This window comes from Microtus pennsylvanicus, chromosome 1 (assembly GCF_037038515.1).
Source record: "Microtus pennsylvanicus isolate mMicPen1 chromosome 1, mMicPen1.hap1, whole genome shotgun sequence".
NCBI classification, from domain to species: Eukaryota; Metazoa; Chordata; class Mammalia; order Rodentia; family Cricetidae; genus Microtus; species Microtus pennsylvanicus.
Window position 1 is genome coordinate 97,696,543 of NC_134579.1, and position 111,404 is coordinate 97,807,946.

The 111,404-nt window shown below is 50.7% G+C and overlaps 1 protein-coding gene across 1 annotated transcript; it reads right to left on the reverse strand.

The window, feature by feature from the left end:
- Window positions 1-2,244: 2,244 nt before the first annotated feature.
- Fam20c (FAM20C golgi associated secretory pathway kinase) lies at window positions 2,245-56,523 on the reverse strand. The gene is made up of 10 exons (XM_075975006.1): window positions 55,387-56,523; window positions 53,564-53,742; window positions 45,058-45,136; window positions 19,192-19,284; window positions 16,485-16,600; window positions 6,060-6,240; window positions 5,082-5,191; window positions 4,867-4,948; window positions 4,290-4,349; window positions 2,245-3,167 (listed from the first exon to the last, which is right to left on the reverse strand). Exons 1-10 carry the CDS (start codon window positions 55,977-55,979, stop codon window positions 2,918-2,920), a joined length of 1,743 nt encoding a protein of 580 aa, XP_075831121.1. The 5' UTR covers window positions 55,980-56,523; the 3' UTR covers window positions 2,245-2,917.
- Between the last annotated feature and the right edge of the window lie 54,881 nt (window positions 56,524-111,404).

The following is a 111,404-nucleotide window of genomic DNA, read 5'->3' on the forward strand; positions in this document are numbered from 1 at the left end:
GAAGACTGGCCCCAAGCTGCGGAGCATCTGTGTTTGACCCTAGGCCACAGCCTGGGTTTTGTACCAGCCTGAGTATCCCTGCTATCCTGGAGTGGGTATGGCAGGTGCTAGCAGGCAGAAGACTCTGCGTTCATGCCCCCTCTCACTGACCTCTTGACTCTCTCACAGGGAGGGAAGGCATACCACTCTCAGTGGGCACCAAGGCTCTGGACACACTCTGTCTTTGCTCAACATCTGGTCCTGCCATTTGCACCCAAACTCACTCTCTGTTCTCTCCTTCCACCATGTATGTCCTGGGGACTGAACTCAGGTCATCAGCCTTGGTGGCACATACCTTTACTCAGTGAGCCAGCTCACCGGATTTGTTTCATTTTTGAGATGGGGGTCTCACTCCAGCCCAGGCTGGCTTGGAACTCCCGGCCAGCTTCCTGCCTCGGCTTTCCAAGTGCTGGGATGACCAGCGTGAGTTGCCACACCTGACTTGACCTCATTTTGTAAGGACCTGCAGCACTCCGGTTAGGGCCATCTGTGTGACCTCATGTACCCTTTGCACCTGCCGCCAGTCACAGTAGGAGCTGGACATCAACCTGTGCACATCAGGGATGTGCCTGATACCTTCGCTCCTTACGGGATGTCTGTCCTGGGTGATGTCTGTCCATTTGCAATTCTCATAGGTCTAATGACTTGGTCACATCTTACCTCTAACACTTCTGTAACCCAGTGATAATGACAGGCTTTCTAGTCTGGCCTCCCATAGGGCCCCATACACTTGCTAACAGTAGAGGATCATGGGAGGATTGAGGTAGTGGTGATGAGATGCCCTGTGACCCCTGTGGTCATGGACAACACTTATACCCTGCCTATTATAAGTCTGCATTGGAGTTGGCACACTGGGTAAGGGTATCCCCGGGACTCACAGGCCAGGCAGTGTAACCACACGAGTGAACTCCAGGTTCAGCGAGAGAACCTGTGCTGAGAAATAAGATAGACGGTCTCAGAGGAAGAAACGTGACATCAACCTCTGCCCCACCCCCACACATGTGCTTGTACACACACACACACACACACACACACACAACCTGAACTACTCAGACACAGATATGTATTTACACAATCAGCTGGCCATGTGCTATTACATATGAGAGCATCAGGGCTTTAACTGTTGGGTTCTAGCACCACTGTGAATTACTACTGAGGATCCTCATCTCTCTCTCTCTCTTACACACACACACACACACACACACACACACACACACACACACACACACGGAGTGACTTGTGAGCAGGTCACAAGATGACAGAGCTGGGAATGCCTGGAACAGGGGCAGGCAGGTTTTTTGACATTCTTGTGACTCAGGAGTGCACAGGTCCAGAGAGGGTCCTGGCCACTGTCCTCTCCTGGACTCTTGCTTCCTGCAGGAGGTCCAGTCCCTGCCCAGCACAGCAGCAGCTTACTGGAAGGAGACAGACCCTTCCAGCAGAGGAGGGGTGGGGTCTGTGATTTGAAAGAAAAGGGCCCCCGAAGGGAGTGGCACTATTAGAGGTTATGAGTTAATTGGAATGGGTGTGGCCTTGGCGGAGAAGTGTGTCATTGTGGAGGCAGGATTGGAGGTCTCCTATATGCTCAAGCCACACTCAGTGTCTCAGTTCACTTCCTGTTGCCTGCAGATCAAGATGTAACACTTCCAGCTCCTTCTCTGGCACTACGTCTGCCTGCATGCTGCCATGTCCCCCTATGATGATAATGGACTGAACCTCTGAAAATGTCAACCACCTCAATAAAATGTTTTTTCTTTATAAGAGTTGCTGTGGCCATGGTGTCTCTTCACAGCAATAGAAACCATATCTGAACCCTGATGCCAACACTGCAATGGCTTACAGCTCTCACTGGGCCCCTGGGTAAGCCCTTCTATGACTCCTGCTCAGTTGTATCATGACCCTATGTAGGACTGTGTGGATGCTACCCTTGGGGGACCTACTGTGGCTCAGGGCCCCAAGCTTTGCAGGACGGAGGCAGGAAATAGCTGACTTCATGTCACCTCTTTCTCCCTGCCCCTTTGGAGCATAGGCCTTGACTATCCTACGTATGTACTGGGGGTTGTGCAGGTAGCTCCCTTTGTAGCCCTATCAGGCTGAAGACCCGGTCACACAGACGCCGTAAGGGCAGAGCTTGGCCACACCGTTGGGCTGTCTAGGAGAGCAGCTGAACCAAGGAGTGAGGCCCCACCCCATCGAGTCATGGCACACACTTGCTGTATCTTTATTGCACTGTCACCTCACTGCAAACTACTCCACAAAAATGTCCCAAGGTTCGCCTGCTGCCCTGGGACCATGAGCCCTGCATAGTGCCTTGGCACCCACTGTCCAGAGCTCAGCCGAGGCAGGCAGTGTTCACCGCCAACGTGTAAGGCCTGGCTACTGTGCAGCAGCGAACAAGTGGATAGCTGGTCATTTGTATCCAAAGCCCCATTCTTGGGCCCTCATCTGCCCACGCACAGGCCATGATGTCCATTCGAGCCTCCCCTCCCTGGAGCTCTGCAGCCTCTGAGGGAGGAGGCCCTGGGAAGGGAGAGCAGAAAGTGGATGTCATTGAGGGCCAGAGTGTGGTCGCATCACCGGAGGTCCTCAAAGTGGTCCAGAGGTGATCTCTGATCTCCTGGGTGGATCTCCATCGACGGGAGTGCGAGCCTTTTGTTAAGTACAAAACAGCGAGTCAAGGTTCCTCTCCTGCATGTCCAGAGTGCTTTGTCCGGTCTCTGCTGGATCCAGAGGCCCACACATCCCTATCAGAGCCACGAGGGGAGACCCCATGCTCCCTGCCGCAGGTCAGCCGAAGGGGATGACCCGTCCCATCTGAATTCACTGAATTCACAGGTGGCTAGGCTCTGCGCTCCTTCCTCAAGGGCAGTGCGGGTCACTACCTCTTGGTAGCGGCTCTGTGCTCAGTGGCTAGGTCGTCCTCCACCACACTGCTCAACCCGTCCTTCTCCACGCAGTCTCGCACGGCCTGCAGTACTATGCGCAGCCGCCGGTCCAGGGCCTCCAGGTGCAGCTGGTAAAGCACAGGAGCCACCTTGTCACGCTGCAGGGACTCGGCCATCAGCAGGCTCAGTTTGTGCTCCTCCTTAGCCAGCAGCTGCAGCCTCAGGTAGGTGGATCTCCGGATCCTGCGGGGAGAGTGGGGTGTCACCACTGTGAAGGAAATAGGGTGGGGGCTCTGGCGGGGTGGTATCTGGAGAGAGATAGAGATAGAGATGGGGGGGAGAGAGACGGAGAGAGGGAGAGAGGGAGAGAGAGAGACATAGATAGACACACAGATAGAGACATGAAGACAAAAGACAGAGACACCGAGAGCCAGAGATACGTAGAGAGAAAGAGATGGAGCTCAGAGACAGAGATGGAGACATAGACAAGTGGGGGCATGGGTAACTGAGGTAGAGAGGCACAGACAGAGCCAGAGAGGTGAACAGAGGGAGATAGACAGGGGGACAAGGGGCCCCGAGACCCCAGACCTCATGGGTCTAATTTATATGAAAATGGGTCATTCTAGATCAGTGGTTCTCGACCTCCCTAATGCTGTGGCCCTTTAATACAATTTCTCACGTTATGGTGACCCCCAAATACAATTATTTTCATTGCTATTTCATAACAGAATCTTGCTACTGTTACAAATTGCAATGTAAATATCTGATATTTAGGACCCCCATGAAAAGGTAGTTTGACATCCAAAGGGATCGTGACCTACTGGTTGAGACCTGCTGTTCTAGACATTGATACAGTCCTGTACAGAGGGGCAGGTGACAGAATAGGCACCCCAAATCGGGAAGACAGACCCGAGACTGGGCTGACTGCTCACCAGGACAGTGGTCCTGACCGGGTACAGTCTGTGTCTCCCGAGGGATATAAGTAATCTGCTCTGGGAGCCTATGTCCAGCAACCAGTGTGTGTGTGTGTGTTTGTGTGTTGTGTGTGTGTGTGAGTGCGCGCGCGCATGTGTGTGTGTGTTTGAGAGGCTGTGCAAAGTGGGCAGGGTGAATTTAGCAGCAATGAGCAGGACAGAAGAACCCTTTGTCTACATTTGCGAGAACCCTTATAGGTGGGAGGTACCCAGATGAGGCTGAGAGGAGAGGGGTCAGCAGGAGTCATGGGCAGTGAGGTGGGATGGGCTCGGTCTGTGGATGCCTGCCCACTGGTGCTACAATGGGTGGGGGCAGGCTCTGCCCCCTGCCTCTCAGGTAGTGATGGTGGCAGCTGAGCAGGAAGAGGTCCGGCCAGCCAGGGGCTCCTACCTGCAGCACTGATGAAGAGGCGCTAGAATGGAGAGCTCATCGTGTGAGTATTTCCCAAACCTGTGGGAAGAGGGTAGCGCGATCAGAGCCCTAGGAGCTGGAAAGCCAGGCAGGGCACAGGGGCCCAGCCCTGCAGGGTCCCACCTCTCAGTACCATGGTGCCATAGTACCATGGCAACCTCCTGAGGATCATCGATGTCAAGGCTGACCCTGGCCATGTCTAGCACTGGCAATATTGTTTTTGCTTTGTTTTTATAACTGGGGCTAGTAGTCTACCTTGTTAAGCAGAGGGTAATAGCCTCTCCCAGGCAGAACTGACTGCTTATTGGCCCTTCTTGTCAAGTCACAGGCTCTCTGGCCTCAGTTTCCCCAAGGAGTGATAGGAAGTACTCATATGGTCTACCACGAATCTGGCACCCCGTGGGAGTTTTCCTTGCCAATGCACACCCTGATGTGTCCTAGACCCGGCCTTTCAGGCGATTCCCTTGCCCCAGAGACTACTTCTCAGGCTAGGTTGGTTTCCCATGGACGAGGGATGGCTGGCTTCCCAGGGTCTTTAAGGGCACAGAAGACCCACCCGCGTCCATTATCCAAGTGTATGATGAAGGTCTCATTCCCGAACTTCTCAAAGGTCTCGTAGTGATGTCGGTCCATGTTTCCTGCAGGGATAAGCACGTACAACTGCTCAGAGGCCTCTGCTCCTCCTGAGCTGTGGGTCACCAAGTGGTGACCCTAACACCAGTCAAAAGTGTCTAGGTGTTCCTGGCAGCCAGCGCACCCTGCAGGACGTACCCATGAGGAAATCAAAGACAGTCATGTCCATGATGTCCAGGATTCGGTGGCCACTGTCGTAGGGTGGCGTCTGCTTCACCTCCTCACAGTAATCGGGGTCCACTTCCCATCTGTGGTGGGGAGAGGGGGGCATAATGAGACCAAGGTTGAGGGTCTCTCTTCTGAGTGAAGAGGGAGGTCCGGGCCAGATGCTCGGCACCTCCCGGCTCGGCAGAGCCTGGGTCAGTAGGTTCACACATTGTAAGGAGGGTTCACAGTGGGGATGGAGTGTTTGCAGGGACACATCTTGGGACAGGCTATGGGGCTGAATTAACAGGAGCCTGGGAGATGATGAAGTCATCCTTCCCGCCCTAGCTGGGACCAGGGCTAAGGCACTGTCAGCTGATGTCATGCTTTTTATTAGTACCTGGCAGGCAGAGGGTGGGGTGGGGTGGGGGAGGTTGTGTTTTGAGATACCCCAGTGGCAGGTCAGCACCTCTCCTAGCTCTGTGTGGTTAATAGATCAATTTGACTGCATTTAGCATCTCCATGGAAACACGTGTACCTCTGGGTGTCTCTGTGAGGGTGTTTCCAGGGAGTTTTAACTGAAGCAAAGACCCACTCTGAGTGTGTGTGGGCGGCACCATTCCCTAGGCTGGGGTCCTAGGCTGAATAAAACAGAGAAAGCGAGCTCAGCATCCACATCCTCGTCTCTCTCTGCTTCCTGACGGTGACCAGCTACCTCGGGCTTCTGCCACCATGCCTCCCTCATGATGACGTACTGCTCCCTCAAACTGGGGGCCAAAACCATCTTTGTCAGCGACGAGTAACCAAGACACACGGCTGCTACTCTCACAGAGGCTCAAGCTGAGCTGCCTTCACACTACCCTTGCTGCTGCTGTTGAATCTGAGCTACTGATTTTCCCCTCCAGGCCCTGTGTCCTTGGCTGTGCAGTGGGCAGAAGCCGGCCCATTAAGTCCCAGGGGTGCCTGACTCACTCGGCCTTCTTTCGCTTGTGGTAGGAACGACGCCAGGGGTTCCGCCATGTCTTCCTCTTGGCCAGCGACAGGTCAGGCAGAAAGGCCGCCAGGGAGCCTTCGATCTGGTCGGGCCTCCCGCACAGGGCATGCTCCGTGGAACAGTAGTAGGAACATTCCCCATAGAAGCAGATGTTATTGGCTGAAGAAGGGGAGATTCAGTCAGTCAGTGGCCACCACTCCTAGAAGCGCCCACAGTGCTGCTCCAGAGGCACCTTTGTCTTCACAGCCAGGACTTGTCACCCAGTGGCTGCCATGGCCCCCAGATCCCATACCCCGGAACACCCTCAGAGCAGCCACAGGGAATCAAAGTCAGACCCTTGCCAGAGCTACTTGCTGCTCACATGCCAATCCCCTCAGGTCCATCCAGGCTCCTGAGAGTAGAGAAAATGCCAATCAGACACCCGAGGGAGAGAACTTTAGTTATTTACCTGCAAAGAACACATACAGCCTAGCCATGAAAGGAACCACTTACTCAGGCAAAGACATGAGCAGGTCAGGTTCCAAAGACAGACAAATGGAGTCTGGACAGGCAGAAATCAGTGCAAAGGCTGCTACAACCAGGAGGACCTGAGTTCTAGCCCTAGCACACATGTAAACCTGGGGACGATGGCGCATGCTCATGATCCCAGAGATGGAGAGGCAAAACGGGAAGACCCCGTGCCTGTCTGCCAGCCAACCTGGCCTACTTGGTGAGTTCTAGGTAAAGGTGAAGGAAAATAAAAAGAAGGAGCTTGAAGAAGGCTCCCAAAGATGAACATGCACAACACACACACACACACGCACACACGCACACACACACACACACACACACACACACACACACACACACACACACACACAGTCATAAAGCTCATGGGAAGACATCCAGTTAGCTCGTTCGTCTGGGAGACTCACACCAAACCCACAGTGAGAACCTCTTGGATGGTTGTGACCAAAGGGCCATATGGTGACATGTGTGAAGGAGGTAAAGAGCCCTGGGATCCCAGCAGGGTCATCAAATGATGAAGACGCTTGGAAGTCAGCCTAGTGGCTGTCAGAGGGGTTCACGTGCGATCGGCTCTGACCCAGCTGCTCCAGCTGGGGTTCCCAGCATGCGAGGCATATGGAAACATTCCCATTCTCAAGCCTGTGTGGCTCACACAGGAAAGAAGCTGCCCAGACACCATCAGCCAACACCAGAGAAAGGAAACAGTTGGCTTTCTTTTTCTGCTTTTGAGACAGGGCTTCATGTAGCCCAGGCTGGCCTTGAATTTACTATGGAACAGATGAACTTGGACTTGTACGTGTGGGCACATGCATGTATGTATACACACGTGTGCGGGGATCTCAGAACACAACCTCAGACGCCATTTCTCAGAACACTGTCCACCTTGTTTGGGCGATGGGGGTTTCTCCTTCACCTGATACTTGCCAAGCAGGCTAGGCTTACCGCCAAGCAGGCTAGGCTGACTGGCCAGCAAGTACCAGGGAAGCCCCCTGTCTCCACGTCCTTAGAATTGGTATTGCAAGTGTGACCCCACAGTTAGAATTTATTTATATCTATTTATTATTATTATTATTATTTATTTTAAGCATGGAGTCTGGGAGTTGAGCTGGGTACTTGGGCTTGCAAGGCAAGTGCTTTAGACTGAGCTCTCTCCCCAGCCTCTGACCTTGAACTTCTGCTCCTCCTGCTTCCGGTTCCTAAGTGCTAGGCTGCCAGTTTGCTTCACTACACCTGGTCTATGTGGTGCAGGGGAAGGAACTCAGGGCTTCGTCTGTGCTAGGTAAGCAGCCGACCAACTCAGCCACCTCCCTGACAACTGCGGATGCTTGGAACCTCAGTGCTGGGGATGTTCAGACAGGGAGATCCCCGGAGATCGCTGGGAAGACCGTCTAGCTCCATCAGGGAGCTCCAGGTTCCATGAGAGACGTGGGTAGCTAGACATGGAGCAAGACACCTGATGTCAACTTCTGGAGCACACACTGTGGTAGTCTGAATGTCTGTGGCCCCCATAAGTTCAGAGGGAGTGGCACTATTAGGAGGCGTGGTCTTGCTGGAAGAGGTGTGGCTTTGTTGGAGGTGACCGTAGGGCATGTGCCTTTAATCCAGACCTGGAGACTGGAGGGCACACCTTCTGTAGGAAGTGTGTCACTGTGGGGGTGGGCTTTGAGGTCTTTTTCTCAAGCTTCCATCCATGTGACAGTCAGTGAACTTCCTGTTATCTGCAAGACGTAGCACTCCCAGCTCCAGCACCACGTCGGCCTGCGCGCTGCCGTGCTTCCCCCTTCATGATCATAATGGACTGAACCTCTGAAACTGTGAGTCACCCTAACTAAATGTTTTCTCTATAAGAATTGCCGTAGTCATGGTGTTTCTTCACAGCAATAAGAACCGAACTAAGACACACACACACACGTGCATGCACATGTGCGGGGTTGGGGGGGACAACTCATAAAACTGACTCTGCAAAGCCACCTAGGCCATACAGCCATCAGTCGGGATGGAGGCTGGAGAACTGCCAGGAGCAGGTCTGGAAGGGGTAGGGATAGGAGGGGGGCATGTGTTATCTATGATTCCTGACACACCCGTGCGCACGCAAGTCCTGGCTGGTCAGGCTCACTGCCTCTCCTCTCCGCTTCCCTTCTTGGGCTCATCACCCCTCCCTAGTCAGTGCTGCTAATTAAGGTGGAAAGGATCAAAAGGAGGCCAGCCTACTGCAGCTCCAGGTGCTGATGCAGTTCAGCCAGCTGCCCGCAACTGAGCCACCCCCACCCCAGCCTAGGGCAGAGAAGCAGTGGAAGGCAGGCAAAAGACAGGTCTCCAGGAGAGAAAGTTCTATCCCATCTCTTGTTGGCCAGAACCATGAAATTGGATGCCTCTGTTAGCCCGCTGGCCCTACCTAAGCTGGGCTCCGAGCCTATCGTGTTGAAAGAAGAAAGGAAACCTGCTTCTGCTCGCTACAACCTGGTGTCACAGAGGCAGGGATGACCTGCAGAAACCAACGGCGTAGGCACAGATGGACAGGGTGTACGAGACGTGTCAGGAGAAACAGAGACAGCAAAGAAATGTGTTCCTTAGAGCTGGGGGCTTCAGAGGCCCAGCCTAGCCTCTCAGCTGTGTGATGCTGGGGCCCTCAACTGCCCTCCCTGAACCCCCAGGAGCTACCCCACACCCAGGATGGAGTTTTCACAGGCTCCCGGCTTGAGTTTACCCAAGGCCCCTCTGAGGCCTGCCCCACCTGGAAGGGAGGGGCACGCACCCCCTGACGGACCCAGAACAGAGCTGCTCCAAAGTATAAGGGTGTCTGTCTGCCGTGATCAAAGACTTCCCCGCTGTACTTAGCTCTCAGCCGCAGCAATGGCAATTTTGGCAGCGGAAGGATCTAGAAGCGCAAGCAAAGCAGAAACAGCAAACCCAAACAGACCTGGCTTTTCTAAAGGAAGATCAAAGCTGCCTCCAAGACCCTGCCTGTGCTTCAGAGGAAACCAGACATCTGGAACGTTCTCAGAAGAAATCTGGCTGATGGGGCAGAATGCGGTCTGGCAGGGACAGATAGGTGGAGGTGGCTGTGTTTTAGAGTGGCCGTTGACACCCAGCTCTGCAGAATGTCAAGAGTGAAGCATTCAGGCCGGATGAACCACCTTAGGGGGGCCCTGACAGCCAGGGAAGATTCTTGGGGTTCATGCAGTGGGGGGAGGGGGGACAACCAACAACTTGCAACTGACTGGCAAGCCTCCCTGTGAGTTGCAAACCAGGAGCTTGGGCCAGCTGATCGGAGCAGCACCTGCAGGGGGATGTAGGGAGGAGACGTGACAGCTGGGGCTCACCAGTAGACCCAGTGAGGGATGCTGCATGCAGGGCCATCAGCTAAGGTCCCCTGCTGAGGACGGGAAGGAGCTCCATACCAACAAAGATGCAGCTCGTCTGCTCAGATGAGTATTTAGTTCAGTCTTTTGTTTATTAAAAGCTAACAGGGCCCCAGGAAGAGCTCAGCTGGAAAGAGCTTGCTGAATGAGGACCTGAGCGAGATTCTCAGAACCCACATTAAAAAAAAATCTGAGCACTGTAAGCCAGGTGTGGTGGCTCAAGCCTTTTAATCCCTGCACTCGGGAGACAGAGACAGGTGGCTGTCTGTGAGTTCAAGGCCAGCCTGGTCTACAGAGTGAGTTCCAGGACAGTCAAGACTATACAGAGAAACCTTGCCTAGAAAAAAAAAAAAAACAAACAAACAGGAGGGCACTGAGGCTCACACCTGTGACGTCAGCTTTAGAGACGGTGGAAATGGTTGGATCCCTTCAGCTCACTGACCAGTCAGCCTCGGTTAACCTGTAAGTGCCAGGTTCCTGTCTCAAAGTGCGAGGTGGAGAGAGATTGAAGGAGACACCTCATGCTGACCAATGGGCTCTGCATGCACCTACTTGTGCGTGTTCGTGTGCCAAACACAACGAAAAACAAACGAAGTCCAGAACCCTGCACTATTCTAAACGACTAAGCCCACAGGATACTGGCCCTGCGGCAGGTGACCTCGGTGGGCTCCTACCTCAGAAGCCCTCACCCATGACTGCGCTTGGACCCCACATACCCTCGTGAGCTGTCTACCATCTTTCGGAGGGGCTGCTGGGGCCCTTGGGCCACAGAAAACAGTTTAGTAAATTCCTAACTTGCCGCTTCTGCCTTCTCCTGAAGCCCCCGTTCCTCCAATTCATGTTGGGTGATTTCCTCAACTGGATCCACCCAATGACACCAGCAGGTGAAGAGCCGAACTGGAGGTGGCAAACCAGCTCCACGGAGACTGTTATGAATTTTGACATTTGAGGTGACATGATCTCACATCTTGAGATCACAGTGCCAAGTCACAGAGCCAGGTAAAGCAGAGAGAGCACAGGGACCCAGCTGGGACAGACGGCAGCATGGTCTGGCAAGGGGCAGGAGGCTGAGGGTCCTGTCCTGGTGGTAGAGGGAATTCACAGATGTTTGTATTAGAACATCCAGCTTTGTAAATGGCATCTTTAATACTACACAGAGGGCCAGGGAGGCAGCAGTTACTGGAAAACATGAAGATCTAAGCCCCATTCCCTAAACCCATGTTAAAAAAGAAAGAAAGAAAGAAAGGAAGGAAGGAAGGAAGGAAGGAAGGAAGGAAGGAAGAAAGAAAGAAAACAATCTGGGTATGTTTGGTGCATACTTGCTCCAGTACTGGGTAATAGAGACGGAAGGCTCCCTGGGCCTACTCAGTGAGCTCCAGGCCCAGGAGAGACAGACCCTGGATTCAGAACAAGGTTAAAGGTCCCTGAGGAATGGTAGCTGAGGTTGGCTTCTGCCTGCAGATGCGTAAGCAACACGTGCAAACACCTCCCACACGCACTCACATACCTACAGACAAGCACACGAATACATAAAAGGTGACACCTCCATCACAGACCCATCCAGGGAAGCAGGAGAAGGTAACAGATGTGCCGAGAACTCCCGATCTGCTGCCCTGGCACCTGGACCCTCCCACATTAAAAAAAAATCTGAGCACTGTAAGCCGGGTGTGGTGGCTCAAGCCTGGTGGGCAGAGAGATGGGCACCAGTTGTCAGGAGGTAGAGTTCAGTCCCTCTGTGTCCCCAGCTGTGGACGTCCCATGCCCTACTATCCACATGCTGTCTGAGAGCTCTGGGGGCTGTGTCACCTGGGCTCACAGCTGCAGCAGGGGATGACCCCTGCCACCAGCCTGGATGCTGAGCCAGCAGCTCTGCCTAGTGGGCGGCCTAGGTGAGTGACGTCACCCAGCCTGCCTGGCCTCAGAAGGGCGTGTTCTCAGAAGCAACTGAGCGACTGGCATTTAGACCCCTGCCTGACCTGACCAGGATTATCTTTATTTCCTGTCCTCCCTTGAGAGCTCAGGATGGAGGTCTGAGCGGAAAACAGAGTGCTGGGGCTTGAACGGCTGTGGGTCAGCCACTACTAAACAGTGCCACCTCCAAGAACAGGGCGAAAAGCACAATTAAAGCCGCAGTCAGGCCTGGGGAGACGACTCAGTCAGTAAGGGTCTTGGCACACAAGCATGGGTACCTGAGTCCATCCCCAGAAGCCACATTTAAAAAGCTGAATGTTGTTGCATGTGCTTGTCATCACAGTGCTGGGGTAGTGGGGACAAGAGGACCCCTGGGGCTCACTGGCCAGCCAGCCTAATGTAATCGGTGAGCCCCAGGTCCCAGTGAGAGACCCTGATTCAAAAAAACAGGGTGGACTTAAAACCTGAGGTAGGATACTTATCTGAACAAGTACATACAAACATGAATGAGCACACACACACACACACACACACACACACACACACACACACACAAAAATGAGTACATACAAGCATGAATGAGTGCACACAAACATGAATGAGTACATACAAACATGAGTGCACAAACCTATATGAATGAGTGCACACACCTATATGAATGAGTGCACACACCTATATGAATGAGTGCACACAAACATGAATGAGTGCACACACCTATATGAATGAGTGCACACAAACATGAATGAGTGCACACAAACATGAATGAGTGCACACAAACATGAATGAGTGCACACAAACATGAATGAGTGCACACAAACATTAATGAGTGCACACAAACATGAATGAGTGCACACAAACATGAGTGAGTGCACACAAACATTAATGAGTGCACACAAACATGAATGAGGACATACAAACATGAGTGCACACAAACATGAATGAGTGCACACACCTATATGAATGAGTGCACACAAACATGAGTGAGTGCACACAAACATGAATGAGTGCACACAAACATGAATGAGTACACACACACATAAATGAGCACATACAAACATGAGTGCACACACCTATATGAATGAGTGCACACAAACATGAGTGAGTGCACACAAACATGAATGAGCACATACAAACATGAGTGCACACAAACACGAATGAGTACACACATACACATAAAAATGAGTGTATACAACTGTGATTGAGTGCACACAACCATGAAGGAGTGCACACAATTGTGATTGAGTGCACATACAAACTGGATTAAACGGTGCAGCAAAGGACAAGAAGCAGTGAGGCCTTCTGGCACAAGTCAGGCTTCAGATCAGCCCAGGTGCCTGAAAGGTGTGCAGAGCCGGGGGTATGGTGGTCAATCCCTGTAAGCAGTGGAAGGCTAGATGCTAAGATCTGGGGCTGCAGAAGTGAGTGGTCACCAGGGCCAGTCCCTTCAGCGGAGGCAGGCAGTGGGCAAGGTGGGAATCTCAGCAGAAACACAGTGGCCCCAGTCTGAGGTGGGTTTCAGCCCTTTCAGGGAAAGTTCCTATCTACAGCACAGGCTGTCTCGTGGGCCCAAGCAACTATGAGTGATTTACTTTTAGCACCGCTAACCCCAGAGACTCTCCACTTAGAATTGTCCAGCTCTTGATAGAGAGTCCCAGGGACCAAGGGAAGATGAATGTGTGTCTCCACTTATTCAAGGAAGTCTCCCTCCTTCCGTGTGTGTGTGTGTGTGTGTGTGTGTGTGTGTATATGTGTGTAGGCCACAGACGGACATTGGGTGTTTCTCACTGTAACTGGAATCCCAGTGATCTTCCTGTCTCCATTTCTCATACTGAGGTTACAGGCATGTGAGGGTCCATGCCCCGCCTTTATATGGGTGCTGTGGGGGGACATGTGAACTCATACCCTCATACTTACGCAGTAAGCATTCTTAGCCAGCTCCCCTATTTCCTCTTATCAATGAGATCTGAGTTGGTGGTTGGTGGAAGCAGAGCTTCAGCGAGGCATGGGGTCACGGCCTCGATTCTGACACATTTATGAATGTAGCTCAGAAAAGAGCCGCAAGAGCCGATCTGCGGAGACGACAAGCCAGAGCTTTTAGGTCGGCTTTTGTGCGACTCTGAGACTGCAGATAAAGCTAATGACGGCCTTAATTGGATGATCTGCGGGAACTGCAGGGGTGTGAGGCATGGTGGAATTCCTGCCCGCACTATCAGGAGAGCGCGGACAGCAGTTCTGCACCCCCACCCCCCACCTCGTCTGCTTTGCGGGATGGCTATGGGACCTCTGGCATCTTCAGAATGTATCGCACGGGATATATAGGACAGAACAGGCTGGGATGTAGCTTAGCTGGCAGAGGGCTTGGCTAGCACGGATGAAGCCCCAGTTTCCATTACCAGCACCATATAGAACAAACAAACAAATAAACAAACAAACAACAGGTGCTGCCGCACACACCTGGCAGGCCAGCACTTGGGAGACGACGGCAGGAAGCTCCAGATTCAAGTCATCCTTTGCTACCTAGAGAGTTCTGGGCTAGTCTGGGCCACATGAGACCCCATCTCAGTAACACAACAGGGCCTGAGGACATGGCTCAGTGGACAAGCTGTTTACTGCCGAACATGAGGCCTGGGGTCCTGAGCCCTAGAAGATGCTGGATTGGGATGAAGGTCACTTGTAGCATTATTACTCGGGAGGCAAAGACAACTGGAGAGCTAGAATGGTAGGGATTGGTGAGAATTTGGTCCAGAAAGAAACCCTGGCTCAGTAAGAGTGGAGACAGACTGAGTAGTGTACTGAGGTCATTCCTTTGAGGTCAACTCGAACACATACACACACACACACACACACACACACGCATGCACGCACGCATGCATGCAACACACACATCATACACACTACACACATGCACACGCATACACATCATAAACATCACACACACACTACAGTACACCCCATACACATACATCACACACACCACACACACACACTAGATGTACACCCCATACACATACACCACACATACACACATCATACACACCACACACACACCATACACACACTATACACACACTCCATACACACACATACGATACACACACCCCATACATATATACACAAACACACACATACCACATACACCACACACACAGCATAATACACCACACACATAAATACCACAAATACACTACATACAAATGCCATACATGCCACACACACACTATACATCCCTCACACACTATACACACACAAACACACACATGCCACACTCTACCCCCAAATAAAAAACAATAACAACAAATAATAACACAGTAGGTGGAAGGGGCATTGCAGAGAGACCTGAGATAAGCAGCTTGTCACAGGCCTGGACCACAGGGAAACCCAGAGAGCAGGGTTAGAACATCCATGCAGAGATAAGCACAACATGACTTAGTTTCTGTGCATGTGTGGGGTTCACAGTGTGAAGTCTGAAGTCTAGTCAGTGTGAACCCCCAGCCACACACGTCTCCCTGGCATGCAGGGTGTCCAGTGGTGACCTTCAGTGCACCAGAGATCTGTGGCCAGCTGTTACATCTGCAGAGAAAGGCTGCTTGACACATCTCCAGGTGACAGTCCCTCTGGCTGTTTTCTGATCTAGAAAGGTTTGTGAGAACAGGGCTCTGCTGACCAGGCTACCAGAGGCTTTCAAGAGAGACTAGAGTTTTAAAAATATACAGCAGGCCAGCTATGGTGGCACAGACCTGTCATCATGCATTTTGGTGGCTGAGGTTGGAGGACCATGAGTTCAAGGAGAAAAAAAACAACAGCCAGGTATGGTGGCCCACATCTATAATCCCAGTACTTAGGATGCTGAAGCAGGAAAATGGATTGTTGGGGGCCAGCCTGGTATACATGAGTTCCAGGTCAGCCCATCTCCCCAAACCCAAATCAAACCCTAACAGCAGCAGCAACAACAAAGAACCCAATCAATCAATCAACCAATCAATCAATCAATCAACTTAGATGCACAGTTGGACCACAATGGAAACTCCTCTGTATGAGCACAGGAAGGTGTCACTAAGAGACCATATGTCTGCAGATTGGTACACATACATGTCACCCACTGGAGGCTGTATGACTACCCTAAGTGGACAAAGCTGCTACACGGATGAATCCTATGATGTCTATGATGGTTAATATTGACCGTCAATGTGACAGGTTCTAGAATTGCCTAGGTGACACACCTTTGGGCATGCCTATAAAGAAGTTTCTAGATTAGGTTAAATGAGGTGAAAAGACACATTCTCAATGTGCACAACACTAACCCATGGGCTGAGATCCCGAACTGAATAGAAAGGAGAAAGTGAGCTGAGCACCAGCATCCATCTCTCTCTGCTTCCTGACTGTGGATGCCACGTGACCAGACGCCTCACGCTCCTGACGCCACGCCTTCCCTGCCATGATGGTCTGGACCCTGGAACTGTGAGTCACATAAATCCTTCCTTCCTTAGGGCACTTTTGTCTGGACATTTTATCTGAGCCACAGGAAGAGTAACCTAATCCCTAATCTTCTTAGAGTTGACCAAGGCCAGCACGTGACCTAAGCCGCGTTAGTCTTCCACTCCACCCCGTCCTCAGCAAGGTTACCTGGAGACACAAAGAAGGTTCTCCACAGCTTCTTGTCCCGAGTGACATCCCGGATCTCCTTGGTCATGTTGATCATCCTGCCAGCCACAGGAGGGACTCTGCGGAAGTCCAGGATCCTGATGGGAGAAGGTGGGGGAAAGGAGTCTTTACTCCCGGGGCTGATTCTCACTGTCCACAGAGGCCAGATGCTCTACCCTCACTCTCCAGCCATCTGCCGCACGAGGCCCTTGGGCTCAGCACAGCCCAGAACCGTCATGCCAAGACGATGTGCACTCTATAGGGATTGAAGCCTCTATGTCTCATTCATTGACTCTGGCCCAGCCTGATAACTACAATGTGCCCTCATTCCAGGGCTAAATTTAAAAGGGAATTAAATTAAATTACCCACTCTTAATGGGGCTCTTTCTGCATACATTGCCGCTTGCTTAATTAAATGGAGATGTTCGATGCTAGCTAGCTTTTTCCTGCTGACACAGGATGTAGAGATGAGTTGTCCTCTGTGGGCAGGTGGACAGAAGGGGCAGGACAGCCTACATTCCCGTGATGAGGGGCCCCAGGGCTTCACAGGGCAGCTGCAGCCAGCATCATGCCACCTCCAGCATCATGGTTCTGTCTTCATGTGTGGGTACACATGTATGTGGGTTCATACGTGTGGGTGCAGCGTATAAGGTCACCTTGAGTTCAGTCCTCAGGCGCCCGCTAACCTTGTTTTTGGAGACAAGGTCACTCAGCAGCCTGGAACTCACTGATTGAGTTAAACTGACTGGTTATCAAGCTCCAGATAGGTTATCCTCCTATCTCTACTTCCCCAGTCCTAGAACAGCAGGAGTGTTACCGCCATGCCCTCTTTTCAAATGGTTCTGAGGATAGACCCCATGTGCAAGCGCGTTACTGACAGAGTCGTCTCTCCAGCCCCGTGGCTGGCTTATAAGGTGGTAACCTGAGTAACCTCATGGGATAGAGTTATGGGTTCAGGACGCTTAAACGTCTGGGGATTTCTAGTTCCCAGGTAACGTCTGCAATCTACACCAGTCTCCCAGTGAGAAAGCAGATTCTGGCTCGAGGGTCTGAGACAGCACCTGGTCTCTGTAGTCTAGCCAGCCCCATGACAGTGAGCTAAGACCTGTGTCTAGCCACGGCTGTGGTGCAGTCTGGAGGGTCTCGAGGACTGAATGCAGAGTCTTATCCCTCTGCTATTGCCTGGACAGGGGTACCTCTGTACCCCCTCAGAGAAGACCCCAGGGTCAGGCCCATGAAGAGCTCCTCAGGGCACAGGCAGGGCCACCTGGAGTCTATAGTGAACCAGATTCTGCTGGGTCAGGGCTGTCCCTTAAGGGACAGGGGACAGAACGTCCCACCTGTTGTCCCTGAAACACCAGTTCCTCCAAGGTGATCTGTTAAAACCCACAATGCCCAGAACTTCTCTCTGCCCTCATTCCTTTCCCCTTTATTCCCAATGTATCTGCCATCTGCTCCTGCTTCTTGCTGGGTGCAAGGGGGTTGGGGCCCACCAGGATCATAAATGTCACAAGGGCAGGCTGGCTCTGGTTAAGGGTACGAGTGGCTGGCTCTCCTGTAGCCTCACTTTCTGGTGTCCAGGATTAGTACGCGAGGCTGGGGAGACAACGTAGCCTGAGTTCCTTATCTAGCAATCAAGTATGGTGGCACACGCTGGTAATCGCAGCACCGAGGGACTGGGACAGACAGATTCTTGGGGTTCACTAGCCGGACAGCTACCAGCTTAGTCTATGTGGGGTGATCCAGGCCAGCGAATGATTCTGACTGAATGATGCCCGAGGTCCTCCAGTGCAAGCCTGCACACCCCTGTGTGTACCCCCACGCCCCCACACTCTGATGGACCTGTGATGGTTTAGCATGGAGCCGTTGTGGGGATAACGATGGTGGTTGCATGGATCCCTAAGGCCAGGCCTCTCTGTAAGTGATAAGCATGGATACACAGATGAACCTGGGTCTGGATGGCTCTTGGCGGTATGAAGGGACGGGACTCACCTGTTGTGGAATATTAGTTTAAGAAGTGTTACACTGGGCAGAACCGGGCGGAGGTGGCGCATGCCTTTCATCCCAGCACTTGGGAGGCAGAGACAGGCAGATCTCTAGGAGTCTGAGGCCAGCCTGGTCTACAGAGATAGTTCCAGGACAAGCTCCAAAGCCACAGAGAAATCCTGTCTCAAAAAACCAAAAATAAAAAAAATAAATAAAATAAAATAAAAATAAAAATAACGTGTCGCATTTGTTTATGCTGTGGAACATTTGTTTAATGATGCAAAGATGTGTTGCATTCTTTTATGTTGCATTTGTAAAGCTGTGTTACTCTGCCTGTCTAAAACACTTGATAAAAAGCTGAATGGCCAGTAACTAGGCAGGAGAGAGAAACAGGCAGGCTGCCAGGCAGAGAGAATAAACAGAAGAGGAAAGAGCGAGGAAAGGAGAAGGAGAGGAGATGCCAGAGGTCAGCCATGGAGTTAGAAGGAAAGAAAGGAATATAGACTAGAGAAAGGTAAAAGCCCAGAGGCAAAAGGTAGACAGGATAATTTAAGAAAAGCTGGCTGGGAACAAGCCAAGCTAAGGTTGGGCATTCACAAACAAGAAAGTCTTCATGTATTTATTTTGGAAATGGATGGCGGACACCCAAAGAGTAAAACAAAAACAAAACAAAAAACAACCCCCCCAAAACAAGAACACTCACCTGTCAAGGTGGAAAGCAGCGATCTCCGCATTGTGCCTCTCGTAGTCAGAGAAATAAAAAAAGTCAGGCGGCGTCTCCTGCTCTCTCGTCTGCCTGTAGAACAGAGATAAAGGGTCTGTCACAGAGAGGCGTTCTGGATGGAGGGGACCAGCTGAGGTGTGGGTAGAGATGTGTACCAGCTGTCAGAACCTCATCATCAAGGGTTAAATAAAAGGGCCAGTGAGGTGGCTCAGTGGCTCACTGGAAAAGGTACTTGCTGCCAACGCTGAAGATCTGAATTCAACAACCAGGACCAACAAGATAGGAGGAAACCAATGCCTAAAATTTGTCCTCTGACCTCCACACGTTCTGTGGCATATATACTGCCCACCCCATTCCCCTGATAAATAATCATATGTTTCTTTAAGAAATAAATTATAGGCAGCGGGGAGAGGCTCAATGACTAAAGCACAGGCTTTGGATTCATGAGGACCTGAGTTTGATCATCAGGCCCCGCATTTAAAAAGTCAGTTCTGGGGAGGCAGACAAGGGGATCCCTGGGGCTCACTGGCTAGCCATCCTAGCTATTTGGTGAGTTACCAGCCAGTGAGGGATAAAAACAAAGTTGGGTCAGTTGTGGTGGCACATGCTTTTAACCCCAGCACCCAGAAGGCAGAGACAGGCGGGTCTGTGCGAGTTTTAGGCCAGGCACACTGGGGAGGTTAGAATCTGATCACGAGCAAAGTGAGGTTGAACTTGGACCACACTCAGGCCTTTATCCGTGGTCAGAGTACCCAAAATGTTTGAAAGGGTGTATTGCCTGTGTGTAGCTCTCAGGTAGATGGTCTGGTGTTCCTCATAGCCACAGCCACACGAAAGCTCTCTGCAGCATCTTCAGAACCCTTGGAGCAAGTCTCTCAACCCAAGGAACTTCCAGTATAAAAGTGCATGAGGTCTTGACTCTTAGGGTAATTTTGAGCTCTCAGAACTGCAGGAGACCAGCTGAGATGAGCAGGGAGTTTGCTGGATGGGCAGGGGAACCCTTAGATCCCCATAGGGCCCTTCCTAAGTCAGGAAGTCTAAAGGCCAGTTGGTGCTGGCCAGGGACTTCCATGTACCCACCCTGGGCCCAAAGGCATGTCACCGGTCAGTCAGTTTGGGTCTTAGCCCCATGCCGGGTGTGCTGTGTGTGTGTGTACATGTACATACACATACATACATACACACACACACACACGTCACTGACTTAGTCATCCTCTCTGGGAACCACCACCAGTCCTCAGAGGTTGGCACTTGACCCTCCCTGTCTCCTTGCCAGCCAAAGACACAAAGCCAGGTGGCTTTGAAAGGTTAGTGGCATTCCACAAGAACCAAAGGTCTTCCCGCTGATGCAATTTGACCTTAACGATGTGGAACTGTTAGCCTGTCAATGCCCAGTGTCCTGTCTGAAGTAATCCTTCCCCCACCCCCACATCCACCCCAGGCCAGACAGATGAGAACACAGCCTGAAGGCTCGCCTCCCAGGACAGATCTTTCAACAGTTATGCTATTTTCCTTTCCAGGTGTACAAATGAGGACTTGGGGCTACCATCCTACACACTGGTGAGGGATGAGATTTATATACAAGGTGTGTTTAAGGCTTGCTGCAGCCTAGGGTGGGCTTCAGGTAGCAGGTAGGGGCCAACAAGATAGTTCCCTGGACAAGACTTGATCAATAACCGCATCCCCTTCTCAACCTTACAGAAGTCAATGTGCAAAGCTGAGTGGGTGTGTAGGTGTGGGGGGGGCAGTGTGACATTATGGACACACACGTTGCAGGTTGATGACTGAAAATAGCAGTGGCCTCACACCCTCACATGTGTGTGCACATCAAAAGAGGACAACCCTGAGTGTTGTTTCTCAGGAGCTGACCATCGGTTTGGCTTTTTTTCCAGGTCTCTCTCTCTCATTGGCCTAGACAAGTTAGGCCAGGCTGGCTGGCCAGGGCGCTCCAGGAATCCGCCTGTTTCCGCCTCCCTATGCTGAGGTTACAAATGCACACTTGATGTCCTGCATTGGCATCCATATGTCCTGCATTTTACATTGGTGTGGGGAACCAAGCAAGGCCCCCCTGCTTGCACAGCAAGCCCTTTAGTGACTGAGCTATGTCCCCAGAACCCCTAGATGGGAGGGTGCTGATGGACTGATAAACTTGCAGCATGGATATCCACTGGACACTTGGCGTGGGTCTCAGTGGAGTTGCAGGGGGACCAGGAAGGGCTGATTCAGGCCATGGCTGCTGAGGGTCCATGCAGGGCTGCGAGGGCTAACTTCTGACCACCCATGACAGGCACGCATATGCCGGCACGTGCATGCTGTCACCTACACACACTGAGCTCCATGGCTATTAACACCGTGCACATGTGTGTGACGCACAGATACCCGGCAGGCAGTGCAGGCTGTTGGGGGACTTGGGAAAGAAGGGGTTAAACAAGCTCTGATGCTTTCCAGGTCCGGCTGTGAAGGGAAGCCTTGAAAAGGCAGCCTGATTACCCCCACCCATCTGAAGAACCTCAAAGAAGGGGGGATATCGATGATGGGGGACAGGACACAGACACATCAGCAACTTTCCTCCTGGAGTGCATGGATCCTGTCATTAAAATACAGCCTATAGGGGGCTGAGGATGTGTCTCAGTTGGGAGTCCTGGGTTCTCTTCTAGTGCCACATAAACCAGGCACGGTGGAGCACACATATAACCTAGTACTTGGGAAGTAGAAGCTGGAGGGACAGAAGTTCAAGGTCATCCTGGGCTACTTGAGTTCCTGACTTAAGTTAAAAAAAAAAAAAAGGAAAACAAACCACCAAACCTGTATGGCCACTTTTGCTGACATAAGCTCTCTTCCCTGCCACCTCCTGAGTATCCCAGGAGGACAGCCAAGACCCCCACAGCTGGCCTTTGCCTGTGCTGTGCCCTCTTTCCCTTCTGGGAAGCTTGACTTGGCTGTCTCCTCTGTATGGCCTATCCCGAGGGGGCAGAAACAGAGTGGGGGCTCCCTCCCCAGAGCACTTGGCAGGGTGACACTGGAAGGCATTGTTAGCCAGGCCCTGGGAGAAGCACAGGGATGACGGTGTTCCCTCCTCAGGACCCTGAGTACAGCCAAAGGCTTGCCTCGGAACTGCTGTGTGAGGACAAAGAACAAGAGGGCAGCTGATCACCACCCTGCGGTCACCTCCACTCACTGACCTGGGGGCGACCAGGCAGCGGATGGACCAGCCTTCCTGTCCACGCAGTCACCTCCACTCACTGACTGGGGACCACCAGGCAGCGGACCAGCCATCCTGTCCACAATCTAAGCCTCTCCCCGCTCTGGCTTCCCCCACCCCGCTTGCTCCTTTGAGGAGGTGACATTTCTCAGGTCCAAGTGGCTTAGAGCCCTGTGGCTTCCTGGAAGGGCGCCTGGCATGACCTGATTCCTGGTTCCGCATCCCCAGGTTCAGAAACTCACCTTCTCCCCTCCCCAGAAGCTGGCTGATATCCCGGACCCTCAGCAACCAACCTCCATATACTTCACAACCCGCAGGTGTCCCTGGCTCCTGGGTACCTTCTTTCCTGGAATAACCCAAGGGTTCATAGAAATGACAACAAGTGTGTTCCATGCGGAGGAGTGCCTCTCTTGTTCTAAATGCCTCTCGGGCGCTCTACGTCCATTCTGACCTGGGACTCCTGGCATTCTGTTCTCTCTTCAAATGCTGCCCTGTGGAACCTTGCCCCTGAGGAGGGGCAGGAACAGTGCTTGACCCTCGGGCCTCTGTTTCCCTTTCTGTACAATAACAGAGAGTACAAGAAGAGCCCAGAATGGTCTACAGGAAGAGGTGAGATAAAGGGACGAAGGGTCCTCAGATGTCCCCCAAATGACCCAAGCCAGGCTCCTTTCCCCAGGACACCAGCTATCCTCTGGCTCTCACTGCACTCCACTGGAGGGCCAAGTACGGGGTCCATGTGGCTGCTGGTCACCATGGATCTCTCAGAATCTAGTGACATGACTGTGGCTATGGATGGCCTCCACACTTAGGAATCAGTGTCTCTACCAGCAGCCATTCTGCCCTTGAGTATGTGTGTGGAGGAGTCTGTTACAAACCAGGGGCCCCACACACCTCTTCTGATCTGCTCGGCCAGAGTCCTAGTGCTGGGCCCAGGAAGCTGCATTTTAGTGAGTTTCTATGATTTCATGCAACCAAAGTCAGAGCCACTGCCAAGGGCATCCCACAGAGGGTCCGGCTCCCGTAGGCTGGCCCCCTTATCATCCATAATTAACACTGACTTGCCTGTACTCAGCTCTCCCAAGGATGCCCGTAATCTCCCAATAGCAGAGTCTACAATAAGCTCCTGGTGGACAGGGTTCTATGGGATCAGGGCTGTATTCAGGGTTGGAGACATTGCCATCCCCAACTCTCTACCAGAGTCTAGGGGCCACCGTACCAGGCAGAAGAAGACCCAAGACTTAGATACTTCATGCAAATTACAGGAAGCGCCTGACAAGCATGCATGTGAGGGAACCAAAGTGGGCCAGGACACAGAGCCTGTCCTATGCCCTCTTGTTCTCCAAGAGACAACTCTGGGGCTGCCACACAACAGGTCCCTCAGACACAGAGACCCTGCCTCGGCTCTGCAGTGTTGTCCTGGAGGCTGGTGGTGGTCCTGTCATTCCTATTTGGTGTGGCCCATGTCTCTTATTCCAGCACTGGGGAAGCTGAGGCGGGGGCGGGGGAGGGGATGAATCACACGTTCAAAGATTATTGTCTGTAGAGTGAGTTCAAAATCAGCCTAGGCAACTTAAGGTGACCCTGTCTTGAAACTAACAAACAAAGAAAAAACCCAATACAATCCTGTCGTCATGGTAACTTATGCCAGCTACCATGTGCTCTGCTGACCTGAAACACAGCACACAGACCCTGGCCTGTGGGAAGCAAGGCCATGCACACTGGGATCTGCTATGATGAGGTTATACTTGGGCCTAGAAGCCTCCAGACTCTACTCCTCTCTGTTGTCCAAGGCCAGCTCTAGCCTGGAACCTCTGGAAGCTTCTGGAACCCACCACAGATGCCATGCAGGCTCTGGCCTCTTCTACATCAAGCTGTTCCTGGTAACTCTTTCCCACCTTCTGAGGCTGTGACCTTCAAAGCGGTGACTGGTCTGTGCCTCAGAACAGAACTACCTCAGGTTCTGGAGGTCAGTAGGATGGTTTTCTAGGAGATGTAGGCTCAGAAGGGGCAAGAATGGGAGGAGCTGGGCCTTTGGGAAGATGCTGACAAGGTGGATCCCTGTGGGGCTACTGTGTCGGGTCTGCACCAAGATCAAGGTGGCAACTGAGGACCTTCCTTGGGTCCTTGAAAAGTGCCCAGAGCACCACCATCTGCCTGGCAGCTAGCAGAATTCCCAGTGGGCAGTCAGGCTTCAGAGCCAAAATGCTGTCAGGGACAAGGCCCAGGCCACTGAACAGTGACATACAGAGACATCTCTGGAGCCACTACAGTCAGTGTTGCTATGAGACCTGGATGCCCCTTCAGAGGCCTGCTGCCTAGCACCCCTGGCCACGCTCACCTCTGACTGGCAGACCCTGGCTGCCTTTGCTCAGCAGAGACAGAAGATCTGCCTCTGGCCAACTTTAGGCTGGTGCTTTGGAAAAGTACTAGACCCGCTGTTCCCCCGAGCAGAGGACACATTTGGTGAACGCAGTTGCATGAGTCCCAGGAGCACTCAGGTATGGCGGGCAGGTGCAAGGGTTGGCCTTCCCTTCCAGGAGGGGAAGATGTTATCACACACTCCGTTGGCTAGGTACCCAGAACAAGGAACTGCCTGGACCAGGGGAGGGATAGGGCTATGCGGATGTGTGTTTACTGGAACAGGAGTAAGCTGCGAACCCAGGGCCCAGGTTGGCCACCAATAGCTCCCTGTAGGTTAGGCCCAGCCATATGGCCTCACTGTGGCTGGGCAAGCTGCCACCAGCCGGAGCAAGACAGCCATCTCAGCAAGTGGGAAATATGCTCGCCCGACAGGCTTAGCATGAGCAGCTTGACTGTACTTTCTGAGGGTGGGAGTAGAGGGGATAAGCAAGGTTTTAAGTTCATAGAAAAAAGTGTAAATAAATTAGCAGCCAGCCATACATGGTGGTGCACCCTGTAACCCAGTACTCAGGAGGCAGAGGGAAAGAGTGGTCATAAGTTCCCGGCCTATGAAGGGAGAGTTCAGGTCAGGTGGGGCTACAGAGTAAGTAAAATCTACTTCCCCCGAAGAGTTACCTGATGTATATATGAAATAATTCTCTATTAAGACTCATCTGGGGAGGGAGTTTGCGTGTGGTCATCACAACCCACAATGCGTCCCCAGGACTGTGGATGACATTCTAGCAGAGTGTCACACCCTCCCTTTATAGAAAGAGCTGGAGTTGGGGGACTGTGTGCTTATGAGCACGGATGTTCGCAGCTTGCGCTGAGGTCTTGTGATACTGTCCTTATTTTAACCTTCCGGGAACCTCTGAGATGTGAGTGGACCGCGAAACTTTCCCAGTGGACTGCAGTGGGCACTGGCAGTGTGCCTGAGGGGGCTTCAAGACAAGGTCCATGGCTCATGGTCTCTGTGCCCTGGCAGCATGGTTGGGTGCCACAGCCTCACAGTGGTAAGGGAGCTTGGCTGTCCTGTCTCCTCCATGTCCTCCTATGGGCTCTGGAGCAACAGGTCAGAGTAGGAAGGGCCTGTAAGAGACTCTCGAAGACTTGCCTTTCGGTCTATGAGGTTACTCATTCAAGTGCACACAAGGTAAACACTATGTGGGGTTCCAGCGAGGTGTTGGAGGAGACACAGGGCATTGGGACAGCCCCTCCCCTCAGCAGCCTAGAGCCAGCCCCACCTGTAGCCAAGACCTAGACCCAAGGACTAGGTGGTCAGTGGGCACACTTCCCTAACAAGGATCTGTTAGTCATGGCGACGGCCCCCATCTTGGCCTCCAAGATCAAAATCAGCTCCAGATGGCTACACCTGGCCTTCATCCTGAGGCATCAGCTGCAGGAAGTTGCAGAGCTGGCTTCTGAAGCCACCAGATGGGGCTGGAGAGGAGGGTCATGAGCCAGGTTCCATGGTGGTGGCTTTAAGCAGGGTACTCTGCACTAAAATCACCTTGGGCAAGGAGAGAGGGAACCCAGGAAACCCCAAGCCAAGTGCCTGAACAGGCCTTCTACCACAGGGATGCTGAAGCAGCATCACACAGCTCCAACTGGTCCCCAAAGGCCACGAGAAACGCAGGCACCAAGGTGCCTACAACATTCCACATCCTCTTTCCCTTGTCCCTGGGGCTGAAAACACCTAAGATTCTTTTAGAACAACTTCTCTGAGCTCTAACGAAAACACAGTCAAGCACTGAATAACGATCCCGCCATGGTGTCCACATCGGAATCTCCCAGGATCTGAGCACACAGCTCCTTCCAGGGGAGGAGGAGCTCAGCACACACTAGTTGGGACCTCAGTATCATTTTCCTCGCGGTATAGCTAAGGAAATCAAGGCAGAGTTGGGAAATAACTTGCCCCAGGCTCCGAAGATGTGAAGCCAAATTTTGTAGCAGAACAGGCTGACACCCCAAGTCCTGGCACTGGGCCACAAAGTTGTACTGGTTACAGCTCAGATCTGAGCCTGGGGCTGACTGCCCACACCCTTTCTGGGGCCAACGCAGGCAGCACTGATGCCTGGCTAGCAGTCAGAGAACCAGCTGGGAACAGGCTGCTCCCGCCTGGCTGCAGTGCCAGCAAGCTTCTATGAACCTCTCCAGTCACTCACAATACACGTGGCAATCAGCTTGCCATGTGTGAGAGCTGTGAATACCCCCAGAGAACCTTTTAGGTGTTGGGCTCTGCCTTCGGGGCACCAAGTGTGCCGTCTCATTTGCTCTTCACAGGTCTGGGAGCAGTGTTGTCAGAAGCCCATTCCATGGATGGAACTCACAGAAGATGCCAGAAGATGGAACTCAGAGATCTGGAACTCAGTGAAGGTGCCAGAGGACACCAGCTGGGAGGCTGGAAAGCCTAAGAGAGGCTGTCTGCATAGTCACTGACCTCCATCCACCCGAGGCCTCCTGGGTGAGCCTGACCATCTAGATCAGTGGTCCTCAACCTGTGGGTTGCAACCCCTTGGGGGTCGAATGGCTTTTTCACAGGGGTCATCTCAGACCATCGGAAAACACAGATACTTACATTACAATTCATAGTAGTAGAAAAACTGTAGTTATGAAGCAGCCACGAAAATAATTTTATGGTTGGTGGTCACCACAACACTAGGGTTGCATTATTAGGAAGGTTGTGGAGGGTACTTGCTGTTGACTTAAACTAAAAGGACCTTATCCTGTCTGGGTGATGGAGGATCAAGTCCAGGAGCAAGGCTGGGCAGGGCAGCTCCCTCCAGAGGTGTCAGACATTCCTTGGCTCAAGGCTTCATCACTCCATCCCTGCCTCTGTCTTCACAGGGTTTCTCTTCTGTGGTCCAGCACCTCATCTTCCCTTTCAGCTCCCGTGCACAAAAACATGTAATTCTAAGAGGAGCGCTATAAAATCCAGGCTCTCACCCCATCCCCAAACTCCTACTTAATGCACCTCTTCAAAGTCTCTACTGCAGAATAAGGATGCAGGGCTGCGGCTGGCTGGCTAGATGCATTAGAAGAGAAAGTGCTTACCTTCAGGGTACAGGGACCTGAGTTCAATTCCCACACAACCCATGTGAAAACGACTCTAGGTTAATTGGTTAGTCCCAGGTCAGTGAAGAAATTCTATTTCAAAAGAAGAGGATGGCTCCTGGGGTCTACACACACACACACACGCACACACACACACACACACACACACACACACACACACACGAATAAAAAGATAAGAGGGCATTTATAGGTTCCAGGGATTAGGAGCTGATGTCTTGAGGCATTCCCTATCCCATGGCTGATGTCAAGGACACAAAACCTCAAAGAAGATAAGATTCCCCCTTTCCTGCTAAGTGCACAGTGGGTCCCTGACTCACCAAATGAAGGCGTGGAGGCAGAAACCAGCCCTTCTGCCTCCAGTAATCTTCCCGTCATTCACACAGCAGAAAACAGCCCCCTTGTCATTAGGGAGATATATTAAGCTATTTAATACCAGGTTTTCTGCAAGTGAATGTTCTGGAAGGTGAGGGGGCTTCTCTCTGGCAGAAGATCAGGGTGACCTTCAGTCCTGGAGTGTTCAGAGATGCTTCGTGCTAAATGTGGCCTTTCCTATTTCAGACCCGTGGGTGCCATTGTCTACTGGTCTTGTTTAAAGCCTCAGGCACTGTGTTTACACATCAGTCCCCCCCACCCCCCGTCTGCAGACAGGAGTGGGACCCATGGGCCCCGCTCTTTCCTGGTCTTTCTACTGGCTGTGGGTGAGAGCCAGCAGCAGGGAGCCCCAGAGGACTGGGTGGGTGGGTGGTGGCAGCAATGTGTCACAGCTATTTGTACACTGGCAGGAACATGTACCCAGTGTCCCCAGAAAAGCAAAGCCCTCACAGTGAGGTGAGATGTGACTCTGTGTGCTCCACCTTTGAAACGAACCAGTTCCCTGTGTGTCTGGAGGTGGGGAGGAGGGTCTCTTTGGTAGGATAATTGCTGCTGGCTGCCTCTGGAGGATCCTTGAAGGTCATGGGAAGCCTGTCTATGTGCCTGCATTGCTTCTTGTCCAGACGACTTGAGTACCCTAAGGCCTCTCAATCTCCAGTGAAGGTCCAAGGCCGAGAGAGGTGAGCTTTTCCAGGTGTGGTACCTTCAAGCAGGGGCTTGGCCAGCATGGTTGGCTTTATAAACACACGGAGACCATCACATGCCAGCACACGTCAACAGTTCTAATGCCGAGTAGTGCCTGTTTACGGGGCTACCATTATGGAGGAAAACGGATACAGTCGGGGACAGTAAGGCTGACAACCCAAAGAAGCTGCTCAAAAAATGGCCAGATGGTGTCTTTGCTTCTCCCTGGGGTGGCATTACACCACAGCTCTGTAAGGTCAACAGCCCTCAGATGACACCTATTGCCCTCCCTCGCCTACAGGTTTGTACTTAGGCCAGACTCCATGCCCCACTGAATCATGACTATCTTGAGCCCAGTCTCCTAAACAGCTTAGGGGTGTCTAAATCAGCAGTGGGACCTGAGCTTGTAGTACTCAAAATTGTCACAATGTAGGCTCCCAAGGACTCTGCAAACCGGAAGATTCCTGGGTCTCTATGGAGAATCTGTTCTCCAGAGCCCAGAGACCCAGAGGTACCATAACACCCCTGTCCTGCTTCTTTGTGTTGACTGTTCTATTGTGGGGCTAGGGATTACACCCAGGGCTTCATACATGCTAGGCAGGTGCTCTACCACTAGAACACACCCCCTGCCTCATTGGGGGATTCTAGGCAGGTGCTCTACCACTGAGTCACACCGCATCCCTCACTGGGGGATTCTAGGCAGGTGCTCTACCACTGAGCCACACTCCGGCCCCTCACTGGGGGATTCTAGGCAGGTGCTCTACCACTGAGCCACACCCCAGCCCCTCACTGGGGGATTCTAGGCAGGGGCTCTACCACTGAGCCACACTCCAGCCCCTCACTGGGGGATTCTAGGCAGGTGCTCTACAACTGAGCCACACGCCAGCCCCTCACTGAGGGATTCTAGGCAGGTGCTCTCCACTGAACCACACCCCTAGTCTTCTTTTTACTTTAAAATTTTAAGGTCAGGTCTCACGAAGTTGCCCAGGTTGACCTTGAACTCACAATCCTCCTATCTAAGTCCCTCAAGTAGTTCAGATGACAGGCCTGTGCCACTAGGCCTGGGTGATTTATTTGTTTGTTTGGGAACCTTCCTTGTTTTGGGGTTCACAAGGAACACAAAGGGCAGAAGGTCTCCCTCCCACTCCTCTGTTGCCTGGTGACTCTCTCTTTCTCCTCTGGCTCCAACAGTCTGCTTGTCCAGCCAGAGCTTCACAACCAAATGGGGGAAAGGCTGGTATTCAGGTAATCAGAGCCTTCAAATTCCCTGCACAGCCAGCTCTGCACAGTGGGGTGTAGGAGGTAAGAACTGCTGGCCTCTTTGATGGCTGAGAAAGAGCTAGAGCCTCAATGAAAATCAATGATGATTCAAAGGTTTGTGACCTGGAAAAATTTGAAGCCATGCAAAGATGACCGCAAAGGGGCAGACAAGGTGGGAAAAACACAGGGGAGAGCTGGAGAGATAACTCAACAAGGTAAAGTGCTGCTGCACAAGTCCAAGGATCTGAGTTCAAATCCCCAGCTCCCAAGTTAAAAAAAATCCAGTATGGTTACATGCACTTGTAATCCTAGCACTAGGGAAGTGAAGACAGAAGGATGCTTGGGGCTCGCTGACTTCCAGCCTAGCAGGATGGTGAGATCCAGACTCGGTGAGAGACCCCGTCTCCAAAATAATGTGGACAGTGATAGAGAATTGACCTCTGGCCTTTATATACATGAGCACTCATGCACAGATGCGTGCATACACATAAACATTCTCTCAAAACAAAATCAGGGTTGGGGACAGGCTTACTGGCTGGGGAAAGGTTTGCTGTGCAAGTGTAAGGACCCGAATTCAAATCCCCTGCATGCATGGAGCCATTGTGATCCCAACCTCAGGAGACTGAGGTAGAGAACCCCAGCTATAAGCTGCCATTCTTCACTAACCAACTCTTCCAACTCTGGGTTCAACTGCCTCAATATATGAAGTAGAGATCTATACGTACCTCTGGCCTCCATTCTGTGTGCACATGCGCGTGTACGGAGACCTGCACACACCTCTGTGAATATACACACACGCGCGCTTGCATACCCCAAATAAACAGAATAAAATAAAACGGCATAGCACAGACTTGTCTGAGGTAAGAGGTCTCTCACTCATAATTTTGAAACTGTCAGCAACTCAGCTCGGAGGGGAGCAAAGCAGAATGAGATGGTGCTCTCCCGGCTCCTGGAACACAGACCCCTCTCCTGTGTACCTCCGTCGATTTATTTAAAGGTGATGTTAAAAAAAAAAACAGTGAGATGCCAGTAACGATGAAGCTGGGGATTAAATATTTAGCACAAGTTGCTGCTATCATCTTGTTTCCCCTCCAAGGAGCCCTCGATGCTTAGAAAATATCAATATGGGAAACAAGCCGAGCCTAGAGCCAGGAGCTCACATCTCAGACCGTTCTCGGGCTTAAGGAAGGTCTTAAATCTAGAATTTCCTTTGGGGGCTGTTAAACACAACACAGCAAAACAGAAGCCCCAAAACAAGCGGATCTAATCAGACCGCTTTGGAACGGAAACCCCCCTGACTTTCATTTTCTTTCCCTGGAATGGAACGAGGAAAATGAAGATGGTATTTTCTACCCTCCTTTTAATCTTCTGCCCCCACCTCGACACTGTGGGCTCCCTAGTGACGGTCATAGCCACAGAAAAGAGACCGATGACACTTTCTGTGTGGCAGATAGGAACACTCTGGTGAAAGTGACTTGCTGGGTTTTTCAAAAGTGTGTGTTGGAGGGCAGGGAGTCTCTTTCCCTGGAGCCTCTGGAGAGAAGTCTTAGCATGAAAGGTGCCTAGGCCCCTAGGAGGTCACCAAGGGTATAAGGGCCCAGCAGGTGCAGCCTGTGGCTTTGCCCTGAGCTGACTTCCTTGGGTTCTGTAATTCATTCTTGTCCCTGCCCGTTTCCTAGCACTGCTATGCAATTTGTTAATAATTCCTTTTTGTGGCATGAAGCAAATGGCCTGCCAGCTGTTGAGTGAGAACAGGAGTCAGCTAACTGCTGAGGTCAGCCTCAGGCAACACTGTTCTGACCATTTGGGAACCTTTGGGTGCTGGGGGAGGGAGTTAGTGGGGCCTTAGAAGCTAGAGGACCATATCTCAGGCATTAAGATGGGAACATGGCTGGAGATGTACCTGCCTGTCACACACAAGGCCCTGGGTTCAATCCCTAGTATCAAAACCAAGCCAAGTCAAACCAACCAACCAGCCAAACAAACAAACAAACAAACAAACAAACAAACACAAAAGCCCAGAAGAGTGGTGGCACATACCGTGTAGCCTTAAGACATCAAGGCAGCAGATCACAGGTTCAGGGCCATCCTCAGCTACATAGTGAGTTTGAAGGCAGCCTGACATGAGACTTGTCTCAAAAAAGGAAAAGAAGAAAGAGTGACAGGAACAGCTGGAAGACCTGTGCCAACCAGACTGTGAGTCCCAGTTCTGCAGACACATCGTCAGAGAGCATTTCCTTCCTGTGCTCAGGGTCCTTGTCTGTGAATGCATGGGAACATGGTGGTTCTTGTGAGACTGGCTGAGACCTCTTCACTGAACTGAAGTCAGCATGGGTTAGTTCCTGGCCGGTCTTTTCCAGAGGCTCAAGGGGGATAGAGGTGGTAGCTGTGCCCTGCACAATTGAACGTGGGGACCCTTAGACAGGAGAAAGGCCACAAGGTTCTGTCTGGCTGAACAAAGCAGGGATGGCAAGGGAGACACTGGAAAGTGGTCCCACGTGGCACTCTGATTGGCCAGCTCCACCCCTGCCTTTCACAAAGATCATCTATGGCACATGCCTGGACCTCATTAGCTTTGCTTGTTCTGTTGACAATAGACCTCAGCAGCTAGCAGCTGTGAGAGGCAGCAGGCTAGGAGCTGAGCTCAGGCTTAGCTGAAGACAGGTTCCCTGTCGGGGGCCCGTGCACAGGCCTCTGAGGCCCCCGGCGCCCCTGCTGTGTCCCAGATCATCCGCTTCCTGGATCTCTCTCTAGGCTGGCTCTGTCAGGGCTACTGCTCGCTAGTTTTTCAAATTAATACAGATCATGTTCTTATAACTACAGACATAATCCCCAGATCTGGAAATGACCCAGTTGTCTACACCTGAGCCCGTGTGACACTATACAAGGCAGGAAGGTCACACGGAGTGCTCCACAGAGAGTGCTCCAACAGCTTTCTCTGCAAAGTCACTGCAAGGACAAGTCCACCCCCCCCCACACACACAGCATCTGCCTCACAAGCTCAGGTCCCAGCTGTCACGCTATAGTTACCACTTCGGCTCTAACCCAGATAAATGTGCACATGTTCACACACAAGTATGCATATGCAACATGCACAAACACACATGTATCAGACAGGAAAAATGTAAATACACATGCAGAAGAATACAAAATAAACACCTATACACACAAGCACACACATATAATAAACATGAGCCCATACAACACATACCCACACAGAGAAGCACATATATGCAATATGCACATGAGTATATATACATAACATATGTATATAGCATACCCCATATAAGAAAACACATATAATACATATCCACACATGTGCAATTTACTCATACAAGAACATGTGCATGAAATATGCAAACACTTGAACATGCATGGAATACATACTCATATACAGAAGCACACATGTGTCTATATGTACACACAGCTGTACACTCTCATCCAGCATGTACAAACCCATGCATGCATGTTCCCCACATGCTGTGTACCCTCACACAGGTATCCTCATGTCTCAGTTAGATCCACTAGGCCTCTCACCTCTGCCTTGCTCAGACCTCAGATCTCTAAGCCCTCAGCAAACCCCAGTGGTAACCTCTTTTCCACCACCTAAGCCCTTGGGGGTGCAGGATTTTCCCCACCAGCCACCTGCTCTCTGTAACAATGCCTGGGAAATCAGACCACAGGCCTCAGTGAGAAGCTTGAGGAATCAGAGGTGAAGAAGTCCGAGGTGCTGGGCTGCTGTGAACCCTGGTTCCCTCCATCCTCATGCCAGTCCCCTGGTAGGGCCCACCCCATCGCTCATGGGATCCTTTCATAAACCCCCACCTCGCCAACTGCCCGTGTTCAGCTGAGGGACTCTCTCACCAGCACACTCATAACACAAACGCAGACTGGCTTACATCCCTCTGGCTCTCAAGTCTTTGAGTGGCCTCCAGGACTGTTCCCATTCCTACGCCGCCCACTGTTCTCGATGCTCATATCCTTGCTACTTCAGGGTCTCTGGTATCTAATTTCTCCTGCAGGGTCACAGAACTGCCCACCTGATCCCAGCTCTTGGCCCTGTGTCTGCAGCTTTCCCTGCTCCTGCTGGCTAGTGTGGCCCCGGCAGTATCGGAGAAGCGTGTCATAGCCCATGTTCCCACCCGATGCCATTCAGGCACCGTTAAAGCCTCCTGTGCAGTCACTCGTTCTGTCTGTGGCCAATCTCTACCTCTAGTCCTGTTTTGAGGTGCTCTCCTCAGAATCTGCGTGCTCATGAGAGGCTTTGTACATACTGTGTGCAGAGCTGATGGTGGGGTCGCCCTGCCAGTCTCTAGGCCCTCCAGTACCACGTTCTATGTTCCTCTGCCTGGTGTGCTCCACTCACAGAAGAATCTACTTCGCTCTGAAGCGCCCCTTCACTCTTCGGTGTGTACTGTCTCACAGGGCAGTAAAATGTGTCTTCCTCATGGTGCCTCAGCAGACACTCAGAGGGAAAGCCCAGTGTGCACGTCAGGTGAGGGCTGGGGCGGTATGGAACAGGGAATGGGCCTTCCCCCTGGACTCTGTCATTCAGCTTTAGAAAGGCCACCTTTCAGACAAATTCCTTGAGGTCGGCGTGGCGAGTCACAGAGCAGCCCAGATGATATGAAGGGGTCCAGGAGGCCCCAGGATGAATGAGTGAAGGTCTAAGGTTCTGACCTGGAATCCCCACTGAGACGCACATGCAAGCCTCAGAAAGCCAGAAGGCCAGGCCACAGCACAGTCAAGGACGCGCACAGGCTGGGAGGCCAGTATGAGCGGAAGGGAGATACAAAAGAGTCCTTGTCTACTTCTGGTCAAGCCTAGGCCTCTGCTGGCTCCACACCAGTGACCAGGATTGGGCAATCTGTTTGTTTTTGGGGCCTGGTCAAGGCACAGAGCAACGAAAGCATGCCTTGTTCACTAGTAGGCCAGGAGATCCTTGGAAATCTCTAACTCTGCTTGCTGGGCTTCAAACATGAGTGTCCCTGAGTCTGGCCATGGTCACCTCTATATGAAGTTCTGGTTAGTCTGCCAGACAGCACTCACTGAGGTCCCCGGCCTACCCCAGGAGCATGTTGAGGTCCCCTGTTTACCCTAGGAGCACAGTGAGGTCCCCTGCTCACCCAGGAACATGCCGAGGTCCCCCTGCTCACCCCAGGACCATGTTAAGGTGCTCTGCTCACCCCAGGAACACACTGAGGTCCCTTGCTCACCCCAGGAACACGCTGAGGTGCTCTGATCACCCCAGAAACACGCTGAGTTGTCGTGTTCACCCCAGGAACAAGCTGAGATCCCCTGCTCATCTCAGGAACATTCTGAGATTCTCTGCGTACCCCAGGAAAACACTGAGGTCCCCTGCTCACCCCAGGACCACGCTGAGGATCCCTGCTCACCCCAGGAAAACACTGAGATCCCCTACTCACCCCAGGAACATGCTACACCCCTTCCCAACTGTAGAACTTCTTTGAGGTCCCCTCTTCAATCCAGGATCACACCAAGGCCTCCTACCTGGGTGGCTCAGTGTCTGAAACTTCCCTCCCTCCCAGGATTTTTTGTCCTTCTTAGCACTAAACATCCTTGACCACATGGTCCTGCCCTTCTCAGAGTGAATTTGACCCAAGGCAGAGTTCTCTGCCTGAGACATTTCTCCTGTCTCAGCTACTCCTCTTTCCCCCAGATCTATGTCATTATTTTATGTGTGTGAATGTTTGGCTTGCATGTACTTAAGTGCACCATGTCTGTGCCTGATGCCCAAGGAGGTCAGAAGAGGGGATCAGAGCCTTTGGGACCGGAGTCACAGATGGTTGTGATCCACCATGTGGGTGCTGAGTCCTGGACAAGAGCAACCAGTTCTCTTAATTGTGGAGTCGCCGCTCCAGCCCAGTCTCCAGTGCACTACCATCTCTTCGCTTATATACCATGCTTTGGGCCAAACCCAAGCATCAGCATCATGCATCTGTGACATAGACAAAGTCTCCTTCCATCCCACCCTTCCTTCTTCACCTTCTGCGAGCTCCTCCCCAACTCCTCCTTACTGGTGACCAGGCTTCCTGTCACCAGGAAAAGAAACACACAGAGAGACGGAGCCCCTAGTACCACATCCATCTTCCCCCGACCGTGTCTAAAGGCAGGTGCTCTGTGCCTGCCCTGTCAGGATGGGACTCTCACTGTCTGTCTCAGCTGGGCCCCTTAAGGACCTCAGAGGTTTCTGAGCAAGTCATGCCTTTCGCCCATCTGGGTTTAGGTTGGACCAGCCTAAGCTGTAGGTCTCCAGACTGTCAGCTGCCGCCTCCCACTTCCTAACTAGGCTGGGGCTGAGCCAGGTCAAGGACATGATCCGTATAGAAAGCATGGGATGCCACCCTCAATCTTCAGTCTGCCACGAGGACTACCTAGACTCAGTCTGGGGTATGAGGTCCCCACTGTGATCTCACTGACACAGAGAGCCACATTATGGTGTCAAAGGGACACACTGCTGGGCCCAGTGTAGACCACTGAGGTCACCAGTATACTGTACAACACTGGAAAAAGCCCCAGAGGGACTGGACATGTCGCATATACCTACAACTTTAGCACTCAGGAGGCTGATGCAGGAGGATCGCTGCAAGTTCAAGGCCAACCTGAGATACAGAATAGGTCCCAGGCCAGCGTGGGCTGGAGTTTTTATGCCCCTTTACCAGACAATGTCTGGATCCAGGCTCAGGCAGCTTTTCCTACAAGCAGTAGTGCCCCAAGGGCCTGGCACCTAAGCCTCATCCCTGGTCTGTGGTCTGTTCCTTGTTTACTTTCACCTACTCAAGCCTCGTTAAAGCCTTGTTCTTCCACTATTAAGGAGAGCCCATCACAAATAATACACACGCGATATCTGGGGAGGTCAAAGAATGTGTTGTGTGCTACAGAGGTGACATATACACACAGCAGCCTAGCTAGCCACAGCCACCCAGCTGCCCACAGCCGTACAAACCACCCAGGCACACAACCACCCAGGCACAGACGCACACACAGCCATAGCACATCCAATCGCACAGTTGCCTAGAGGTACAAAACCACCCAATTACACCATCACGCAACCATAGGCTTTCAAGTGATCTACAATTACTCAGTTTGCTAGTTGGGAACCAGGTAGTCCGTAAGCTATGCTGTCACACTGGCCAGAGGCTGGGGTGCTTCCCAGGCTTGGATCAGCTTCCACAAGCCACCCCTGACTCACTCAAGGTGGATGCTTCCTGAGAGCCCCTCAGCAATGTGCTGTGTTCTTTCCTGTCCCTTGGGAAATAAAAGCAAATGCAGCCAGGAATCAAATGGGCCAAGCCCAAGTGATATGTCGGATGGAGTCATTGTCCCCCCTGCCTTGTGGAGCAACCTCCCACTAGAGATGAGTCTTTTGGGAGGGGAGGGTCCTGGACTTTATATTCCAGCTGTGCAAGCAAAGGGAATAGTCTGGAGGGACGGGCCACACACTAAGTTTTGTGGCTAGGACTTAATCTTGGTGTTTCTCTGTGCTCCAGGCGTTATGTGCCTCTACCTGGATGTCCCAAGTGGGTCCCCAAATGTCATCAGCCACAACGCCAGTAGCTTTCTCTTCTTCAATTGCTCCCATGTCCCATCACTGTGCCCAGAGAGGGGCTTGTACTGGCAAGTCTTGGCCAACTCAACATAAACTTGAGTCACTTTGGGAGAGGAACCTTAACTGAACAATTGCCTCTACCAGATCAGCCTTTGGGGTTGTCTATGAGGCATTAATAATTGATGCGAGAGGGTACAGGTCTCTGTGGGTGGTGCCACCGTTGGCCAGGTGGTCCTGAACTGTATAAAATGGCAAGCTGAGCAAGCCAAGGTGTGAAGCCAATGAGCAGTGTTCCACTATGGCGTCTGCGTTTAGTTCCTGACTCCAGGTTCCTGATTCGAGCTCCTGCCCTGACCTCCCTCAATGATGAATTATAACCTAGAAGCCAAATAAACACTTTACTATCTTAGTTGCTTTCCGTTAGTGTTTCATCCCCGCAACAAAGACTGACTAGGACAGTTTCCTAAGCATCCTCCTCCATCACACTGCCCAGCCTCTGTGGATACCCTCTTCCTCATCCACTCTCTCCCCCCACAGCCTCCTTCCTGTCTCCCCAACACACCAATTTCATACCGAGGCAGGAACTGTGCACCCGGACACCCCAAATAGTGATCTGAGCCACCGGCCAATGTCCATGCCACAAATGTCCTCAAGGCAGGCTGCTGCCCAGCCTCCCTCTGTGTTCGGTCTATTCTCAGACCCCAGACTTTACCACCGGACCCTGCAGGAATACGTGGCCCATGCCTTCGGGCATGACACCCCTTCAGCATGCAGCCCCGAGCACTTGGTAATCAGCCAGAGGGGAAGGAGCTGAAGTCCACTGGGGACAGCTGTGTCTAGTACCTCCTGCACCAAAGCCTGGGCTTCAGACAGAGCAGCTGAAACCTTGTAGGCACCTGATCCTGATGGTGCCAGCCAACCTCTTGGACTGTGCACACAACTCCTCCTGTGGCCTGGACATATCTGACCTTTACTTGACCTTCACACTCACCGTGGCCTCCCTGATGGCTGCTTCCAGCTGAGTGTTCTTGCAAGGCTGTCTTTCCTTCCAGCCCTGACCCTCCCGACCCTCCTGAGGGGGAAGCCTGCCGGTGCATCTGCCTGCCCCACAGGTGCTCTTTCTCCCATGCATTCTGTGCTTGGCTGCAGAAGCAGCAAACCAGAGCTGCCGTGAAGGGCCAGACACACACGCATTACCTCATCCCCTACTCAGCATCCAAGTGACCCACGTCCAGAGGTCACAGCCCTGTGGCTTTCCCACAAGCTTGGACCTTGAATCATGTCTGTGCCAGGCCCAACCCCAGAGCTCTGGAAGTATCAGCCGCTGCTAGATGAGTATTTCTGCCGTGAGACGGTCCTGTTGTATCAGGGGCCGCCTCGGGCATGCCTGAGAGGTTCTTTTCCAAGAAACAACTTGATAGTTGTATTGTTGAGGCCTGCAGCTAACCCCACCCTGCTGAGCTCTGCTCCTGTAAGCAGCCTCTGGAGAAGCATTGGGAGTAGGTATACCCTAGGCTTTGTGACCACATGATAAACTGAGTCCCAGTGAGGCCTCATGGTTTCTCTGACACACACACACACACACACACACACACACACACACACACACACACACAATTATATTCAAGTTTAAATAGTTCACCAAAAGTACAAATAACAAAAATAAATAAAATGGACACCCTAAAACCTCATTGCCTATACACTACCATCTATGTGATAAGAGTCATTTAACCCTTTGATAGCAGAGACAAATAACCAGCCAAAAGGATGGCAGGAGCATTGCCCTGGTACCTCTCCAAAGAAGACAAACAGATGACCAACAAGCTCATGGGAAGACTCTGGTGTCCGTGGCCATCAGGGAAATGCATGTGAAATCCCACCTCCCACTCAGGAGAACAGTTACCATCAAAGACAGATGACAGCAGGTGCTGGCAAAGACAGGGGAAGCAGACCCCCTGGGCTGTGCAGGTGGGATGATAAAACAGCACAGCTACCATGGAAACGAGATGGAAACAAATGAGAACGTTAAGAGCTCCAGTAGCCCTCCAAGGCTTGTGCCCAAGAGACCCAAAACATGGGCATGGCCAAGGTGGTAAAGCAATTGCTCTGTAAGTATGAAGAATTGAGTCTGGCGCCCAGAACCCGTGTCAAAGTGTCAGGCTTGGTGGCCCATGATGGTAATTCCAGTGCTGGGGACATGGAGACAGGCAGATCTCTTGGGTTTTCTGGCCGGTCCTCCTAGTAAGTTCTAGGTCAGCGAGAGACCCTGTCTCAAAGGAGGCTGATGGTGTTTCTGAAGACCACACCCAAGGTCATCCTCTGGCCAATGCACATGCACCATACTTATTATAAAATGGGGTCCTCTGAGCAAGACAAATGCCATTTTACACTAGATCAGTGCTGTCTGCTGCAAGAGCCCGTAATGAGCAGACCTACTGATACTCCCTTGGAGAAGGAGTGGGTTTGGAAGGTCATGCAAACTCAGCTGAGAATCCAAATGCTTCTCTTATGCATTTTATAAATTCTGCCCTAATTGCATGTGACAGTTGGGGCCTGCGAGGTGCAGTGGCTCTGAACCTTCCTAATGCTGTGGCCCTTTAATACAGTTCTTTATGTTGTGGAGATCCCCCAGCCATAGAATTATTTTCATTGCTACTTCATAACTGTAATGTGGCTGCTGTTATGAGTCACAACATAAATTATCTGATGTGCAAGATATGTGATGTGTGACCCCCAAAGGGGTCGTGACCCACAGGTTGAGAACCACTGTCTATGGGATGGGGGAGGTTAACTGGAGAGGAGTGGTCCATCTGTGAAGCTATGGAAAAGTCACCATCTCCACTATTTAACCTCTCTCCAGGGAAATTATTCTCACAACACACATGTACCCCCACATGAACCCCCTAAAATACATCCATGCATCCAAAGGTTCAAAGCAGCACTTTTCATTACAGACCATGAGAACAATCCTCTCTCATCAGCAGATGGATGGATAAGTAGGGTGTGGTCCATCCACACAATGGACTATCACTCATCAATAAAAACGGAGGGAAGTATTATCACATGCTCCATCTGGATGAACTTAGAAAGGACGTCACCACTGAAGGCCAGACAGAAAGTACCACACACCACACGATCCTCGGCCTGGGAAAACCCAGAATAAGCAAATCCACACAGCGAGACAGCGAGACGGGAGATTAGTGGTTGTCGGGTGCCGGGGTAGGGGTGGGGAGAGGCAGCTAGATTTTTACAGTTTCCTCTTAGAACTCAGAAAGCTCGTGGTGCTGGTCAATCACTCGAGTGAATGGTTTTGGAAGGCATGGTGTGCATCTGGCGTCAGGAAAGCCACTTTTTAAACTAATAAAAATAAAAAAATAAAAACCTTAAATACTTTAAAGCAAGAGTTCTCAAACTGTGGGCCATGATGCCTCAGGTGGAAGGAGGGAGTCTAATGATCAGAGAACACAGATATTTACATTATGACCTATAACATTAGCAAAATTACAGTTATAAAGCAGCAATGAAAATAATTTTCTAGTTGGGGTCACTACCACACGTTGAACTGTATTAAAGGGTTGGAGTATTAGGAAGGCTGAGAACTGCTGCTTTAAAAGCCAGTCAGCCCTGCCCCCTCCCCAAGAGCTCAAGGGCTGCAGTGCTGGTTGTGTGTTTTCCCCCTCCCCTCCTCCTCCTCCTCCTCCTTTTCCTCCTCCTTGTCCCTCCCTTCTTTCTTCCTTTCCTTCTCTTCCTCCTCTCCCCTTACCTTTTCTCCCCCTCCTCCCATAGAGACTCATTCTACATTCCAGACTGGCCTCAAAACTCAGAGCAATCCTCCTGCTTCAGCTTTCAAAGTTCTGGGATCACAGCGGTGAGCTGCCATGCCTGTGGGGCATGTGTCTTTTAGTGTCTACTAACATACGTACTCCTAACACTGCATGACAGTGAGTCCTTGAGAGCCTCCTGTCTCTACTTCCCCAGTGCTGGGATGACAGGCATGCACCACTACGCCTGCTGTTTTTACGGGACTTCTAGAGATCCGGCTTGGGTTCTCTTACTTGTGCCGCAAGCACCTTACTGACTGAGCTCCCTCCCCATTCCCTATCATGGGTTTTGACTTTTTAAGGCCATTGTCAAGAACCATAACTGTAATCATTCCATAGCCTCAGAGGAGCAAGGACAAAACAGGCAGCGGTGTGAGGTCCCGGGCCCTGCCCAAGGTCATCAGGGTCATCAGTTGCTGGCCAGATAACTGGAGTCGATGAGTCTCAGGTGCCCAGAAATTTCTGGACCTGGTCCATGGAGGAACAGCAAAAGACCCAGACAGTGTGGGGAGTTTACAGCAAACTGTGCCACCTGCTGGCATGGGGACCCCACCCACAACCCCCGCCCTCCTGCCCATTTTGAAGAGAAAATTCAGGCTGGCCTCAGATTCTGTCTTTGGTTAGTCTTAGACACATCCTTCCCTTTCTGAGCCTTAGTTTCCTTAACCTATTTTTCCAGCAACACCCTGACCCGACTGGTACCTCCCACACTATGTTATCCTCCTCCAATCACAGCCTTGAAAAGTCCTTTATCCAAGGCCTTGGATAAACTGGAGAAGTAGGAATCCCAAGGGGCTTCCGCACCAGTCCCTTATGTGACCACTCAGGGATAGATGGTGTCCACCAGGTTAGGGGCCCCTTATAGGTCTCTGGACCCATACCACCCCTCAGCACCCCAGGTTCCTTGTTTGTATGTAGTTATGAACAGCTTGTCTTTAGACTCTACTGTGGGGATGAAACCAAACACCAAAACCCTGAGTGCAGAGACCCATTCCCCTCCCTCTTCATGGGACACAGGCTGCTCGAGCTCCGGGGAACGGCTGTGGTTGCAGCTGTCCACAGCTGGACATACCTTCCCCTCTAGCTACTTGCAGAGTCAGGACACAAGCCAGAATCCAGAACCATTCCCATCTCCACTGAGGAGGCCATCTGGATCCCCAGGGTTTGCTGTCCTGAAACTCTGGGCCATGGGGAGCCTCTCTGGACTTGTCTATAGATTTCTGCCAGGCTTGAACACACACTTCTCAGACAGGAAGCACACACCTGCCTCACGGAGCCCATGCCCACAGAACTTGACTGAAAAGATGTCATTTTCATTTATTGTCCCCAGATCTTGGCCAGCAGCAGGCTGTCCTGATCTATTTGTCACCTGGCTTGGCCCTAGTCTTATGCAGGCAGGTTCTCATGGCACTGTCCTTGTGAAAACCAGAGGCCTTAAAATAGCGCGAGAATGTGGCTCGGTTGGTAGAGCGCTTGCTTAGCACGACGCCCTGCGTTCCTCCCATCCTCAGCACCGCATATACGAGGTGTGGTGGCACATGCCTGTAATCCCAGAACTATGGATGTGGAGAAAGAGGATCAGAAGTTCAGGATTATCCTCAGCTACAAAGCACATCTGAGGCCAGGCTAGGCTCATAAAACTATTTACCCAAGGAAAGAGAGCAAAAACGGGAAGAGGGGAGGAGGGAGGAAGGAAGAAGGAAGGGAGAGATTGGGGAGGGAGCAAGTCTCCTTCACACGACATGTGGAGGTACACATCTGTAATGTCAGCACCCTGCGAGGCCTGAGGCAGGAGCTAGTCTGGGGATACAGTGAGATTCTGTCTCCACTAAAGCCCCCTTAAGAAACCATAGGAAGCCATATCCTCCTTGGCATCTGACCCTCTAGGACATCCTGGGATAAACACACAGGCTACAGGCTATTTGGAGACCCTCTGCTTGTTCCTACAGGGCAGTGACATCCAATGCTTGGCTGCATACACTACTCCCGAGTGATGGCGTCCAGTCCACGACTCTTCTCATGCCAAGCTGATGTCACTCCCTACACAGGACAGATGCTCACGGGACACAGAAAACACCACTTGCATAAAGAGGGGAAGAAACGCGTACTCAGTCACGTGGTCACGTGGCACCCGTGGCCATGCCATCTCACAGGCAGTGGCAGAGGGCTCACTGCTTCATGGCTTAAACCCTAGGACCAGGTTTTCCTTTGTCTGTGGGAGTGGGTGGTGCTCAGGTCTGGGCTCCTGAAGACCTGCAGATAAACAGGCTCACTGTCCTTCTTGGGAAGCCAGGGAGGCCCACTTTTCTCCCCTGAACCCATGCTGGGTCTTCCTGGGGACACAGGACAAACAGGAAGAGCAAAGTGCCTTCCCTGCTTCGGAAGTACTTAGCATTTATTTTAAATTTGAGGATTAAACGGGGGTGTGGGGGGAAGCTGGATTTGTAGAAAAATCAGGGCAGAAAGAGGACACCTGGTCAGTCAGCACAGCTGGGTGGTCCCTGGGGACCTGCACCCAGCAGCCTCACTCCCACGACTTGCATGTGCTCCTTAGCCTTTGTGGCTGCAAACCATGCTGTAAAGAGCAACACAATAGCCTGGCTGCCGCAAAATGCAAACTCTTGGGCCGAGCAGGGTCTGTGGCAATGAGATACAAGCTCTAGTAACTCCCGAGTATCCCGGGTGGTCACGTGCTGCATAATGCTCCCTCGCTGGTACTGGTGATGAGATTTCTACCTCCTCTGTGACGCTCTGTGGGGTAGCGAGCCCACTCTAGCGCTGCTTTGTGTTAGGATGAAGTTGTATGTGTGCACATGCATGCTCTCCACCTTATATTTTGAGCTAGGGTCTATCACCGAACCCAGAGCTCACCAATTCAGTTAGACTGACTGGCCAGTGAGTGCCAGGCATCCTCCTGTCTCTGCCACCCCAGCACTGACTACAGGTGTGCAATACCATGCCTGGCTTTTTACGTGGGTGCTACAGATCAAACTCGGGTCTCGTGCTCTTGTGGCAAGCCCTTTACTGATGAAGCCATCTCCCCAGGATGGAGTTTTAGGATGCACAGGCTCTCCACGGATCACCTGGACTGGGCAGCAGGCCGAGAAATGACCATACCACCTGCAAAGCTCTAGATGGCAACCCCGGCCCTCTGTGGAGTCCCCCCAGTCTCTGAGCCTGTTAGAAAAATGCAGTCTCTCCTCCAGGGGTCCCTTACATGCCCACATTGCCAGCCCCTTGTTAAATGCAAACATTCACCCTCCCAGAACAAGATGGACAACCGTCCCCAGGTGTATAATGATGGTATCAGGCTGGAGAGGGACCAGGAGGGTGCAGACAGCCTGGCTACTCACTTAGCAGTCACTACATTTCGCCCCCAGATAAATGTTGCCTCCCCAGCCCGGCCTTATGCCTGCACACAGCAGCCCCGCCTCATGCCCACCCTAGTGTCAGGCACTTACTTCATGGGTTTGAATAGCGCCTGCCCGTAATTCTGGAAGGTCATGATGAGCTTCAGCTGTGTGCCCCCTGACTTCATGGCTGCAGGAGGGAGGGAAGAACAAACAGGGTGACTCAGTGGCTGCCTTAGGCCCCCAACTGCCCCCAGGCAGCAGAATCAGACAAAGGTTCTAGCCACCAGCCAGTCGGATCTTCTTCAAGTGGCAAGGGGCTCCCATTGTGCCTGAGAAGATGGGTTTGCAGCAATGATGCACGCCAGCTAGCTGCAGCCCCTTCTGATACAGCAGTCGGGTCTAAGCAAACTCCACAGTGTGAGCCCACAAAGGGCCCAGGGAGGCCAGTCCAGGAGTGCAGCCACACCCATGCATACCTTCACACAAACACATGCTCACATCTGCACACACCCTGTGCCTACATGAAGACCTCCATACCCACAAATACCCCCATTCCCACTCCTACATAAACATCCCCTTACTTACACACCCTCAATACCCACCTGCATCTACACACACACACACACACACACACACACACACACACACACACACACCACTGCTTGTCTAGGTACAGGCAAGCTACTAGGATTTAGTGAAGGTCTGAGTGGTCTCTCTGAGAAGACCCCCAAATACCTATATTTTAGAAGCTCCTACATCATTAGGACATGGAAGGATATGACAGCTTCAGAAGGTTCCAGAAGACACACTGCTCTGGCACTTCACCACATCAGAAAGCCGATGGATTTCCAAGACAATCTTTCTTCCCCCAACCTTGGATTTCCCTTTTGTTGATGAACGAGGAGAAAGGAAAGCCACGGGGTTTTTTCTGATCCAGGTCAGCTGTGGCAAAGGCCCCCAGGTTGTTCAAGGCACAAGGACACGAAGGGGCCTTCACACTGCACAATGTAGCCAAGCCCGTCTACATGGGAGCTTGCCTGGTGTGTACAGAGGCATCCCGTATCCTTGGCAGGCTCAGAGCAAGTGATAACATCACAGATGTAACGGAGTCAGAGCCTACACTGGACACGTGGGTAGATAGGAAGTTACAATGGGCGAGATAAGTTTAGACTCCTTAGTGTAGGAGGCAATGCAGGCTGCAGCCTGAGGTCATTGTGAGAGCCACTCTTGGGGGAGAGAGGCCTAGGGTTGGTCACAAAAGGTTTGGTGGAGCTGGGTATAGCGGCACACATCTTTAATCCGAGTACTTCAGAGGCAGAGACAGGTAGATCTCTATGAGTTCCAGGCCAGTCTGATCTGCATAGTGAATTCGAGGCTACCCAAAGTTACATAGTAAGACCTTGCCTCAAAAAAAAAAATGTTCAGTGGAAGAAAGATCATGGCGGTCCATTCTGATCTAGACACTGAAGTCTGCTTAGCTTCCCCAGGCTGAATATCCTGGAAGAAATCTTTACTTTTCCAGCCTCAGTTTCCCTTTCTGTAAAACGGGGCCATAGATGCTTACTTATCATTTTGCAGATATTTCCTTCAAATTAAAACATTTCTTCTTGACTGGGTGTGGTTGCACATGCTTTAATTTCCAGCACTTTGGGAGGCTGAGGCAGAGGCAGGTAGATCTCTCTGAGTTTGAAGCCAGCCTGGTTTACACAGTGAGTTCCAGGACAGCAAAGGCTACATAATGGGGCCCTGTGTCAAAAAACTCAAACAAATAAAGATATTACTCCTGGTGGGAGGCTCATTAAGATTTAGAAAGCAGGGTTGGAGAGATGGCTCAGAGGTTAAGAGCACTGGCTGCTCTTCCAGAGGCTATGAGTTCAATTCCCAGCAACCACATGGTGGCTCACAACCACCTATAATGAGATCTGGTGCCCTCTTCTGTCATGCAGGCACAACACTGTGTACATAATAAATAAACAAATCATAAAAAGAAGATTTAGGAAGTAAAAGAAACTTAAAAGGCTTAGGAAGTTCCTGAAACTTGCAAGAATTACCAGGGCCCCTCCTCCTAGTTGATATAAGCACATCCCTCGTGGAAAGTCACATGATACTCCTTCACAAGGCTATGGAGAGGATCAGGCTCAAAGAACAGCAGTGGCCTGGACTCACCTGTACAGTGGGGACAGTCCCCTGGCTGGTATTCGCAGAGGACCTGGCTGTCGGCTGCACTAGGGACTTAAGACTGATTTTGGGCTCCGCAGGACCAGAGTGGCTGGTACGAGATCGTGTCCTCCTCGGGCCACCACACCCGTCATGCTCCTTTCAAACTCAGGATGCAACCACAGCAGTGAGGGCAGGTGTGACTACCACCCTGCCTTCCTTCTGAGTGACACAACAAAGTGCTTACGGTTTGACTATTGAGCAAGCAGCTTATGAAACATTCATGCTTCAGGAAGCTCATTTTCCCCCTGAAGACAGGGACACATGGGTTTTTCAGCCCTGATACACAGACCAGCAACGAGCCTGCACCTCTCCCTCGGGAGCCTGGCAGGGGATTTTAATTTTCTGTTTTTCCTTATCTGTGCTTTCTAAATTTGCACAAGGAACATCTACCGCGTTTCTGGTAGAGCGGAAAAGAAGGAAGTGATTAAAAAGTTGGTGGCACCATCAAGTCTTCGTGTACGACCCATTTTCGCTTAATCACAGAGACTCCTGGGTTTAATGGTTCCTTCCTGGGCCAGGCTCTTTTTAAAGTTTGTAATCCGGGCTTTTAGATAGCAAAATATTGTGTTAATCTGGTCAGCTAGGTCTGTCTCCGCTCCTCCCCCGCCATCTGCTTTTCTTGCTTTGATCAGGCTCTTGCGTAACTGAAAACTGGCTATATAGCTAAGGATGACCTTGAACTCATGACCCTCTCGCCTCCACCTGTCCTCAGTGCTGTCTATGCAGTGCTGGGTACAGGCCAGGGCTTTGAGCAAGCTAGTCAAGCACGCTACCCACTGAGCTTCCTCCCAGTGTAGTCAGTTTTTTTCCTAAGGGGGTCCCATCTGCCTCCCTGTTGCCCTGACACCATACACGGCCAGTTCCTCCCAAGGAGGCAACCAGGAGTTCTAGAACACAGATCTCTGAGGTGACTGAGGTACAAACTGCAAAAGTAAGGCTCTGTCCTGACTCAACCCACCCTTAGCCCTGCAAGCTGCCTGAAGCTGGCTGGGGGTATTCTCTGGTCAGAGCCCAGACCCCACATATCTGACACAGACTGCTTTGTGTTACAGCAAAGGCTCAGGCGCGTCTGTCTAGGTGGGCAACAGATGCGAACACCCACCAGCTTCTGTACTAGGCTGTCCCCATTGGGCACTAAGGAAATGGGCCACACCTGAGATACTGACTGGTGGCCCTTGGGGATCATCACCGCTACTGGGCTTGACCTTGGTCGTCTCATCCTGGCGAGGGGACTGGTGATTCTGTTTGGGGTCAGTCAGGCAGTAGCCTGACTATTTTCACACCCACATACCCCTTGCTGCCTTTTAAGGGGCTGTTCTAGAAGATTAATGGAGGCAGGTGTTTGTATTGTAAGTGAAGGCCTCCCTAGGGAAGACTCACATTCAGAGAAAATGTCACTCAGCCTTTCCTGGCCTGTCTCACATGTCACTGAACTGGAGAAGCATGCCTGTGGCTCAGACGCCGGGCACCCACAGTCCCCTTCCACCTGCCAATCTTTGACATGAGGAAATGGGCATGGGGCACATTTACGTTGCAGCCAGAGGCAGAGTCGCTGACCCTGGCCTTGCAGCCACCCACCCTGACACGAGGGGCTGGACAAGCTGAGCGAGCAGGCATTGACGGTGGCTGCAGCCAGGTCTCCAAGCTTCTGGCCCACTGAGAGGCTTTCCGGGCTTCGGGGCCATCACTGGCTCAGACCAGGCACACGTGGGGCACCTTCTGCCCTAGTGGCCTGCAGCCTGGTGTTACTATGTCACGCTGCCTCTCAGGGAGCTCACTTTTATTTTGAGAGTGGCAGTCACAAGAAAGCCCAGAAATACACCGATGGAGCTTGGCTTTCCAAAAGCCAAGACGGTGAGTGGGAGCTGGGCTCAATCCCTGCAGCTTCCTGCCTGCACAAGGAGAAAACAGGGAGGGGAGGGGTGGGATGGGACAACTCAAATCCCTACTGGAGACCACCCTCGGCTCCTGACCTTCCAACCCATGGCACTGAGCAGGCAATAGCCATTTACTTGGTGCACTTGATCTTGGGGTCCTTGTTATTTCAGGGCGTCCCTCTACTGCTGAGGTCTGTGACCGCAGTCACCCTCTTCCCCCACCCTACATGCATGCCCTGAGTCAGAGAGGCAAGGACCTGTAACCCTGCTGTGGCTGGTACTGCCTCTTGAGAACTATACTAGCTCTGTCTCATCAGACAGGAATGAGAAGTCCCCGCACCCCCCCTCCCCCCGCTTCATAGGCAGTATTTCCGGGGCACCCCAGTCACGGGCCCTTTGTTCCTAGAAGCTCATAGCCAATTCTCCAGATTCCATCTTCATCCATTCTTTCCCTCCGGCAGATCAATTAGTGACAAGGACTTCAGACCGGTGGAGTTATTTTCTTTTGTTCTGCCTTGTTCTCAATACCACGGGCCTTGATCTGACCTAGATGGAGCCACCTTAAGAGATCTCTGCTCAGGCCAGAGGCTGCCTCACCCTCTGCTCCCAGGGAGACTTCTCTCTTCCCTGAGTAATTTCAAGTGTAGAGCGTTTGTATCCATGATTGTACATGGTAGCGATTTGATTACCACCAGTCCCGGCCAAAGGCATGGCGGGCCACTTCCTGCTGAGCAGAGGTGGGTGTGTGTAGTCTCTTTAAAGGTAGCAGTGGCCCGTTACCAGGCAGCCTGGAGCCTGGCTATAAATAAATCTCTATTGGCCTTGGCTAGCTGCGCTGTGGGCCACACAGAGCCTCATGAAAAGGAGCAAGAGGTTCTAAACAGGCGAGACTTGATGCAACGGGTCCAAGAGGGCGTGGAACCCCTCCCTCCCCCCCCACCCCCCGGCACCATTTTCCATCACAAGAGTTATTTCCCAGCTTCGTATTTCATAGTGAGATGAAAAACTTGAAGATTAAAGCCACCACTTCTGGGGATGGGGGGGTGGCTCGGTGGATAATGTGTTTGCTGTGCAAGCACACAGACCAGAGTTTGGAACCTCAGAACCCAAGTAAAAGCTGTACAGATGTGGTGGCCACGTGCAATCCCAGCCCTAATGAGGCAGACAGGGAATCTCCGAGCAAGCTGGCTAGCGAGGCTAGTTAGCGCCGGAATGCTCCAGATTCAGCGAGTGACCCCGACTCAACAAGTTAAAAATGAAAAAAGAATTGAAACACTAATGCCAGCTTCATACCTTCACACCATGGGCACATAAACAGCTGCAGACACACGCACTCACACCTATACACACATGTGCACAGACACTAATAAACAAAACACAGCTACTCAGATATCCTCACATATACATACACAAAATTAAAAATATAAAAAATAAAGTCATCACTGGCCGGCCCCAGGGAAGCTTGAATCAGAAACAAGGGGATACTACCCCACCAGCAAATCTTCCTTCTCTGTAGCCTCAATTTCCCTAGTTGTAGGGGGAAGTTGGAAGGCAGGACTCGCTTTTGAAGGTTCCACTTGACTCCAGGTCATGGTAGCACCAGGCCCTGGGCAGAAGCAAATCCTGTCTATGGGCACCCAGCTTGTCACCTACCTAGTGGCTACGCTACGATAAATGCCCAGGAGAGACTATGTCTCAAGGAGCCAGATGTGTGCTCAAAACTTTGGCTGGACCTTTACACCCACAACAACCTCTGTAGCAGCTCCGGATGAGTCAGGTTAGCCAGGGCGGCAGGGAGTTGCCTCCAACAGGCAGCCTCCAGGACAGTGTGCAGTCTCCAGGGCATTGTGCTGTGGCCATGGCCAGTCATCTCAGGATGCTCCCTGCTGAGCGAGATGTCTGGTCCGCTTCTGCAGGTGTAAACTCCACAACCCTGAGAAGATACAGGCACCTGTTTTGACTCCAGGTCCCTAGGCAAAGGGGCTTGGTGTGTCTTGAAACATTGTTGCCACACGGAGATCCGCCAGGCAGGTGCTGTCCAGTTCTGTTCTTGCCCCTGACTCCTATTTACACCCCAAAGCCTTCTCTATTTGAGGGGCAGGTGTCACATCTTTGAACCTTTTGGGCAGCAGAACTGGTGGACCCAGAAAGGAAGCATTCCAGTGATGTATACCCTGCTAGCAGTGATCCCCAATACTAGGGGGTCAGAACCTCACAACCAACACTCCCAGTCCCGAAGCAGGCATGACCTCACCTTGGGAGAAAAGGGCACCTTTTACAATGATCTCAAACTCATGTATCAACCCCCAGATGCATTCAGGTTGGATCACATTTGGCTGCCGGGCAGCCGTTTGAAGTCACTGTGGATAGTGATTGGTACAGCTGGGATCCCTCAGCACTCTGCCAGGGGGGCAGGGTAAGTGTCCTTTGTCTGCCTGGGTGATGGCCATTTCTACTGGTTACCTTCTGATAGCTGCTGGGCCCCTGCAGAATGAAGGACCCAGCATGTCCATGTTGGGAATGGATGAAAAGGACCCCAGCCATTGTGTTTAGCACATCAGTGTAGGATCCGCTCAAGCATCCCGTGGCCTAGAAGGGTATTGGCTGACTCCAGGACGCCCCACCAGACCAAGGTACAGGTCAAGTCTAGGCTGCTTCCTCATCAGCTACAGAGCTGTTCATCCTACTGTGAAGTCGGGGTCCTAGCACCACCATCCTTCCCAAGTAAATCAGACCAAAGGGGGGGGCTCAAAGTTAAGCACATGAAGATGAATAAAGTTCCTTGGGGTGAGCACAGCTTCTGGTGAGGCCCTGGAACCCCAGTCTGCCTTGATCTGAGATCCTGGGATAGATCCCCTCACCTTTGCATAGAACCGGTATCAATGAGAATAGGGACTAAACCAAAGCCCCACAACAGCTGGCCAGCTGTGGGGATCAGATAGCACTCAAGCTTGTTCTTGCACAAGCCTAAGGATGTCACCCTCTTCAAGGTCACTGTAGTACATGTTCCCTACTCCTCAGTTGAATGGTTCACAGAGGCAGCAGTACTTCTGGAAGCTGGTCTCACCACTGAGTCTTTCCATGTGCTAGGAAATTGCTCTCCCACTGAGCCACACCCCAGCCCCTCACTGGGGGATTCTAGGCAGGGACTCTACCACTGAGCCACACCCCATCCCCTCACTGGGAGATTCTAGGCAGGTGCTCTACCACTGAGCCACACCCCAGCCCCTCAGTGGGGGATTCTAGGCAGGTGCTCTACACTTGAGCCACGCCCCCAACCCCTCACTGCGGATTCTACTACTAAGCTACATTCCAGTCCTCTTTTCTGTTTCTGTTTTAAGAAAGGCTCTTGTTAAGTTACCCAGGCTGGCCTTGGACTTTCACTGTCTCAGCCTCCTGCATAGCTAGATGACAGGTTTCACTTTTATGCCCAGCTTGGGCATTTCTTTAAGAGTTATACTCCAAAGAGAAAGGGGCATGGACTGTGGCTCTTTTAAAGCAAAGTCTCTGTGCTAACAAGGACTATTCCTCACTCATCCTGAAGCCTCTGGATTCCACAGGAGGCATGGCAGGGTCAGGTGGGGGCGCACTCGGATCTCTCTGGGGGAAGAAGGGAGGGCGGAAGAACATTCGCTTAATCCTTTTCACTCAGTGAGTTGACCAAACCCTGGGGAAACTGGGTCCTGGCTTTTTCGACCAGGCAACAGCCCAGCACGTTGATCAGCAGAGCCCCAGACACCTCTAAAGAGGTGGTTGCCGCAGGCAGGCAGCTTCTAACTGCTCCATGTCAGCAATTGGCCCAGAGCCCATAACCGGAGGGAGCCTGTTAGCAGATCTGCTTTCAAGACACATGGCAGGCTACCCAAGCACGTGCAGCTGGGCACACCAGGGCCACCCCTGCACAGCCCAGCCCTCAGCCTGTCCTATGCCACCTCTCCAGCCACAGGGACTATCAACCACTCACAACCTGACAACAGTCCAAAACCTGCTCAGAAACTGCCCTGATATGCTGTTTTCCTGCAACTGAAAAGTGGATTTCACAAAAACCTGGAGATGTTCCTTTAAAACACCGCTCCATCCAGGACACCCAGGCTCCAGCTTTGCTTCCCCCGACCTGGTGAGATCCCTGAACCCCTACTGAGTTTGGAAGGGAGCAGGTTCAGAACATCCACCCTGGCTGAGCCATGCAATCTAGCTGCCCCTGCAGGAGGAAGAAAGGTGGCCCACGCACAGGTGCTGGCAGGAGGTGTGGGTCAGCAGGGTATTCTTTTACAGGGGAGGGAGGGCCTATATGTCTGCGTGTATAACCCTATCACGGGTCAAAGTGATGACCTGCACTTGCCAGCAATGAACCTTGAAGCATCCATCTGGCTCCTGGATCATCAAGGTGACCACCTAGACACCCCCGAAAGAGCAGCTCCTTTGCCAGTGACCTGCCTAGGAAGCCAGCTCCGCACAGCCCTGCTGTGCCCACACCAAGTTGCATTTGCGCCAAGGGCAAGCAGGTAGCTACCTACCGACGCTGGTGATCTTCTGAGAGCCGAGGTCCTGCAACAAGGCATCAATGGCCGGGTTGTGCCTGGAGTACAGCTCATACCGGTTGATGCCGATGTGGAATTTGAGCCAGTTAGGATAGAGGTCCACGGCTGCTTCGCCAGTAGGCAAGAATTCTGCTCCTTCAGCACCTTCCTGTGGCCTACACGGAACAAAGACAGACGACAGTCAAGTGTCAACAGAGAGGCAAGAGGCCAAGGAATGCTGGGGAGCTGGTCCTGAGGGTCAGGGCTTGCGACTCTGGGTTCAAAGTACAGGTTCACTAAAAGCTGCCTCTGCACTGCCTTGTCTGCACTTTCCTCCCCGGCTGCGGTTCCACTGCCTAATAACACACCTGGAGACCTGTAATTCCTATTTACCCTCCAGAGACGCCACAGACAACCCTAACTACTACTGGCCTAGACCCAGAGTGTCAGCGCTATCCCCGCGCCTCTGTCCTGGGGTCACCAAAAGTGCCCCCCATAAGAATGATGTCAGCTGGGAGTGTGTAGGAAGGGACTGTCAGCTTTTCCTGGGACCAGACAGCCTGAAAGTCGTAGGCACACCCAGCCAGCCAGAAACCTCCCCGGCTTGCTGCCTTTGTTCCAAAGACCAGGGGCAGGATGATGCAAGGGGCTAAATTTGATTTTAACGAGTGAAGCCATAGGTGGGGAGGGTTGGACTACGGAATCAGTCACTCCAGCCCGGGGTTCAGCAGAAGACCTGCTGCCTGCCTTCTCTGGCCATGGGGTTGTCTGGAGGAAAAGCAGACCCTCTGGGAGTCTGCTAGGCTGGAGGGGAAGAGGGGCCGCTTTAGCTCTGCTTCACTGACAGGTGAGGACTCTTCAGCTCCAGTCTGTCCTGCACTAGAAGCAAAAAGAGGAGCTGGGGTCCTCCAAGAAGCCACACCCTGACCACTCTCTCTGTGGCCTCTGCTGGATAGTTTCTGGCCAGCACAGCCCAGAAGCCACCAAACAGCTCACATGTGCAGTCCCAAGGCACAGGGCCTGGTCACATTCCAGGGAGAGTAAGGATTTCTAAGGCTGTTTTGGACGGGCGGCCCGGGGAACCTTTGCAGGTTATTTGCTCTAGCCAGCTGGTGGTTAATATTTCACTCTGCCGGGCTTATTTGGATCTGTGCAGCCGTGGGGGAGGGGGTGGACACAAAGCTGGGCAGCTTGGAAGATAACTCCAGGATGGCTCGTCTTCCTCCCCACCGCCAGGCAGGGTGGCCCTGTTCACATCTTTGCCAGGAGGTCTCTCTCCACACTGCCAACATCACTTCTCAGCTGCTTTTGTCCCCAGTGACTGGACTTAAAAGACTTATTAGGTACATTCAGGCTTTCTGGAGGGGTCCACCCCGAACAGCTCACCCATCGGTCTCAGAGCCAGCAGCCCAGCCCCTCCCAGGGGAAGGCGGCTCCCACTCTCCCTGGCTGACTCTCCCAACATATTCATTCATCTGCTTCCTCAGCCTTCGCCAGGGCTGGCCAGCATGCTTCCTTGTAGGTGGAGCCCTGGGCTCCCCTGGCTCCTGGTGGGCCGCCAGCTTCCCACACCAGGGTACTGGGGGCCTCCCAAACCCCATCAGCCCTTCTCCCTAGGAAATCATTGTGGAGACAAAGGCAGGGCCCAGAGCAAGAGGCGCATCTGCCCCGCCCACCAGGCGTCCCTACCCAGCCTCCTTTAAGGGTTCCTAACGGTACACAAAATGCTTGGCCCGTGAAATAGCATTCTAGGAGGGTATCTTTATTCCCGGAAGGTGCGGCCGTACCAGTCCCACCCCCGCCTCTCATTCTCTGCTCACCAGTCTGGATTTTCTGCCGCTGCCTTGGGGTTAAACCTGATGTCGCTGTTCACATTAAACAGGACGTCGTCCTCTGTCAGAGGAGGCACAGCACCCTGGTAGAGTGGGTGCTCAAACAACTTGGCTAAGAGCGATCCGTCCCCGCTGGGGTCAGGGGGCGGCACCCGTGGCCGAGGCCCAGGGTCTCTTAGCAGCGGGCGGTGCGCACGGTCACGGAGTGGCGGGGAGCCGGACTCCTGGCCTCGTGGGGCGTGATCAACCTGCTCTGCTGCAGGAGGCAGCTTCTCCAAGGAGTGGGAGGTTAGGTTAGAGGCTGGATCTGAGCTGAAGTCTTGCAGGATGCGCAGTGTGTGCTTGTTGGGCCAGCCTGCATCGCCACCGGCGGACTCCCCCGGGCGGCTCCTCGCCTGGGCCCAGCCTGGGCCAGCTGCCTCTGCCGCCGGCTGAGCGCAGGAACAGCCGGGTTCCCCCGTGGATCGCGCAGCGCGCCGGTCCAGCTTGGGTAGCAGGTCAACAGCAATGTGCAAAGCGCAAGCCAGTAGGAACACCACCAGGATGAGCACGCGAAACCTGCGCACCAGGATCATCTTCATGGCCGCGCAGGCCAGCGTGCTTAGGGGGTTCCGGACGCGCGCTACACCGGCACCCCTCAGCTTGGCACCAAGCCGGCAACGACTCGCGGGTCAAGGTCCATTCAGCGCACGAGCAGCTACCAGCTCAGGGGCTGTCCCCAGACTCGGACGTCGTGGAGGACACCCGCTACCAAAGCACCAGCTCTCCAGGCCATCTCGGGGGGCAGCCAGTGGCCTTTGTCGGTGGACCTGGTGGCAGAAGTGACAGGGAACACAGCAGCGGACGAAGGTCTCCGGGACGGCTACCACACTCATTGGGCGTGTAGGCAAGAGGTGCGGCTGTTCATCCTGGCCAGGGCGCGATGGTTCCGATCCAGAGTGCAAAGCTCCCGCTGGGCCATTGGGCGGGTGACAAGGCTACTTCGCGTTGTCAGGTTGCGCCTAGAAGGCCGGACTGGAGAGACTAGGGCGAGAAGGGGAGCGCGAGGGGGCGCGCGGGGCGAAGCCGCGATCTGGCAGGTGCAGCGGGCCGACCCGGAGCGCAGCGCCCGCACGGCGGAGCTCCAGGCTCCCCGCGCCAGGCCAGCTGATATCCGAGCGCCGTGGAGCCGCCCCCCGCGTCAGCGCCCGCAGATTGGCGGAGCAGCGGCCCCGCGAGGCCCGGCCGGCTCGGCGCTCGCCCGCGCTCCACTCTCTCCTCCCCTCGGCCGCGCCCCGCGGTGTCGCCGCGCCTCCTCTGCTCTGAGCTGGGAGCCCGAGAGGCCCGACCGGGAACCCGCAGGCAGCGTGGGCTCCGGCTCTGCGCGCGGGGCTCTCGGCCTGGTCGCCTGCGTCCCTGAAGCTCCGCGCGCCGCCAGCTGCAGCCGCGCGGCTCCTCCCCGGCGAGTGGAGGCCAGAAAGCAGGCCAAGTCCCTCCCCGGAGCCCGCGGGGCGTCTGCGCGGCCGGATGAGCTCCCCTCCGGGCGGTGTCCTGGCACCTCGGTCCCCGCAGCCCCCTAAGTGGAGGACGAAGGGGCAACGCTGCCACGCGGCGGAGAAAACGGCGGGGGAGTGCGTTGGGCCCCAATCCGAGGGGACGCCAGAATCGCGGCAAGGCTGCCGGGCCCACCCCACCCCAGGGGACACGCCTGCGCCTTAACCCTGGCAGCGCCGCGCCTGACTTGGCTGAGAGGCTCGGACGCGCGGGCGGTGGGCGGGGCACGTCTCACTGCTTGCCCTCTGGGATGCTAAATCGGGGTGCACACTTAAGGGAGATCTGCTTCTACCACGTGGCCTCATCTGTGGCCACCGGGCTTCTGGGTCTCCAACCCCAGTAGGAAATAGAAATCCATGGGAATTTCCGCCTAAAATTCTGGGAAGGTAAGGGAGAGAGGGTCACACAGAGATCCACAGGCTGAGCGGACCTCCGGGCTTAAAGCACCTGCATATTTCCACAGCAGCCCAACCCAGCTGCCTCCGTAAGAGACCGAGGGGCGGAGCCTGTGAGCTAAGGAGCCCCTCTTTGTCATACTCTCCTGGCTGTGCTCCCAGGCCCTCTAATGCTCTCAGCGAGCCTGAGTTTTCTGTGAATGGAGCGTACAGCATATGTTATTTCTGAAGCTTCAACGATGAGTCTATGGTAGCCGACATGCAGTAGATGGCCACTAGCTGCTTGTTAGGGAAGAGGAGGGTCGCAGACAGTTAGCTGGTTAGCAAACGTGTCTCCTAGGCCGCTAGGAAGGGAGAGAGGAGTGGCGTTCCATACTGCTGTAACAGGAGCTGATGCCTGTGTTGGACTGTGTCGGGGAAACCCAAGAGTGCAGTGGGTGGGGCCTAAAGAGAGGTGCACCCCCAGGAAGCATTACACCGAGGAAACTGAGACACTGCATTCATCCTTCCTCCCACTCACGCAGACCATGAGTTGGTGTGTAGACCCATTCCAGACGGTCCAGGAGATGGTGGACCTGAGGTGGGAGTAGGAAGGAAGCACCTGGGGCCTAGGACCTCTGGGGTTAGACGAATGTCCTCAGGGCAGAAGCAGTGTGAGGGCTTGCCTGGGGCTCCCTGTTGTCTTCTGGTACCCCGACACTCCATTCACTATAGCTCCCTCGGGATTTCCTGGCTCTCTGGCTCCTACCGTAGGGGAGCGGGGTGTAGTAAGCCAGTGTATGCTGTGGGCCTGCCTGCTATTTTTTTTTCTTTTGCAGCAACACCTGTTGCTGTCTGCTAACAGACTTCTCTTTAGCTACGCTCTGCCCTTCCTCTCCCAGGATGCACTCTCTTCTTGGAGATGTCAGGAGAGACTTAACTCTCAGGGCTCCACCCAGAGGCCCCAGGAAGTCCAAGGTGACTCATGCAGAAAAGGTCTCTGAAGACACAACTTTCCCGCAGAGGGAGGCGTGACACACTATGTGCCCCAGCTACTCTGAGTTGAGGAGTAATTTAACACACACACACACACACACACACACACACACACACACACGACATGTGAGGAAACACAAGGAAAAACAGTGACAAAGATACACACACACAGATGCACATAGACATACTCAGACACACAGACAGACACAGGTGTACACATCCATGTACACAGGCGGCACATATGGGGAGACACGAAGAAAAACAGTGACAGACACTCAGGTGCACATACATAGACATACTCACACAGACAGAGGCATACAAACACAGGTGACACACAAAGACTGCCATGGAAATACACACAGAAACACACACGCGCGCGCAAACACACACACTAAAGGTAACTGAGCCTCATTAGGCCTCTACCTTATGACTGTCTGGGCAGATACCCCACCGGGCTAGGTGGGGCTGCCCAAGGAGGACCCTGATGATGGCATATAGTCCCTGTCAGAACCCAGGAGATGGCTCTTGAGCATCTGTGCTTCCAAGCTGGAGCTCCAGTAAGCCACTGTGAAACATGTCAAGAGTGTACAGGCTCAGCAGAAAGGGGGCATAGCTGTAAGGAGACTGCTACTTTATTAGGGTTTCCAGGGAAGGCCCGGGGACAGCACACTTAATACAAACTTGTCCAAGAGGGAATGCCCCTCTTGGCAGTCTGCGTCTGGTACACATGCAAGGATTCCTGTGCAAAGGTTCTGGGGCACACCGGAAGACGGAGACCCACAGAGCTGGAGCTGACTGAGGGGTGTGAGTGAAGGCAGGAGTGAAATTGAGGCAGTGACAGTGTTGGGGGCTAAGGTGGCCTCTTGGGAGGACCACAGTGACTGCCAAACAGTGAATTATGTCTCAAGTGAGTTAGGCCGTGGGAAGATAGGGACAGGACTAGAATGGAGTCATGTGCCTAGCTGTTGTGTTAGTGGTTTAGCCACATTGCAGGACAGAGATGGAGATGGTTCTGGAAAGGGGAAGAGTTATAGGGTGACCAGAGGGGGACTACCAGGGTCCTGGGATTGGGTTGCCACCCCTGGAGGCACAGATGGGCCTGGATGGATTGGGGATTTCCGCTTGCTCTAGGCAGGCTTGGTTCCAGGAACCAACCCAGTAGAGAAAACTAGAGACCTTAGAACGGGGTTGGGGCCAGGAGGGACAGGGCCCTGTAGGGAATGCAGCTAGAATAACCCCAAACAAGAAATCCTAGGGTTCCAAAGCATCTCCCAAAAGTCAAGCAGTCCAGGCCATTATGAGCAGCAGAAAGATGGGATAGAGGAGAACACAGCCTGAAGAAGGGAGTATTATTATACCCCACACAAGACCAAGGGCGTGGGAAGGTCAGCACGAAAGCTGAACCTGTGTTCACTGAGGGGATCTAAAAACATCTGGTCTCTTCCAGGTGGAGAGAGAGAGAGAGAGAGAAGAGAGAGAGAGAGAGAGAGAGAGAGAGAGAGAGAGATATTAGTTCACAGAAAGCTCCTCCCACCCACAGAAAGAGACTCCTCTTGTTTCCAGAGCTTCTCAGGAACCCATCGTGTATCAAAACAGCTCAAAATAACCAATATGCTGATCCCATGCAGTCATATAGAGGCATATCCATATGTACATACATACCCCCTGTACTCATAGGGACATTCTTGATTCCTTGCAGTCATATGGGGACATATCCCTGTCCCTTGCACTCATGGGTCCACACCCTGGTCTTACACTCATATGGGGGCATATCCTGCACCCCCTACAGTCATATGGGGTCTTATCCTGTGTCTCATAGACATATCTGTCACCTTATTCTGACTTTGACATGTGAGAGAGAGAGAGCAGAGAAGTAGGGTCGAGTCTAGGGATGCTGGTAGCATATCCTTTCTGTTGCTGGGAGGTAGAGGGAACTTGGGGTCTGCCCTTAACTCGGGGGTTCATGGAGTTCTCTGAATACACGTTAATGAGCACCTCTCACCGTCACCCATCGCTCCACCAGCTTGTCATGCAGATCTGCCCGGGACGACCTCGGTTGCCTGAGTCAGTACCTGTCTTTGCACTCAGGAAGGTGGCTGGGCACAGGGGTGGGGCTCAGGGCCAGTGAGGATCTCCAGAAGAATCGTGAAGGGGCACCAGGCACTTTGGGGATTCCGGTGAGCTGGGGGCAGGGCCCTATGGGCAGAGATGGACTACATACAAAATTAGAGTGGAGCTCTATCACTAGGGACAGCCGAGGGCAGCAGGCTGAGATGTGGTCTCTCCACTTCTGTTCCCAGTTCTTCATTGCTCTTGAGACTCCTGGTATCAGAGAAGATGTTGTGTGCCCTGAAACTCGGGGAAACTGTCAACCCTGGCTGGCCTGTCTGGGGGTCCGTGACTGGTTTTAGTGGCAAGGCTGCTTGTAGGTGGCACAGAAGCACAGGTCCAGTGAGCAGCTGCCTCCATGTGATAAAGAAAGAAGCTGGGTGTGCATGGTGGCTTAGAATGATGGAACACAGCTGACAAAAATCCAGGCAGTGGTTATCCAGGCATGGATGGCACCATAGCAAAGGGAAGAGACTTGGGCTAGGAAGTTTCAGTGAACAGTGGGCTGGAGTTGGCCCACCTAGATGCATTGGCCAATAGGATGCACTGTCCATGTGCAGAGGGACCCCAGGTTTTTCCAGGCTCACTGAAGCCAATCAGTTGTGGGATGCCAAACATTCCTACCAGACAGGTAGAGGACAGTCTGGATAGGTCCAAGACCCCTTCCTGGAGAAGAGGAGAAGCATAATCGGAGAGCTGTCCTGCCCCCTGGACACTCCACCTTGGGAGGGCTTGGAACTGCTCAGCTGGCGGTAGATAGGAGGGCATTGGGTCACACAGTTCTGTACTCAGAGGACTCTGGTGTCTCTCCTTGAGGCTTGCTTACCTTACCCACAAATCTCGCAGCTATTGGGGAAACAGGCCCTGGTATTGGATTTACCTTGCAAATCTAGTCAAAGTTTTCAGGGGGAGAAAAGACCTCAGTGGGATCTGCATCCTCTGGGTTGAGTCTGAGGGCATAGAGAAGGAGGATTCGGACATGACTGACAGCTCTTAGGATGGATATGCAAGGCCTTTGACTATCCCATTGGTTAGCATCTGGGACATCCTTTCCACAGCCATAGTCCAAGGATTTGAAAAAAACAAAACAACAGGATTCTAAGAAAAAGCAACAAATCCAGAAGCCAAAGGGGATTTGAGGACACAGGCTTAGTGGGAGCGCTGGGGAGACTGAGGCAAGAAGATGTTCCAGTACAGCCTGAGTTGCTGAGATATCAAGGAAAACTTGGCTCAAGAAAACATCATCAGAAACAACCTGAAATCACACTAATATAAAAATACAACTAAAAAGCTCAACTTTATACATTTTATACATATTTGCATGCTTTAAATACAGGGTTTACTCCTCCCCCATCATACAGGAAGTAGTTATAAAAACTGACCATCTTTGGAGTATAATAAAAAAGTCAAGGAATTCCAAAGGGCTGATAAAGTTCCATGTATTCATTGAGCTGTGCAGATATGCATCTGGAAGGTACGTGTACATTATGTATGCACATGTGTGCACTAAAGACACGGCATGTATGCACCTGCCCGGAGCATCTTCAGCGTGCACAGGCGTGCTGAATAAGCCCTGGGCAGGTGCACACGTGTATGTGCATGCTAGGATGTGCTGCACAGGTGTAGGCACATGTCTAGCAGACTCACTTAGCAGGGTCGTGTGCCTCCCAGAACCCCAAGGCACTGTGATAGCATGGAAGCTAACCTTTAGAAATATTTCCACCTGGAAATTGCTATCACAAATAAAACAATTTCTAGGTGATAAAAGAATCTGAAAGAGGAATTAGAAACTATTTAAAAATGCACACAGAGACAGGAGCAAAATCTATTAAAATCAGTAAGAAGCCGCTGCAGAGGGACGCGGAGGAAAGCCGGAGGGAGTTTCATTTATTAGAAGTGATAATGACTCAAAATGGATGGATTGAGCTTTCAGCCTGAGAAAGCAGAAAAAGAGCAGAAAAATCTGCCTCCGAAGAAGGGATGGATTTACACAGAGCAGATGGAAATGAACACAAAGGAAAAGAAGTAGTGGTGGGGTTGGTTAGAAAAGTGAAGGCCAGGGTTGGAGCAATGACTCAGCTGGTAAAGGCTAGGCTCGCCACCAACACATAAAAAAGGTGAAGGCCTGGGGTTGGCAAGATGGCTCCGTGAGTAAGGGCACTTGCTGCCAAGCCTGGGACCCGTGTGGCGAAGCTTTTTCAAATTGTCCTCTAACCTCCGTACATGCTGCATCGTGAGGGTTCATGCGTGTACAAACACTTTTTTTTAAATGTAATTAATTTTAAGTGAAGGCCAGCCAGGCATGGTAGTACACACCTGTGATCCCAGCACCCAGAGGTGGAATTGGGAGGATTAGGAGTTCAAAGTCATTCTTGGATACATAGTGAATTGGAAGCTAGCTCTGGTCAAATTAAAAAAAAAAAACAACCAGAGTAGTGGAAACAGGGCAGCCATCACGCCAGGATTCTGTGCCCAGCCCAGATGGATGCCTCACCAGCTTCCCAGAGCGAACAGAACACCTGATACTCAGTAAAGCCTGAGGAACTCTTGCTAGCATCCAACGCTCACCACCGTTGAGCTTCAGCAAATTGCAACAGCAGGGTCACCTTACTGTGGCTAAGGCATCTGTGGGGTGCTTACTTAATGGGGGAAGGGCTGTGGGAACACATGTCACGCATGCCTTCATTCCTCGGAACTTTCCTGGGGCATTTCCCAGGACCACCTGTGATGGTGACCTTGATTGTATCTCCCGAGTGGGACCTGGTGCCTCATGTCCACCAGGCAAACACAGCATCACTGAGCTACACCCCTAACCATTTTGTAAGAATCTGTTTTGAGACAAGATCTTTCTATGTCACCCAGGCTGGCTTGGAACTTGCAAGCACCCTGCTGCTTCAGCCTCCAGAGTACTGGGACGGCAGGTGTGGGTCACAGTATCCAGCCCCCAAGAATACTTTTGCTGCTCTTTAGATTTCTTGGCAGGCTTCCATCTTTGTTCCTGTCCTGGATGAGCTGGCTGTGGTTACTCCGCCGTCCTCTCAAATTTGTGTCACGCTTGGTCACTCTGATCAGTGCTCAACACTAAAAGAGCCTCCACACATCCATAGCTGAGTCTCCTCAGCACTGCTTGAAGAAAGCCCTGTGAACTCAATTTCCAAAGCAAGCCAATGCTCCGCACCAACCCCAATGTGTGCAGTGCCTCTCTCTCTCTCTCTCTCCCTCTCTCTCTCTCTCTCTCTCTCTCTCTCTCTCTCTCTCCCTCCCTCCCTCTTCCCCCTCTCTCTCCTCTCTCTCCCTCTTCCCCCCCTCTCCTCTCTCTCTCTCTCCTCTCTCTCCCTCTCTCTCTCTCTCTCTCTCTCTGTCTCTCTCTGTCTCTCTCTGTCTCTCTCCCCCCCTCCCTCTCTCTCCCCCCTCTCTCTCTCGGTCAAGGTCAGAGACAGCAGTCACTGAATCAGCCTCCCGGGTTCCCATCTGGCCCCAACCAGGACCATCACCCCTGCACCCACACAGTTGACAAACTCACAGAGATGAATTGCCCAAGCTGATGCTCTACTCCGAGTTCTGCACTTAGCTTCCTTCTTGGAGTGAGATCCTTGCTCGTGACTCCTGGACCATCCTACCTTTCCAAACTATCTGTCTTTCCTACTTACTGGACAGGCAGGTTCCTACCCCAGGACCTTTGCATGGCTGTTGTCCTGCCTGAAGCAGTTTTTCTGCACATAGCAGCTGCAAGCTCCCTCGCTTTTATACATTTATTCATAGAAATACCACATTTTACCAAGGAGTCTTCGCCTCCTCCCCACCCCTCCCTTGGAACCCTCTTTGTCCCTTATCAGGCTTCATTGTCCTCCTAACCTCACCACCAGTACTTGAAACGTTTGTATGATCTGTGTCTTCATTTACACACTACACATGCATCCACGTGGTGGCTCATGTTTATCTACGTTGTGCCTGAAAGGGTGGGAGTTGGAGAGAGGCTGCGAGCCCCCTGACCTCACTGTCCACCCTACAGAGGATTCAGATCAGCTCCTTGGGGATCGACTTGATGATGGTCTACTTTCGTGCGTTCACTGAGCCGCAGCTGCCTGGGTTCTGGAGGTCCGTGTCTGTTGGTAGGCAGGGCGGGTGCTCTGGCCCCATGTTGCATGGCTCCAGTCCCTTCAGAAGAGCAGAGTCAAGAGTTCTCAGGATTCTGGAAATGCATGACCTTTGTTGGTGAGTACCGAGTAATGTCTGGTCATATGTGAGATTACAAGTTCTTGGGTTTAGCCTTGATGGAAGGAGAAAGGGGGGCTCAGATTCTAGCATGTGTGCTGTGTGCTGAGGTGGAGGATGCAGGGACTGAGCGGTCAGGGACCAGGAGACTGATTGGTTTCTGCTTAACTACTATGCGCCCCCGCGCCCCCCCCCCCACACTATGTGGTGTGTGTGTGCCTGTGTGTGCTTTGCATATGCACACATGCATGCAGGTACAAGAGAGTAGGGGATGTGTACAGGACACGTGTGCATGTCAAGGCCAGAGGTCAGCCTCAGGTTTGTTTGAGCAAGACTTTGTTTTTGTAAGACAAGGTTGCCCCAGGCATCTGCCCGTTTCTGCCTTCTCTGCCCTAGCACTATAAGATGTCTTATCACACCACATTTAAAAACATCTGGGTGTTGACCCCAAGTCCTCCTGCTTGCAAAGTCAGTACTTTACTGGCTCAGCCCCTCTCTTGTTTCATATTAAAGCTGCCTCAGCAAGAAGGTGGGGAGGCCAGTGACCACAGCAACTCTGGTGCCTTAGCTCTGCCTCCTGTGAGGCCCACACAACAGGCTTCACTCTGACCTCTAAGGGCCCTTCCCTTGTCTTGCTAGAGCTCACCAAAAGCCCTTCAGTGCTTCCGAGATCCTCTGGCCAGAGCTGAGTGGAGCAGAGCAAGGCAAATGAGCTCCGTGGCCTCAAATTACCGTAAAAGATAGGAAGGTGGACAGACCGTGGCGGGAAGAGGGCCCACAGCCCCGGAAGTCAGCTTTGCCGGTCAGGCCTTGCCGGGTCAGCCCGTACACAGGACACCACTTGTTTTTGAGGGCCCTGCTTCCTTCAGGGATATGCTTTGTTCTTCTCACTCACATGCCGGAGGTGCAGGTGAGGGAGGAAGGGAATGAAGATGAGTAAAAAATCCTTCAGATTCTGGTGTCAGGGAAGGTTGGGCAAGGCCCTGGCTAGCTGAGGACCATGGCACCTGGGGAACAAATCTGGTTGCCCATAAGTGAAACAGAGTGTAGGGGTCTAGGATCTCTTGGCTTCGGCATTTCCTCCTTGGAAAGAAAGTCCTTCCATGCCATGGTGTAGACTGAGGCACGACTATCACATGGCTATTCACGGGGAAAGTCAGGGTCCTCTGCCTGGTACCACACTGTGTCCGAGATCAGGGCTGGAGATGGGTACCCTCAGCTCACAACAATACACACCCCTCATCCTGTTCCTAGAGTTAATATTAGAGCCGAGGAGATTTATTCAAAGCGGTCACATTGAAGATGAACCAAGAGATCCAGTGATGGCCCAAGTCCATCACTGGGATCCTAGGACTACGGTCAGGTTTAATAGAGGCAAAGAGGAACACGTGGCCAAGGAGTGCAGGCCAAGGTGGGGTCCTGTCCATCATCATTGTCTCTGCTCCAGTCCCCCTGCAGGGGGATCTGGTAACTTGTTAGAAAGGCATGAAATCTCTTTCTAGGAGACAGATTTCCCACTGTGTAGCCCTGGCTTCAGCCTTTTCCTTCTCCCAGTATGTAACTCCTGGGGGAAATTCCAGTACCTTGGCAGCTGTTGTTTCAATAGTCAGATAGCCAAAGGAAGGGACAGATGTGTCTCTTTAGACACTGGTGAGATTGTAACATCCGCGTTTAGGCTCCATCGGGCTTCCCTGTACCCAGCTTCCCATGGGACAGCGGTGTTAATGCTCTCACCCCTCAAGGCTGTTGGGATTCACTGTCCATCACAACGTGAACGCCCCAGTTCTGAGAGACCAGGTATGCTAGGTGAGTTCCTGGGAACTGCAATCTGCTTCTCATGGAGTAGAGCCCACAGGCTTCTCATGGAGTAGAGCCCACATGCTTCTCATGGAGTAGAGCCCACAGGCTTCTCATGGAGTAGAGCCCACAGGCTTCTCATGGAATAGAGCCCACAGGCTTCTCATGGAGTAGAGCCCACAGGCTTCTCATGGAGTAGAGCCCACAGGCTTCTCATGGAGTAGAGCCCACAGGCTTCTCATGGAGTAAAGCCCACAGGCTTCTCATGGAGTAAAGCCCACAGGCTTCTCATGGAGTAAAGCCCACAGGCTTCTCATGGAGTAGAGCCCACAGGCTTCTCATGGAGTAGAGCCCACAGGCTTCTCATGGAATAGAGCCCACAGGCTTCTCATGGAATAGAGCCCACAGGCTGCTCCGCTCCCTCAAAGGCACATTTGCCAACATCATTCAAGTGCCAGGTTCTGGCCTTAGGTTATTCTATGTGCTGCTTCTCTCCCGAGACTTCCCAGCCAGCAAACACTGAGCTGGAAGTACAGGAGGAGAGGGGAGCCGTTTGAGGGGTAAGCCTACAGGGTGGAGAGACCCAGCAGAGGGGGCATGTGTCCCCAGCCTGGATCAGAGCAATGGCACCTCCAAAAAGCAGGTGGACACCTTCGGGTTGGTTCAGTGGGTAGCAGAGGCAGCAGTTCTCACGGACATCTTTGCCTGACTGCTGGGACTTGGGCTGGCTCAGCCTCACTGTGGGTCTGGTGTGGCAGGGAGTAGGGACTACAGACTGTAGCCAGTTGGCAGAGAAAGATTGGAAGCTCTTCCCGGTTTGGGCTTCCCACACAGATAATACACTCAGGCCAGGTTGCAAAGGAAGACAGGAAGGCCTTCATCAGCTGGGCTTCATGAATGAACAAAGCCCGTGTGAGATGAACCCACTGTGTTCAATAAAGGGCAGACACGCTAACATAGCCTATCAGGGATCGTGTGCCTCACAGCCCAAGGCTTTTGAGGATTTCCCATCTGCTCACTATCTCCACTTTAGGGAGCACTTTCCCTTTCTTAGTAAGTGTTTTTTCTCTATTTCTGACTGTGAGCCTCTAGTATTATCCTTTGTCCTGGGATTTAAGAGCCTGGAATCGTGTGCCCTCTGGACTCAATCAGCCAGACACTAAGTATATTTTTCCTTCTCTTTCTCTCTCTCTTTTTTTTCCTTCAGACATTGGCTAAAAGCCTAAACATGCTTTCCCCGACGGCCTGGGCTTTCTCGTGTCTGCCTCTGACCTTAGTGCCTGATTTAAAAGGCTCTCGGCCTTGTTTCTTCTCTCAGCAAACTGCAGGGTTTGCATTTTGCTTCCCTGGTTTTTTCTCTCAAACTCTACTAAAGTTGTCCTGGGAGATTCCCAATTCTAAATTATTTCATTAAAGAGACTAAGAACCCCAAAGGGAATGTGAATTCCCAGGCAACATCAGCAGCCTGTAATCATGCTAGGAGGCAGCCCCAGAACCAAAGAGAGAGATGTGTGAAGAGTATTGGAAAGGGGCTGTTGCTGAATCTTCCAGAAGCTGTAGCCCCGCAGCACAGGGGGTCAGAGTGTGTGGATGGAGACCCAAGGACTCAAGATGTCATGTAGGGTGCTGGCTTCCTTAACAGGTAGATTCAGTCGTCTTCCAATCTCTCCCGGCCTGGAGAAGCAAAGTGGATTCAGACTCATAAGACACTTTATCTCAAGTTGCTCACAATGTCATTCCTTCCCTGCCCCAGGCACCAGCATCACCCCAGAAGGAGGCATTCGGTAAAATTAAAATACATTCGCCGCATATTATTTTATGCATGAATGCAATCTGAAGGTTCGGTGATTAGAGTGGGAAAAATGCAAATATCAGACAAATAAGATTGAATATTTAGAGGCAAATGTAAAATTCAAGTGGGCGAGTAAATCACAGGGAACATCACTGGTGCCCTCAGTGTCTGACCTGGGGCTGGCACAGGTATCTGGTGTGCGGACAGCGGGGCTCCACACCCAATAGGAGCACCCCTCACGGGGTGAATGTGATTCCAGGTGAGGGGAGAGATGGTCCAGCTGCAGGCCCTACAGTCAGTCTCCAGCCACCCATTCCGGCTTTCCTCCCCTGTCAAACCCTGAAAATTCCCCTCCTGGGAGGGGGATCAGGACCAGAAGGCTCCAAGTTAGGGTCATACATCTCACTAGGAGAACCAGTTTTCTAATACCACCCACCCTGAGAAAACAAGTAACCGTGGACTTGAAACAATTCTTTCCAGGATCCTAGAGGATCGGGAGCCGGGTACAACGTCTAGCCACCTGAATGTGTCTGATAGCAAAGGTCTGGGTGAGCACAATTCTGTTATTCATCTTCAGAGAGCAAGTCCCACAACTGATCAGCATGACAGAGACGCTTTAGTGCCAAAGAGGGGACCAGGCACTGTCGCTGGAATAGTGCTGGGTGTGAAATTATTGCACACAGATAAATTCTGCAAACAGCTGCCTGCAATAGCATTTATGTTGGAAAGTGTGCACGAGGTCGTTATCCAGGGTTTTATAGGCCATTGCTTGGCTCAGCCCCAGGGCTGCTTATGGCTTTGTTAGAAAGGCAACATCGCACTTTATGAGTGACAGATGGCGTTTATCACACCTTGCATGATTGTTCATGGAGATGGGGCTGGGGGCCCTGCAGGTGGGACCTGAGTGGGTGCCCATGGGCAGAGCTGCACTAGCCAGAGAAGGGACTCTGCACTTGCTCCAGCTGTCCCACTGGCTGAGCGAGTCACAGTCACAGCCTTGTCACTGTGTCTTAGGCTTTCTCAGCTCTGGGGAAGGCCAGTCTAGACTGAGTCTCGGAGCTGGCTTTCTTGCCTCATCTTTTTGGCTCTAAGGCACTTGTATGGACTTCCTTGTTCAGGCCTTGCTCTCCTTGAAGAAGGTCAACCAGAGGCCTGAGTTCCCCACCCAGGCCGCATCGAGCAGTAAAGTTCACGGTCCCTTCTGTTGCCTCAGCCTGGCTGGATGCAGGCTGAACAGTCCTCCTTTGGGTTCAGGACGACAGCTGCTCAGGTACAGCTTTGCAGAGATCCCAACAGAATAAGGAAAGCGCGTTCAATTTGCTTGGCTCCAACAGCTTAAACACCACGGAAAGCTAGCAGCTCCTCGTTGCTCCTCTGCTCCACAGGCTCAAGGAGATGTGGTGTGGGAAGCTGGGGCTGGGCTTCTGTTGGTAGACTGCGTGCCTCGCTTGCACAAAACCCTGGGTTCCTCTCTTAAGCCAAGCAGTGGGGCGAATGGAGGAAGACCTGGAGATGGGGTGGGGATCAGAAGTTCAAGGTCATCCTCAGGTGTGTAATGAATTGGAGCCATCCTGGGAAATGTGAGACCATTTCTCAAATAAACGAATAATTAAACAGGCGGACAAAAAAGAGCAGGCTGTGGAGATGACTCATCAGCTAAGTGCACTTATTGCTTTTTCAGAGGACATAGATCTGGTTTCCAACACCCGCAAGGTAGTTCACAGCCATCCAAAACTCCAGTTCTACGGAAGCCCACTGACCTCTGTGGGCATCAAACACACATGTGGGGTACATATATACATGCAGGCAAAACACTCAGTCACATGACATAAATATAATCTTAATTTTTTAAAAAGGGAAGTATGACAGATCACATGCTCAGAAGGGCCAGGGACATGTGGCTCACTCTTGACTCCATCACTGAATCTTGGGGTCCATACGACACAGAGTCCAGGGCTCCTGAGAGGCCCCAAAGCTTCCTTAAGCCTGTACACATGGGGACCTCTCTTCTTGTGCCTCTGGATGGCGCGGCTCTAGGCTGCTGTCCTCTGAGATGATCTGAACCATCCACACTTCTTTCAAGGTCAATGGCTTCCTCCCACTGAAGCACTATGGGTGATTTAGTTCATCAATGGACATGGGGGGATCCCAGGATTGTGGGGTGTCAGGTGCTCTTTAGAAAATACCCTGGCTGTCATGGAGATGATCTGAAATATCCAGAGCTTCTGCCCTTGCCACAGGGATGAAGGGTTGCTTGGGTTCTCACCAGGAATGTAGCTCCTTCCTCCTGCTCTGTCTCTCAGATCCCCTCCCCAAGGGCATCTTTTCTATCTACAGCTCCAATGATGATATCCAGGTGGGTGGATCTGTGTCCTCTGGGGGACGGGCTGGGATTTGTGGGGGGGCACGTGGTCATGCAGCAGGGCATCTGGGTCCTCACATTATGCCAGGATCCAGGCAGACAGCTTGCTTCTGCCAGAGGCTGCAGGCTGAATCTCCTCAGAGATTGCTGCTTAGATGTGTTCAGGGATGAAGACACACTGGCTAATTTGTGTCATTTTGTCACAAACCCAGGCATGTCTGGGAAGAAGGAACCTCAGGTGAGGAACTGCCTTCTTCATGTGGCATGTGAGGCATTTTGTGGATTGCTGACTGATGGGAGAGGGCCCAGTATATTTTGGGTGTTGCCATGCCTGGGCAGATGATCCTGGGTTATATTAGGAGGGTAGTGAAACAAACCAGTAAGCAGGGTTCCTCCAGGGTCTCATCTTCAGGTCTGCGTCGTGTTCCTGTCCTGATTTCCCTCAGCGATGGACTGTGACCCAAGCTGAAGTAAACCTTTTCCCTCCCTGGTTATTTTCTGACCAGTGCTTTGTTACGGCATCAGAGAAGCAAATCAAACAAGGACAGAACACCCAGAGTCCAGTGGTACCCTGAAACTCAGGAGGGAAATAGTGAGAGTTGGTCTTGATTGTCAGTTTGGTGGGCATTTAGAATCATTGTGGAAACAATCTCTGGGCAGGTTGCAGAGGGAGTGTCTAGGCTTGACATCTCTAGGATGACCTGCCCTCGATGGAGGTGGCACTGCCCCATGAGCAGGGGTACTGGACTGAATAAAAACGAGAGAGCACCAGCATCCATCCCTCCCTGCTTCCTGACTGCGGATCCTGCGGACCAGCCGCCTTTGCAGCCACGCCCTCTCCATCGTGACTGACTGTAACCTTGGACTGTGAGCCCCAGTAAACCCTTCCCGAAGTTGCCTTTCTCGGGTGTTCATCACTGCCATGGAGGTCACTAGTACAGGAGCTGTGTCCCAGTCAGGTGTGTTCTGGAGGATTCTGCCCAGAGGAACACTGGGAAAGAGAGTCACAACACAGCGTCAAGACACTGGAGCAGGACTCGGAGGGGCTGGGGACCCGGAGGGTTCCACTAGGAGGCGGCTTTGTCTGTCTTTAACTGTTCCAGCCGTGCTGCGTGGCATCCCCTCTCCCTTTGAAGGGTCTTTGCCTATGATCGCTAAGCACTGGCTATTGTGCGGGTGCTATGTGGCCCTGTTCTGGGGTCCCCCATCTGGTGACGGGATGGATGTGAGGGATGACAGCCCACTGCAGGGATCTGGGATTCCAGGCATCCACAGCAGCTGCCATGCAACTTGGCACTGGGTGGAAGGGACAGGACAGAGGATCCATATGACCATCCAAGGTCCGTATGACCATGAGGCTGCTGCTGCCAAGCCATGCCCTGTAGAGTATACCAGGAAGGAGCTAGGGATGGACAGAATCATGTCAGGTGGGGAAGAGAAGCGGGGCAGAGGTTCTTCTGGCATAGGTTTGTATTTTCAACTCTGAAGAAGACATTGCTTCCTGTGTGGAAACTCCCTGTGTAGAGACTAGAGCAGAAGGAGGAGGAAGATGAGGTGGTTCCACCCAGGATCATTGGATAGGGTGGGGGCAGGGGTTGCAGAACAAAAGAACCTTCTTCAGGCTTGAGTGAGCAGGGTGGCTGGTGGTAGTGGTGGGGGTACCCCGTTCTATCACCCTTCTGCCCTGGCTCTGCAGCAGGGATCCATCTGACAGTGTTCAAGTTTCTACCTAAGAGGCCTATACCCCCCCCAAATTTAAATGTCCATTTTACTCTAGTGTTGTAGTTCAGCTGGTAAAACATTGGCCTAGCACGCAGGAAGTCCCAGGTTCCATCCTCAGCACTGTGTAAATCACATGGTAGTTTTTATGCGTATAACCCCAGAACTGGGGATACGGAGCGAAGGAGCAGAGATTTGAGGCCAGCCGGGGCTACGTGAGACTCTGTGCCATTTTTATTTCTCTTAGATTAAATGAAACCGTCCTACCCCTGAGTGGCCCAAGGACTGTTTTAGGCAGCTCTCGAGCTTGGCTTCCTGCAGGAGGAAAGCACACCTCAGTGTTTTGGGTTTCTAAATTTCTTTATTAACATAGATGCACTCATGTGCGTGCATGTGTGTGTGTGCTTGTGCATGTGTGTGTGTGCTTGTGCATGTGTGTGTGCCTGCTGAAGGCCAGAAGTCAACATCAAATATCCTCCATTATTACTTTATTACCTTATTATTTTAGGGAGGTCCTATCACTGAACCTAAAACTCACTGATTACACTAGACTGACTGGTCAGCAAGTACCAGGAATGCCCCTGTCTCCACCTCCCAGGCTTGGAATTACAGTTGCTTGCTATCATGCCTGCCTTTAAGTGGGTGCTGGGGACCAAACTCACAAGGATGATTGTGCAGAAAGCATTTTACCAACGAGTTCATTCCATGCCTGGTTTTGTTTGTTTGTTTTTTTGAGGCAGGGTTTTATTCCGTAGCTAGCTGGCCTCAAACATGTGGCCATCCTCCCACCCGAGACTTCCGAGTGCCTGGAGTGTCTTAGTTAGGTTTCTATTGCTGTGATAAAACATCGTGACCTTTAAAGCAACGCGAGGAGCAAAGGGTTTATTTCAGCTTATAATTTATAGTTCAGCATGGGGAGAAATAATGGCAGGAACTCAAGCAGGAACCTGAAGGTAGGAACTGTAGAAGAGGCCATATAGGAACGCTGCTTCCTGGCTTGCTTTCTATGGCTTACTCAACCTGTTTTCTTATAGCACACAGGACCACCTGCCCAGGGATGGGGCCACCCAGGTTGGGGTTTGTTTTGTTTGTATTTAAAGCCTGGTCCTTATGTTAAACTGACTGTCTAGCCAAGGATGACCTTGAACTCCATCCTCTTTCCTTCACATCCCAAATGCTGGTATTTTAGGCTTGTACAGTTATGTTGCATTTGTGCAGTGCCAGGATAGCATGCTAGGTGAGCAGTCAGGCAGCTGGGCTACATCCCCAACCCCTCTGGCTGTGTGCACTTATAAAGCCACCTCCTAAAATGTTCTAGGACCCCACATGCCCATTCTTGAAGTTCTGCTGCAGATGCTGGCTGGCTGTATCCTATTCCACAGAGCCATGTGCACCTTGGATGCCCAATTGACCCTAAGAGGGGCTCCCATGAGCTGCAAAGTGTTTTCTTACAGATTTGCTCAGGCCTGCGACTCACATCAGGTCATTTTCCAAACAAAGGCCCTGGCTGCTTATACCCCAGCTGCTCTGCTGCTTCAGGAAGCTGTGGGGATAGAGAATGGTTGTACCTTTGTAGTAGGGTGTGCTGTAGTCTCCTGGGCCCAGTAAAATGAGCAGCTTGCAGCACAGAGGGCAGCAACCTGCTCTCTCTGGACCCCAGAAGCCCTGGGGAGCTGGGGATGAGCAGGTTTTCTTCCAACAGTTTACTGGACTTGGCGGGGTTGCTGAGGAGACAGCCAGGATTGTCCTCCACAGGTTGAGAATGGTGCTCCCAACTGAGAGACCCCTAAGAAGGAGGCTGATGTGGAAATTACTTTAACTACATTTGTTTATGCTGCAGAATGTTACCTTAACTATGTAAAGGTGTGTTACACTTGTTCATGCTGCATTGTTTATTATGTAAAGATGTGTTGCATTTGTTGCATCTTGCCTGCCTAAGGCACCTGATTGGTCTAATAAAAAACTGAATGGCCAATAGCTAGGCAGAAGAGGGATAGATGAGGTTGGCAGGCAGGGAGAATAAATAGGAGGAGAAATATAGGCTCTGGAAAGGAACAAGAGAAAAGAGAGAAGGGAACAAGGGAAGAAAATGAGGGGGAAAAGAGAGGGACACATCTGGGGCCAGAAACTAGGTAGCCACCAGGAGGAGCAGTGAAAGCAAGATATGCAGAAGGAAAGAAAAGTAAAAAGATCTGAGGCAAAAGGTAGATAAAGAGAAACAGGTTAATTTTAGTTAAAGGAGCTAGCCAGAAACGAGCCTAAGCTAGGCTGAGCATTCATAACTAATAAGAAGTCTCTATGTCGTAATTTGGGAGCTGGTTGATGGCCCAAAAGAGAAAGCTTGGTACAGGATACTAGTGAGGGTGTCTGTTATCATAGTTACTAGAGTCACCTCTAGCTCCCTAACAGATCAGGCTTGGCCACAAGTCCCCAATAGGGCAATTAAGGACATAGTTAATAGTGAAAAACAGACAGAGGAAATTAACTCAATGTGGCCATGTTGGGAAGAGGAACAAACGGGTCCAGTGATACACACACCCCCTCCCCCAGAAAAAGGTATAGTTAAACAGTCCTGGTCACCATTGTCTAGCTCTAGGTTCACCTCTAGTTTTCTGAACTGTGTGAAATCTATTTTCTAGAGACAAGACTCCCCTCCCCCCATGGCTGCCCCTAGGTCTTCAACCTCACTGTACTGTTTTGCCCAGGGTGAGACTCCTGGGGAAATGCTAATTTCTTGGGCCCATTGTTTCAATAGTCTGGTAGCCACAGGCAGGGGCACCAGTGTCCTTTTAGAATATCTTCATTCAAGAATGTTAGAGACTTTCTCCCCACCCCAGACTTTAACTCCCCATAGGCTGCTGCATTCTTGCCCTATCTTGTGCCCAAGGATGAGCTTGGAACCAGCCAGCCAATAGCAGTCCTCTTCATAAAGGCATCAGAGCCTGAGTACAAATGGGCCAAGCAGAGAGAGCGGCATGAGGACCACTTTCAGGGACCAAGACCCAGTAGGGGCCAGCCCTGGCTCCACCAGGCCAATAGTGTTCCAGTGACAGAAGCTCAAGGGACCCCTCCCAGCCTGCTCTACCAGACCACTAGGCTCAACGTCTGTCCTCGCTGCTGGGCCATCCTTACCCACAAACACCCACACCACCATGGCCTGGCACGTCAAACTGCAGGTGCAAAGATTTAAATAGCATCCAGAGAGGTCATAGTCTAGACTGTAAATACTGCATAATGAGAAACAGGAACCTGAGGACAGGAGTGACTTGGGTGCCCGAAGTGTTGCCAGGGGACACACACTTTCCAAACGATCCCACATCCTCAGATCCCAGTCCTCTGACCTGTGTTTGACCCCATAACCCTCCCCACAGGTCTTGTTTCTGCAGGGCAACAAGGAGTTCAGCATCCCATAATAAAGCTGCTGCTTGTCCTGGGTACAGCAAAGATCTGAAATGCTTCCCTTCCCCAAATCTGGAGAGGGCTTCTGTTGGCTGAGCTGTCTCAGCCAGGCAGCCAAGGACCAGATATTACTGGTAGGGGGACTCGCTCTTGAACCCCAGTGAACTGACCCCAAAATATGTGGTTTACATAGCCTCCACCCCTCCCATGGTTCCAACACTGGCTCTCAGTGTTGTCCTTCGGCCACGGGGACTCTGGAGATGGAGGAACCTGCAGCCAGAGTAAACCCCTCAACCTTAGAAGTGTTTCTACTTGAGAACAAAGCAAGAATGCGGATTGTGGCCGGGGTTTGTTTTAGATGCCTGTGGAGACAGCTGGATCTGAAGGCAAAAGCTATTTTCTGAAATCAGTGAATGTGGAGGAAGTGGAGCTGTCCTGATGACCCCGGACACCACGCTGTCCTACCACCCTGGGCCCTTGGCTCAGCCTCAAGCAGCTGCACCTCTTACTGCCTGCTTCTCTTGGCTGAGGGCGTGTGCTCCATGGTCCATTTGCCAAGGGATGGAGGGGGGATAGTGTGAAGAGCTGCAGGCGATGGGTATGGTGGTACACACCTGATTCTAGCACTTGGGGCTGAGGCAGGAAGATCGAGAGTTCAAGGTCAACCTGGGACACTTAGTACGTCCCTGCCTCAAAACATCCCCCTCTAGAAATGAAGAAAAAGTAGAGAGAACATACCACTCTCATCCCGTCCCCAAGACTCTGCAATCCAGTAGTAGAGAGAAGAGAAAGTGACCTTCCTGAGAAGCCCTCTTTCTCTGTATAGAGATAAACAAAGGGGTCGAGGGACTGGGGGGCGTAGCTCAGTTAGTAGAGGGACTCCTTGGCACTCACAAGGCCTTAGGTTCCATTCCCAGCATTGTATAAACTGGCTGTGGTGGCTCAAGCCTTTGATCTCAACACTCAGAAGCTACAGGAAGAAGGATCAGACATTCAAGGGCACCCTCAGCTACATAGTAAGTTTGAGGTAGCCTGGACTGCATGAGATCCTATGTCAACAAACAAACAACAAAAAACAAAAACAAAAACAAACAAGCAAAAAATATCCCAAGGGGTTCAAAAACTTGGAACACTGATGCAAAGAGCAAAGGGAAGGAAGGTGAATGATCCTGAGCTCTTCGCAGGTAAGGAAACCCAAAGGGGCTTCCTAGAGGAAGCTCTGATGAGAAAGAAAACTACTAGGCCACTCCTGGGGCATCTAGGCAGTTTATGGAGCCCCTTGTCTATGTCCTATCCTGCCCACTTCCCAGCTGCCCAGGCCTTGCTGAGACACATCAAATGAGCCGTTCCCCACAGGGGTTAAAGGAGCCTCCTTACTGCTAATGTTAATGACAGGTGTTTATGTAAGCACCTTAATAATAATAATAATAATAATAATAATAATAATAATAATAATTACTTTCCCTTAAATAAGCTAAAATATTAGGCCCAAGGCAACTTGATTACCATTTGAAAACTGTTAAATCCATCTGCGATGCCCAGCAGCCTTCGAGCTGATGACCATCAACCAAGCAGACAGCAGGACAGCTGTCTGGCAGCCTGATATCTTTGACCCCTTCACAGGCACCTTGGTGAAGCTGCAGTGCAACCACAGCTGCTTGCCGCTGCAGCACAGCTCCAGCTCCAGCTCCAGATGCCGCTGTTCAAACAGCTTACACCCTACCTTTTGCCTTTACAAGCCTCCCTGATCCCCAGGCAGCCATTTTCACCCACAGGGGAGGAGGGGCGTGTCCCCCGGTGTCCTGTCAAAGGCTGTGGTTAGTGCAAACATAATACTTCATTTGCATGTAGGACTGGGATTGGTGCAAACAGCCACACCCCTTTTTCTGGCTCTATAAGCAGGAAGTGGGCTCACTTTTCAAGTCAACCAGAAGACACCCTCCTGGGCTCCCCTGTAGTATTGTAGCATTTGGTCAGTGCTCTTTTCTGATGGGCTTTTAATTATGATGACTAGTGGGCCTGAGCTGATAGCATGGAGGAGAGAAAACCGTGGAAGCTGTGAGAGAGAGGCCAAGGGGCTTGAAAGAGCAAAGGAGACAGCACCACGAGAAGTGGTGGGAACAGAGAGGGAGAGGGGGCAGGGGCCCGAGGCTGAGAAAGGATGGATGGCTCTGAACAGCCAGAGACGAGAAACTGCAGACCACAGAGGCTGTGAGGATGTCAGGGAGCTATCAGGTCTTCAGGGCCAAAGGCTGAGGGTCCCAGCACCTGAGGCTGTTTTGGGAGCCATGACACCGGAGGATGCTGCCCTTTCTCTTGCCTATTGTTCACTTGGCTGCTAGAAGCTGAGGATGACAAAAATGCCGAACACCAGGGTGGCTGGTGATCAAAGCCCAGAGCAATGAGTTTCCGGCGGAAGCACCTAGAGGCTTTGTGGGCTCCTGGTTCTCAGGGTTTGGAGCTGTGTATTCCTTGGGTTCTCCAGGGGTAGGGGGAAGAACAATAGAATGGGGACTTCCTAGGTGGCTTTCGTGATACAGGCTGGGTAGCCAACCGTGGCTGTCTGCATGTCAGGGAGGCTAAGGAGCTGATAGCTGCTCAGTCCAAGAGTCTAGATGCCTTAGTCGTTCTCCTGACCTGATGTTGAAAGCCCGGAAGATTCCCAGGGAGCTGCTGGTCTTCAGTCCACAGTGGAAGCCCAAAGGAGTTGGTTTCTGATGTCAGTGGAGATCTATGGCCATGCTGCCTCGAACACATCCAGTCTCGTCAGGTGTTAGCAAAAGATGGTAGCAGCCGCAACGCAGTAGATGTTCTCACCAGCAAGAGCAAAAGTGGGCAGGTCCAAAACAACGCTGCTTCTTTATATCTCGGCCACTGGTGGAGGGTGCTGCCCTCTCTGCAGAATGGCCTTCCCCGCTCGGTTAATGTTTCTGGGAAATACTCTCACAAGCCCACCCAAAGGTGCATCTCTTGATTTCGGATCCAATCACATTTACGAACAAAATTAACCACCACAGGGCTGCCAAGTCTCTGGCTCTGCTTGTACTTGGAGACTCAAGGGTCCTGAACTTCCAGCCTGGAAAGAGGTTCTCCTCGCCTACCCACTATTCCTATGTGGATGGATCCACACTCCAGAGAGCATATTAATGACATCACCTTGAAGGAGAGGAGCTACCACCCTGCACTTGCTATCTGCAGCCCAGGCGTTTCTTTGTGCTCATGGGACATTTATTAAGACCAAGGGACTCGGAGGCTTCTGGCCCCAAGCAGCAGCTTCAGTTCCAGCACTAGTGATTATGTGACATCCACTGTCACCTCTTGCTGAACATAGCAGCCATTACCATCTTCATGAGAGCAGATGGACGTACAAGAGACTCTCAAGATCCGGCTTGTTGGCCTTCCATCACTGAAGGAGGTGGTAGGGAGGGTCTTCACACCTCACCTACGACTCCAGCTACGTCTTTCTGTAGTCGCTTCCCAGCAATTCTGTGCAATTCTGCCCCAGCTATATGTGGTCTTGAGAGTGTTATAGAGGGTGAAAGATTAGCAGAAGGAGGAACTCCGTTTATGCAGCTATGCAGAAGTCATAATCCATACTGAGGTGAGATTTTCCAGTGATATGGCTGCTTCGGGGGTCACCCACACTCCTGTGGGTAACACCTCACTCATGCTCAATCAGTAAGCCCAATCAACTCATTGCTTACCATGTTGGGCTTCGGTAGACTCCCATGCTGGTCTGTCATTGGTACCCTGTCCAGGATAAGAAGATGCTCATTTGCACCTCCCTAGGAAACATTCACAAGACACACAGTTCCCCTCAGGCCAATCTTAACATTCCATCGCAGGAACACTGTCTCTAAAATGCAAGGTAGAATGTCCAGGATTTACAGCCCCAGAGTGCAGGGGAACAGCTCCACGGAGCTTGAGTAAGTCAGGAATGTCACTGCCACCTTCGTAATGGACAGGAGCACACCTACTGGAGGACAGGAGAGATGCCCCAGGGGACCTCAGGCCCTGGCTGGCTTTGCCACCAAAGGCTGCCGGGGGAGGTGTTAATGAGGACCTTGACTTTCTCTTTGCTTCTGTCCCCCAGGCTGGCTGACTCCCCAGCCTCTGTGTAAAGGTTTCCATGTTCCCTTCCACTGTGGATACACACTTGTCTGCCATCTCTGCCCCTCCTTTGGTTCACGGGGGCTAGGCTGAGCTGCCCAAAATGCTTCCAATCACCACAGCCCAGCCACAAGGGTGGTTTGGGGAAATGACCTCTTGTCTCATTCAAATAGGACCACAAGGAACCACCCCACTGCCACTTCCTGTTGTTGAGTCTCCACTGGGGGTGGAGTCCCCAGGAGGTTGGAGAGGTCACTCAGGGCATATGGCAGGGTCTGCCCTGCTAGGGTCCTGTGCACTGGTGGAGGTGGTTAGCTACATCAGCTTACAGAGCATCTGCAGCCAGACAGACCACAGACCGCAGCCCCTCGAGAGCCACAATCTCCTCCTGTTCCTTCCTATCTCCTGGCCAGTGGCGACAAGCTGACATTTTATTAGGTCTCTCAGTAGCTGTCCTTTTGCTCAGAGGACTTAGATAAACCTGGAAGAGGGGACTCAGTACAGCTCTGGCTTACACACTGGGTGGATCAGAACTGGGGTGACGATGGCAGCTTTCTGCCCCTAGGTAACATGTAGCCTGGCCACCTCACCCATCTGCCTCCCTGCTGAGCAGGTGCTGGTTTTAAAGCAGGGCTTGTGTACCCCTGGGAACTCTGCTTAGTGTCTGCCGTGACAAGAGCACCCGAACATCAGCACGAGTGGTTTCCTGGGATTCTGGAAAGCTCCTGGTACAGGGAGTGTCATGCTGGGCTTTGCCCGAACCATCTTTTCTGGAGTTAGTGACCTAGCTTTTCCTACTGACCGGACATGATTTACAGTGAGGACCTGTTGTAGAATGGGATCCTCTGAGCAAAACAGCCACCATCTTCATCAGCTCAGCTGTCTCTGCTTCTGGCTTTTAATACACTCTGGCCTGTGGACGGTTGACATTCCCTCATAGGAGGGACATGGGGAGAGTCCCTGGGCCTTTATCTGTAGTCCAGCCCTCCAGTATATAGGCTAGGGAGGTTATTTGAAAAGGGCGCTGCATTTATGTGGCCATGGGAAAGCTGTTCTTTGAAGTGTGGTGGTTCGAATGAAAATAACCTGTACAAGCTCATATATTTGATTTCTTAGTCTCCAATTAATGGGGTTTCAAAAACCCATGCTGCCATTCCCAGTTAACACTCTCTCTCTCTCTCTCTCTCTCTCTCTCTCTCTCTCTCTCTCTCTCTCGTTGTCTCAACATGTAAGCTCTCAGCTACTCCTTTAGCACCATGCCTGCCTGCCTGCCTGCTGTCAGCTCCCTGCCACATTGGTCACAAACTCTTTTCCCTCTGGAACTGTGAGCCCCAAATTAAAAGCTTTTTTTTTTTTTTTTTTTTTTTTTTTTGGTTTTCCAAGACAGGGTTTCTTTGTGGTTTTGGAGCCTGTCCTGGAACTAGCTCTTGTAGACCAGGCTGGTCTCTAACTCACAGAGATCTGCCTGCCTCTGCCTCCTGAGTGCTGGGATTAAAGGCACGTGCCACCACCGCCCGGCAAGCTTTCTTTTCTAAGTGGCCTTTGGTCAAGGTGTTCTGTCATGGAACTAGAAAGGTGACACAGGGTGAAGACTTTGCAGTGCAGCTGCTTTGTGGGATCATCCACTCTCCAGCCAGTAACCCCTTACCCATGCTCTGTAAACGCAATGACTTCACCAGTTCCCTAGGGTGAATTTTAGTGAAACTGTGGCTCGGTTTGCCCTTGAGACCTTATAAGGGGGACCTGAATGTTTTTTTTTTACCTCTTCCCTGGGAAGGATTCCCTAAACAGACATCATGGACAGTGGGAAAATCAACCCTGCATGTATTTGTACAATGGGTGCACATGCATATAGAAACCAGGGATTAGCCTCTGGTATTATCCCTCAAGTCAACAGTTTTACCTTGTTTCTCTAGGGCCTGGGGCCTGCGAATTAGCCCAGGCTGGTCAGGGATCTTTCTGTCTCCATCTACCCTTTGTTCAGATTACAGGTAAACATTCCTTGCCTGGTTTTGTATGTGGGTGCTGGGGATCGAACTCAGGTCCTCAACTGATAGGGCAAGCACTTTAGAGACTGAGTCATCTCTCCAGCCCTTCCTGCTGCTGTCTTAAAGGCACCTCGGCTTTCTGAGATGCCATTGTGTGTGTGTGGAGCAGCACTGCTTCCTCCACGCCTGTCCTGGCTTTGCCGCTGTTCCCTCCTGTCACAGCCACAGCTTCTAAAGATACCGGAAAGATGCCCGGGAGCCTGGGGAGGCCGTTCACCAAACTGGAACTGCCTTCAACAACCTTAAGGTGAAGCTGGCTGGCTTGATCAGAGGGACAAAGGAGAAAATGTGAAAGCAGAAGGGCCAGTTGTCCTGCCGCCAACATCCGGGGAACAAGATAAACCACCCAGGGATGAAGGACCTGTTCTAGGTGAGAATCACAGCAATTCGGTGACTCGCACAATCCTTCTGGGGCTAAGCAGAATCCTTCCACCAGTACTGAGCCAGCCAGAAACCAAAGTCACCATCACAGATGCCTACGTATCCATTTTAATAAGTGGACTTTAATCAATTGTTTAGAAAATACAAAAGTATTTTGAGCAGTGTGGACAGTTGTGTAGGGCTGGGTGTCTGAGCACTCCGTCCATCTTTAGTTCTTATTCCTGCTTAGTGAAAAGTCCTGAGAATCCCACACAGCCTGTTCCCATTGCTGCAAACCTTCATAATGAGGTTACATCTCTCTCCATGGTGATGGTGGAATGTATCATCAAGGACTGGCCTGAGAGGTCTTGGTAGGCACGAATCTCATGGTTATATGACATCTTGCTATAGACCCCCTGACTTTTCAGGAGTAGCCCAGAGACTCCTCCTTCAGGGAATTTAGTGAAGAGAAAGTAGATATTTTAGATCTCAGGGAGTGGTTTTTGGTAGCACACTGCCACACACACATATTCACACACACATGCATACCCACGCACAGTCCACACACATTTGATACCTGTAATGCATGCATGCCTAGAGCAAGCATGTGCCCAAGAGAGACCCTCCCAAGTGTCTTCTGTATCCCCATCTGCCTTCCACAGGGAAGGCGGTCACTCCCTTGTGATGAAATTTTGAATGGTGTTCAGGGGCTGTGTGGTAGGCAAGAATGCATTCCCAGAGCCATAGAGAGGGGTGTCTGATCAGGTACACACACACACACACACACACCCCACACACACCTGAATGTATGTGCAAAGGAATACACACAATATATGTGAGTACATGTGGAAATGACCTATGAACACTCGTGTGTGTGTAGTCAAATATGTGCACAACCCTGCACATACATGTACATGCATCTGTGCAGTCATGCATATACTCGTATCTACACATGTGGAGCCACTCATACCCAATAGCAAGAAGAATTGATGTACACAGAGGCTAAAAAGAAGTTTGGTAATGTCTCTGGCAGCCTCAGGGACTATCCAGAGCCTGCGAGGGTACCATATATAAGACATTTAACATATGGAAGTCTTGTCTCTGGGCATTTCCATGACTGACTTTGCTGTTGCCCCACTGTAGACTGAACTGACTCAGTGTCCTGGGCTCCCATCCTCAACCCCACTTGTGACAAAACCCTTTCATGTGTTTCCTGAGAAATGGGGTTGAGGAAAGTCTTCTATGGGTACCACGCCTTAAGACAGAGGCCTGGTTACGAGTCTAGGCTGAGCCCTGGTGTTTGCAGAGGTCAAAGTCAACATCCTTGGAGAGCATACTTTAGGACCAAAGGTGGTGTTTCAGTTCAGCCCCAGGCGTCATAGATGGTGCCTCTGTCCCCTCTCTATGGTCCGGGACTCCAGTTGAAGCTCAGGCTATGGTGGGTGTGAAGGTAGTAAAAGGAGGTGCATTGCCCTTGAACTCTGAGGCAGGAGGTGTCTGGGAGACCTGGTCTTTCCCAATACAGGCGTGTCTTCCATCCTTATCATGAATTGCAGTTCCTGCTCCCAGGAAGCTGGGGTCCTGTCCACCTTCACTCAGCCCCACCCTGAGGCACCTAGGACTTATCAGAGTTGACCAGTGTCCTAGGCACCTGGTCTCCCAGGGGTCTTCTCACCCCTCAGTAGGGTGTGGTTAACTTAGAGGGGGACTGCATGGGGCTCTCACCCTAGACTGGTGCATTATGCTGGCTTCCAGCTAGCTGCCAAGCTGGGTTACAAAGCATCTGGACTGGGCTGCACATGGTGCCTGCCAGGGCATGATGCACAGGGCAAACCAGGCAAAGCTGCTCTGCCACAAACACCTCTCCAGCTCTCCTTTATAAAGAAAAGAAAAAGTCAGAAACTTTCTCTCCAGGCCAAGGATAAATTAGCTAAGGACAAATGCGGCACGATGATCATTTATCATCCAGCCCAGAGAGGATGCTGGGAGCTGTCCTGGCCTGTGACTCAAGGTTAGAAGCCTTGCTTTCCCTCGTTATTTCTATTTTTAACAATTGCGTTCAGGCCTTCTGCAAAAATAGCAAGAGGTGAGACCATTTGGAGAGCTAACGTGTTCCCTTTTGTCAGGAAACCGCGGGATGCAGGGAAAACGCGGCCAGGACTTCAGCAAACGCCACAGAGTCCTCCTCCCACTGAGCTAAAACTGGCCCTGGGTGTCACTCTGATCCATGGCCAAAGACGGCAAGTGGATAAACTGAGGCTAGTGAGGGCAGTGGGTGTTTAAGGCTATTTTGGGAGTTAAGCCCCTGCTCAGTACATGCATGCCTGCACACATGTGTATGCCTGGAACAGAAGTGTTCCCAACAGATGCTCCTCCAAATGCCTCCTGCATTCCACATCAGCCTTCCAGAGTATGGTAATTTGCTTGTGATGGGACACTGACAGGTACCCAGTTGTGGGGTAGGTGAGGATGCATCCCCAGAGGCTGCCCAGAAGATATGCCAACCACACGGGGCAGAAGGTAGAACCTCTGGCCATTCTGTCATGCAGAGTAAGGGCTCTAGGGATGAATCCTGGCTGTAGATTGTGATTGACAGTAGGGTCCTGAGAGCCTGGCAAGAGAAAGGAGATAGAAGGATAGGGAGCCACTGTCTATGTTCTGCATTCTCTGTTGCCCAGTGTTGGTGGCATATCCTCTGGGTAACCTCTGGATGTGCATCCTCACCTACGCCAAACTTGGTACCAGTCAGGATTCCGTCACAAGGAAATTACCATGTATTCTGGAAGGCAGGTAGGAATGTAGGAGGCACTTGAAAGGTCTGTTGGGCACACTTTTGCTCCAGGCACAGCCATGTATGCAGGCACACATATGCTTGCACGAGTAGAACATTTGTGAGGTGTGCCTGCATAAGCTTGCTTGGAAACTGGTGTGTGTTGCGAGTGTGCTAGCCACTGTCAGAGAACCAGAAGAGTAAGCTTCTCCAAGCCTCCGAGGGCTCTAGCCAAGATCTTTCTGCTCAGTGGGTGGGCATCGGCCCTTGTGCCTGAGGGGTGGCAGAGATCTAGTCAGCCTTGGGCCTGTGGACCTATGGTGTAGGGTCACTGAGTGGGGCCATTGCACCCAGGTGCAGAGCCATGACCACATGGCCGGGTCCTGTGTGCACAGCAGGGCCTACAGCCTCTTACATCCATCTCCTAAACATCACACAGCTATTCTGGTACCCTCTGCTCCTCTCATCCTCTGTCTCTCGCCCTGGGAGAAAGGGTTGGCCCCAACATGACTGGAGGAAAGGTTCCTTAACCATTGGCCTGGTACTCTGTTATCCCCTGGGGTCCTTAGAAAAGGGCTGCTTGCAGCATTGGTGGTGGGGACCCCTTGTCTTCTGTGCACCCCTCCTAAGATGGATGTTGACCTGGATGTTGTTCTGCTTGCTTATGACCTACTCCTGTGTGTGAATATTTTTTCTGACTTCCTAAATTTCTGACTACCTGTGTTGTACCCCTGATCCCCATGATGAGGCTAGTGTGACAGAGGGGCCTAGGATGGGCCACTAGGGTACCTGCCAGAGCCTGTCTCCACAACTTGCTCCCAAGGCTGCTGTGGCAACTGGTACTGAGACCCCTATCAGGGGTTGATGGCATACAGTCCAGTTGGCAGAGTATTGGGTCCCTAGTTCTTCATAAACTAGGCATGGTAGCCTCTCTATAATCCCAGCATTTGGGAGGTAGAGGTAGGAGGATCAGAGAAGTTCAAGGTCATCCTTGGCTAAGTAGCAATTTAGTGTCTAGCCTAAGATATATGAGACCCTGACTCAAAGAACAAATCCACAAACCCGAGTTGGAGCCTCAGAAATCACATTTTTTAAATAAGCTGGACTTGGTGTTGTGTGCTTGTAATCCCAGTGCTGGAGAAGCAAAGCCAGTGAGTTCCTGGTACTCACTGGCCAGCCAACTTAGCCTACATGGTGAGTTATATGCTACTGAGTGTTCCTACTTGAAAAGAAGGAAGGAAGGAAGGAAGGAAGGAAGGAAGGAAGGAAGGAAGGAAGGAAGGAAAAAAGGAAGGAAGGAAGGAAAAGATAGATGGAACCTGAGGAGAGACACTCAAGTTCATACTCTACACATACACCACACACACACACACACACACACACACACACACACACACACAAACAAGACCAGGCTCCCACCAGCTCCGTCCATAAGAAAGGCTACATCAGGAACAAGCAGTCTATGGTGGTAAAAATAAAGACAGAGTCATCTGGGGGGAGAGGGGACAGATGGCAATAACTAGACCACAAGATGAAGGAATAGCTCAGGCATCCTGTCCAGAATCCATCCCTGTGCTCCTCTTTTCCCCTGGCTCCATCACACCCTGGGCTTCTGAGGAAAGCCACAAAGTGCCACCCTATGCAGGGTGCCCGAGGCATGGAAACTGCTAGGATGGCCAGAAGCTGTTTATTGTCACCCACAAGGGGAAGAGGCTGTCTGATGGAGAAACACACAGAGACATAATGGCAGAGAAGCTCCCAGCCCTGGGTTGGGAGCTGGCTCAGATGGTGAAGTGCTTTCTTTGAGAGTCTGAGAGTCTGAATTCAATCCTCACAGCCTACACGAAAAGCTGACCCTGGTGGTGCAGGCTTTGAATCCCTCTGCAAGGAGTTGGGGTGGGGGTGACATGGAGATAGCTTAGCTGATTTGGCAAGCCCCACACAAATGAGAAATATTACCTCAAAAACCAAGGTGAACAATCTTGAAAAGTCTGAAGAACAAAGCACAAGTTTGATTTCTGGCCTCTACACACACACACACACACACACACACACACACACACACAAACAACTTACATCCCTAAAGATGTTGCTGGATATATTCCTGTGGGGGAGAGTTATGTTTTCAGTGTTTGAGGTATAAAGGTAAAGGATGACTTATGGAAATTATTAGAACATGATGTAATTCTTCACAAAGGTAGTCTCCCCAAATGACCTAGATCCTGAAGAAATAGTGCTGACCATAAATTTTGGAAAGGTGTACTCATGCCCACAGCAGTTCAAGATCGACCAACAGAATGTGCGTGTGTTACGGATGTGGGTGTGTGTAGGGGCTCTCAAAATAAGATTGCGTGGGAGGGAGGGTTTCTTACAGAACTCTCTGTGTGGCTGAGGACGGCCTCGAACTTCTGATCCTCACACTGCTGCTTCCTGAGTAGTAGACAGATGCTCCACATCGTGTCCTGTTTTTGAATTCGACAAGCTAGCCTTGCTAACATTTGGCCAGCAGTGGGCGGGGGCCTGGGTAAGTAGAGTGGTTATGCAGGATGCAGGTGAGAGCAGATGGGGGCCAGAATGGAGCCCAGCCCAGGAGGGCCTTTAGAGCCCTCGCAGAAGCAGCCGAGGGTGCCCTGAGGGTGAGAAGCCTGTACTCCGTCCAACCTCTGACCCAGGCCACTCTTAATTACAACAACCGAGATCAATGGTGTGAACGTTCTCCCAGAACGAGGTTGGAGAAACTAATTACTTAGGGAAAAAAGCTGAGATAATGGAGAATGAGGTGTGTGTAAATATTTTTATCTTCTAATCAACTGTGATTAGAGAAGCCTGATGTCTTAGCTGGAGTCTGGGGAGAAGCTCGGCCTTCCTCCCATCCTGGCCATTACTTAACCAGGGGGCTGACAGCGGGTGGGGGCGGGGGGGGGGAGAACAAATCAGGGCTGGTTCATTTTACGGCTCATTAACCAGCATAACAGATACCTATTACTGGGTTTGGGCATTAAGGGGATTTTGAAAATGTATACATCGCTAATGACACTGGAGTTAGTAAGGTCAGAGCGAACATTAATGGAATTCTCTCCGCACAGCCTAAGTGCTCCCATTTCCTCCTCCTGGAAATGAGTGGTGCTATTAAAAGCATCCACTGTGTGGATGGGCTGCACCCGAAGCCGCCTGAGGCACCACCTCCCTGCAAACTCCTCGGAGAGGGGAGGGGGGGGGGCTGAGGCCATGTCCCTCCAGGACAGCAAAACTGACCTAAGGGGTGAGCTCAGTTCATTCCCTTCTGGAAAGATTCTCTTGACTTGGGTCCTTAGAAAGGTTTTTTTGTTGTTTTGTTTTGTTTTAAAATAAGGTAAAATCCCAGAGGGTCTGCAAGTAAAACCGAACATCAGAATGGCAATGCAATGGTAGCTGCCCGTGTTTCATGACCTGTGCATCAAGACATTCCTCCAAGATAATAGACCTCAGTGCTCTCTTGGACCCTGGACTTGGGGAGTCCCATTGTCTCCTTGGATGGCCTGCCAGCCCAGATGGTAAGCTGCAGTTCTTTCTTCCAATTAGAAACTGAGAAGGACACTCACTGATAGGGTCTTTGGCCAGCGTGAAGAATCACTGCTACAGAGTGACATGTAGCTAGCCTGCCTGTACCCTCTGCGGTGGTAAACTGCATGACTGGGGATGAGTTAGTAGTACAGGCTGCCCTGATGTTCGATTCCATCACTCTGGAGGTGGAGACAGGGAATTGGGCACTCAAGGTCATCCTTGGCTGTGTAGTGGATTCAATACCAAGTCTAGGAATCTGTTAGGAAGGAAGAAAAAGAAAGGAAGGAAGGAAGGAAGGAAGGAAGGAAGGAAGGAAGGAGAGAGAGAAGAAAGAGAAAGAAAGAAAAGCTCCAAATGGAAGACTGAAGCTGCAGAGATGGTTCAGAGGTTAAGAGCACTGGCTGATCTTCCAGAGGACCTGGGTTTGTTCCCAGCCCCTACATGGTGGCTCACAGCCATCTATAACTCCAGTTCCAAGGGATCTGATGCCCTCTTCTTACCTCCATGAGTACCAGTTATACACATAGGTACACAGACATACACTTAGGAAATACACCCATACACACACACGTGCACACACACGTGCACACACACACACACACACACACACACACACACAAATAAAACAAAACAGAAAGCCTAGGCATTATCTGAGGAATTGTTTTCTAAAGCACGTGTGTTGTGGTGACCCCAGATCTATCGTCGAGTCAATCTGATGCTTTTCTGCTGAGGTTGCAGAGGGTGGTATCTTGTTACTTCTGTTGCTATGATAAAACACTGTGACGGAGGCAGCTTATAGAAGAAAGTTTATCCAGGGCTATGGTCCCAGAGATAAGAGTCTATGATGGGGGATTCGAGGTAGCAGGCAACAGGCAGCTGGAACAATAGCTGAGAGGTCCTATCAGAGAAAGTTCACTTGAAACCACAAGTCTCTGCCCAGTGACACACCTCCCCTAGCAAGGCCATACCTCCCTTAGCAAGGCCACACATCCCTCAGCAAGGCCACACCTTTCCTAGCAAGGCCACACCTCCCCTAACAAGGCCAAGCCTCCTAATCCTTCCCAAACAGCCAACTGGGTACCAAATATCCAAAAGCCAGAGCCTTATGGGGAACATCTGATTCAAACTACCCACAGTCTCATGACCGTATTACAATACAGAAGTTGGTACCAGAAGTAGGATGTTGCTGTGACAGACCTGACCATGTGTTTTTGTTTTTTTGTTTTGCTTTGTTTTGAGTATTGTGAAAGACTTAAAGACTTTGGACCAGAAAAGCACTTGAACACTGGACGCACAGCATAGGAGTAGGAGCTTGGAGGAGAGCAGTGCTGAAAGCTACGTGGGCTTTGGAGCCCTGGCTCATGAGATTTCATAGAGGAACAATATTAGCAACCGGGCTGGGGACAGTTCTGTAGTATGTTGGCAAAAAGTGTGACTGCTTTCTGCCTGTCTTAAGAATTTACCAGAGGCTAAATTTAAAATTAATGGAGTATAATTTTTGGTGGGGGAGACCCCAAGACAGCCTTATATTGATTCTGTTGCATGGTTATTAATAATCACCCTTACACAGGTCTGCAGTGGAAAGGAGCAAGTGGAGAAGAAAGAATCACGAAATGTGTAGTTTGGAGAAAAAAAGGAGGACACTGGAAAGCTAAATGTTATAGCCAGGTTGCAGAGGCAGCTCAGTTGCTAAGTGCTCATACTACTCTTCCAGAGGACCCAACTCGATTCTCAGCATCCACACCAGACAGCTTACAGTCACATGAAACTCCAGTTCGAGGCTATCTGATGCCCCAGCCCCTAAGGATACCCACACTCTTAAGCACACACCAGTGATTAGAAATAAAATAAATCAAGTTGCAGCCAAGACTAAGGAGAGGCTGTTAAAGAGATTAGTGCCATTAGGGAGAGGCCAAATCTGCATCAGAATAAGGGGGCTGTGTGTGCCTTCAGAGTAAGATCCTCCAGCTAAGCTTCGAAGGAGTGAAAGGAAAAGGCACAAGGAGTCTTCTGCTCCCCCTAAGCAGCCACCAAATAAAACCTATTGCTAATGTCATTCAAGGAGACCAGAATCCATCCCAAGCCAAACTTGGCAGTGTTGCCCACGTGATGCTGGTTTTACAGTCATGAAGAATTGTGAGTAAATGGGCCAGGCAATATGTGGCAGGGCAGTCCCTCTGTGTTAGTCCTGAAGGCAAGAGACGCTGAGAAACCATTGTACGAAGCTTTGAAAATGAAGCCTAAATTGTGTTAGAGAAACGAAGGTGTTAGAGACGCCAGAGCTGCGGCTTATCTGCTAAGGAGATTTGAATACAGAAAGTGGAACCAGTCCAAGAAAGAGATGTGTTTTGTAGGCAACAAAGCTGGAGGGGCAGAGCCATCTTTGACATTTGGTATGGAACTACAAGATTTGGAGTTTGGCTTGCAGGTTTCAGAGGTAGTGTCCGTTTGGGCAGAATCCACCTGCTGCAGGTGGGATATGTTCCTGGACTGGTTATCATCCTGTTGCCAACTTCACGGTGATGGGGAGATGCCCTGATCATGGTACCCACCCATGGGGTATGCCCTGGTAGTACTTTCCCAGAGTAAAATGCACGTGATTTTTCTACAAAGGCTGGAGATGACCTCACAGGTATCATCCTATCTAAAATACTGCATTTGTGAGTTTGGCAGAGGGAGGCAGAGGAGTAGCACTGGTCAGAGCTACATCTGGCCATGGTCTCCTATAGGGAGCCAAATCCTCAACTCCTTAATTGGAAATTCTAGGAAGGAGCTCTACCACTGAGCCACACCCCAGCCCCTCACTGGGGGATTCTAGGCAGGGGCTCTACCACTGAGCCACACCCCAGCCCCTCTCTGGGGGATTCTAGGCAGGGGCTCTACTACTGAGTCACACCCCAGTCCTCTTTTTACCTTTTCATTTGGTGAAAAAGTCTCACTAAATTGCCCAAGCTGGTCTTGAACTCTCTATAGCTAGCTCAGCAGGCCTTTACTTTTCAATCCTCCTCATCAGTCTCCAGACTTCTTGAGATGACAGGTCTACCCGACAGGTCCAAAAGTTCTGTCTACAGAAAAAGGAAACGAATTATTTAGAATTTCTCCAAGTCTGTTTCTGGAAACTTCTTCTCAGCCACCAAAGGTTAGGTCAGAAGCTAGAGCTCCACCAGCTTCCGAGGAGAAGGTGGGAACCATGAGCAAGGGGGTGATGTGGAAAGAGCTCTGGAGAGTGTCACACCAGAGGTGACACCACCCTCCGCGCTTCCTGTGCCTGAGACAAAACACTGTTTCTTTTAGCCCTTGCTATTGTGGGCTTGTTTATGCAGCTGAAGCTATAACAGGGCCACCAAACGACACTGGAAGTATGACGGTGCAGTTTCTCCTCAGAAAAGCATCTTCCCTCCCTTGCCAGCATCCCCACTGCACCCCAGCTCCAGGGTGGACAGTGACCACCCAAGCCCCAGGATGCTATATCCGAGCATCTGGGAGTGTCCCTGCTCTCCAGCACACACCCAGGGACAGCGCTCAGGACCCACACACACATCCACTACTCATGCTACCTTTCTTCCATGCTTGGGGATCAGATTTAAGGACTCGGATTCCCGTAGCCAATGGCTTGACTCAATTCTTACTTCTGTGTTTGCAACTCCATTAGCCTTAAGGGAAAAAACATTCTTACTTCATAGTTCTCAGAGAAATCAACCAGATAAGAACACAGGCAGCATACAGTGGTATCCATGTCCAGAAGCCACGGTGGGCTGTGCCAGGTCGGGATTCCAGGCCTGCCTTTGGCTTGCTTCTGGCCCTTCCAGGCTGCCTGTTCTGCAGAAACAATGAGGCAGGAAGATGGCTTTGTGACGCCCACACAAAGCTTCTTTAACTGTTCCTACTTGAGACCCCCTTTTCACCTGAAAAGGATGTGTGTGTGTGCGCGAGCACGCGTGTGTGCACGCACATATGCATGCGTGCACACTCACTCATGTGCAGGCACGCAATGTATGCATGCATGTGTTCACATTTTGTGTGAGTGTGATTGTGCACGTGCCTGGTGCATGTGTGGAGGTCACCTTGTTTGAGACAAGATATCTTCTTTGTGTTCTGTCTCATAAATCCGGGCTATGGCTAGTCTGCGGGCTTTCAGGGATTCTCTTGGCTCTCTCTGCCTCCTGCCCTCCCCTAGGAATGCTGGGAATACAGACACTTGCACTATGAGTACCCAGCTTTTGTGTGGGTTCTGGGAACTTAAACTCAGACCCACCTGTTTGTACAAACAAGCATTTTCCACACTGTTCCATCTCCCAAGACTTCACCTAAGGAATTTTTATGTAATCCGGGGAATACAGGAACAAGCATCTATTCTCCTCAGACAGGGAACCGATGACAGACCAAAGTAACAAGACCTCTAAAGCCCAGCTTGGGGAAACAATGAATTTGCTGGGGTTACTGGCAGGAGTGTGGATGAGAGGATGCTTACAGGGTCAGGGACCACTCAAAGGCAGCTGTCTCAGTTCTCTACGCGACTTGCAGCTACTCAGTGGGTGAATAGTCATCTTAGCAGTCTTTATTGCTTACAAACCTCAAGGAGGACCTTGTTCATCTAGTAAGTGTCAGGAGCTTCCTGAGACTTGTGAGTTGTTGCTTCCTGGGTCATAATGAGCATCTCTCTAGGGCAGTAGTTCTGAACCTTCCTAATGCTGTGACCCTTTAATACAGTCCTCACAGGTGGTGACACTGTCCCCCAACCATAAAAGTATTTTGTTGCTACTTCATGATGGAATTTCTGCTACGATTATGAATTGTAATGTCAATATCTGATGTGTGACCTCCAAAGGGGTTGTGGCTCACAAGTGAGAACCACTGCTCACTTGGAGTGTTTCAATACAGAAGAAACAGAGAGACAACACCTTCAATAGAAAGGTATATATGTATATAAAACAGGTGCATAAATCAAAATTTACTGATATAAAATAATAAAGAAATTGACTTTAAAATAATTCATATAAATAAACTTGCAATTTACTAAACACAAAACCAAATTTACATACCAATAAGATAGATATGCCTGTTTGTTGAATCCAATGCAATTAAAAAATAAACTGCTTAGACTAATACTTGCATGATGAGAAATGATGGTAAGAAAATACAGAATGTCTTCATTTTGTGTGTTTTAATCAATATATTTCTGTAAGAGCAGAAAATTCTGTGTGTACAGTAAAAAAAAACCCTGCAATTCACAACATACAGTAGTCTCAAATCTAGCCAAGGTGTTTGAGGTAGCATTTGTTGCATGCATTGTGTGTATGTGTGAGAGCATGCGCTGTATGTGTGAGAGCATGCACAATGCATGTTGTCTATTAGTGCCAGAGCAGTGAAGCCTTATGATGCAACATGGGTAAACACTGATAGAAACATGTTGAATTCCTAGTACATGTGATTCTTTTTTCCCCACCCAAGTCATAAAGCCTGGGCTGGCCTTAAACTTGCTATGTAGCCAAGAATGACCTTGAACTTTTGGACCTCTTGCCTCTACCTCCCAGAGCTGGGATTACAGACATGTGCCACCATGCCTGGAGTATTTAGTGCTCAGATGGGGCTTTGTACATAGCTTGGCTAGCACTAAACCCTTTTTAGATGTTTCTAAACCCTCATAATGTGTTTAATTCTTACTGACTATTTTATTTAAAAATTTCTTCTTTATTCCTTCCTTCCTCTTCTTTTGAAATAGGTTCTCTCTATGTAGAACTTACTATATAGACCAGGCTGGCCTTAAACTCACAGAGATCCTCCTGACTCTGCCTCCTGAGTGCTGGAATTAAAGGCATGCACTGCCATGCTGGGGTCAGTTTGAGTATTTGTCTGTATACAAGTATATGCAGCACAGGTATGTAGTGCACATGGAGATCTAAAGAAGGGGTTGGATTCCCTGGAATTGGTGCTACAGCTACAGATATTTGTGATCTAACATGCAGATGCTGAGAACTGAACCTGGTCCTCTGCAAGATCAGCAAGTGCTCTCAACCACTGTGTCGTTTCTCCAGTCCAGAACCTGGTCCTCTGCAAGATCAGCAAGTGCTCTCAACCACTGTGTCGTTTCTCCAGTCCAGAACCTGGTCCTCTGCAAGATCAGCAAGTGCTCTCAACCACTGTCTCGTTTCTCCAGTCCAGAACCTGGTCCTCTGCAAGATCAGCAAGTGCTCTCAACCACTGTGTCGTTTCTCCAGTCCAGAACCTGGTCCTCTGCAAGATCAGCAAGTGCTCTCAACCACTGTGTCATTTCTCCAGTCCAGAACCTGGTCCTCTGCAAGATCAGCAAGTGCTCTCAACCACTGTGTCGTTTCTCCAGTCCAGATTTGAAAGTCATTTTTGATTGTTCCATGTTCAGAATATTTTACTATTGCCAATTTTTTTCATAACCCCACACTGAGTTGTTCCTCCTAGTGGGGTTATGTCCCATAGTTTAAGAAATTTTTGGCCTAAAGAGCTCCAGGGCAGCTGCCATCTGGCCAGGCAAAGGCTCTCCACAGCAGCACCTCCTTACTCCATGTCTGTTACTAGTCCTCTGGTGTGGGTATGTTTGATGGTTAATTGTAATCAGTTTCTCTCTCCTGTCCCTCCTGCAGATGCCTTTAAGTGATCAATCAGAGGCTTAATATTAATTGCAAAATGCTTGGCCGAATGGCTCAGGCTTATTACTAACTAGCTCTTAATTTTAAATTAACCCATTTCTACTTGCCATATGTCTTGTAGTTTTACCTGTGCTCAAATACATCTTGTTCCCCTGGTACCTGTCTGGCATCTTCCTCAGCTCCATCCTTCCTTCTCCCTGTACTTAGTATGACTTTCCCACCTAGCTATATTCTGCCTTGCTATAGGCCAAAGCAGCTTTTATTATCAATTCACAAGAGCAACATATATTCACAGCATGCAGAAGAATTATCTCATAGCAGTTAATGTCTTAGGATTTCTATTGCTATGAAGAGTCACCAAGAAGATAGTCAACTCTTATAAAGGAAAACATTTAATTGAGGTGGCAGCTTCCAGTTCAGAGATTCAATCCATTATCATGGCACTGTGCAGGCAGACATAGTGGGCCTACATCTTGATCAGAAGGCAACAGGAAATAGACTGTGACACTGAGTATAACTTGAGCGTAAGAGACGGCAAAGCCCATCCCCGCAGTCACACACTTCCTCTAACAAGGCCACACCTTCACATAATATCACTCCTTATGAGCTTCTAGGGACCAATTACATTCAAACCATCACAGTTAATATCGACCTTCAACAGGATTTAGAATCACATAAAGATCAGCTCCTGGCCAGGTCCATGAGGAGTTTTTATAGTAGAGGAACTGAGCTGAGAGACTCACTTTAATCTTAGGTGGGGTCATCCTCCAGGCTGGGGCCCTAGATGGAACCATAAGAAGGAAGTGAGGTGGGCATGAGCGTTCATCTTTCTCTGCTTCCTGACTGGATTGGGTGTGACCAGTGCCTCGCACTCCTGCTACCATGGCTTTGCACTGTGATGGACTGCACTCTTGCACTGTGAGCTTGAACAAATAAGTCCTTTTTAAAGTTTGCTTTTGTCATGATATTGTCACAGCCATAAGGAAACTATGGTGGTTTGATGAGAATGGCCCCCATTGACTCGTATGTTGAAATGCTTAGTCCCCACTTGGTGGAACTATTTGGGAAGGGCTAGGAGGTGTGGCCTTGTTGAAGGAGGAGACACTGGTGGAAGACTTTGAGGTTTCCAACACCCACGACAGGCCCAGTCTTACTCTCTGCAACCTACAGAACAGATGTGAGCTTCCAGTTACTTCTCCAGGACCCTGCTTGCCTGTTGCCATGCTCCCGGCCGTGATGATGATGAAGTAACCCTCTGAAACTTTAAGTTAGCCTCTAATTAAATGCTTTCTTTTATAAGTTGTTTTGGTTGTGGGTGTCTTCTATCGGGAACAGAATAGTAACAAAAGCAGATTGCGACCTCAGCTTTGCTGGGTAATATGAAGGTGATTGCTGGTGCTAAACAGTTTATACCTGATCCTGGTCCTAATGAAGTATCTGGCTTTAAGCCTGTTCACCTAACCTGTGAGAGCTGGCTTCAGTATATACACTGAGGTCTAGAGCAGGCAGTTACAGCTGCCTACACCAGGGGAACAAATGTTCTGCCCATGAGGCCCTGAGCTCCACAAGGGAGAGCGCAAGCCAGGTTTGAGCTAAGCCATGGCCATCACCTGCCAAGGCCAAGAGCCCAGCAACCTACTACCCACTTACAAATGGCCGAAAGCCCTACACAGAGGCATCTGCGGTGGGAATCAGTGCTCAGGAAAACCCACAGACACATTTGTTGTAAAACCATGTACTATGGGGTCCTCTTTTTTGTTTTGTTTTGAGACAGGGTCTCAGGAAGTTCCGGCTGACCTTGAATTCACTGTATAGCTGGAGGTGACCTTGAACTTCTCACTGACTTGTCTTCACCTTTTGAGTGTTGGAATTAGATGAATGTATTGCTGTATTGCCAAAGCCTGGTTGAGGTAGCACTGGCGATGAAACCTCGGACTGTGTGTGTGTTAGGTAAACGCTACCAAGTGAGCCACATCAGACATTATCATGATTTAAAAGAACATTTTCTGCTTTTTTGTTGTTGTTTTGTTTTGAGATAGGGTCTCACTCTGTGGCGTTAACTGGCCTGGAACAGACTGACTTTGAACTCATAGAGATCTGCCTGCCTAAACCTCTCAAGAGCTGGGATTTAAAGTCAAGTGTCACCATGTCCTAACTTAAAATATTTAAAAAAAAATTTTCGTATCATTGTATGTATATTTTGCCTGCGTTTATCTCTGTACAATACATGTATATCTGTGTGATGCATGTATGTCTCAAAGACGGCTGCATCACCAAAACCCACCCCCGCACAGGTGACAGACAATTTATAAAGGTGGATACTTTGGAGCACACTGCACAACCTGCAGGCAGCTCCACAGGTTGGAGGGGGTCCTCTCCCAGTGGCTCAGTAGGTCCAAGCCTTTTCCAGGCAGATCAGCTTGTCTGGGAGTCTAGGCTACAGCTTGTCATGTCTGGGAGTGAGGGGCTCACAAAAGTCTTTACAGCTTGCATACAGCTTGGGGAGGGAGGGGCCTAGTGAATCTGGTCAGTTTCAAGGACTTCCTGAAGCTATTTGGAGTTGTTTGCTTCCTGTCTTCAGGAGCTTCCCTGGATGATGGGATGCTTCATCTCCCCTTAGAACACACTGCTGTTCCACTTTTCCTGTGAGCATCCAGTGTCCTAGTGAGCATCCCTCCAAGATGGAAGATTTAATCTCGGAAGAGAATGCCACACAACAGAGAGGTACAAGGGTCTCTTTAGAACAGTGGTTCTCAACCTTCCCAATGCTGTGACCCTGTAATACAGTTATTCATGATGTGGTGACCCTCAACAATAAGGTTATTTTCATTGCTTCCTCATAACTGCAATTTTGCCACTGTTATGAATTATTATGCAAATATCTGATGTGCAGGATATCTGATATGTGACCTCCAAAAAGGTCGAAACCCACAGGTTGAGAACCACTACCTTAGAAGGTCTTGATACATGCCAGGAGGGTTACAGGACCAGTTGCTGGTAAGACACTGGACCCAGTAGATGGTAAGCCTGCAGTATACCCTTCCTAGCAGTGTTGAACAAGGGGCATTCAGTTACAGCCACTGGACGTAACATTGAGATTGCATTCAGTTTGCAAAATAAAGGTACTCATTTGATACGGTTTGGGAGGGAAAGGGCGTTGTGAGAGCAGGGACCACCAGACATTCAAGAATGGATGGGAGAAGCAGTCTTCAGGGCACCGAGCCAACATTACCAAGGAAAGCAGCCCTGCCCCCACCCAACATCAGAGGACAGTGGGTCCTCATCTCGGAGGAGCATTGGTATTGGCTTGTGGCGATGTCTGCTCACCTCTGTCTGTGACTGTGGCCCCGGAATCCCTGCTCTGTCTGATTGGCCCCATCTGCCTTGATGGCTGTCATCTTGTCGTGATGCTGTCTGCTCTAGTGATTGCTGTCTTGTCTCGGCGGCCATCTGCCCCGGTGGCTGTCTTGTCACGGTGACCCTGTCTGCCCTATCTGGTGGCTTCTGTCTTGTGATGATGGCCCTGTTTTGTCTTGGAAGCTGTGTTTCTCTACCCTCTCATTTACCTCCCATGGTGAATGCAGAACAGCCTTTCTCTATTAAAATACATTTATCCCAATGCTTTCAGCCAGTGTTGGGAATAGTGGTTCAAAGAATAAACCAAAGATGATAGATAACATAGAAAATGTTTCCCAGTGAAATTTCCCCTAAAAGATGCTACGTTCTACCCTTCTGTGTCATAGTGGATCACAGCACAAGGACTCTGGGACCTGCATCAGGGAAGGTAATTTGCTTATGTCTCTTAGAGGGTACTCCCAGAAACCAATCAAGAATAGAGTGGAAACAGACAAAGAAACAGTCAAGGCAAGGTAGCATACACCTCAGTTCTCAACACTTGGGAGGCAAGAGGCCAGCCACTCCATCTTTGTGAGCTCCAGGCTAACCTGGTCTACCTAGTGAGTTCCAGGCAGCCAGTGCAACATAGTGCGACCTTGTGTGTCGGCTTAAATGAGAGTTGGGCTCCATAGGCTCATATATTTTAGTATCTGGTCCCTACTTTTTGGGACTGTTTGGGAAAGGCTGAGAAGTGTGACCTTTGTAGAGGAGGCGTGGCACTGGGATGGGCCTGGGAGGTTTCAAAAACCCACATCATCCCTCACTTAGTTCTCTCTCTGCCTCGAGCTCGTGGATCAGATGTGAGCTCTCAGCTGCTGCTGCAACGTCATGCCTGCCTGCTGCTCTGCTGCCCACCACGATGGTCATGGGCTCCAATCCTCTGCAACTGTAAGCAAGGCCCCAATTGAATGCTTTCGTTTATATGTCACATTGGTTGTGGTTACTGCAGGAAAGTAATCACGACACCCCTATCTCAATACACAAGTGGACAAATAATATAAAAAGCAAAGTAACAAACCAAGTAGAGGGATTAAAAATAATTTCACCTCCGAGCAGGTCTTCCAGCTAGGGAGGAAAACTTTGCATGATTTAGCAAGAGCAGGTCTGAAGGAGTTTGGGGTAGGGGCCCCTAGACACAGGGTAAACGTTGCTCATGCTGGTTATGAAGAAGGCCACACTAAGGGTGCCTCATCTTTACTCTCTCTGACCTATGAGCACGTGCCAGCTCCCTAGAATCCTGTGAGGGGTTCCTGGGGCAAAAACTGAGGAAGCTGCACTTGTGACCAGAGGCCTCCTACGCAGGACCAGTGAGTGACTCAGACCTACTGGGTTATAGATAGTCAGCAGCCAGTTAGGATGTCAGAGGCACACAAGCTTGGCTTCACCCTCTCTGCAACACAGTGGAAACTGTATTGCAACACTGTTAGAAAGCTCAGAGCACCACTAACCAGCCAATCAAATTTAGTATATGGCCACCTTGCTGAATCAGAACCTATGGCCATAGATGCACCATCTATTCCATTAAAAATATTATTAACGTGTGCATGTGTGATTATTGTATATTCATGTGCACCGGCCATGGCCTGGGAGTGGAGGTCAGAGGACAACTTTCAGGAGTCAGGTTCTCTCCTTTGGCTTAATTTTGGGAGCTCTGAGGACTGAAGTCAGGTTTCCAGGCTTGGGGGTCCAATAAGTGCCTTTACTCATTGGCCATCTATTCCACTTTAAGATGAGAGCAAGGTAAAGCAGATAATAAAATTGAAAGAAAAAAAAACAAATTATGTTGCCCTTCCCAACAGCCCTTGTGGGCCAATTGTAACCCTGCTCGCTCTGTAAACGTGAGGGAGTGGGGCCAGAGTGGGCCGGGAAAATGGGTTCTAACAGCCCGCTTAGGCTTTTGTCCTGCCTAGGGCAGGAGGGACACTCTCCTTCAGCCATGTGTCCATGTGGGCAGGGAGTTCTCTAGTTCCTCTGATCTTAGCCTGCTCAGCCCAGAGTTTTTGCTGGAACCCTTCTTGACCAGTTCTAATGAAAACTGACAATTGTTCAGGGCTTCAGCCCCTTCCTGGGCACAGCAGGTCATCAGGGTCACCCTCAGACACTAAGGATAACCTGATCAACAGACTTCTGACCACCGCGGGGCAGACCTATCCTTCCAGACATTAGAGACACCTTGGTTACACAGACTCCCCACAAACAAGTAGGTCACAGCGCTGTGCCCGTCCTTCGGTCCATTCAGTCTGAGGACCACCAGACTCCAGGAGGAACCAGGCTTGAGGATGACTTCCTTCTTAAAGGAGCAAAACCGTATGCTCGGAACAACAAGCCACAAGCCCTTCAAGTGGGATTGGGCCGTGGCCCCACTCTCATCCCGGACCAGGAACACCTGGACAGAGGCCTTTGCGCTCCCGCGATGTTGGGGAGGGAAAAGCTGGCTGGGAACAGGTACAACGCACCAGCGGATCAAAGGCGCCCTGGGGCTCTCGCGCAGGCGCACAGCACAGCATACGACCCACGTGGGGACATCCGGAGAATCTGGAAGCCAAGGCCACTGGGAGGGAGGCTGGCTCAAACCGGGGTTCAGCGAGCTGAAGGGTGTCTTATTTATTTTTCTATTTGCTGGCTGTTGGTGGTGGCACTCGCCCACGTGCGCCAGGCCCGGAGCGGTGGTGGCGTTGCGCAGGCGCACAGGGGCAGGGAGGGGGCGGATCTGCCAGCCTGGCTAGGGGCGGCTTCCCGGTGCCTTTGTGTTGTCTGCTCACCGGGTCATCCTTCTGCGGGGCTGTGGACCACAAGTTCTGTTGCCTATTGCTCCGACCTCCAGAAAGGTGGCAGGTTCGCTGCCCTGGGCTTTAATCACTTGCTGCTGCAGCCTTGGCAGCAATTACCTGAGATTTCCTACGCTGAGCTCTGGCAGTGTCTGCTACCGCTACAGCTACAGTTCTGACCAGGCCCTCAGGACTTCAGCTCTTCTTGTTCTGCTGCCCGCTTCTTGCTTCTTAACGTGAGCAGCTCAGCCCACTGCACTCATGATGATAAAGATCACATGTAATCAAGAGAGCCAGAGTCAGCATTTGGGCGGTGGAGGCAAGGGGCGCAAGAATTCAAGCCCCTCATGAGCTATATGAGCTTTTGTCTCAAAAATAAGCAACAAAAAATCTAGGCAAGGGAAGGTCACTGGAGAGACAACATTGTCAGGCTTAACACTGCAACCCAGGTGGATGGTTCTAGAAAGTCCCGAAGAGACAGAGTAGTGGGGGGGGGGGGAGTGTCTGTGTGGCCAGGGTGTTGACAGCAATCGCTGCACATCTTTGGGGCCAAAGCAAGAATGTCTTGACACCAATCAAAGGCCTCTGGCGCTATGTTCAGAGAGTCCGGTTTTATCCCAGGCTTTTCCAGACCCAGGCCAGCTGGCCTTGGCGAGTTCCCAATAGAACATCCCCATTGTTTCAGTGTGTGGGTGCACCCCTCGCGGTCCTGAGTTCCATGCTCGTGCTCTCTCTCCTTCTGCTCCTGATTTGGACCTTGAGATTTCAGTCCTGTGCTCCAATTTGGGTCTCTGTCTCTGTCTCCTTTCATCGCTTGCTGAAGGTTAATATTCAGGAGGATGCCTACTGAGAACTCAAGAACAATGGCAATGGGTTTCTGATCCTACTGCACGCACTGGCTTTGTGGGAGCCTAGGCAGGTTGGATGCTCAACTTACTAGACCTGGATGGAGGTGGGGGTTCCTTGGACTTCCCACAGGACAGGGAACCCTGATTGCTTTTCGGGCTGGGGGGAGACTTAATTGGGGGAGGGGGAGGGAAATGGGAGGCGGTGGTGGGGAATAGACAGAAATCTTTAATAAATAAATAAATTTAAAAAAAAAACAAAGGCCTCTGGCGGTGACTGTGAAGTGTTCACAGCTGTCAATCTGGTCTGGGGACAGTCCTGCCAGCTGCAGGAAAATGGAGCACTAAAGAAGGGCTAACACCTCTTTATTAGGGAGTTAAGTCATGGGGGGAGGCGGGGAGTCAGTCTTATTTAAAGGTAAAATAAACATTAAAAGGGTAGCTACTGGCAAAAGCCTAGTGTAAATTAACAGTGCTTTAACAGTATTTAATGCCACTCTTAGACAAATACCCTTGGGGAGCTTCAGGTGGTTTTATCTGTCTCAATAGGTGTTGGATTAAATGCCTTTTAATTTCCTGGGTGGCAGCCCAGGGTCCAGTCAGTGTGTTGTCTTTCCCTCTGGATTAGATTCCTCCCTGGGGTGAGTGATTCTACAGGCTGGAACCCCTTGGTGGCTCTACAGCCCTCCCTTGGAGTTATTTGAGCATGCAGTGTAGAACCCCGTCTTCCTGTGTGTGCGATGGTTTTTACAGTTAAACACCCAGGGACGAGGGTGCTTCTGCTCAGAGCTTACGCTTGTACGTTACAGCTATCTTGAGGCCTCTGTGTCCCTTTTAGAGTTGTGGTGAGATTATTACCGGGAATGTTGATGTGAAACCCAGCCCTCATCTCAAAGAAAATAGTAGATAGCTTATCTTCCAGCCTCGTGTACGACTGTGGCCCAAGGAACACAGGTTCGGGTCGATCAGAGACACTCGTTCCGCTGCGCCAGTATTTGTGTAAATTCTACTAGATGCAGAACAAAGAGTCATAAAGCAAGGTCTTTATCACGCACACTGGGAGACACCACGGGTGGGCAGGTCACAGCAAGGTAGGAAATTTCTGCTTAGGTTTCTGCTTTCTGATGACATTCTTGACTTCTGGATTGGTAGAAGCTAGTGGTCTGCTAAGGTTGTAAAAGTGGTTTATTGTTGTTGTTATTGTCTTTGTTTTGGTGTTGTTTGTTTATTTATTTATTTATTTTTGAGACAGTTTCTCTGTGTAGCCCTAGCTATCCTGGAATTCGCTCTGTAGACCAGGCTGGCCTCAAACTCACAGAGATCTGTCTGCCTCTGCCTCCTGAGTGCTGAGATTAATGGCGTGTGCCACCATGCCCAACTATAAAGAGTTTTGATAGTCACGGAATGTTAAGTCAGAGGTGGCAACTGAATGAGTTTCAAAGGGACTAAAAAGACACCCCTCCACACACCCCAATTATAGCTAGGTCTGGATCTGCAACACTCTAATGCTCCACAATTTTAGGGTTCTGGGAAGCTGCTCATTGCCTGCTTCTGTGTCTGATCAGTATTTCTGTGGATGTTGACGAAGCTATTCAGGATATATATATCTTCTTAACTAGCTTCCAAAACCCTAAAGCTAGGAGGCCATCAGATAGCATCAGAGATTTACAGCAGAGCCTTCCCTGCTTTGTTGTGATCTGCCTGTCTGATGTTCCTACCAATATATTTGAAAGAGCTTTGATTTATGACTTTCTGTTCTATGCTTATAAAAATTTCACGAAACGGTTTCCATGGTGGAACATGATATTTAGGGCAACTTGGGCCCATATTTCTGGGTCATAGTCACTCATATTTGGCTCCAAGTTAAATCCTTATTCTCTTTGAAGTGTGTTCCCTTTGAGCTATGTTCTGGTTTTTTTTATTGGATTTGCTGAGTAGTCTGCCCCATCGAACACCAGGTTGCAGGTGAATATGCTTTAATCAGTAGAGCCCACGTCTTAGGGACTGTCTGGGCAAAGTCATCTTTTAATCTTTCTGTGGGTTTGGTGGATGACAAATACAGACAACGATGCTTACAGGAAGAGGGATGAGGGCCAGGCCCCACACCAACTCCTGCACCTGTGGTATCAACAAGATTTCACTCATGCACTGAGCACTGACCATGGGCTAGTGTCAACTGAGCCATGATCCTTACCCCTGCTGGATCCCACCGAACCTTTGTGAAAAGGGGAATGAACTTCTTTGGGGTGATTGGGGGTGAACACATACACCATCCAGGTGGTTGCTGAGGCACATGCTCCCCTGGACAGGCATGCCAGTTCGGCTCTGTTGGGTGGGAAGGACAGCACAGATTGCTACCACCTTCTGGAATCTAGATGCACGTCTTTGAGGGAATGATAAAAAGAACCCATGGTAGCATTTCCGGTACGGTGAGACAAACACCGGGGGAAATAACAGAAACGTGGAGGAGTGACTGGGAATGGAAACTGAGGGTCTCCCCAGGCTTAGGAAAAGCCAGAAGTAGGCGTGAGCTTCTGTGCCAGCCAAGATGGAAGACTGACTTCACTGGCTGTTCAGGCGTTGCCACTTTTATGTTTTCCCACGTGGTATTTGGTTTAGCCTGGTTTCCCTCATTTCGGGTGGCTTGGCTTGACAGTTCTGCGCTGACCTGGTGTTGGTCAAGTTGGTGGGTGTGGGGAGGTCAGAACCTGCTACCCTTTAGCAAATGGAAGTGTCTGTTGGGTTTGAGCGGGGCTCCCATGCTCTGTAATGACAGTGAGGCTGAAGAGAAAAAAAAGGCAGAGGAACTAAAATTCATATGGCAGGGCTAGGAAGAGGGAAGAGGCTAGTAGAAGTTTCTCAACAGCTAGGAGTCACAAGCCCAGGGCACAGTCACCATGTGCTGTGCAGGTCGCCTACACAGGATTTCTTTCAGTGAGAGCAGTTTGCAAATAAAAATGATAAGACAGCAGCGAACAGTACGTAAGGCCTGACTATATGCGACCTTTGAGTATACCCATACTCCTCCTCTGGGTGTGACCCTGCAGTTTTCTCGGAGTCTCATGAACAAGACTGAAATCTATAGCCAGGAGTGATAGGACATGCCTTTAAGCCCAGCATGAGGTAGGTGGATCTCTGAGTTCAAGGCCAGCCCGATCTACAGAGCGAGTTCCAGGACAACCAGGATTGTACAGAGAAACCCTGCCTTGGAAAACCAAACCAAACCAAAGACTAAAAGATTTCACTTCTAATAAAAAGATCTTGGGCTGGGCAGTAGTGGCGCACGCCTTCAATCCCAGCACTCGGGAGGCAGAGGCAGGCAAATCTGTGAGTTCGAAGCCAGCTGGTCTACAGAGCTAGTTCCAGGACAGGCTCCAAAGCTACAGAGAAATCTTGTCTCGAAAAAACAAAAACAAAAATAAAATTAAACAAAAGAGATCTTGGTTAGGTAGGGCGGCGATGTATGTGACTCAGTCGGTCAAGTGCCGAGGATTTGGGGTAAAACTTCAGAACCCATGCTAAAAAGTGAAGCGTGATGGCACACAGTCCAGCAACTGTGGGGAGTGGAGGCAAGTGGCTTGTTGGGCTTGCTGCCTAATGGGCAAACCTGGGTGCTGAGAGTTAGCTGGGCTGTGGTAACACAAGCCTTTAATCTCAGTACTAGGGAGGCAGAAGCAGGTGGATCTCTGTGCGTTGGAGGCTAGCCAGGTCTACAGAGTGAGTTCCAGGACAGGCCCCAGAGCTACAGAGAAACCCCATCTGGAAAAATCAACCCCCGCACTCCCCACAAAAAAAAAAAAAAGAAAAAGAAAAAAGAAAGCAAGGCAATTGCTTAGTTGCTTCAGTGGGCCTTGTTCTCCTGGTGTCCCCTAACTCTCTGACTCTTACAATTTTTATGCTTCTTCCTCTGCAGGATCCTGAGCTCCGAGAGAAGAGTTGTGATGGAGACCTAGAATTTTGACTCTCTCTTCACGTAATGTCCACACAATGTCTGCCTGTGGATCTCCGCATCTGTTCCCATCTGCTGCCAGAGGAAGCCTCTCTGATGGTGACTGGAAAAGGTACTGATCTATAAGTATAACAGTATACCATTAGGAGTCATTTATTGATGCTATAAAATGGTTTAATTTAAGTAATAACGATTTAATTTAAATATTGACTTACTGTTGAAAAAAATTCTGTTTTCCTAATGAGCATACAAATCACCAAAAATAAATAGGAATGGTCATCTTAGAAATATCTGACTGACTTACTGATTATACAAAAAGAAATACTATTTTAAAACTAATATTTGACATTCCTAATCTTAAAAAATAACAAGGCAAATGACTCACCAGGGAATGACACACAAAGTTGATCTCCGGACTACACACACACACACACACACACACACCTAAAAACCGTGAATGTTTCCCTTTGCTACCAGGAACCCCCCTCTGATGCTATTTAATTTCTTTTTCAGCTCTTTGAGATATGACTTGAAAAGTCCCAAAACTCTTGTACACATTTTTGTAGGGTCACATCAATGTTACCTTCTTGGGTGTGTCTTAGCCTTTCACAGAGATCCTTTTCTTCCATTTATTTCCTTGCTGAGTCTGCATTAAAACCCTAATAAACCCCAACCTGCTTCGTGCCGGCCTGTCCCAAAATTGTTTTCTACAGCGTAGTCGAGACTCTCAGCTTCTTGGATGCAGCAGAAGGATGGACCCTGCTTTCCCAGCCATTCATTCTGTTACCCCGTGTCTTTTTATTGGAGAATTGAGATCACTGATGCTGAGATTTATCAATAAGCAGTGTTTGTTTGATTTCTGTTATTTTGTTGTAGTGAGGAGTGTGTGTGTATGAAAAATTGGAGAGATCTCATATTAGCAACTTAGTAGCATGCCTGGAGGCCCTAGAACAAAAAGATAAAATCACATCCAAAAGGCGTATTTCAGCCAGGGCTGAAATAAATAAAAGGAGTAGATAGCAATAAATAATCAAACCCAGGGCTGAAATCAATAAGATATAAAATAGAAACAAACAATACAAAGAATGAATAAAAAAAGTTGGCTCTGTGAGAAAATCAGTAAGATTGACAAACTTTTAGCCAACTTAACCAAAACATACAGAAAGAAGATACAAATTAACAAAATTAGAGATGAAAAGTGTCACAACAGACACGGAGGAACCATGAGGACATACCATCCTGTAAAAACCTGTATTCCACCAAGATGGAAGATCTAAAAGAAATGAATAATGTCTTCAATACTACCACTTACCAAAGTTAAATCAAGATCAGGTAAACCATTTAAACAGACCTCTAACCCTTTAGAAAATAGAAGCAGTCAATAGTAGTCTCCCAACCAAAAAAGTCCAGGCCTGGGTGGTTTTAGTGCAGAATTCTATCAGACTTTGAGAGAAGAGTTAACACTAGAACCCCTCAAATTATCCCACACAATAGAAGTAGAAGGAATATTCTCCTAGTTTGTTTTATGAGGTCACAGTTACATTGATACCCAGACCACATACATATCCAACAAGGAAAGAGAATTACAGTCCAATGTCTCTTATGAACATATATGTAAAAACTTCCAATAAAATACTTGCAAACCAAATCCAAGAACACATCACAAAGGTCATCCACCATGATCAAGTAGGCTTCATTTCCTAGACACAGTGATGGTTTAATATTCATAAATCAAGAAACATAATCTATCACATAAACAGGTTGAAAGATAAAAACCGTATGATCATCTCATTAGATGGAGAAAGGGCCTTTGATAATATCCAATACCCCTTCATGAAGATAGAAGTCACGGAGAGATTATGAGTACAAGGGACATATCTCAACATAATAAAGACAGTTTACAGCAAGTATAGCCAATATCAACTTAAATGGAGAGAAACTCAAGGCAATTCCACAAAAATCAGCAACAAGACAAGGCTCTCCACTCTCTTCACATTTATTCAATATAGTTCTTGAAGTCTTTGCTAGAGTAATAGGACAACTGAAGGAGATCAAAGGGATACAGATTGGAAAGAAATAAATCAAAGTATCTTTATTTGCAGGTGATATGAAAGTGTGTAGTGATGAGGTGAGCAGGCCTGCTTTTCGTCCCGCCTTGCTCCCGCACAGCTGGCTTTACATCCGAAATAACAGCACACAAATTGTATTCTTTTAAACATTGCCTGGCCCATTATATCTAGCCTCTTCTTGGCTAACTCTTATCTTGATTAACCCATTTCTAATAATCTGTATAGCACCACGAGGTGATGGCTTACCGGGAAAGATTCAGCATGTCTGACCTGGCGGCTGGCTCCATTGTGTCTGCCCTGGAGAGGAGAGGCATGGCAATTGCCTAACTTCCCTTCTTCCTAGCATTCTGTTCTGTTTACTCCACCCACCTATGTTCTGACCTATCAGGCCAAGCAGTTTCTTTATTAATTAACCAATGAAAGCAACAGATAGACAAATGACCCTCCCACATCAAAAGTATACATATGTGACCCTAAAAATTCCATCAGGAAACTCCCAAAGATGATAAAACGTTTCAGCAAAGTAGCTGAATACAAAATTAACTAAAGAACATTTGTAGTCCTCCTATATACAAATATCAATGGATTGTGTAGCATGACTTCTAATTGTTCTTAATAATAAAAACCCAGAGTCACATATTGGGGGGGTAAAAGCTGAGAGATCAGAGAAGCAAAGGAGCCAGCCACTAGGGAGTTCTTATCTCTATCAAAGCTCAGACCAAAGGGGTGATCCTGTCTTTATGAAACCTCAGACTGCATCCTCAGACTGAATCATCAGATCGGATGGAGCTCCTATCTCTTCCCGCCTTATATTCCTCTTTCCACTCAGTCATATCTTTTCCCGTCTCCGCCTCCCTCGTGCTAGGATTAAAGGTGTGAACCACCACTGCCTAGTTTCTGTGGCTAACTAATGACTTAATTCTGCACTCTGATCTTCAGGCAAACTTTATTTGTTAGATTACAAACAGGACTGATTGCCTCAAAAATACCTTGGGGTTAGAGCCAGAGAGTTGGAGGATGCCAAGGCAACAAGGCCTTTTGAACACAGCAGGATATGAATTGACAGGGACACAGCATGCATATGGTCTGCACAGTTCTGCCCCAGACAGGGTCCGAGGGCAGAAAGGAGAAATGGACACACGCCCCATTCCCTAACCCAGAAGCTTTCTCCAGTTGATAACCACCCCACTTACAAATGAGAATCTAGTTTTCTCAAAGGGAATCTCGCTAGGGAAACTATGCTTAAGGAGATGGGTAGGCCTTTGGAAGTTCCTTGTTTCATAGTGTCATGTCAAGGAATTTTCTTTTTCTTTTTTAAAGTTTTTCTCCTTGCTCACCCTCTCTCTCCCTGCAGGTCCTTTGCATATATGTTTTGGCTTCCGGTTTTGTGTTTGTATGGGATTCCTAAGTGTACAAATGAGTAGATCTCGGAGACCAGATCTGTTTCTTGTATCTTTTCTTGGGTTCTTTTCTGTTTGCTTGTTTAGTACTATTTCTGTGTATTTGTTTTAATTTATTATCATCATTCCTCAGAAGTCAGTTTGTTTTTCTAATGAGAGATAGAAGGGGGTGTCTCTAGATGAGAGGGGAAACCGTAGTCAGGATAATAGGGGTGTGATGTCAGTTGTGGGTTTTGTTAGTTTCCTTTACATGAGGGTGAGGGATCACACACACATCCTTACGCTTGCCCAGCAAGCAGTCAACAGAGCCATCTCTTCAGCCTTCCAGGAGCCTCGTTTTGAGCCCCAGGGGTCTGGTAAGAGCAAGAAGGGAGGCATAATTCAGTGTGCTCTTTCAGCTTGCTGCGCTCTGAAGCCGGAGTCTTTCTGTGGCAGATGCAAGGCTGGACCTGTCTGTCTGAATAATCCAAATGAACAAGTCTTCTATCACACTTCCACATTGTGAACGTAGTGACATGAGGGTGGGGGCCTGCATTTGCTCTCTGACATGTCAGGGTCCTGAAGACAGGGTCTTGTCTCCGTTCCAAGCAACTCTAGAATATTTATGTGATATCAGTGTCGGTTGATCTCCTAAAATTCTTCCTACGGTAGGCTTTGTTGAGACAGGGTCTAAAGACCTTGGAGCGACCTTGAACCCCTGGTCCTCCTGCCCCTGCCTCCTGAGCTCTGGGATTACTAGGCAAGCACTCTGTTAGCTGGGCTGCATCTGCAGCCTCCTCCCCCCATTCTGTTGTCTGGGTGTTGGACTCTAACACGTCCTCTGAGACTCTCGGCCTCTAGACGGTGAGCGTGAGCGGATGATCTGGATGTGTGTGCAGATGCCTTCCGACCATTGCAGGTGGCTGCTGGACTAAAGATAACCCACATTCTCCCCTTTGCACAGAGAAGAGGATGCCTGCTATTTGTGTTTGTAATTTGACTGCACCTGGAATTAATTGTAACCCAAGTGGCTGGGTACACCTGTGAGGGATTTTTCTTATTAAATCATTTGAAGCAGGAAGACCTACCTTTAATCTGAACCTTTTTTGATTGTTTTTCAAGGCAGGGTTTCTCTGTGTTGCTCTGGGGGTCTTGGAACTCACGCTGTAGATCAGGCTGGCCTCGAACTCACAGAGATACGCCTGCCTCTGCCTTTCCCAGTGCTAGGTTTGAAGACATGCACCACCATGGTCCAGCTGATCTTGGGTCTTTAATCCACCTTAAATCCGGGCCACACCTCCTGCTGGCAGCCTATATAAAATTAAGGACACGGAAGAAGTAGGCTTTTGCTCTTTGACTTCCGTCCTCACTTTTGCTGGCAAATTCATTCCTTCGCTGACGTTAGAACCTACTTCTTCAGGATTCTAGAGTATACTAAAGACCAGCCAAGGCATCCAGCCTTGTGGGCTGAGCAACTATAGGAGTCTTAAACTTTCCCTTGGTAGAGAGCCATTGTTGGTCTAGCTGGAGCGCAGCCTGTAAGTCACTCTAATAAACCTCCTTCACACACACACACACACACACACACACACACACACACACACACATTATCGAATGCCAGTTTGACAGAATCTAGAATCATCTGGAAGATAAACCTCTGGAAATGTTTGTGAAGAAGTTTCTAGATTGAATTAGTAGAGTTAGTTGAGATCATTCTGGGAAAGGAGCAACATCCTGGGGTCCAGCAATGCCCTGGGACCTTGTTGCCCTGTTGCCAGGGTCCCTTTGTGGCCAATAAGGAGAAACCAGAGGCAAAGGACAGCTGGGCCATCCTCATCCCCAGAGCTGAG

What these genes read in the sequence shown, in the direction of transcription:
- Fam20c (XM_075975006.1), bottom strand. Translation starts at nt 55,979, where the DNA reads ATGAAGATGATCCTGGTGCGCAGGTTTCGCGTGCTCATCCTGGTGGTG. An exon ending in GCTGCTTTCCACCTTGACAG is followed by an intron (nt 16,601 to 19,191) that starts GTGAGTGTTCTT and finishes TTCTCCCATCAG; the next exon opens with GATCCTGGACTTCCGCAGAG. An exon ending in CACAAGCGAAAGAAGGCCGA is followed by an intron (nt 5,192 to 6,059) that starts GTGAGTCAGGCA and finishes TCCCCACCACAG; the next exon opens with ATGGGAAGTGGACCCCGATT.